Below are 134,310 nucleotides of genomic sequence, written 5' to 3'. Positions count from 1 at the left end.
TCCTCCCCTCTAAAGTTTTTATTTTATTTTTTTTATTTAAAATCTACCCGTGTTTTATCTTGAAAGCCCTCTGTTTTTTTTTTGTTGTTTTTTTGGGCATTACTTTGCAAGTAACATTATTTAAATAAATCAACATGCTTTTTGTCATATCTGGAAAATAAAACAGCATATGAGTGTGCAGTTACATTGCACTGTTCAATGTTGCTGTTGAATTACATGATTTATAAAGGGCCCATTCGATGCATTTGTCTTTTCACATTACATATTGTTCTTCCAATGTAGTTTACAGTCTAAACGAAGAAACTTTGAGGAGAAACCAAGCTAAGAAACTTCACGGACTGACACATGAACTAATTTATATATGCATTAACATAAATGTTGAATTGAACAGATATAATCCATCAGAATGCTAATATGACTCATGTTCACTTCTTGTTTGATTAGACGAGCTGAAAAGTGATCATTCATTTTATTTGTCTGTATGCCTTTGTTAAGCTCTTCACTAGCTTGAAATAATGCATGCAGTAAATTCACATATTTAGCACATAGTAAATACAGCAAAAACAGAGTAAAATGAATATGCTATTCCAAACAGTAAATGTATAACTCTGAGATATAACAAACTTGTTCTCAGTAAGAAAAAATTGTTTTGTTTTTGACACCTTGGTTTCTGGCTACCACTTCCTTTACAGTAAAGACTCAACACCCTTTTCATAGTTCTTATCAGATCTAAAATGCTTTTGCAAATTATCGCTCTGAGCGAATTAAAGACATAACAAATTAAACATGCTGCGCCAAACCTAATAAAACCTGTTTGATATTCAAAACCAGCTTCATGTGGTTGCTGCTGTGAACTTTAAGCTGTTTTTTTTTTGAGCAAAACAAAGGTTATCCAATATAATTTTGTTTTAATGGTTTCTATGGGGCTACACTTAATAAAGTCATAACAACATCTATTTTTTTTCTTTTCTTTTTGAACTAATATTGTACCTTTACAATGACATTAACGATTAGTATTAATTCCAAAACTTAATTCTCTGAAGCATTCTCACAACATTTATTTCCAGTGAAGTGTGGAGGTCTGGTAAGGGGATTCACATGAGTATAAAAAAGCCTTTCATCTACTTGCTGCGGGCACATAGACACAACAATGCAAACATGCACTCTCGTGTCTAAAATGGCCATAGTGCACCTGCTGCTGCATTTAACCAACAGCAACAAAACCACATGTAGAGCCAATCCCCTGCAATGACCACAGCTTGACTGAAACCAAGCTGAGGCACGAAACATTCTGTCTTGAAAAAAACAGGCCTTTTTGCACAAAATGCAAAGTCAAACTAAACATTGACACATATGAATGTTTTTTTTATAAGAATGTATTTGAATTTAAAATATATTTTCATGTGGAACTGCTGTGGCAATACCAAAAAAAACAATTTAGCCCATGAGGTATGAGGCATTTTGCATCTTTGGCTGACATAATATTATCCAAATACCATCCAAATAGTATGTGGTTACGCAACCAGGCTGACGTAGGCCAGTAAGAGCTGTTTGTGTAAACCTCACTCCCCTGGCCTCAAGAGGCGCACTGACTGCGGCCTTTAGCGTCATTGTAAGTGCACCCACCTCCCATTTTATTTTTTAGCTTTTAAACTTTTAGAGATGAACGAAGAAAATTAGTATATAATGCTTATCAAGCTAAACACGTACTGTAACAATTCTTTTCAGTAAATTATCTGATTTTGATCTACAGTTTTCCATCAGCGCAAAGACAGTGCAGGTTAAAAATAAGTCTTTAGACGACATTATACTGCGCTTACAAACAGAAGAATCCAATCACGCACACATTTAATCAAACTAAATGTGCACATTTATAATAAACGTGTAAACGCATACATCTAATGAAAGGAAAATCGTTTTTGTGTTGTAAAATCCTTCTTAGCACCAATCACTGTTTAGGAGGAGGAGCATTTAATTTAACTCTGCTGACAGATGTACTGTGGGCCCGTCACAGTATACCCACACTTAACCACTTTCTGCTTTCAGTAGGCTAGATGACAAGTTTCCTGTGTTTGGCTTTGGCCAAAGTGTTAAAAGCGTAAAGTGGCTTTATTTATACAATCTATGCACTTTAAAATAAACTTCTAAATGTCTCTTCAGTAGTTCAACAGAAGGCATAATTTAGTAACTGTTGTGCTTGTAATGAGGATAAAAAGTAGCCTAGTTGCAAACGTTTTACAAAATATACCCATATCTGTACCAATAAAATGCGTAATATTTGCCATTTTACTACTAAATTATATGTATATCTAATTTAGCATCTTGTCGATTCTCTTTTCAGGGATCCTGAGTTCCTGATTGTGATTAATTATTAGAGATAGTGTGGATTTAGTGTGAATTGCGGCAAAGTCAAGGAAAGTCTCAGCGGCCATCCAAGACCATGGGGGATTCATGAAATAAAAAAAAAACTGCTTGTTGAACTCTCAATTAAATAACATATTTAAAATCAGTAACAAAATCTGACATGAACTGTCCTTGTTCCTTATGTTAAAATAGTAAAAAAGCTTATTTTTCAGACCAGAACAGCCAATACACAATGCTCAGAACACTGACTGTTTCTATAGCAACCAGAACTTCTAAGGGTAGCTGCATTTTATCAATCAATTTATCAATCAGTGATTGGTTCTTTTATTTAGAAGGCGGGACTTATTCCGCCATATTGTGCTGCACTTTCTCGTATTCAAAATTAATATGAGTGCACCATCTTTCTATATATAAAGTCTTTGGTTAAAGGTTGTATCAGCGATTTCAGGCCCAAAAAAGGCCCAAATATAAATGATCACATTCATCTAATCTTTCCTAACGATTCGCTAGCTGCCCGCCCCATAAGCAGGCCGTCAAAAAAAACGTGTCTCTGTACCGACAGGGTACAGAGACGCCTGCCACCAAAATAAATAGTGTTCACCCACCCCCTGTCGGTGATTGGTTAGAACACTATTTATTTTGGTTTTGAGTGTTTGGTGAAACCAATTGTTTTTGTGTGCAGATCTCAGAGCCTAGGCTGCCTACAGAGACACGTTTTTTTTACGGCCTGCTTATGGGGTGGGCAGCTAGCGGATCGTTAGGAAAGATTAGATGAATGTGATCATTTATGTTTGGGCCTTTTTTGGGCCTGAAATCGCGGATACAACCTTTAAGAGCACTGAGCTTTTGCACCTGAGTCTTGTGCATGCGCTCTCAAGTGGCCAAGCCTGCCACTTAGTGTGTTCAAGCTGCTGATATCAATCAGTCATGGCAGGTTTCCTCAGAATTAATCAGGAGGGTTTCTTATTACTTATTCATGCTTCTTCATGGTTGCAGGTATGCGTAACAAAACCATCTCAAATGCCAATCAAAAATAGCCCAAAACAAGCCCAATGACCCTATCCAAATATCAAAACTCAGCATATGCCATTCCCATATTTTACAGTTACTGTTATGTGTTATACACAATTATACACAAAAAAAGAGTTGGAGTTCAAAGGCCCCTCCCTCACAAAAATCATAATCTAGCACAGTTTTATCATTGGAAGAACCCAAAATATTTCAATACACACACTTTAGTTAATTACAAATAATGCTATATGCTATATGAAAGTGCACTATGTTACCTGAGACCTTCTCTAAGTTCTCTTACGAGAGGTTCTCTCGTACTGCGTAAGATATCTTACGCTAGGGGAAAATCCTTTTTCCGCGAGATATTGAAGCCAAAAATTATCCTTAATTTTGTAATAATGCAAAACGCGTTGCGGCAGCATGCAGACATAGGCGAGGCAGCTCGCGCGCCTATTGGCTGCTCTGCGGCAACTGCAGCAGCCTATCGAGCGAGGCCTGGCGTGACGCCAGACCCAATCAGGGCACTTCGCGCCCGCTGCGTCACGTCCCGCCGAAATGGGCGTGGTCTAGGCCTATAAATACCGCTCGCAGGCAGCTATTATCTGATTTTTCATCCTTCAAGCGAAGCACACGCATCGCTGGAGCTGGATAAGAAGCCGCGCCGTCTGAAAGAGAGCACCTTCAGCGGGACGAGTCACTGAAGTCACTGGCCGCGCCGCCTTCCTTGCCTTCCTGCTGCGCTATCCGGCGTTATATCCTTTCTCTGCTACTGTGTTTATGTATGTGTGTGTGCTCGCCGCCGCGACACACACTCCCATTGCACTAAAAGAGCTGGGCGTCTTTTTCAAGACGCCCCTTTTCCTGATCACGCAGCTCTCGCACTCGCTGACGGCGACTGCCCTCACTGCGAGTTAGTTACTGCCTATGGTGACTCTGAGGACTCACCTGGCATCCTTCTCCGAGACTGCAAGGGCAGTCCGAGGATGGACTGACCTTCAATTTCTCATACATTTCCCAGTTCCCTGATCATGCGACTGGAAATATCAATATTGCAGCAGGCGAGCCTGTTTTAATACAAGCGCGCCTGCAAGCATACGCCGATGAAAGCATGTGACGCTCTTATATGCTCGTGCATCCAAAAACCTTTTTGTTCCCCCCTGTGGCTCAGTGGCGGAATCATTGGTTTTCCTCACGAGAGACCGGAGTTCGAATCCCGGTCTAGCGGCAGTTAAAATTATGCCGCCAATGCTTCGCTCTGTCAGTTCCCTGAAAAAGGACCGACCTCCTCTTTCTCGTACATTTCTCATTCCCCTCTGAAGTTCGGGCGACTGGAAATGTCAGTATTGCAGTGAGCAAGCCTGTTGTAATACACGCATGCCTGCAAACAAACGCCAGCACGTTGACGCTCTCTTATAATACTCGCGCTAACTGAGTTACAATGTGTCTCCCCCTGTGGCCCAGTGGCAGACTCTCAGGTTTTTGCACGCGAGAGACCCGCGTTCGGGTCTACCGGCAGATAAAATTATGCCGGCAATGCTCGCTCTGTCAGTTCCCTGAAAAGGCGACTGCAGATGTGTATTTTGCAGCCAACGAGCGCGTTGTACAACCCGCTCGCCTGCACCCAAACACCGTTTCTATGATGTTCCGTGCGTCACTGGCGTAAAAAAAAAAAAAAAAAAAAAAGGGAGTTTTTCTGGTCCCGCTGCGGACGGACCAACCTCCTTTTTCCTATACATTTCCCATTCCCCTCTGGAATTCAGGCGATTGGAAATGTCAATATTGCAGTGAACAAGCCTGTTGTAATGCACGCAGGCCTGCAATAAACGCCAGCATGTTGACGCTCTCTGTTTTTATGGCAACTTCTCGCTCGTTCAGTTCCAGTAAATGTGACTGTTCCAGTGTATCCTGCTGTAAACAAGTCGGTTCTGTCACCCGCTTGCCTGCACACAAACGCCGTTTTTACGGCTACCCAGATAAATCCCATAAGTGTGAATTTTTCTGGTGTCCCGGCCACGGCCGATGGTGCTTTGTGTAGAAAGAATGCCCACTGCCCAGTGCCCATCTCTACACACAAGCACAGCCCGTCACACAGGGCTCGCGCACATGAATCGACTCAGATCGATTGCGCTTCAAACATGGTGAATGTGCCCACTAACACCACGTTATGCATGTCTCACGGTTTCTGTAAAAACGAAACCAACGTGCATTCGCTTCACTCAAGCGAACGATGCTTTCAGTGTGGTAAATGTGCCCGCTGTCCCGCGCCCACATCCACACATAGACATGACAGTTCCTACGGGAACCGCCCAGCCCTCCCCCTCGCGGTTGACCACCGCAGAGGAGTCGAGCGCGGGCAATCTGCCCGCTGTTATCAGCGCGCCCCATGCCTCAAATGTCACGAGCGCGACGCTTGTGTTACAGCACTCCGAAGCCTCCCCATCGCTGAGCGAGCGGAGCGCGCTTCGTATTCAACCCCTAGCTATTCATGCGGACGCATGGGCAAAGCTGCCCGGGGTTTCGAAGTGGGTGCTGAACATTATAAAAAGAGGCTATTCGCTACAGTTTCGCCGACGCCCTCGCCGCTATGTGGCGCGCGTCGAGACCACGGTAAAAACAGAAGTAGCACATTTACTTCGAGCCGAAGTGGCGAAACTATTGAGCAAAGGGGCCATAGAGCCTCTCTCTCAAGTTCAGAGCGAAGGAGGGCTATACAGCAGATACTTCCTGGTACCGAAAAAAGACGGGGGTCTCAGACCCATACTAGATCTAAGGCAACTGAACAAAGTGCTTGTGAAGCGACAGTTCAGGATGCTCACGACCAGACAAATCCTTGTGCAGATTCGCCAAGGAGATTGGTTTGTGTCAATAGATCTGAAAGACGCGTATTTTTCAAATACAAATAGCGTCACGTCACAGGCGATATTTGAGATTCGCCTTCGGGGGCCAGGCATATCAGTACACAGTCCTGCCGTTCGGTTTGTCCCTGGCACCCCGTACATTTACGAAGTGCATGGATGCGGCGCTCGCACCCCTCAGAATGAGAGGCATGCGAGTACTGAACTATTTGGATGATTGGCTGATTCTAGCGCAATCTCGCGCAGTGCTCATAGAACACACGACCATTTTACTCGATCACCTCGAGGATTTGGGTCTCAGTGTCAATTGGGCGAAGAGCTCTCTGTCACCCAGTCAGAAGATATCTTTCCTGGGCACAGAATTGGACTCGCTGTCCATGATAGCGCGACTATCACCACAGCGCGCGGTAGACATTCAACGCACAGCGAACTCGTTTCGCTGCGGCGCGTCTGTCCCGCTCAAGAAATTTCAGAAGATGCTAGGTCTCATGGCCTCAGCATCATCAGTGCTCCAGCTGGGCCTGCTCCGCATGCGCCCGCTGCAGTTTTGGCTGAAAGCGCGAGTCCCACGCAGAGCGTGGGCATCCGGTTCGCTTCGCCTCAGGGTCAATCAGAAGTGCGTAACAGCTCTGAAACCTTGGAGAGCGAACGACTGGTACCAATCAGGTGTAAGTCTGGGGACTTCCTCGAGGGTGAGAGTGGTGTCCACGGACGCGTCCACCTCGGGATGGGGAGCGCTGCTCGAGGGCAGACCGTTCTTCGGCCAGTGGTCGGAACGGGAAAAGCTCCTGCACATAAACTTCCTCGAAATGACCCACATACAGTCCAACTGCTGTGGAAGAAATTCGGCAGAGCGGAAGTAGACCTGTTTGCGTCTCAAGAAAACGCTCACTGTCCGGAATTTTTCTCCAAGAGCAGGAACGCGCTGGCCCATGTGTGGCCCCGCCGCCCGCTCTATGCTTTTCCCCCCGTCTCTCTCCTGCCTCAGGTGATAGAACGGATCAGGGAAGAAGGATGCTCAGTATTGCTGGTGGCACCGTTCTGGAAAAACCAACCTTGGTTCCCAGTCGTGATGTAGTTAGCAAGTACTGCCCCGTGGCCAGTACCAGTGAGGAGAGACCTCCTCTCACAGGCCCACGGCTCGATCTGGCATCCTCACCCGGAACTATGGTCCCTTCATGTCTGGGCCATCAACGGGTACATGTTGGACTCCCTAAAGGAGTATTAAACACGATCACGCAGGCTAGAGCTCCGTCTACGAGACGGCTCTACTCCTCGAAATGGTCAGTGTTTTCGGGCTGGTGCACAGCCCGTGGTGTGTCACCCACAGACTGTGGTGTGACGGAGGTGTTTTCCTTCCTACAAGAGCTGTTGGATGAGGGCAGGGCCCCCTCCACGCTCAAAGTTTATGTGGCGGCTATAGCAGCGTTCTCAGGAACAACGCTTGGTCAGTCAATAGGAAGGAACGATTTAGTCATCCGCTTCCTTAGAGGGGCTAAGAGACTGAATCCTCCCAGACCTCCCTCAGTCCCCGTATGGGACCTTTCTACGGTTCTGGAAGCCATGAAAGGTGCGCCATTTGAGCCTTTACAGTCAATTGATTTGAAACACCTGTTTTTCAAGACGGTGTTTTTGCTGGCTCTCGCTTCAGTGAAGCGCATAGGGGATCTACACGCGCTCTCTGTGAGTGCGGCGTGCATGGAGTTTGGGCCTAATGACTCAAAAGTTATACTCAAACCTAAGCACGGTTATGTTCCAAAATCCCTCAACACACCGTTTAGGGCGCAGGTTATCTCCCTGTCAGCCCTACCGGTCCCTGATGAGGAAAGAGACGCGAGCCTCCTTTGCCCAGTCAGGGCATTACGAGCTTATGTGTCTCGCTCGTCTGTTTTCAGACAGACGGAGCAGCTCTTTGTTTCATTTAGCGGGCGTTCTAAGGGACTAGCCGCGTCGAAACAGAGCCTATCCAGATGGATAGTTGATGCTATAGCGCTGGCATACGCCTCCAAGGGCATGCAGTGCCCGTTGGGTGTCAGAGCGCACTCCACGAGAGGCATGGCCTCTTCGTGGGCCTGGTCAAGTGGGATTGCCTTGCAAGATATTTGTATGGCGGCAGGCTGGGCCTCCCCGTCTACATTTATAAGGTTTTATAATCTAGAGGTTCCCGCCCTGCAGGCCAGGCTGCTGTCGGTCTAAGTTTACCAGTATTATCTGACCTGATGCTTTCAGCTCAGAATGCTGCGTCTACTGAGCACAGCTCAATGTTCGACAGTAAAAAGTAGCAGCACGAGATGTGCCTGGGCAGACTGTGTAAGACCCACATTCCCCCATCAGTTCAGGCCGTACCCCGCCCTGTCTGTATGAAATTCGCGTCTCAGCGACGCTGCCATATGTGGAAGAGTGCGGCTTCGCCCCTCCCTCTTCCCGGACTCCCTGTGAGTTCCCTGAGTGATTGTGCACTATATGTACCCCGGGCTTTCGCCCTTGGGTCTTTGGTGTCAGATCTCAGCATGCACGGCGTTTTGCATTGGGTCCCCTAGCGTAAGATATCTTACGCAGTACGAGAGACCTCTCGTAAGAGAACGTACTCGGTTACTAACGTAACCTCGGTTCTCTCTAGAAGAGGGAACGAGTACTGCGTATCTTGCCGTGCATGCACACGCTCTGGTTGCTTCGATGATGAAAAACCAGATAATAGCTGCCTGCGAGCGGTATTTATAGGCCTAGACCACGCCCATTTCGGCGGGACGTGACGCAGCGGGCGCGAAGTGCCCTGATTGGGTCTGGCGTCACGCCAGGCCTCGCTCGATAGGCTGCTGCAGTTGCCGCAGAGCAGCCAATAGGCGCGCGAGCTGCCTCGCCTATGTCTGCATGCTGCCGCAACGCGTTTTGCATTATTACAAAATTAAGGATAATTTTTGGCTTCAATATCTCGCGGAAAAAGGATTTCCCCCTAGCGTAAGATATCTTACGCAGTACTCGTTCCCTCTTCTAGAGAGAACCGAGGTTACGTTAGTAACCGAGTACGTTTTACACTATCTATCTATAAGAGACTGTCCATACATTTTCTTGGAAACTTTTATTTTTCCGGGGTAGGTTGCCAGGTCTCTCTCCACTCCTCCACATTACATGAATTCACACCTACACCCAATTTGGCATGTCCAATCCACTTATGTCTTCGGGTTGTAGGGGTAACCGGAGCACCTGGAAGAATCCCACTCTGACACGGGGAGAATGTGCTCAGCCAGGACACAAACCAGGGATCTTCTTGCTGTAGGATATGAGAATGAACCAACCTTTGAATGACCTCTTTTACCAAAGGATTGAAATCCACAGAGAAACCCACATAAATGGTTTTACATAATCAGAATGCATTAAATGCTAGTTGAACTTATAATCAAACATCGTTCAACTGAATAATTGTATATCATGTCTTTAACCTATGTGACTATTTTGCTTAGATCACATATAAGTCATGCAATTCTTATAACTATTAGATTTTTGACTGAAAGTGTTTCTTGTTTCCTATCAGTATCGTATGCTCATAATTCAGAAGATGGCTTGTTTGAAATCTGTGTAAAATATATTGTATCCTTATTATAAGAAATCATGACTAAACTTTACTCTCTGTACTCTCTAGCGGGAAGGTATAGACCACAGATAAGGTGTGATTTACGACGATAAGGGAAGAAACAGTCACCTCTGAACTAAAGACAGTGTTTAATTGGTTACCATTCATCCATTTGAGTTTAAAATCTTTGGACTAGAACAGACAATTTGGAGTAGCCATGTAGACCAGACATGTAGATGCAGGGGCGCAACTACCCAGTGTCAGAGGGGTATGCAGCAACAATTTTGACAGATGAAATAAGTACAAAATTGTAATTTATTAAAAAAATTGAACTATACTTCACAGTGATGAATCCACTGCTGAGTGGACCTCTGTAAACCTAAGAAAATGTTGTGCTTTTTAATGTTGAATTCATCAATCTGGTGCACTTTGAGAGTTCAAAATGAAAAGATCCAACCCATCTTCAGTGTGCAAATTAAAGAAAAATTCAAACCTTTTTTAGTAGGCTAACAGTGTCTGTCTACATTTACACTACTACATAATAATAATTATAATATTAATCCCATGATAGTAATAGCCATATATTGTAAAACAAATGCACTGAAAAATAAAGGAAACTCTCATAATTAGTTGTACTAATTTCTATACTTCACATTAAAGATGTGATTGGGCCAGCCCAGTGTCAATCAAGAAAAGAACCAATCTACGCTGATCTACGTGTTTAATGAAAAATGTAATAAAAAAAAATTGGTCTTTTTTTTTTTTTTTACCAATGCATTACAACGGCACTAACCCAGCGCCGCCAATCAAGCAAAACAAAACAAAACGAATGGGCCGTCGATGTACGAGTTTTATGGGCCGTTAAGACAAAGACAAAAAAAAAAAAAAAGCCTGTATCGGCCCAAAAAGCACGTCGGCCCACCGGGAATCTCCAGGGGGTCAATCCAGCGCTCGAATTCCGTACCACCCCCGGGAGCTGCCATTGGCTAACAAGCCTTCACCTGCTGTTAGCATTCCATTGACTCCAATTCATTTTGGCGTCACTTTGACAGCGAATAACTTTACATCTGAGGCGTTTAAAGACTCAATTTGTCCATTGTTTATTTCTAAAGAAACACGACAATGTATAAAAGGCTCCATTACCTTGTATCTTACGTTATGGCCCCGTAGAAACAGTTTTTGTAAAAGTAGGCTAACGATTGCGTCATAACCACGCGACTCTCTGGAAATTACCGTATAGACAGGAGGAGAAGCTTGCAGTCAATCGGTGGGACGTGGAGGCATAAAGTCCGATAAAGTCAAGGGAGAAGCCCATAGAGAGTCATAAAGTTGTTCCTGCTCCTAGCTCATGGACAGCTTCTCCTCACGCTCTCTGTTTCTGCAAGTTTCGGAAGGGAATGATTCAGATTTCGCTTGGCACAACTACTAGAAGACTTACTACTGTCAGGCAGGCTGCTCACGTCACATCCACGTCGTCAAGCTCAGTTTGAGTCTGCGCAGTACGCTCAGCCATCAGGAAGTGAGTGCTTCTAATTTGCTTCACTTCTCTCCGTTGAATCCAATGGGGTCGCTGTGTCCAGTTTATATACTGTCTATGGGAATCTCCTAGCCTACATGCGTGGACGTCACACTTTAAATCCTACCTGTTGCCTTTGACCATCCACTTATTTAGCTGCTGGCGCATCAATTGACATGCCATCTCCTTTTCCCTCTTTCTTTTTCTATTTTTAGTCCCGACAGCTTTTTTGCTTTATCCATCTTTTTCGACTCGTACCTGCTCGCTCAGCGCTCACGGCGCCCCCGCCTGCTCGCGATATTATCCCCCCCTCTCTATGTCAAAATTCTATGATGGAATCTTATGAATATCCTACTCTAGCCTGTTAGTCCTCTAAAAAGTTATAACATTAACAACAAATGCAGAAATGATTTAGAAACGCACAACAGCAGCTACGTATAGAATAATTTTTTTTTTTTTTATTACCATCGCTTTGGCGCCCCCCTGGTGCTGCGCCCCTATGCGCCGCATATAGCGCATAACCACTTTTTGCGCCACTGTGTAGATGAGTAGACGAGCAGAAAGAAAGACTGCAGATCTAGATCAGAAGAACATCGGTTAAACAATTTCTTTCAAGCCATCTATCTACTCTCATCACACTTTTCTTTCTTTTCTTTACTTAATTACTTTTCTTTTCCATTAAGAGTCTCGGTTCGATGTTAAGTTTAGCTGTACAGTTTACACAGCTTTTTTTTTTTAAATGGCGGGTATTGGTGTTTCGTGTGCATTCGGCCAATCAGCGTACACTAATGTCACTGGTAGTTAATATAGTGCCGGTTTAGACCCTACTCTTATAGGAGCTAAATTAGTACCTCCAAAAGGAGTTCCTACAACTAAAATTGTTCCTATAGTTCCTGCGGTGCGAACACACCAAAAATCGGGAAACTTCCGCCAATAGTTCTAGGAACTATGAAAAGGTTCCTACCCACTGATCCACCATTGGGTTTTATACTACAGGCTGTAAACATCTTAATGAAAACATTATTTAAAAGAAATACACTAAACGTCCAGCTCCCCCTCACTGGATGTAATGGGTGAAATTTGAAGGTTCAACCCCACCCTAACCCTGATCTTCAAGCCCAAAGTATACTTCGTTTTTTAAGCATACGAGGGTTCGCATATAGTGTATGTGTGAGCCTGTAATCGCGTGTACTTTGTATGTGGAGGTCGCACTGACATTGAGTTTGTTAACATGTAAAAAAAACAAAGTATACTTTGGGCTTTATCCCTAAACCTAATTTTGGTCAAGCATTCACAACTCTGAATGAAATTCAATTTCTTAAAGCCTGTAAAGTAATTGGTTATCAAAATACATGTGATCCAAGTTAGTCTTTTCCGATGCTAGAGCCACAGACCCTCTTATTTCTATTGAGATGTCGGCTGCGTCCGTGGCTCTGCAGGCATGAACTGAATTCAGACAGACTTCTGAGGCAGCGTAATGGTTAAATTATCTAAATCAAAATAGAGAGCTTTAGTGAAAACTAAGCAAATATTTTATTACTAGAAATTTTCGCAACACTTTAGTTTAGGTCCAATTCTCAGTATTAACTAGTTGCTTAAGATCATGCATATTACCAGGATATTGACTGTATATCTTGTCTTAGTACTTATCAAGCACATTTTAATGCCTTATTCTGCATGACCATATTATACATCCCTTAATCCTACTCAATACCTAAACTTAATAACTATTGGGAGTTTATTGAGGCAGAAGTCGTAGTTAATAGTTAATTAATAGTGAGAATTGGACCCTAATTTACAGGCAAACTAACTACCAACAGCAACTTTCAGATGCCAAATTTATTTTTTTAGCTCAACTGTCACAGAATGGAAAGCACAGGATATCAAAAGCAGTGAAGGATATATATGCTGCCATCAAAACTCAATCCGATGAAGGTATCTCAGGAGACAAGAAGTGAAGCTAACATTGGATTCGGACGTGCCTTGATGCCTTACGACCTTGAAATCCCCGAAAGGGTTCGATAGATTTCTGGGTCACGGGCTGGAGGACGGAGGATCAAACGAGGAAGCATCTGAGTATTGAGAAGCAGTCTCTGATATCATCCAGTTAGCCCCTGCAATGTTGTAACTAATAGCAAGGAGCATCGTCCATTCTGCTTTTCAAAAGCAACATCCTTAATGGTGTGAAATTGACTTTTTCTGTTAGCTCTATTTATCTTTAATTAATTGAACAGAGTCTGAAACAGATATATTTAGCGTCTTTGTTGTTTCGGATCTTTAATCGTTTTGTGGTAACACGTCTTAAGTTTTGGATCTGCAAGCCAATAATGACAAATAACACTGCATCACATCAAGAGCTGCAACAAATTCTTGACCAAAACGAAGACCCGCAACAAATTCATCTCTAAAACAACTAGGCTACAATCAAACTGTTTGAATTGCTAAATTGATATAAAGGTAACACTTTATTTTGATGGTCCCTTTTGAACATTCTGTTGACTATAAGTAACTTTGCAACTACATGTCAACTAACTCTCATTAGAGTATTAGTGTACTGTCTGCTTAATATCTGATAACTCTTTATTGTGATGGTCCTCCAACAGACACTCTACTGACTATAAGTAACTTTGCAACTACATGTCAACTTATTCTAAGCCTAACCCTACCAGTCTACTAATACTCTACTAATACTCGAATGAGAGTTAGTAGACATGTAGGTGCAATGTTACTTCTATACAACAAAATGTGTTAAAGGGACCATCAAAATAAAGTGAAACCTATATGAACTGATTCACTGAACCCTGACAGGATTCAACGTTTGATATTGATGCTCCACATCTTTAGCTGGGGATTTCAAATTTTGTTGAGCTTGTCTTTGGCTCCCTCTAGTGTCACTGAATTGAACTCACCACAATTATACAACTCACTCATAGTTTACATTCATAAACACTTTTTTCTTTTTTCTTTTCTTTTCAATAAGCAGCTAACCATGGTCTAATAATTATTGTATAATCAGAATCAGCATTTTTTATTGGCAAGTATGTTTACACAAGGAATCTGTCTAGGTGGCATAAGCTTCCACAGTACAGACAGAATGACAGTGGCAAGACAGATGATTAAAATAGAATAAAATTTAACAAGCGGAAAAAAAAGCAAATAAATAAATAAATATATACATATATAATGTAATTGCAAAAATAGACAGACAGTGTGTATGCATTTATTTGACAAGCAGCAGGTTTTGATGTGTGTAAACTAGATGGAAGAATTCAATTAATTTATTTTTGAACAAAATGGGTTTTGTTCATTTGAAAGCTTTAGGTTTAAAAAATATTAGGAAATAGAAAAGAAAAAGAATAAAAACTACTCCATAAAATGTTAATAGCAAGTTAATACTAAAAATAGCAAGACAATAACAAGGACACAGACACTTATTTTAAGGCAAATGTAGCATGAGCTCAAGTTAAATTTGTTTGTTGGCTGAAATAAAACCAATAAAACCAAAAGCTCTGCTTATCTTGTGGTTTTATCTGTGTTATTTCCACCAGTCTTCTCAAATCATTGTAGAACAGATGAATGAGTTCAGCAATTACTAGAATGTCTCAAAGGGTCATTTGATATATATATATATTTTTTTTTTTAAAGTCCTGATTAAACATGGCTCTGTGTCGTTTTTTAACCCAAAAAATAAATAAAAATAAATAAATAAGAAACATTAAAATAACCAATGTGGAAATAAATAATGTGAGTTCTTTGCAAGCCAATGTTTCTCTGGGGAATGCAAAATGTTTGAGAGAGAATGCAAAAGCATTGAAATATATTTTTTTGATATATGCAAAGCATTGAAATATATAATAATATCCCATCTAATATTATTACAGTTTTTTATTTGATTCGCTTTGGTACTATTTTCACAAGTAAAGTGTACATTTTCAAAACTCTTAGTACAAAAATCCAAACTGATCACAAAGCTTCAAAACCTAATGCAATGCTTTCATTCAGTTGCACATATTTTCAGTCCACATAATCATTGTTTCAAACACAAGATTATTGTAATATTTAATGAGAACATTTGGTTTAAACACAACAGTACGATCTCCTTTCAGTTTAGTACTTTTAACAATCAACAGCAAACAATGCTAGATACATGTTTCAATTCACCCTTGCTGCTGAAATAATGACAGTAATACAGGCTATGTTGCCACATTCGAAAATACTCTTACATTACAAAACGTATGAAATTGAATCCATAATGTTTGTAATAGTATCTATCTAGTGTGTTATCAAAAGGTGTGATGAAGTTATGAAACTGCCATGAGGTTTTGTGCTAGAACAGAGTTTGCTGGCAATACAGTAAATGTTTTCATTGTGCCATATGACTGAATCTCTACACAGATGAAAGGTGATTTACAGTAATATGGCAGTCTCTACAATGCTAATCAGTTTACAGTATCACTTACTGTAATGTACTATACTTTAGGCCATCTGTCTCCCTTCTTCTGATGCATCTCTGATCAATCTGATGTTATATATGTCTGTTTCCTCTCCTTTGTACTCTTTCCTGCTTTATGTTCACAAATTGCAAATCTCCACACTGAGCTGAGTGAGCTCCACACATTAGTTTTGTTCTGTGCAGTCTCAGTGTTAGTATTAGGCACGAAGACTATGAATATAGCCTACATGATCTGCTCCTCAAGCAACCTGTAAAAAAACATACAATCATAGGGAAAAATTACAAATCAGAAAGGAAAATACTGCTGCTATTAAAAACTGATGTTACAGAGAGAAAATTCACTTAAACCCAGCAATAACAGCAATGTCAGTATTGGCAGCACAATCTGTGCAATCTACATTAATCTCTGATTAGGCATCATAAAAGGGTTATCATTTATTTCCCTTGATGTCCACTCTGATTTTTGTTTTTCTGTACCAAATTCATTTTTATTTAAATTTTTCTATTTTCTATTTTATTCTATGACTATTTTCTATTCCCTCTATGCAAGTTGTGATGATACTTACATGTTCTGGTTGATTATGGTTTCTGCTGCACCAGATCCTCACTCCTCCTGCAATTACTGCCAGCAGCACTGGAACAACTATCAGTGGTATAAGTATAAAATAGTAGTGGCGCTTTTCTGTAATAATCAAATGGTGGTGCTTTTCTGTAAGAAACAAATGGAAAACAGCACTTTTTGTAACTGACCTGTCTGTCTGACTTCAGTCTACACACAATACCTCATCTGGAAGAGGAAATATTCATGTATCAATACATACAGGTCAGAAGGCTGTAACATCACAGCTGATGTACCTTCACATGTGTGACAGAGTTCACTGATGTCCAGATGTTTGGTCTGGTTGCTGATGGGATTGTAGATCACACAGCTGTAAGTGTTGTTATCCTGATATTCCACCTCCAGAGGTAGAGAGAGACTGATGCTGAGATCAGACACACTGATGCTGGACAATACACTGATTCCTTTGTACCAGGAGAGAGTCACATCACTCACATTCAACACTGAACACACCAGTGAACATTTCTGGCTTGATGATGATGAAGAACAGTTACTGGTGATGTTAGGAACAGGCAAAGAACCTGAAAAACAAATGAATAAGCAAATAAACAGCTTCAACAATAGAGATATATCTGACTGTCGTCTGACATATGACAGTAAGATGTTCCTGCTGTATAAACCAGTCTCACATCATGAATGACACACATCACTGTTCCACTGAAGAAATACAATAACACAGGTGTAAAAACAGCCTGAGGTTAAATGATAATGCTCATTTTTGAGTCAACTTTATTTTCACCAGGATGAAAGTTATGAAGGAGAAAACTGCTTACCGTACACTTTAACACAATAAGACTTTAATGTTGTATGTTGTACGTTTCCATTTCTGATGATGATAAATTCATAACATCCAGCGTCTTTAATGCTGATGTTCTGGATGGTGAGAGATCCGTTCTGCCTTTCCAGCTGAAATCTGTCTCCGAATCTCTCATTATCACAATTAATAATTTTATTGTTATTAGCTATACATAGATGATCTCCAGACTTCCACTGTATCACATCATCGCTCTGTAGCTCAGAAGCATCAGGGCAAAACGTCACCGAATCTCCCTCCTTCACTAAAGCGTTTTTTTCATCTCTTAAATCTGCAAAACACAATATCCAGTTTAAACTTGACATTTATTGTAATTTGTAATTTCTTTTCATCCTGTTGAAGCTTTTTTAGGTCAGAGTTTCAAAGGGTTTGCTAATAGTATTGTAACGTGTACTTACACGATCTGGACATGGTTTGTTGTCGAGGTTGAGTGTCGCTGAAGCTCCAGATAATGTGTGATCTGCTCTGCTTGTTTTTAAACCTCTCGTAACTGTCAGAGGTCGAGATGATCCTTTCATAGACTTCAGGGGTGTGAATGTTTGGAGATCCGAACATCCACAACACGTGATCATCTTGCTGTGTTTCATTAATATCATTGTGAAGAATGATGAAATCTCTCTCAGTCACTCTTGTCGTTTCATACCTCGCATAATCGTTCACATCTGGAAAAATTTAAATTAAATTAATATATTCCGGCCATTAATGAAAAATATTAATACACCTGAAAATAAATCTTAGCCACTGTCTTGCAAAGTACATTTTTAGTGATTAGTGATAATCTATCCCAGATAGCATGTACCCATTGAAACAAAGTTAAGTCAGTGTTGATGCGTCAATGCTGATTAAATTGAAATGACGTTAGAAAGTGATGTTGCTTTAGCGTCACTCTTGCACCCTCGGTTAATATTGAAATAATGTTCAGATTTCAACCACAAATCAATAGTGTTAATATTGCTTCAACATTACAAAGTGATGTTGTTTCAACGTCACTTTTGCACCCTCGGATAATTTTACATTTTTAGTGATTAGTGATAATCTACTTATTATTCAACAGGCCGAATTTCAGTTTAGTATAACACACAGCATTCCTTGTGATAAAGTTCCACGGTCACAGTTATATTAGGAATGTCAAAAATAACTTGTCATTTATGTTCGATTTTTTGTTAAACATGTTAAAAATGTTTAATGCAACATTCCTTTCCCCCCTTCATCCTCTGGCTAGCGTTACAGTATATGTTTGTAAAGCGAGACAACTCTGCATGCTTCTCTTTGGGAGGTGTCACAGATACCAGCTGGTGTGCCCATGTTGACCACCAGAGGGCACTCTTTTCCCTGACCTTTGCCACTCAGCCATGAACTGCAGTTCCTATAATTCTTTGCCTGGACTCATCATTAATTATTGCATTCACCTGTGTGTCGTTACATTGTTTGTCTCACCCTATTTATACCATGTTCTCGCTGCCATTTCTCACCGAGGTTTTGTAATTGTCACATTGCATGTTTGAGCACTCTCTGTTGTCGCTGTTATTCTTTGTGGATTGTTTGCAAGTGTTTTGACCCTTTGCCTGGCATGACTACGATTCTGGATTTTCAAATAAAGCTGCGCTTGGACTTAAGTCTCAGAGCAATCCATGACAGAAGGCCGATAGCCACAACGAACAAGACAGGACACGTACGCTGTCATACGTGCTTGTCTGTGATTAAGACCAGTGTTGGGGATTAATTACAAGAGTTATGTAATCTGGGGCCATATTCACAAAACATTTTATCTTACTAAGAGTTCTCCTAAAAGCAGTAAAAGTTTTAAGGTAAGTTTCCTCTTAAAACCTATTCACAAAGCTGCTGAGACCAACTTTTACTAAGGAATAGAGAGAAGCCTTAAAGGGATAGTTCACTTTGAAATTAAATTTTGGTATATGTTAGCTTACCTCAAGGGCATCCAAGATGTAGGTGTCTTTTTTTCCGCTGTAGTTTCAATTTTTAAATTTTTAGGTCAAACCGTTCTTGTCTGTCAGTCATATAATGCAGGTCTATGGTCACTATCTCAAAGAGCATGCACAGAGTCCAAATTAAAACAATTCCCCATTGTAAGTACGCACTTCCTGGTCGTGTGACGTGTGCGCAGACTGGTGCATAGATATATACACTAGATGTCGCCTTGGCTACGGTTTCGTTCCAATGAACTGCAGTAGCCAAGGCGACATCTAGTGTATATATCTATGCACCAGTCTGCGCACACGTCACACGACCAGGAAGCGCGCGCGCCCTCAGATCACTTGGACGTGGCTGTGTTCAAGAGATAACTATATAAATACTGTTAATTTTCTCACACAAACAGCTCGTTTCGTGTCTTAGGCCATCAATGTGTACTTACGATGGGGAATTGTTTAATTTGGACTCTGTGCATGCTCTTTGAGATGGTGACCATAGACCTGCATTATATGACTGACAGACAAGAACGGTTTGACCTAAAAATATCAAAATTGAAACTACTGCGGAAAAAGACACCTACATCTTTGATGCCCTTGAGGTAAGCTAAAACATAGCAAAATGTAATTTCAAAGTGAACTATCCCTTTAAGCTAAGCGTAAGGGCGGGGTTGACCTCGTTGCTATGACACATTCCAGACACCAGTCTGTCAGTGATTTAATCATAGAAATACTGTAGAACGAGGTATCATGTTGCCATATTCAAAGAAAGATTTTAAAATAAAAATGGTATTGGTTTTAGGCAAATTGGTTTTATGCAAATTTCCAACCTCAGGAACGTGGCCACTCATTTAGAATGCTCCAAATTCATTAACTTTAGAACGAGTTGAAGAACAAATTCATGTGTGTTTGTACATTTTGTGAATTAGGCAGATTTTATTTCATGAGAAGTTCTCCTGTGCAATTATTAGTGAATGAGAGCTGTTGTTGTTTTTTTACTTGATTTTAGAAAGCGGTTTATGAAACAATTTTTTTTTTTTTTTTTATTCCTCATCCTATATATTATTAAAACATAATTTTGACAAAGTTACATTGATTTTAAGATTTTTTTTGGACCCCAAAAATGTGACCCCCATTGGCTATTTTTCTTTGTGTTCTGACGTAAATAATCTTAAAATCTGTAACTGTTAGTCATAATTATGACAACTATCATTGTATGGATAAAGAAATGCAGGGTTAGATTGATATAAGACTGAAGAAATAGCGTCAATAGTAACTTTTTATCATATGGTCATATAGCTGCCATAGACTTGCAGCCAGAGGCAGAATAAGACCACTGACATAACCTACAGAAGACATTAAGACGTTAAACAAAGCTTTGAAGTTGAAGGTGACTGGAGACTAGAAGATCAGGCTTAATTTTAGAGTAGAGTTTAAAAAAATGCATCACTCACCATCTATACACAGATAAACACCGAACAAAGCAAGAAAAATATTCATATTCTTCAGTAGCTTGAACAGATGAAGAGTTAATGTGTTCTCATCAGCTGCTCTGCTGTTTGTTCTCATCCTAAAAATAAACCAGTAAACTAACTGGAGAAACTTGTACTACATTTATTTCAAGTGTCATAACTTCTGTCATCTTTTATGCCAAGACATTCCCAAAAGAAAACAAAAGCGTAGAAGTGCACCTGCGCAATATGAGTTGTCACACGAGTCAGTGCTTGTAGATCAAACACTATACGCTCTTAGAAAAAAAGGTTCAGTGGAACCCTGGTATTCCTGACTCAACTTCAAAGAACATTTAATAACCAAAAGGTTAAAAAAAAACCACATTATTTTAAAAAACATTAATTTAAACTAAATCCATAAAATTATCACATAGTGAAACCCCTGAAATGTACACATGAAGCGCCTGACAGATCCTTTTAAGGCTCTAGAAATGTTATTTGTGATATATTTTTTATTAATGCATTTTAAATAAAATAATCAGCCTTCAACACATCATAACATAGCAAATGGACTGTTGTGCACATACATTGACATTTGTGGTTCAAAATCTTAGATCAGTGTTTCAGTGAGCTTTAGCTTGTTTTTCCGCTCACTACTCTTGCTGTGCAATGTACATGCAAATGTGTCTTCGCCTGTCACAGGACTATTTGGATATGCAAAAGATGGCATTCAAATTATTTTAGCTGAGCTCTTCTGTCTTCCTCTTCTGGTTAACCGGAAGTGGTTTTCATAAATGTCGTTTTTATAACTTAATATGAACATTAATAAAACATTCTTAGAACATAATTTTGTTAGCCCTACAGCACTGTTTGTGCTGTAGGGGGCAGCATTAACTTCCTTTACATCACTTCAGTTATCAGCAGGGTAAGAGAAGAGGACTTTATTCAAATTTACATACAACCATGTCCACAGTTCTGCCATGGCAGGTTTGACAAGTAGGCTTTAGAAGAACAGAAACTGGAAGGGACAGAGGATATTATTAGGCACTGCCTTTGTGGTTTGTGTTCGTGGAAGAGCTACTTTCAGCTGTTTCTTAAACGTTGTGATGGTCTAATAATCGATGGAGGCTGGAAACTCCTTCCAACACTGAGGAACAGAGAGGATAAAGGGTCTGGAAAGCAACTTTGCATCTTGTTTTGATTAATCCACCAGGTGCTGCTAATTCATTTATAGTAGAGTAAAAGAGGGCACATAAATGTCATATGTCATTTCTCATTTAGAAGGCTGTGTCCTCCAGGGGTCGCAATTGTCAGCCACACAGGGCATCTCATTTCAGTAAAAAAAACCATTACATTTCAAAGTCATCAAGAAATTACAGTTTATGCTTCACAAGAAATGTTAATGGGTCAATTTTATAATGGTTACTTTTATTAAGTGAGACATCTTTGATGAAGTATGCGGCCAACAAAAAGACGAGTGCTGATCCAGTGTAGCTGTCCTGAAGGTCCCAAAGTTCAAATTAAATATAATATGAGCATAAGATATTGTAATAACCCCCATAGAAAATATATAGGATGATCTTTTTAAGTGCTTTTTAGAAATACGATGAGGGTGGAGATGCAATGTAAGGAAACCTTCCTCAATTTTAAACATTTTTAAACACCAGTGAAAGCACAACTGCAGGGGTCAACAAAGGCAAAAAGAAACAAATACCACACTGACGCAGAACTAAATTACCAAATTAAAGAATAATAAATAAAATATATAAAAAAAACTTATGCAAAAATAAACACACTAAAACACAAAAAAATATAATAATAAAATATAGGCATATACATAATAAGTGACACAAAGTATATAAAAAACGTATATACAATATAAGCTGTATAATATATATCAAGCTGAATGCCACCTTCAGAAACCGTCCCTTTAATACTGATAAATTCTTTATGGAAATACTGGACTGATACTATGAAAAGTGGAAATAAACAAAAAGACACATTGACAAAAATGACCTCTAATCTGACTTCAGACTTTAACTTTAGCTGCTCCTAAATGAAATGTAATAAAACGGAGTAAAAACATGAATGATGTAAAGTGATCAGATTGGGGGAATTGGCAGAATTCATGGCATTGACCTGCAGTATAACAATAAAAAAACAATTTGTTGGATATTTATGTCACAACAGCTGAGTACACTGTGTGTTCTGCTGCAATGATGTCCTGCAAGAAAACAGAACCAGAATCAAAAATCAGACCAAGGTTCAAAAACACAAGCCGTACTGAAGTATACAAGTGACGGTAACATACAGCTCTAAGTCCCACAAATGAGTGATAAAAACCTTTGGCATTATACCACTAAGATGCATGTCAGCACATGCCCAGTCACACACACCTTGACTACAGGAATTTAAAGAAGCCAAGGGAGTTTACATATTAAATACAGTAATAAAATATACAGTATCTTACCGTACTTCTGTGACGTGCACAGAATGCTGGAACAGTGTAATGCACCTCTTCATCATGACTCTTATCTGTTTTAATAAAAATCAGACATTTAATAAACTAAAATACATTTAATTAACTTGAAATTATATATATATTTTCCTGTACCACTGAGCTTTCCTGTAGCTCAGTGGTAAGAGCATTGCGTTAACAATGCAAGGTTGTGGGTTCAATCCCAGGGGATTGCACATACCTATGTATAAATGTCTAGGATAACGCAATGTAAGTCGCTTTGGATAAAAGCGTCTGCCAAATGCATAAATGTAAATGTAAAATATATATTGTTATGGCTCAGTTTTGTGTTGGTTTTTTTCTAATGTCTTCTCTTTCTTTCTATAGGTTCCCAGGTAAGGATCCACACCTGTCTTGAATTTGGGGATGTATTTAAGATGTCTGTCCTTTGTGGGAAGAGTGTCCTGATCCCTATCCTGCAGTTGTGCTCAGGAGCTGGACCTTCATATTGTTTTTCTCTTAATTGTTTGCTTGTTTTCTTTATCATTTAACCCCTAGACATAAATAAATATTTTGTTTACTATATTTTTGGACTCTGATCCCTTTCTTTTGTTACTTCCTTGAGCTGGAATGTAACAATTGGGGGCTCGTCCGCAATTTTTTTTTTTTTTGGAATTTGGAAGGTCCAGCTTCTATATATATATAAAAAAAAAAAACGTATTGCTTGTTTTTATATATATTTATTTATTTGCATTTCCATACTTGCCTTTTTTTCCTGGTTGTTTACATCTTCTGTGGCACATCGAACCTCCAGCGACAGCTGTTGCTGCCAGCAGCGCTAGAGTAACAGCTATTACCATCATGAAACTTGAACGCCGGTCCAGTGCTGTAATGAACAGAGAAAACAGTCATTAGTGTAATCTGAAAATAGTACAGTTGAATCTTAAATAAACTATTATAGTTTTGAAAATCCGATTTAACATGTTAGATTTCAACTAGCAGGCTTTTAAGAAAAGTACTTGAATATTTTGAAATCTATATGATAAAGACTCCAACTATCTATCTGGTCTTTACTTTATAAAGTTCATAACTTATATTTACAACTATTAAAAATGATTTGATGAACACTTTTTTTGTGGTTTCACTGTTAATGTATTTCTTTGAAACAGGATGTTTGGGTGGGATAAATCGAAGACATATAATTTTTTTTTAAACGCCAATAGACTTCAGTTTATTACAAATATCACACCATGTTCGGCTGGAAGAAGTTATTTAAGATGTAGGTGGAGGAACATTCAACAGAGCTCTTTATCAGACAAACATTTGTATATGATAACATCTGCTAACAATGAACTGTCAATATTTAAGAAAAAATATTTTCTATATTTACATCTATATTTTAGCATATAGATGACCAAAAAGCTCATGGACATTAAATAAAAGCTATAAAACACACAATTTTGATTAATCTAACACATTTAGAGGATAAGATATATTGTGATACCTGGACATGGCTGACAGAGATCAGTGTTATTGAGATGTTGAGTCTTGTTGGTGAATGAATAAGACACGACACAGCTGTAGGAATCATCCAGACACTGAATCTCCAGAGGTAGAGAGAGACTGATGCTGAGATCAGACACACTGATGCTGGACAATACACTGATTCCTTTGTACCAGGAGAGAGTCACATCTCTCACATTCAACACTGAACACACCAGTGAACATCTGGACTCTGATGATCCTGATGATGATGATGATGATGATGATGATGAACAGTTCGAAGAGTTACTGGTGATGACAGGAAAGGGCAGACAAGCTGGAAAATATAAAAATCGTTTACATCTTAATAAGTACAACATAATTAGTATTTAAAAGATATAATGATTTCTTTATTGTGTCTGTTTGCAGCATTAACCGCTATAGACTGCCTTTGTTGTGCTCTCTTTCTGCTATTTTTCAATTTCATGTTTTCAAAAATGAAGATTATGATTAGGATCAGATGAAAGGAATCTAGACTTCTACTGGTGCTTTCAAAATGTAACGGACAGCGTTACATTCTGTTGTATTTGCAAATTGAATTGCATACTGTGACGTGCCTCTGGGCCCTTATTATAATGAGTGTTGGAGGGGGGGGGGGGGGGGGGGTGATGTGAAACACCTGCAGAGAATGATAAAAGGTGAGGGATCACTGACTTCAGCCTTTTTTGGTTACCCCTTTGTCGTCTGTTATTTTGGGTTGCTGTTTTATTTATTTATTATTCGTTTGCTCCATGTATTAGTTTAAGTTTGTGTAGTTTGCAGGCCTGTATTTTGGAGTCTATATCTTGTGTTAATTATGTAGCTTATTCTTTATTTATGTTGATTTTCTGAACAGAATGTTTTCCGTTGTGGTGTTTATTTTGTTATGTTTGATTAAATAAATATTTTTAATTCGCTTTCGTTCTCGTTGCCTCCCTCATTTGTCGCGGCTCAGAGCCGGCCGTGACAAATACTGTATTATGATAGGTTTTCATTCTTGTATCAGTTAATTAATCTAAACTTTAGATTAAAATTTTTATATTAATCTCTATTTTCTCTAAATGTGGGTTTGCAGCTATTGTAACATGCTGCAACACATTCTCACACCCAAGGCGTCACTTTTTTTCACTTTCAACCATGCTTCAATATCTGACGCTCAAAGCACCCTTTAGCGTCCATATGTGACGCTTCGGTTATGGGTAGGTTTAGGCGTCATGTAACTGACGCTTTCGGAAGCGTCAATATTCGACGCACAAAGCACCCCCTAGCGTCAATATGAGACGCTTCGGTTAGGTAGGTTTAGGTCTGTGGTAGGGTTATGCGCCCCATATGGACGGTAAAGGGTGCTTTGAGCTTGTAAAAGCACTGGTATTTCCTTCAGGAAGTGCAAAAGAATAGTACAACCATTTATGTATAAACCAATGTAGAAAATGGGTTTAGGTTTCACTTTTGTTAATTATTAAATACTGAACATCCAGATTAATCAAGAGAAGTTTTAGAGTGTCATCACAGTCAATCATCATGAGAATCATTTACTCACCAACAGTAACATTGAATCTCTTGTAAGTTCCTCTGCTTCTGGTGATCTGTAGTTTATAAAGTCCAGTGTGTTCAGTTCTGATGTTTCTGATGGTCAGAGATCCAGTTTGATTGTCCATCTGGAGTTTGTCTCTGAATATTCCATCATTACTGACAAATACAGAGTTTATCTGGTCCCTTCTAAAGATTTCAGCTATTTTAGTGTCTTGAGGTCCAAACATCCACAGTATATGATCATCTCTCTGTACTTGAACATCAGAGTTTAGAGTGACAGAATCTCCCTCAGTCACTGACACTGACTTCACTTCATCTGAATCACCAAACACACCTAAAAAAAAATAAAAAAAGAATCAAATATAATATTTATGAGGAAGATCAACTAGGACAAAAATATTTAACACCATAAAAAAGGACTTTAAACTAATAGCCTTTTGTTAGGAATTGTCCCTGAACAAATAAGAAACATGACAGTATAGTTTTAATTCGCAGTGTTTTTTCTTTTTTTTTTCGTGTTATTTCAAAGGATGTTTATAACGTACCATTCGAAAGCAATAAACACAGACAGAAGAAAAATGCGCTGTGAATCATTTTTCTGAAATACTCAATAAACACTCGACGACACACAGGCAAACATGACGCGAAAAAACTGAGTGTGTGAGAAAAAAACAAAACATTTCAGCGATCTGGAGCTCCACTTAGAAAAACTATTTCCATTCTCAGGTAACACATTTTCAATAACAAAAATATGTCAAGAAATAATCAGCTGATACAGTTCCAGGTTAGAAGTCCGTTCAGAAACAGGATCTAGGAGTTTACGCTACATTTACATGCACACACCATCTCTCTCTCTCTCTCTCTCTCTCTCTCTCTCTCTCTCTCTGAGCGGATATTAAGCACTTCTCTACTAGAACAAAAATAGCGCTCCAGGAAGGTTGTATAAAGTGCTGGTGAACTTTATTATCTGGTTTACTGTGAATTTTTCTCCTAATTTCTGTTATTTCAAAGCATAAATAGTTTTTATATGTAGTAGGCTATGTATATATTTTTATAAAATAATTTTGCAATATACAATAATTTTCCAATAATTCATTTTAATTTCATAATTCACTAGTTTATAAGAGTACTTGCTTTCGTATTAAATCAACATGCTTTTTCTCAATATCTGTCAAATGAAACAGCAGATCAGTGCAGGGTTATGTAGTTCATAAGTAGTTATGTAATCCATTATTCTGATCATCTGTTTATTTTGCATCTTAAACTTTCTTATTGCTAAGTTGAATAATTTGTAAAAGGGCCCCTAAATTCAATTTTTTTTTTATAGCACTCTTGATATTACACATTGGTCCAACGTTTTCAAGAACAGTGTTTTCAAAATGTTGGTGTCAGTGGAATGTTGATATGTTTGCTGCAGATAAGGAGGAAATCTTGGGAGGAACCGGGGTTTATCTGGGAAGCTCTCCCCGTGACATTTTAAACACATTTATATGAAGCATGCACACATAAAAGTTGTCTAATATTATATTGGATTATAAGTAGTGTATTCAATATCATTTGGATATGCAAATAAGGAAGAGGATGAGGCACAGCAGACACTAGTGGGCGAAACTTGATGTTGCTTGCAAATAGTGGCCAGGATCCGGAACTGATGGATAAAGATTGCTTTGCCTGTGCACACATTAGGCTATTAACATTGTCATGTTGCTGAATATAAAGGCCAATTTACACTGCACCGACAAGATGCCGACAGTCACTAGATTAAAGTACTCCTCAGACATTCCAACACACAAACACATTCAAAATATTAAATTGGCAATAACAAGCGCCAACCAACGCCAACAGGGGATCTGACAAAACCCAACAAACGTAAATCTCTAACCAACAGAGTCTGAATGACCACAGAGTTTACATCAGGTAACATCAGGATGCTTCCAGGTATGGATACAGAAATTTACATTATGTTCACAGAGGACATAGTATATACTGCATAAATAGAAAAAATTGTAACAGAGTAACAGATAAAACAGTGCCAATGTACAACCTAGACCACCGAGAAACTGTTACAGTCTTGTTCTTATCAGTTTACATCTAGAGGGTTTTTTCTTTTGACACGTTGGGTTCTGGTAGGCCACCATTTCCTTCACAGCTAAGACACAACATCTGTGTCAACTTTCTCACGGTTGAACATGTTCAATCAGCGCCAATCAATGCCAACAGACACAACAAGGGTATAACACACTAAACTGACAAACCCAATGAATTGCTATTGGTCAGCGTCTGACGGTGCAATGTGAATCGGCCTTAAGACATCTGTTTTAACCTAACAGTGACATAAATCAACCTGAAACAAAACAATCGTAGACTTACAATGCTGCTTATCACTTTTATTTCAATCATTTACATATTTATATGTGGAAATGCAATCAGTGGCCAAGCAACAAAAGGTTTTTTGTTCATAATCTGCAATGCGAGTCTCACAGCGGCTCTCAAACTCAAACTAGCGCCACCATCAGGTCAAAAAGTTTCACAAACTGTTCAAAGTTTTCTGCTATTTAATTTGAACTGATTTGAAACAATACTTTTTTCCCCAAGCTTCAAAAAATGTATGACAAGCTACATTCAACATTTAAACCTTCACAAGTTTTGGGTCACATGACTATCCTGATAAAATGGGTGTATTCAAAACCAGCAACGGCTAGAAAGATGACGGTAAAGCATATTTGTCTATCGAAACACTCCTTGAGCAGCTTTGTGCTTATTTATTGGCCCTTGCTGTGAGAACTATATTAAATGTCTAAAACCTGAAACCTGTTTTCATCTTTGTATCTCAGTTCACACCTGGTTCACAAACATAAAGGATCAGAAAATGCAATCATTCAACTGGGACATTCATTCCTTTTGTTCTGAAATAAAAGCTTGACTGTGAATTCACTTTAATAAAGATGACATTCTGAGCCGTATTTATTTTTGGCAGGTTTTGCGTCATCAACAAAAGCTAAGAAATGTTCCATATAAATGTCACTAAAAACGAATCTATTTTTAAACTCATTTTGTATTTACCTGTATCAAAGTTTGCATTCCAGTTCCCACAACGTTCTGACAACATTAGTTTCCAGTGAAGCGCTGAGGCCTGGTAAGGGAGTTTCACATGAGCTTTTTGTGCAGAAGCATATCTTCACCCACTCATACACCTTATACACACTAACACTCAAGTGCACTCTTGTGAGCCCAATAATAGGTTCACCAAAAAAACCACCTGCTGCATTCAACCAACAACAACACAAAAACACTTGATACCTACACTGACCTAAATAGATCTGACTTCTGACCACAGGTATCATTCTGACTCCGAGCTGCTAGTAAAGGCACAGAGAAGCTCTTGTTCATTCTACATTTAAAAAAAGAGGCCTTCTGCACAATTGATTCAATGCAAAAGCATCAAGACAAAATAATTTTTGTGAAAAAGTATGTCAAGTTTAATAATATTTTATACTAAACTTGTATTTATAGTAGATTTGTAATTAATGCTGTAGTGGCAATTCTGCAATAATGGTATGTTTGACAGATGACATATACTTTTTAATGACTTACTTATTGATAGATTTCGTATATGTGTGTGAGGCGATACAGATTTATGGCCCATAGAAACATGATGGGTGTGAACCAAACAATGGAACAGCAATTCTCAGGAATTTCCGGCAATACTCAGGAATTACCTTGTGTATTGCAGGATTTCCAGTGGGAGGTCCTAACAATGCTGTATCTGTTGTTCAAAGCTCCCACAGACTGATCTTTGGGTTAAGGTTCTTTAAGGCCGACACATTAACATCACTGCTGAAGGACTGTGCTACACTGCTACCTTCAATGAATTCTTCAACACATAAGAACTTGTCTGCATTGGTGTGCCTAAAATAAGACTGCACCAAAGAACATTAAGAGACAAAGATCTCAATTTGAATTGATAAATATAATTTTAACCATGTCAGAAATCCACATCAGAAGCAAAATCCCTTGTGAGGAAAGTTAGTTCACTCATTGGCCATTTTTTGCAACGCCTCTGAGTCGCTATTTCAGACATTCACGACCAAGCCCTATATATTTGAATAGGGAAATCCTGAAATCTCAAAAACTGCTGTCATTTTCACATAATATATCAGCAAAGTCTGAACTGAACTGCCCCATAAATAATGTTTTTTTTTTTTTTTTTTTTTTAAACAGCATTAAACATGCTTATATTTCAGGCTGGACCAGCCAATGATATTCAAAATTAGAATTAGTGCATCCCAAATCGTAGTATGTTGAAAAGAGTATTCCAAAGATACCTGGATGGTCTATTTTTTCCAGTTGAATCTGAAGTGCAGATCTGTGCACACTCTAACGGCTAATATTGTCCATAACCCATTGAGTGTTGGACGAGGATTCGATTAGAACTACAAACATGGAATGAAAAGTGTTAGAAAACTACAAACATGGTGGATGTGTGAGACCGATGGTAGAGGTTTAGTTAAAGGGGTTTGAGTGATTAATAATCATATAACCTGACGAAAAGATTATTATTCAATGTTATCCACATTATATTTCATCTGCAACTGCACTGTGAACTTTTGTGAAGATATGGTTGGTCATTAACTTTTAAATGTGTCATGGTTATTACAAACACATGAGGAGAGTCTCTGCATGAAAGACCCACGACTGGCAGATCAACATGCTGCTATATTTCTCTCCGAAACTATAAGAAATTAAATTATATTGAATGTGGAGGAGTTTAACTGTGACAAGATGATTGGCTGTGTCCAAGTTGACAGGCTCTGCTCTGCCTCCCTCTAGTGTCATGAGTTAGCAAATAAGCGGACTATTTTGAGCTATTCGTTAGTCAAAAAATTTCTGTATATTAGTCTTCCTTTAAGACACGACATACTTGCATGTTTGGACTGAAGCAGTAGGCAAAAAGTAAAAGATTCTTTCTAGATTTTTGTAAAATGTTTATTGGAGCAACACTGATATTAACACTTAAAGCATTCAGAGCAGATTTTCTGCTGGGCTCAGAGCTAAAATGTAAAATACAGTGTAAAATGCCCAGTATTAGCTGAACAAACATGTCCTGTCTGACAAACTGAGTAACTAAAAGCAGACAACAGCTGGTAGTGGTTTGGTTAAAACGGGCGCCAAACATTCAGAATCTAATCTGTTTGAAAAAAAGGAAGTGCAGCCATTTAATATTTAAAGAAAGTTATCCGTTAACTTCACCATTTATTTACAGAAATCATTTCACTTTTTTTTTTCATAAAAATACAGATAGGCTACTGGAGAAAAGTGAACAAATAAAGTGAACAAATATTGAGAATTTCAAACATAGAGTTTAAACAAAGTGAAATTTAAGCAATAAACCTCCAGCTACACTAGCGATTCCAACATCACACTAGAGGAATCACAACCATCTCTAGGGTTTACAGAGAATGGTCAGAAAAAGAGGAAATGTCCAGTGAGTGGCAGTTCTGTGGGTGACAGTGTTTTGCTGATGCCGGAGGTCACAGGTCAGGAGAACGGCCAGACTGGTTTAAGCTGATGAAAAGGTTACAGTAACTCAAATGAGCACTCGCAGAAGAGCATCTCTGAACACACAACACTTGAACCTTGAAGCAGAAGAGCTACAGCAGCAGAAGACACACACTGGCGTCCTTTCTGTCAGTTGAGAACAGAAACTGAGGCTACAATTCACACAGACACACCAGCATTAGACAACAGAAGATTGGAAACATGTTGCCTGAGTCTGATGAGCCTCGATTTGTGCAAACCTTTTCCAGTAACACAATATACTTTGATACACAATAATAATCTTCACTGTATGTGTTGATAGTTCGCAGCTGTCTTTGTTCTCCCCAAATCCAGCAAAGGTTTCTGTTAAAGACGAAAAGAAACGTTCATATCACAAATGAATCAGTAATCTGATCTATAACTAAAACGCTGTTGAATAGGCTGTAACCGAGAGTAGGATTTAGAACTGCTTAAACCAGCTATTCCCAAACTGTGGTCCGCGGACCACTAGTGGTCCGTGAGGGTACTGCAGGTGGTCCGTGGAAAGGCAAAATAAAATATAATTTTTTTTTTTTTTTTACCTTAATTTTACCAGGAAATTCCCATAAAAAAAAAATAAAAGAATAATATGTAGGCCTATATTGATATAACATTTTAATTAAATTGTCAAGTTATTGTGTGATTACTAAAATAGCCTAGTGGTGTTCGGCCTTGACATTCAAGTTCAGTGCCGTTAGAACCACAACATTGGTTCGGTGGATAGCAACAGGTTCTCTGAAGAGAAAAGGGCAGAAGCAAATATGTTCTCATTATCAAATCACACGCATAGCCTTTAATGGTGCGTTCACACCGGACGAAATTTCGCTTCAAACTTTTGTTTTTACGCGCGTCAATTTCGCTCTCGACGCGCGAATTGATACAAAGTGGTCAAGCGTATCACTAGACGCGGTAGGCGCGAATTTGACATATGATCCCTTTTTGAATTTGACGCGCTATTCGCGTCCGGTGTGAACGCACAGTTAGGCATAGGCAGTAACGAAATGTTTATAAATGGAATGAATAAGGCCTGTTATTATTTTAATTTCCAGTTAGTTTCTTGATCTCGCGTTTCTGAAATGTTTTCCATATGTGCTGTTAAGTGGACAAACTCAAGCCTAGGTACTTTTTGAGGACTTGTAAAACTAAAACTCTGAAGATTAATAATCCCCTAAAATCGCCAAAGGTTTTGAAATGTTGACTATATTCCAGTGTTCTGTATAGATTTCATACTCCATTGCTATGGAAATAAGCCTGTTGTTCAAATGAACCTGATTATGCCCTCGGGCATAATTGTGTGCATAATCGGGCATAAAACTCGCAGCCGTTGTGTGCAGTAAACTTTCTTTTAACAAGCCTGTTGTACTGATGTGATGACCAATGATAGTTTTAGAGCTAGTAAGCCTATTTAGAGGTGCAGATTAATTCAGGTAGGACTCTGTGTAGACATATTTTATTATGTGTATTATGAGGTGGTCCGCGAAAATTCTTGATTACAAATAGTGGTCCACACACACAAAAAGTTTGAAAACCCCTGGCTTAAACAAAATATCCATGAGTCCAATGATGAGCAGTTTCGTTCTCGGTTGTACATTCATTCTTTCGCAAATGTGAATTCTTCCTCGAAGGCGGGCAAAATACTGTATAAAAGTAGCTGACTCTGACCATAACTGCGTCCCAATTCAAAAGGCTGCATCCTTCAAAGGCCAGTTTGTACTGGACTTTTTTTAAAGTTATATTCACCGGTCTTAAAACAAAACAGGGTTCACAAACTGTCTAAATATGTTCAACATGGTCCATTTCTGTTAATAATAGAGTATAAACTACATATAATAGCATCTTGGTAAGAAATAAGTCAACATTTGAACCACTTTAAAGTTTTTTTTAGTTTTTTTTTAAATCTTTATATTTGTATCATTGGATATTGGAGTAAGTTGAAACCCAGTACTTGCGTTTAAAGGTAATTCTGCAATTTCTCTAAAAAAATCCTGTCATCAATGGCGCGCAGTGAATTCTGGGGTATAAGGATGCGGAGGATCCATCTGTTGTATCCTTCATTTCACAGCAAATGAAGGATGCATTTGAAGGAGCCTTCGAATTGGGACAATCGGCGTTTGAATGAGGCCTTTGAAGGATGCAGCCTCTGAATTGGGACACAGCCTCTGACTTGGGACGCAGCTAAAGACTCCCACAATAAATGATCAAGTGTTTACTGACCTGTGGCAGATCTCCCATCTGAAGACAGTAGATGATCTGTGTGTATTCAGACTCTGTGATTGTCAGATATACAAACACAAACACGTGTGGATCAGTGTGAGGAGAGTTTGTGTATTTAACATCAGTATCACACACTCATCGTGCTCTGATTAACAGTTATGAGTCAGGCCTTGTCCACACGGACACGGCTATTTTTATAACCGTGACTTTTTTTACGCGGTTCGGCCGTTCGTCCACACGGAAACGCAGTATCAGGTCACTGAAACCGAACATTTTTGAAAACCCCTGCCAGGGTGAGGATTTTCAGAAACGCCGGTTGCAGTGTTGTCGTGTAGACAGTATCGCCGCCTGCTGGTGTGACATGCTCTTGACAGCGCGTGATAGCGTGTTTTTGCGTTTTCATGAAGGCGGAGATTTCTTTTAAACCGAGCATGTGTGGACGGGATTTTTTTTTAAACGCAGGAGGAAAAACTCCGGTTATAAAAATACCCGTGTCCGTGTGGACTAGGCCTCAATAAAGCAATATTTCCTTTGAATGGGATGTACTGCCATCTAGTGTAACATGTTTCCAGTTTGAAGTTTAAATACTTAAAGAAAGTGTACCATCTGTTTTATATGTAGTTTTAAAAATTAACAGTTTAACTTGTAAATGAATGTACCATTTTAATTGCATTTATAATTGACTATTTATCAATCGGTTTTAACATATATTGCAGCACGTCTTTTGAACACTTTATGACCCAGAAAGTATCATATCATTGAATGAATAAGGTAATACTTGCCCTCTTGTGTTGCTTGTTTGCAGATTCTACAGTGAAAGTATTTCACCAACACAAATACAGCTATGACCATCAGTAAACCAGCTGATATCAGCGGAATAAGAAGTGATGGCTGAATGGCATCTGATGTTAAGAGAAAACAGTAATTCATATGAATGTAAAAGTCTTTCAATGACTCAATCCAGACATTATATAACACTGCAGAACTCAATACAAAATATTATCATGAACAAAAGATATTTGATGTGATTATAACAGAAAATAAAAAATAAAAAACAAATGTAAATCTGTTAATGTGACAATGTGAATATACGTGAGTTCAACTACTTGAAGACACTCGAGATCCCACTTTTAAACAAAATCTTTAAAGCTTGTTAAGATAAAATAGCACAACAGTTGTGTTTCTCTGCATTATTTACAATCATTAACATCCAGCAAAATCTTCTGAACTATTCTGACGTACCTGGACATGTGTGACAGAGATCAGTGTTATTGAGATGTTGAGTCTTGTTGGTGAATGAATAAGACACGACACAGCTGTAGGAATCATCCAGACACTGAATCTCCAGAGGTAGAGAGAGACTGATGCTGAGATCAGACACACTGATGCTGGACAATACACTGATTCCTTTGTACCAGGAGAGAGTCACATCACTCACATTCAACACTGAACACACCAGTGAACATCTGGACTCTGATGAACGTTCAGATGATAATGATGATGGACAGTTTGAAGAGTTACTGGTGATGAGAGGAAAGGGCAGACAAGCTAGAAAATATAAAAATCGTTTACATCTTAATAAGTACAACATAATTATTATTTAAAAGATATAATGATTTCTTTATTGTGTCTATTTGCAGCATGAACCGCTCAACAGACTCTGCCTTTGTTGTGCTCTCTTTTTGCTAATTTTCAATTTCATGTTTTCAAAAATGAAGATTGATTAGGATTAGATGAAAGGAATAAAATCTCCCTTTGACTTCTACGGGTGCTTTCAAAATGTAACGGACAGCGTTAAATTCTGTTGTATTTGCATATTGAATTGCATACTGTATTATGATTGGTTTTCATTCTTATATCAGTTAATTAATCTAAACTTTATTTTAAAATGAATCTATATTTTCTCTAAATGTGGGTTAGCAGCTATTGTAACATTGTTCCTAAAACTTCATTACTATTGTTTCACCTCCTTGTAAAAGCACTGGTATTTCCTTCAGGAAGTGCAAAAGAATAGTACAACAATTTATGTATAAACCAAGTGTAGAAAATGGGTTTAGGTTTCACTTTTGTTAATTATTAAATACTTATGAACATCCAGATTAATCAAGAGAAGTTTTAGAGTGTCATCACAGTCAATCATCATGAGAATCATTTACTCACCAACAGTAACATTGAATCTCTTGTAAGTTCCTCTGCTTCTGATGATCTGTAGTTTATAAAGTCCAGAGTGTTCAGATCTGATGTTTCTGATGATCAGAGATCCAGTTTGATTGTCCATCTGGAGTTTGTCTTTGAATATTCCATCATTACTGACAAATACAGAGTTTATTTGGTCCCTTTTAATGATTTCAGCTATTCGAGTGTTTTGAGGTCCAAACATCCACAGTATCTGATCATCTCTCTGTACTTGAACATCAGTGTTTAGAGTGACAGAATCTCCCTCAGTCACTGACACTGACTTCACTTCATCAGAATCACTAAACACACCTAAAAAAAAAACTGATCAAGATCAAATATAATATTTATGAGGAAGATCAACTAGGACAAAAAGATTGAACTAAATATTTAACACCATGAAAAAAAAAAGGAATTTAAATAATCTCCTGCTGTTAGGGATTGTCTCTTAACAAATAAACAAATAAGAAACATGGCAGATTTAATTCGCACTGATTTTTTTTTTTCTTCGTGTTATTTCAAGTGATCTTTGTAACGTACCATTCGAAAGCAATAAACACAGACAGTAGAAAGATGCGCTGTGAATCATTGACACGAGCGTTTATAGTGATCGAATATAGCCTATAGGCTATGCACTTCTAGTAGAAAAAAGAAGAAAAAAAAAGAAGGAAATTCCAGACCAGGAAGGTTGTAGAAAAATGCTGGTTACCTTTATTATCTTGTTTAGTGTGGATTTTTCTCCTAATTCCTGTTTTTTTTTTTTTTTTTTTTTTTTAAGCGTAATATTTTTTTATATTTATAGGCCTATATGATTTAGTAAAATAAAATAATTTAGCAATATAAAATAATAATTTTCCAATAAGTAATTTATTTTCATAATTCACCAGTTTCCCAAGAGTAGCCTTCTTGCTTTCGCATTAAATCAACATGATTTTTTCACAATATCTGTCAAATAAAACTGCAGATGTTATGTAGCAGTGCAGGGTTATGTAGTTGTATCCATTATTCTGATCATCTGTTTATTTTGCATCTTAAACTATCCTATTGCTTAGTTGAATCATTTATAAAGGGTTTTAAACACATTTGAAGCATGCACACATAAAAGTTGCCTAATATTATATTGGATTATTTGTTGCGTTTTCAATACTCTATTTAAAGAACCTTTATGATATGCAAACAGGGATGAGGGTGAGGGACAGCAGAAACTGCTGAACGACACTTGATCAAACGTGCTCTTTCGCCAACAAAGTGTGAGTGACCACTGCATAAACAGAGTAGAATGGTAGCATGCTATTCAAAACAGTGCCAATGTACGACTCCAGACCACCGAGAAACCGTAACAGTCTTGTTCTTATCAGTTTACATCTAGAGGGTTTTTTCTTATGACACTTTGGGTTATGGTAGGCCACTATTTCTTTCACAGCTAAGACACAACATCTGTGTTCTGTGACCTGAGTTCACACCTTTTTACAAACATAAAGAACCAGAAAATGCAATTATTCCACTGGGACTTTTATGTTCTAGGATAAAAGCTTGACCCGGTTTATTCACTTAAACACATATATGATGTTCTTGGCCATATTCATTTCGGCAGGAGTTCTGTCATCAACACAAGCGTAACTGAGAAATGTTCCATAGTAAATGTCACTAAACAATCTATGTTTAAACTAATCTTTTACCTTTACCTGAAGTATTCATGTGCGTTCTAGTTCCCACAACGTTCTGACAACATTAGTTTCCAGTGAAGCGCTGAGGCCTAGTAAGGGAGTTTCACATGAGCATCTCTTCACCCACTCATACACCTTATACACACTAACACTCAAGTGCACTTCTGTGTGCCCAATAATAGGTTCACTAAAAAACCATGTGCTGCATTCAACCAACAACAACAAAAAACACTTGATACCGTACACTGACCTAAATTCTGACTTCTGACCACAGGTATCATTCTGACTCCGAGCTGCTAGTAAAGGCACAAAAACCTCAGGCGTTCTGCACAATTGCTTCAATGCAAAATTTCTGTGATAAGCATGTCAAGTTTGTAAGGCTGCTGCCAGTATGTCTGGCCGACCCCTCAATGGAACAAAAGGCCCCCCCTGGACATTAACACTTGAACTATCTCCTGCATATGTAACAGGGATTTCGAGGCGCTGCACACAGTGCAGTTCACACCCCTTCATCCCCCCTCCTCCTCACCTGAAATACACTGAAAACCTATGCAATGTAAAGTATGTATAAGAAGTATCTATGTATGTTTGATATCATTTAAAGTGTCTCAGTGCGCCTGATAAAGTGGTCTCATTCTCACAACCATAATGAAAAGCTAAAAGAAGTTATAAATATGAGAAAGTGATGTGCCCCTTAAAGGTGTTTTCCCTCCCCCAGATCCTCCATTCAGACTATACCTCCTGTATGTAAAACAAGAACCTATTCAAATACAAATTCTGATCTTCCAGTGTGAATCCCTGAATAGGGAACCAAAATCTAATTATAATGATAGACAGCCATTTGGTAAGAATATTGAATTATCTGGGTATATAAGGAAAAGGTGTAGAAAAGTTCGAGGAGTCTGTAGGTTGACTGCCCACACAACCGCATGTGTGTAATTTTCGTTGCCAGGTAATAATCCTTACAAATTCTTCGATTCCTGAATTGTTGTTATGTTATGATTAACTGATGATTTTATTCTTGCAAATTGGATTTTGAATTATTGCTTCATTACCTGGTCAATAAATTGTAAACGTTTGATTTTATTCTGACTGACTCTGAGACTTGTTTTTCCCAAATAAGATTAACGGATTCGTATATTGCCACAAGGTTGCGTCAGAGATTAGCGGCTAAAAACTGATATCAGGAAGTGTGTGGGCGACTTGGATGAGAGGATGTGTTTGTCCATCTAGGATCAGCACGACGCTGGTTGGTTAACCTAGCTTGGACGCTTCCGATGACTTCTGTTCTAATTTAATGTTACTTTCGATAAATGTACGGGCTTGACTAATCCAAAGCTATTAAAGAGCCAAAACCTACTAAAGTAAAACGATTGAATTAAGTTCCTGAAGGGCATCCAAGGGGGCTATTGAATATATCTTTGATTGTTGCGCGTGTACGGCAAAATCCTAGATATTTAGCCAATTGCCCCAGCTTTTGATCTTCGGGGCTGACTACTTGTGTCGGAGACCTTGGTAAGGAACTCGAAGCAATATAGTTCTCTTTCATCATCTCGTTTCGAGATCCACCTATGGGAAGGGCATCCTGTACCTGACCTCTGCAGAAGCATCCAATTGCACCAAGTCTGGCTAACAGACAGAAGCACGCAGCCAATGCCAGGTAAGGCCACACCCCCTTACCTAAGGCATATAGCTGTCAGGCGCGCTCCTCCCCCTCAGTTGACATTCGCTTCTCGCGATCTCTGCACTGACACAGTTCGGTTGGATTAACGTAAGCTGCTCACTTTCGAGTCTTCAGGAGGACATATCGCCAGATCAGCCTCCGCCAGACGTGAGTGACAGTCGTTTCTTCAGCCTATCCGCTGTGTTTTTTGCATCCGGAGCCGCCCGCGCTCTCGCTTTCCTTCACCTGCTCCTCCTTACATGGCTGCCCGCCACGGATTTTTCCGAGTTCTTCACCGCTGGCCCACCCATGGCTATGTGACCGTCTAAACCGCCGCTTCTCGGACCCTCTCGTTCTGCGCGGTCTGCTTGGGCTTAACACGCTCAAGAAGCTTTGCGGTCATTGTAATTGCTGCCCATGTAGCTTTTACTAAGCCGGCTTTTAGTTGCACGACCCAGCGCGCCGTGCTCTGCCTTTCTGACTCGGATGGGGGACACGGTGATGATGACGCACTACCGGGGGACTCCCGGAGCGCCACCTCTCTAAAAATATTTGAGCTGACATCAGCCCAATCTGCATTCCCTGAAGAAGACATCTTTGCGGGAAAACCTCACTTTCGTTGATGAACCCAAGATTTTCTGTTGCCACCTGGGTTCTTTTCCGAATTCCAGTGGAAGTCCTCCCGGGCCTAAAGCGGCTGGTTCTCCTTCTCTGAACACTTTCGAGGTGAGACTGAAGCCTGTTGCATTCAGGGCGTTTTCCCTCCACCGTCCGCTGATCAGGTCCAGAAGGCCTTTCAAGGAATTTCGATCCCAATATTCTGACACCAACAGAGGCCCCCCCTTCATTGGCTCCAGTGTTTGCTAAACACAAATTACACAAAGTTATACGAATCAAATTAATTCGTTTTGGAGAGAAGACCTCTCTCCGCAGAGAAAACTTCTCACTGCAGAGAGAGGAAATCTCTCCGAACCCCTGCATGTCACCTCTAGTGTGCCCACTAGATGGCGCCTTTGCATCACAAATGAACCAGCTGGGCCCATACAGCCCCGCTCTGGCCCGAGCGGGGGCGCTCGCGAGTCACGAAGCCGCTTGGCAAGCCGTTTCAGCGCCCGAGTGGGTTTTGCGTACCGTAACCCAGGGTTACAGGCTGCAGTTTACAATAAAACCTCCGCTTTTCAATGGCGTTCTCTCTTCTCACATAGAAGAAAATGCCTCACACATTCTGAAAGAGGAAATTTCCTCCCTCCTAAACAAGGGAGCGATTCAGATGGTGCCACCCAATCTGATAAACCATGGTTTTTATTCCTGGTATTTTCATGTTCCAAATGGCGTGGCGCCCCCCGCCCTATATTGGACCTTCGAGTGTTGAACAAACACTTGAGGAAATACAATTTCAGAATGTGACACAAGGCTCTCTCGCCCGTGCCATAAAGCAGAACGACTGGTTCACATCAGTCGATCTGAAAGATGCTTTCTTTCACATAAGCATCTACCCTCCACACAGGAAATATCTTCGTTTCGCCTACCAAGGCATTTGTTACGAATTCACAGTTCTTCCGTTCGGGCGCAATTTGAGTCCCCGAACTTTCTGTCTGTGTGCGGAGGCGGGCGTGGCGCCCCTGAGACTATCAGGGCTGAGAATTCTGACTTACATTGACGATTGGCTCATCATAGCCAAATCGAAGGACAAATCGGCCGGGTGCTCGCGCACATCACATCCCTCGGGTTCAAGGTGAATGCGAGCAAAAACAATCTGACTCCCAGTCAGAATGTCATTTTCCTGGGCTTGGAATTGAACTCAGTCTCCATGCGAGCGCGTCTCTCTCAAGAGCGCGTTCGCTCGCTGATGGACTGTCTGTCTCAGTTCAGAGAAGGGGCGAGAGTACAATATCGCACATGCCTCAGGCTGCAGGGTCTCATGGCTTCATCTATCCAAGTTGTGCCGTTGGGTCTCCTGAGAATGAGAGCGTTCACGAAATGGGTTTTGTCACTACATTTCAGCCCGATTCGCGATCTCTGCCGCTCGGTAACGGTGACGCCTGCTCGGCGGCCCTGCGCCATTGGGAGAGCGAGAACTTTTACGCACGGGGAACCCCCCTCAGGACGGTTCCGATGCGGAAAGTTTTGAAGACAGATGCGTCCTTAACAGGCTGGGGAACCACCCAGGAAGGCAGAACGGTGAACGGTCTGTGGCTGAGCAGACTACGTTCAGCGCACATGAACTATTTAGAGCTTTTACCATTTGGAAAGCTCTGAATCATTTTCTGCCTCGCCTGCAGGGACATCCCGTTCTAGTACGGTGCGATAATACCACGGCAGTGGCTTATATCTGCTCGTTGAAACTCCACGCTCTAGCTTACAGGCTTTTGGTGTGGAGCAGACGGGTTTTTCTGTCATTACGCGTGACTCATGCATTCTGAACAGAGGCGCGGATCTGCTATCGAGGGGAAACCCAATCTACGGGGATTGGCGTCTTCACCCGCAGATAGTGGAGATGTTATGGATGAGATTCGGACAGGCAGCCGTAGATCTTTTCGCCTCGCGCGAAAACCACCATTGTCCTATGTTCTTCTCGCTGAAGGACGTGGACGCACCCCTCGGGGCAGACGCACTGGCCCACCCATGGCCCAAAGTGCTGCTGTATGCTTTTCCTCCCCTGTGCCTGATAATTTCACAATGGCCAGGGTGAGAGAGCACGGCCTGTCTCTCATTCTGATAGCACCCAGGTGGCCCAAAGCCCCGTGGCTGGCAGAGATAATCCCTCTGTTATACGCCGAGCCATGGCGCCTCCCCCCTCGCACGGACATACTGTCCCAAGCCAACGGGGAGATTTACCACTCCCACCCGGACAGGGTGGCTCTCTGGGCCTGGCCCGTGAGAGGACGAACCTAAATGCACTGGGGCTCCCGCTGCGTGTAATCGCCACTAATCAGAATGCCAGGGCCGTTTCCACGCGATCCCTATATGGCTGTAAGTGGCAAGTGTTCGAAGGGTGGTGCGATGGGCGTGGTCTCACATCTTATCAGTGCTCGGTGCCTGATATTTTGTGTTTCATGCAAGACCTCATGGAAAGAGGCAGGTCCTTTTCCACCATTAAGGTCTACCTGACTGCGATTTCAGCCTGTCATGTGGGTTTTGAGGACTCCACCGTCAGGCAGCACCCTCTAACCCGCAGTTTTATGAAGGGTGCACGCCGCTCTTTGCCGGTCATCAGGAGATCTGTTCCAGAGTGGGACCTCTCCATGGTGCTGGAAGCGCGGTCTCTGTATCCTTTTGAGCCTCTGGGGAGTATTTCCCTTAAGCTGCTGTCCCTCAAGACAGCTTTGCTCTCGGCCGTGGCATCTGCTAAACGGGTCAGTGAGCTACATGCACTCTCGGTTCACCCCTCGTGCGCCAAATTCTCCCTAAGTGGAGATAAGGTTTCCCTTAAGCCTAACCCGGCCTTCATGCCGAAATGCTTCCCTGCGTTCACTTCGGAGGTTTTGGAGCTATCCGCTTTTCACCCTCCACCCTTTGCCTCCCCGGAGGATCAGGGGCTGAATGTTCTGTGTCCCGTCCGTGCTCTGCAAGCATATATGACCAGGTCCAGTGCTTTCCGCAAGAGCGACCAGCTCTTTGTTTCAAGGGCTCCCCAGCACAAGGGGAGTCCCATTTCAAAGCAATGCCTCTCACATTGGCTTGTGGACGCTATACTATGGCTTATGAAGCAAAGGGAGTGCAGCCCCCAGGGGGCATCAGAGCTCATTCCACAAGGGGCTTAGCCGCCTCTTGGGCTTTGTTCAGGGGAGTGCCACTGCAGGACATCTGCTCCGTGGCCAGCTGGGCCTCTCCTCATACCTTTGAGCGTTACTACCGGTTGGATGTCACCAGAACCTCGGTGGCACACTCGGTCCTAGGGGTAGGGTCCTCTTAGCCCTTTCCCACAGCCCCGTTGGGTTAACCAACGAGGAGTGAATGGGCCGGCTGGCCGTGTTCATTCCTGTCACCAAGCATTCGCATTCCTTCTTGGGTTTAGCTATGTGCATTGGTGGTGCGGGGGCCATTATCATGTATGTGTCTCATGCGTGTTTCATGCCCTGCTTGCCCACAGCAGTTTAGCATGGCGTCACCCTTGCAGGGTCATGTTTGTGGGACGTGTCAGGCACCGCCTCTCTGAGGTGACCGTCCTTCTCTGGCCTTCAGAACCTCACTGTGAGTGTATTGGGCAATCGGGGAGCTGTCCATGTCTCTCCCATAGGTGGATCTCGAAACGAAATGATGAAAGAGAACAATCTGAAACATCGAGTGGAGAGATCCACCAGCTTTGCCCCGCTTGCCGCACGAGAAGCGAATATACTTACTGAGGGGGAGGAGCGCGCCTGACAGCTATATGCCTTAGGTAAGGGGGTGTGGCCTTACCTGGCATTGGCTGCGCGCTTCTGTCTGTTAGCCAGACTTGGTGCATTTGGATGCTTCTGCAGAGGTCAGGTACAGGATGCCCTTCCCATAGGTGGATCTCTCCACTCGATGTTTCAGAGAACCGGGGTTACGACAGTAACCTATTGTTTTTCCTGATCTAAGTGGGTAAAATATAAACAGAGTTTAAGAGAATAATCAAATATTCGTTCACGTTTAATGATGCGCAGATATCATTTAAACCTTTTCATTTATGGAGTCAGATGGAACGAGCTATTGCATGTGAGAAAATATATTGCATTTAATCTTGTTGTGTTGCGTAAAAGGAAAGACAGTAACGCGCAGAGAAACCTTCCCCGTTTCATTGGAGACCTTCTTTGGACCAATAGACGGGCTTACAAGTTCAAAAATATTTTGATACAAATACAAATTCTAGTAATGCTGTGGACCCCCTTTTGCCTTCAGAACTGCCTTAATTCTTCATGGTATCGAAGGTGCTGGAAATTAACATGATAGCAAAGTGTACAAAGAAAATATCCTCCACACCATTACACCACCATTAAATACACCTGTGTGAATTATAGCTGACAGGAGTCACACCGGTGTCTTCCGCTGTTGTAGCTCTTCTGCTTTGGTGTTCGACACGACTCTTCTGTTGAAGAACCCATTGACTACGAGACGATGGAACCGGAAGTGCTTAAACGCTAAATTGTTTCTGGGTTTTGACCTAAAAAAATACATCATCCCTGCAGCACCCATTTGCTCTTATGTTTAGAAGGGACTTACTTCACGTGCTATCAGAATGATCATAAATACGATTTCCTAGTTAAAAATTGGACATGAATGCCATCTCACGTTGTATTTACCACTGGGAAGTTCCCGAGTTGGGCGAGCAATACAATTTAAACATGGAGGAGGAGAGAACTGACGATTGCTACTGTGACTGCTGTTCTTTGTTTTTCCACAACAGCTTCATCGCCTTGTCTTGTCATTAAAGTAGTGCATATTTACAGCGTACTGTAGGTTTTAAACAGTCAAAATAGCCTGTATTTGACAGAAATTCCAGAATTGTCAGCTAGATAGTGTGGTGAATTTTTTTGACAATGAATGGGATGCTAAATATCATTTTGGCTTTAATATGATTAACAAAGCACTTGTAATCCCGACTTCATAAGTGGAAAGTAGGACATTTTTGATAGTGTAATGGCAGCATAATTTCACCATTTTGTGCATTGCCCTTTCTCCCAATAATATTTGTGCACCATCTTAGTATATAGGCTTATACAATCTTTTGCTGGATCCCAATTTGTGTACTTGTCAAGTCAAGTCAAGTCAAGTGTATTTGTATAGCGCTTTTCACAATACAGATTGTATCAAAGCAGCTTCACAGTATTAAATTAAAATAATACAACAAGGTTTGTTTCAAGTGGAATTTATTGATTGATAAAATGAAATTAAATATCCCCCAAATATCCCCAACTGAGCAAGCCAAAGGCAACAGTGGCAAGGAACCGAAAAACTCCATCAAGTGACCTAATGGTGTCCTAAAACTCCATCAGGTGACCTAATGGAGAGAAAAAAAACCTTGGGAGAACCCAGGCTCAGTCGGGGGCCAGTTCTCCTCTGGCATTTATGAGCTAGAGGCCGGATTGTAGTTTGAACTGTAAGATTAAAAATATTATATGAATGCCTGGCTGAAGAGATACGACTTTAATCTAGTTTTAAACTGGGAGAGCGAGTCTGAGCAACGAACAGCATCAGGAAGACTATTCCAGAGTTTTGGAGCCAAATGTGAAAATGCTCTCCCTCCTTTGGTGGTTCTGGATATCCTAGGTATGATCAAAAGCCTTGAATTTAGTGATCTTAAAGAGCGCGATGGATTATAGGGCGATAGAAGATCCGTTAAATAGACTGGAGCTAAGCCGTTTAGGGCTTTATAAGTCAGTAGCAATACATTGTAATTAATACGGAACTTTATAGGTAACCAATGCAGTGATGATAAAATCGGTGTTATATGATCATATTTTCTTGATCTCGTAAGAACTCTAGCGGCGGCATTTTGGACTAACTGTAGCTTGTTTATTGAGGATGCAGGACAACCAGCTAATAAAGCATTACAGTAATCCAGTCTCGAGGTCATGAATGCATGAACTAACTTTTCTGCATCAGAAACTGATAGCATATTACGTAGCTTAGCAATGTTTCTAAGGTGGAAAAAGGCTGTTTTTGTAACAGACAGGTTGCAATCGAGTATAACACCCAGGTCTTTTACTGTAGCGGATAAAGTAACAGGACATCCTGTGATGTTAAAGTTGTATTGTGCGAGGTTTTGTGGGCGGTTTTTTGAACCGATAAGTATTACCTCTGTCTTGTCTGGATTTAATAAAAGAAAATTATGCGTCATCCAATCTTTTATATCTTTAACACACTCTGTCAATTTGGAAAATTTAGCGTTTTCATCCGGCCGTGATGAAATATTTATTTGAGTGTCATCAGCATAACAATGGAAACTAATTCCATGTTTCCTTATAATATTTCCAAGTGGCATCATATATATTGAGAATAACAGAGGGCCCAACACAGATCCCTGCGGCACTCCATAGTTTACTGGAGTTACTTGTGCACTATTCTATTACATTTTGTAGTACAAACAGTGTAAGTAGTGTTCAAACTGAAAATTCCAAATAAAAGAAAATGTGCCCTTCAAATACCCGGATGATGCAGTTAACCAAAAGAAAAAAGTTAATTTGTGTGGAAAGTTAGACACTTTATACACTCACCTGTGGAGGAGAGGCCATCATACTCTGACACTGGATGTCAAAATGACAAAACATTTAAAATTCATACACTAGACAGCTGGATATTACAAGTACATAGTGTGTGTTAATTGGGACTCAACTTTTGTTCATACTTGGGACACAGGGTTGCTGTTGTCAGCTCTGCTCTGGCTCCCTCTAGTGTCACTCATATGAACTCTCTCCATTATACAATTAACAGTTTACACATACTTTTGAGTTATGTATTAATCAAATAATTAATGAATATGAGTCCAGGCAGAAGTCAGTAAAAAGTAAAAGATTATTTATAAATATTGGGTTAATTTTTTATTTATTTGTGCAATACAGATTAAAAAACGGTTCAGTGCAGTTTCAGATAACACTACATTATGAAAAATACCAAAGCGTTTTGATAAGGGTGCCATGTTACTGCTGTACCTGTGACTTAAATGAAAATAATATTAGTATGTCAATGTCAGTAGGAAACACATAACACAAAACACTGGGATTAAGTACACTTTTTCTTGTCGAGGTTTTACATAAAAAAATAATAAAAAAAGCACTGCGGTAAACAACTTGTTTTTCTGCTGAGCTCAAAGCATCTTTAATAAGGGTGTAAAGACTCCTGCATTGAGCTCAGCTTACACAAACATGTCCAGTCTGACAAGCTGAACAACTAAAAATAACCGTAGAGAAATATCAGAAGATTTCCATAAAATGAACAAAAGACACAAGCTATCCGTTAGCATTATCATTCATATCAATGGCAGTTTCTCAGCTGGAACAGGATTCAGAAGAGCAGAAACTGGATGTCTTGGAAGTTGATGACAGACTAAAACATCTTGGGCAGGTTGTGTAGATACATTCAAACTGTTCTCACAAATCTTGTGAAAATTTTCAGCTTGTGCTTAGAAATGCTGGTCTTAACATTAAAGGCACAGTGAAGGCATAATACATGAAACATTTGGTTAAATCAATCAATCAATCAATCAATCAATCAATCAATAAATCAATAAATAAATAAATAAATAAATAAATAGAACAATAAAATATACAAATGTATATAAAAACATACACAAAATGATATAAACCTAATAATAGGCCTATTTATAATCAATATAAAAACTCTACACACATGCAGAGTTAAGGCCATTTTTAAAAGAGCTGAAAGGTATTTAAGGTTGATGTGAACTGCTACAGCAATTGTCTTAACTGAGAGTAATATGTGTATGTGTATTTATAATATACAGTATGCATTCAGCTCACTGTTCAAATCTCAAATAAGATTATGATAATAGAGTCGAGCTTGTATGAACATGTTGTGTCTCACAGTTAAACATCTCGCCGCAGAACAAGTTAGAGCGTGATGGAAGACCATTGTAGGATTTAAATGGGTGACAAACACTGAGCTGTAATTATTCACAAATATTTAAATGGCAATTGACCAATCAGAATCAAGTATTCAAGAGAAACATGTATTAATGAATAAAGAATATTAATACATTCACTGAAATTCTATAACATGGAATAATAGTGCAAGCTAGAGAAAATCCTGATACTGGAATACTGATAAAATACTGATGACACTGAAGCTCAGGATTTTATATAATAAATCTGAACATCTGTTCATAACTCTCTGCAAATCTATCCTTATGGTCTCTAAAGATGCACTTGAGCCCACAGCGACTTTCTCTAAAATTAATTACTTGAAAATGACATGGCAGTGTTATATTAGTCACAGAAAATACAGAGAAAAATGTCAAATAAATACAGTATTTTTATTGTCATGTTACATTAACACTTGAGTATATGATGTGGTCTTCTCCATTAGCTTTCTGAAAGAAAACAAAACATAGAAATTAAAATGTGTAAAACAAAAAAATGTGTTTGTGTGTGTATATACTGTATATCACACACACACACACACACACACACACACACACACACACACACACACACTTTTTTTATATAATTTATTAAAGGGATGGTTCGGAGTAAAATCAACCATAGGGTCATTTGCACCATGACCTCGAGCCACATTTTCAAAATAAGTCTGAAATAGTGTTTTAAAAAACAGGTATTGTGGAACATCTTAATTTCATACCCTGAATGTTCATATCTTTGATGAAAAAAGTGTTACTTGCCCTTTTGTGTTGCTTGTTTACTCTTCCTTCTGAGAAAGATTATTGCCGCCACAACTAATACAGCCAGTATCACTGAACTAACCGATATTCCCACCCAATGTGACGACTGCATGAGTTCTGTAATGAACAAACAGAAAATAGTAATAATTTTGAATGAGTTCTGCAATGTTTGCATCTCAATGAATACGTCTCTGTTGGAATCTGTTTTAAACTAAATCTAAAATCATTATTTAAATCATCAATAATATCAGCGCTGAAGTACCTGCACATGTGTGACAGAGTTTGTTGTTGTCCAGATGTGTGGTCTGGTTGCTGATGGGATTGTAGATCACACAGCTGTAAGTGTTGTTATCCTGATATTCCACCTCCAGAGGTAGAGAGAGACTGATGCTGAGATCAGACACACTGATGCTGGACAATAAACTGATTCCTTTGTACCAGGAGAGAGTCACATCACTCACATTCAACACTGAACACACCAGTGAACATCTGGACACTGATGAACGTTCAGATGATGATGATGATGAACAGTTTGAAGAGTTACTGGTGATGACAGGAGTCTGTACAGGAGCTGGAAAACATGGAAATGTTTCAGGTCAGGAGCAGCATGTTCATTTAATAATCATCCCAGCAATCACAAAACATAAACATCTGTATATCTCCAACCCTCAATCACCCTACACCAGCCCACTATCTTGATTTCTTGATCAACACTTAATTTTACTCACCATAGACAGTAACACTGAAACTTTTGTATGAGATATTTCTGCTGAAGATGCTCAGTTTATAAAGTCCAGAGTCTGTGGTTCTGATGTTTCTGATGGTCAGAGATCCAGTTTGACTGTCCATCTGGAGTCTGTCTCCAAATGTCACATTACTGTCAAACATATCAATGATCTGCTTATGGATTTCAGCTATAGGCATCTCTGAACTGTCATGTCTATAAGCCCACACCATCAGATCTCTCTGTACTTTAATATCAGTGTTTAGAGTGACAGAATCTCCCTCCATCACTGACACTGACTTCACTTCATCTGTACCAACACCAAACACACCTGAAACACAAACAGAAACATTTTTTTAACTTTAATAAAATGTGTTTGTATTTTTTAGAGACAATTACATTGCAAAAACCTACAGTTTCCACAGTTCACTAACTCAAACTCACGCCCATTATATTATCCCATTATAAAAAAAAAACATGTTTGTTCATAATTTTAACACCATTTCTTCTGGAACTGAACTGCAGTCAGTTTACTCTTTCACAGAGGATGTTCTCCAAAGGCTGAACATATTCAAACATTGAACATGCCTTTTTTTTCCCCCCTGAAGATTTTTTGTTGGTTGGAATTAAGCTCACAGTTTACCACTTATTTCGCAATTCCTCCTCCACCCTTAGAGAGCCGGGACGATTGAAACGCGGGACGGATGAAACACTGAGATTTCCTTGAAAACCACTCACGTCATGTACGTCAAATTTCGTCAGCACGTACAGCACGCAATGCCTAACATACCCGCGAAAACATTTCTTCTTTACGTCGTGTCGTTTTGGAGTTAAAGCCGCAAAGCTGTTTTTGAGTGCGGTGAGTGAATTATTTCGTGCGGTTCTTTGTTTTGACTGACAAGTTGGATTTATTGTTTCATGTGCCATTGTAATGATAATACGGCAGGTGTATTAGTACTGCAACACACCCTTAAGTGTGCAATATCAGAGTTTTTTAGTTTAAGAGCAAAAGAGGTTTAAATGATAGGAGGCGCTGTCGGGACGGTTGAAACAGTGTTTCAACCGTCCCGCCCGCGCATCCTGCCCGTTAAACCTGGTCATAGCCTATACTGTTCATAGATTCATATACTGTTTCTAGACTTGTGTTTCTTTTAATGCAAATTAATTTTCAATTACGCAACACATGCTATCTCTGTAATAATCATCAATTGTCCAATCTTAAATATTCAATAAATTTCATTTATCGTCGTCTGGTTGACCTCGTTTTCTTCATAATAACAGGCTATTCAACTAGCAAACACTCAATATGACTCAAGGAAGAAATGTAAGAAAATTAATTGTAAACGGATTTGTCTGTCTTCGTCAAAATAGCCTGTTAGAAAGATTACAAAATGCGCATAGGCTTATCGCCTATTGTTTATTGGGCGACAGAACAAAAATGGTTAATATGAACCTTTAAATGAAAATAAATGACAAAATATGTTTGTAAAAATATGTACATAAGTTAGGCCTACTTGTCAGGTATTGTTCACAAAAATAAGCATTAGATGAATAGTTGCCATTTAAACTGTTATGTTTCATCCGTCCCACCCCTTTGTTGTATTATTTTAATTTAATACTGTGAAGCTGCTTTGATACAATCTGTATTGTGAAAAGCGCTATACAAATAAACTTGACTTGACTTGACCCCTGTGTTTCAACCGTCCCGCACAGGCGGGACGATTGAAACAAAGCACAACTCCCGTTCAAAGTCATATTTTACTTAAATCATTCTATATTTGTACCGAATAACACATGATACTAAGAGAACACATATGTGAGTTGTTAATCACAAAAAAATAAAAAATCTATCTGTAACCTTATCTTAGAAAACGACATTTATCTGAAAAGTGTTTCAACTGTCCCGGCTCTCCCCTAATATTGAAAATGCCAATGCATTCATTGTGTGAAAAGATTTAAAATATCTATTTTTGGGAATGAAACCACATTTAATAAAAATGAAAAACACTTACCACGTGAGAACCAAATCCACAGACAGAAGAACAATGATGTATGAATCATATTCACAATTCCCTACATATCCGAGAAACCCAAAAAACTTAGAGCGCGTTCGTTTGATTAATGAAATCCAACAATGCGTTAAGACCATTTCGATCCGCTTTTCTCAAAATCTATGAATATCGAATTACATCTTCACGTAGCCTAATCCTACGTCTAAAAGATCATTTCGAAGCTCATTTAGTTAATAGTGCTACTCCGACTGGTAATTAAAGAATAGCCTACATGCCTATTCGTGACTCATGGACCCGTTTATACAAAATATTTTTTTGTGTGTGTGTGCAACAAAAAACAAAACAAAAAGAGAAGAAATACAGAACCCAAAACGCTACTTCATGATTTCAGTTTCAGCCTTCCAGATTTCAGCTAAGCTACTTCTTCGTCTAGAAAACATCACCCCAGAGCCCCGCCCCTCAGGGTCGTCCCATACTCCAATTGTTGCCCATTGCTTCAGGTCAGTTCTTGAATCTTGAGGCGGTTTTACAGGAACTATAGCATTAGAGGAAAAGATGTTCTTTCATCTACACAAACAGAATGAAGACTGTGAGTTGGGACTGTAATGAGGGTGTTATAGTGCCGATTTTCTGCAAGATTATGTTCACTTTGCTCTACTTGTGTTTTGTTGCTCTTCTCTAAGCTCTTCAATTCCTTCCTGTCATTTTCTTCTCAGAATTTTTTTTAATAATTTCAGAGTAGGCTACAGCTCTATAACTAACAGCTGAATGTAAACATTTTTCCTGCCCACATCAGTCTCTAATGTACCTAATACAACAGTTTTTATTATTTGCATATATCAAACAAATGGCAAAGCTGCTGCTTAGCTAATAAATCACAGAGTCGGTTCGGTTGACAGGTATTTTATTCTGAAATGACAAGGAAATGTTGTGATTATGACAAAGAAATATGGTGTTTAACAGCTTAGCACATCCTGCAGCACAAGAAGCCATTAAAATACAATATATCTAAGATGTCAAATCAGTGTACAAAAGTTACATAAACTTATATATTAATACTTGATTTCATTTCACTTCTATAACCACTAGTTCACATTATCAAGAGATTTTCTGACACTTTGGGTTTTGGTTGGCCACTACTTCCTGTACAGAAATCTAGTTAAGTTGAAAAGAAGTGTGTGTGGTGAATGTTTGTGCATGTGTGTATAATGGAGAGCACTATTCCGAAATTCAAATGACACATTAAAATGACGTTCTTTTGAATACCATCCATAATGTTCCTAGTCTGCCAATTCTTATTTACAAAAGCATTTGCACACATGCATGTTGTATTGTAGGAAATGTAGTAGGCCTACAAATATTCTCACTGAAGAAAACATAAGGTCAAGGTCCATCATCCTCAATGCAGCCTTTCATGACTTACATGACCTTCATGTTTATGTAAGAGTTTCTTCCAGTTATATTTTCTCACTTCTAGCTTCTTCCGCTTCTTCCAATTCTCAGCTCAGTTCTTTGCATTTTCCGTAACGTGAGTATGTTTGTTCTGTTCAAGTCTATAGCCAGTCATTTTTACAGTATCTATACATAGTTTTTGGTAAAAGTTGATCTGAACAGCTTGTTCTCTTTTAATATATACATATGATGAGTTATGTTGTCTTGAAGTAATGCAACACATTTATTTCCTTAAGTTGCAGGCCGTGAGTTTGTCTGCAGCCCTTCACCCACATGCAGTGTTTCCAGCACCTTCTGCTCATATCTCTAATAATAGACAAGACACCCGTACCACATCTGACCAAACACCACAGCACGCCTCATTCTGAGCGGAGCAGGTAATGTGTCACAGTGCATGAAGCTTCTCGCATTCAATCTGTGCGTTAAAAAAATGATTGTGCAAGACTGCAAAAAAGAAATAAGTACCAAAATAATGAGCGTTTTGTTGTAATATTTCACTATAAAACACTAACACTGAGAACATGCAACCATTCAATCCTCTAGATATTTAAACAAATAGGTTTCATTTATATTTATTGATTTATACAATTTTGTTTGCTTATTTTCAGCACACTATATTTCAACAAGCAGCTGCAGTTTTACTGGTGCAATGTGTCACCCATGACATCTGCGCTAGATTGTCTTCATAGGGCCGGACAAAGAGATGGTGTGAGAGTTGAAAAGTTGACTTTAGTTTTGAGGCTCATGTGGATGCTGTGTGTAAGAAAGCCCACCATTCCATAGAGATTCCACTCATCCCTTGCAGAATGTTTTTAAGTGGCTTCCTTCTACTCATAGATATTATGTGCTATTTTTTCGGACTAACAGATAAAAAAATTATTTTGAACCAGCTGCCGTGGTTTATTAAATTATTCTAGGTAAATTATTTATGGAAGACATTTTTTCCTCCTTTTTTCCTTGTGTGTTGTTGTGCTTGTTTTGTTGATTGTATGGTTTACGGCTGGCTGTGAAACATATTGGGGATAATAAAGCAAACCTTACGTTACCTATGGTTTTAAAATGTTTTTCTAAATAAATATACACTAGATGTGTGTCTTTGAACTTTGCAAAAAATCGCAAAGGCCCATTATAAAAATAATTGGTATATGGTTTTAAATCTGTCTGTAACCTCTGGTGGTGTTTGTTTAATACAAACATAATGTATTACAAAGATGCTGGCTGAGAATTTCAAACACAGAAAAAACTGTTTTAAACATAAAAAAAACAAGAGATTGATGCAATTGGTAATATTAAATATAATATCAAATCAACAATACAAAGACAATATACTTAAGTGACTCCTACTCTGGATCTAAGTGATATTCTCTTGTCATCTGTTTCACGGTATGTGTTGATAGTTCACAACTGTCTTTGTTCTTCTGGCCAAATCCAGCAATGGTTTCTGTCAGAGAAAGAGAAAAAAAATCATTTGACAAATTCCATTTTTTGCCTCAACAAACATGACAAAGTAATTAAAATGTCAGTGTAAACACTCCTCTTGTAATAGACTGAGATTAAGACAAACAACAAAACTATTATTTTCTTGCCCTCTATTCATATAAGATAACTGGGTTTGGAAGTATAACAGGTCTTCTATTCAGCATCAATGTGAGATTAATGTCTGTCACATTTACAATGATTTCTTTACTGACCTGTGGCAGATCTCCCGTCTGAAGACAGTAGATGATCTGTGTGTATTCAGACTCTGTGATTGTCAGATCTACAAACACAAACACGTGTGGATCAGTGTGAGGAGAGCTTGTGTATTTAACATCAGTATCACACACTCATTCTGCTCTGATCAACAGATATGAGTAATAAAGATACATTTCCTTTGAATGGGTTGTACTGCCATCTAGTGGAACATGTTTCCAGTTTGAAGTTTAAATTACTTAAAGAAAGTGTACCCTCTGTTTTCATATGTGACCCTGGACCACAAAACCAGTCTTATGGGTATTTTTTTATTTTTATTGAGATTTATACATCATCTGAAAGCTGAATACATAATCTTTCCATTGATGTATGGTTTGTTAGGATAGGACAATATTTGGCCGAGATACAAATATTTGAAAATCTGCAATCTGAGGGTACAGAAAAATCTAAATATTGAGAAAATCTCCTTTAAAGTTGTCCATTTCTATTGGCGATAGTGCTGCATCCATTCACAAAAATAAATGTTTTATATATTTAAGGTGGGAAATTTACAAAATATCTTCATGGAACATGATCTTTACTTAATATCCTAATGATTTTTGGTATAAAAGAAAAATCTATAATTTTGACCCATACAATGTTTTGTTGGCTATTGCCACAAATATACCCGTGCAACATAAGACTGGTTTTGTGATCCAGGGTCACATATGTAGTTTTAAAAATTAAGTTTAATTTTGTTAATTGAATGTACAATTTCAATTGCATTTACAATTGACTATGTATCAATCGGTTTTAACATATATTGCAGTCTTTTGAACACTTATGACCCAGAAAGTCTCATTTTATTGAATGAATAAGGTAATACTTGCCCTCTTGTGTTGCTTGTTTGCAGTTCCTGCAGTGAAAGTATTTCACCAACACAAATACAGCTATGACCATCAGTAAACCAGCTGATATCAGCAGAATAAGATGTGATAGCTGAATGGCATCTGATGTTAAGAGAAAACAGTAATTCATATGAATGTAAAAGTCTTTCAATGACTCAATCAAGACATTATATAACACTGCAGAACTCAATATAGATCATCATGAACTAAGGAAATGTGTTGTGATGGTAACAGAAAAGATGAAATACAAAACAAACGTAAATCTGTTAATATGACAATGTGAATACGTGAGTTCAACTACTTGAAGACACTCGAGATCCCACTTTTAAACAAAATCTTTAAAGCTCATTAAGATAAAATAGCACAACAGTTGTGTTTCTCTGCAGTATTTACAGTCATTAACATCCAGCAAAATCTTCTGAACTACCCTGACGTACCTGGACATGTGTGACAGAGATCAGTGATGTTGAGGTGTGTAGTTCGGTTGATGAATAAATAAGACACGACACAGCTGTAGGAATCATCCAGACACTGAATCTCCAGAGGTAGAGAGAGACTGATGCTGAGATCAGACACACTGATGCTGGACAATACACTGATTCCTTTGTACCAGGAGAGAGTCACATCACTCACATTCAACACTGAACACACCAGTGAACATCTGGACTCCGATGATCCTGATGATGATGATGATGATGATGAAGGATTTTGAACTGATGAAAAGTTTTTGGTGATCTCAGGAGTGGGTAGACGAGCTGAAAAAATATATATTTGGTTACACTTTTGTCAGTTATATACTTATGAACATCCAGATTAATCAGGAGAAGTTTTATTTTTAAGTATCATCACAGTCTGAATCATCATGAGAATCATTTACTCACCAACAGTAACATTGAATCTCTTGTATGAAGTTCCTCTGCTTCTGATGATCTGTAGTTTATAAAGTCCAGTGTGTTCAGATCTGATGTTTCTGATGGTCAGAGATCCAGTTTGATTGTCCATCTGGAGTCTGTCTCTGAATCTTCCATCATTACTGACAGATGCAAAGTTTATCTGGTCCCTTTTAAAGATTTCAGCTATTCGAGTGTCTTGAGGTCCAAACGTCCACAGTATCTGATCATCTCTCTGTACTTGAACATCAGTGTTTAGAGTGACAGAATCTCCCTCAGTCACTGACACTGACTTCACTTCATCTGAATCACCAAACACACCTGAAACTGAAAAAAACCTGATCAAGATCAAATATAATATTTATGAGGAAGATCAACTCGGACAAAAGATTGCACTAAATATTTAACACCATGAAAAAAAGGCCTTTAAAGTAATCTCCTGCTGTTAGGAATTCCCCCTGAACAAATAAACAAATAAGAAACATGGCAGATTTAACTCGCACTGATTTTTTCGTGTTATTTCAAAGGATATTTGTAACGTACCAATCGATAGTAATAAACACAGACAGTAGAAAGATGCGCTGTGAATCATTTCTCTGAACTTCTCAATAAACACTCAACGACATACAGGCAAACATGACGCGAAAAACTGAGTGCGTGAGAAAAACAAAAAAACATTTCAACGATCTGGTGCTCCACTTAGAAAAACTATTTCAATTCTCAGGTGACACATTTTAAGTAACACTATATATATATATATCCATAGTAAGAACTTAAAACATTTAAAAGCAAGAAATAATCAGCTGATACAGTTCCAGGTTAGAAGTCCGTTCAGAAACAGGATCTAGGAGTTTACGCCACACTTACATGCACACACCATCTCTCTCTCTCTCTCTCTCTCTCTCTCTCTCTCTAATTTCGCATTAAATCAAAGTTTTCAAAGTTGCCTAATATTATATTGGATTATTTGTTGTGTAATCAATACTCTATTGTTAAAGAACCTTTATGATATGCAAACAGGGATGAGGGTGAGGGACCGCAGAGACTGCTGGGTAACACTTGATCAAACGTGCTCTTTCGCCAACAAAGTGTGAGTGACCACTGCATAAACAGAGTAGAATGGTAGCATGCTATTCAAAACAGTGCCAATGTACGACCCCAGACCCCCGAGAAACCGTAACAGTCTTGTTCTTATCAGTTAACATCTAGAGGGTTTTTTCTTATAACACTTTGGGTTCTGGTAGGCCACTATTTCCTTCACAGCTAAGACACAACATCTGTGTTCTGTGACCTGAGTTCACACCTTTTTACAAACATAAAGAACCAGAAAATGCAATCATTCAACTGGGACTTTTATGTTCTAGGATAAAAGCTTGACTCGGTTTATTCACTTAAACACATATATGATGTTCTTGGCCATATTCATTTTGGCAGGAATTCTGTCATCAACACAAGCGTAACTGAGAAATGTTCCATAGTAAATGTCACTAAACAATCTATGTTTAAACTAATCTTTTACCTTTACCTGAAGTATTCATGTGCGTTCTAGTTCCCACAACGTTCTGACAACATTAGTTTCCAGTGAAGCGCTGAGGCCTAGTAAGGGAGTTTCACAAGAGCATCTCTTCACCCACTCATACACCACACACTAACACTCAAGTGCACTCCTGTGAGCCCAATAATAGGTTAACCAAAAAACCACCCGCTGCATTCAGCCATCAACAACAAAAAACACTTGATACCTTACATTGACCTAAATAGTTCTGACTTCTGACCACAGGTATCATTCTGACTCACCGAGCTGCTAGTAAAGGCACAAAGAAGCTCAGGTGTTCTGCACAATTGCTTCAATGCAACATTTTTGTGATAAACATATCAAGTTTAAAAATATTTTTATACAAATAAAAATTCTAGTAATGCTGTGGACCCCCTTTTGCCTTCAGAACTGCCTTAATTCTTCATGGTATCGAAGGTGCTGGAAACATTCCTCAGAGATTTTGGTGCAAATGAACATGATAGCAAAGTGTACCAAGAAAATATCCTCCACACCATTAGGCTACACCACCATTACATACACCCGTGTGAATTATAGTCTCAGTTTCTTGTTTTTAGCTGACAGGAGTCACACCGGTGTCTTCCGCTGCTGTGGCTCTTCTGCTTCAGTGTTCGACACGACTCTTCTGTTGAAGAACCCATCGACTACGAGACGATGGAACCGGAAGTGCTTAAACGCTAAATTGTTTCTGGGTTTTGACAGCACCCATTTAGCTCTTATGTTTAGAAGGGACTTACTTCACGTGCTATCAGAATTATCATAAATACGATTTCCTAGTTAAAAATTGGACATAAATGCCATCTGGGAAGTTCCCGACTTGGGCGAGCAATAAAATTTAAACATGGAGGAGGAGAGAACTGACGATTGCTACTGTGACTGCTGTTCTTTGTTTTTCCACAACAGCTTCATCGCCTTGTCTTGTCATTAAAGTAGTGCATGTTTACAGCGTATAGGTTTTAAACAGTCAAAATAGCCTGTAGGCCTATTTGACAGAAATTCCAGAATTGTCAGCTAGATAGTGTGGTGAATTTTTTGACAGTGAATGGGATGCTAAATATCATTTTGCCGTTTATATGATTAACAAAGCACTTGTAATCACGACTTCATAAGTGTAAAGTAGGACATTTTTGATAACGGCAGCATAATTTCACCATTTTGTGCATTGCCCTTTCTCCCAATAATATTAGTGCACCATCTTAGTATAGGCTTATACAATCTTTTGCTGGATCCCAATTTGTGTACTTGTGCACTATTCTATTACATTTTGTAGTACAAACAGTGCAAGTAGTGTTCAAACTGAAAATTTCAAAAAAGAAAATGTGCCCTTCAAATACCCGGATGATGCAGTTAACCAAAAGAAAAAAGTTAATTTGTGTGGAAAGTCCATCAGTGGAGAGGCCATCATACTCTGACACTGGATGTCAAAATGACAAAACATATCAAATTCATAAACTAGACAGCTGGATATTACAAGTACATAGTGTGTGTTAATTGGGACTCAACTTTTGTTCATACTTGGGACACAGGGTTGCTGTTGTCAGCTCTGCTCTGGCTCCCTCTAGTGTCACTGACATGAACTCTCTCCATTATACAATTAACAGAGTTTACACACACTTTTGAGTTATGTATTAATCAAATAATTAATGAATATTAGTCCAGGCAGAAGTCAGTAAAAAGTAAAAGATTCTTTATAAATACTGGGTTAAAAAAAGTTTTATTGGTGCAATACAGATTAAAAAACAGTTCAGTGGTTTCAGAAAACACTACATTATGAAAAAAAGAACCAAAGCGGTTTGGTTCATTTTACATAATTTTTTTGTAACTGTTTTTTTACATAACTATTTACATAGTTTTTTGCTGAGCTCAAAGCATCTTTAATAAGGGTGTAAAGACTCCTGCATTGAGCTCAGCTTACACAAACATGTCCAGTCTGACAAGCTGAACAACTAAAAATAACCGTAGAGAAATATCAGAAGATTTCCATAAAATGAACAAAAGACACAAGCTATCCGTTAGCATTATCATTCATATCAATGGCAGTTTCTCAGCTGGAACAGGATTCAGAAGAGCAGAAACCGGATGCTGACTTGGCAGTTGGTGACAGACTTAAACATCCTGGGCAGGTTGTGTAGATACATTCAAACTCACACAAATCTTGTAAAAAAAATTCAGCTTGTGCTTAGAAATTCTGGTCTTAACATTAAAGGCACAGTGAAGGCATTATACATGAAACATTTGGTTAAAAAAAAATCGAACAATAAAATATAAAAACGGATATAAAAACGTACAAAAAATTATGTCCAAAAATATAAACCTAATAATAGGCCTGAATATAATCAATATAAAAACTCTACACACATGCAGAGTTGGCCATTTTTAAAAGAGTTGAAAGGTTTTTGTTAAGGCTGATGTGTACTATACAGCAATTGTCTTAACTGAGAGTAATATGTGTATGTGTATGTGTATTTATAATATACAGTATGCATTCAGCTCAAATCTCAAATAAGATTATGATAATAGAGTCGAGCTTGTATGAACATGTTGTGTCTCACAGTTAAACATCTCGCCGCAGAACAAGTTAGAGCGTGATGGAAGACCATTGTAGGATTTAAATGGGTGACAAACACTGAGCTGTAATTATTCACAAATATTTAAATGGCAATTGACCAATCAGAATCAAGTATTCAAGAGAAACATGTATTAATGAATATAGAATATTAATACATTCACTGAAATTCTATAACATGGAATGTTAGTGCAAGCTAGAGAAAATCCTGATACTGGAATACTGATAAAATACTGATGACACTGAAGCTCAGGATTTCATGAAGTCTGAACAACTGTTCATAACTCTCTGCAAATCTATCCTTATGGTCTCTAAAAGATGCACTTTTAGAGCCCACAGCAACTTTCTCTAAAATTAATTACTTGAAAATGACATGGCAGTGTTTAGTCACAGAAAATACAGAGAAAAATGTCAAATAAATACAGTATTTTTAACACGGACATACACTGAATATGTCATGTTACATTAACACTTGAGTATATGATGTGGTCTTCTCCATAAGCTTTCTGAAAGAAAACAAAACATAGAAATTAAAATGTGTAAAACAAAAAACTGTGTTTGTGTGTGTATGTACTGTATATCACACACACACTTTTTTTAAATTTATTAAAGGGATGGTTCAGAGTAAAATGCTACGGCTAACCCGGACACCGACGTCACTTCACTGAGTTGAGAAAAGCATGTAAAAGTCCTGACAGAAAGCGATACAAGGATGTAGTGAAACGACGAATTATTATTTTTTCCGAAGTGTTAACAACTTAGTGTTAACTAATAATTGTTGCAAACTGGTACTACCAACTAAATATTAGTGCATTCCTGGAACTGGGCGTCGTTTCTCCACATCCTTATGCATCCCTTTCTGCCAGGACTTTTACATGCTTTCCCCAAATAACAGAAGTGACCTCGACGTCCAGGTTAGCGGTAGCATGAGCCGTCAGGCAAGTGTTATTTAAATAAACTCCTGATGTACTTACAAACTAATGCCTCGTTTTATGAGTGCAGAACCTATTTGTACTACTGTAGAAGTTTGGTACCATTCTGAGCATTATTAGTGGGGGAATTTACGAGATACATCCTTGGATCCATTAGCGCCTGCACTAAGCCATTCGGCTGATATCTCTAAATAAGCTCTAACTTTAGTAATGTTCAACCAAGGGAAAAAAGGCTTCTGGGGGGTGTTTGGCTCGAGGTCATGGTGCAAAGGACCCTAGGTTGATTTTACTCCAAACCATCCCTTTAAGCTTTTAATTATAAGTTTATAGTTATCATTAACAGACTGTTGGTGTGTGTCTGATATATATATATATGAAGAGTTCAGATGCAAAAGCCTCTAAGTGCCATCTGGAAATTTTCTTCTAGAATGATCATTTTTATCAAGCTTGTATATTTAAGTTCAGTAATTTCACATAAATGCCAATGAAAATTACCTATTAATTGTCATTTAAGTGAAATTACTGAACTTAAATATACGAACTTGATAAAAATGATCATTCTAGAAGAAAATTTCAGATGGCACTTAGAGGCTTTTGCATCTGAACTCTTCATATATATATACACACAATATATATACACAATATATACACACCAGCAGACTGTTAATGTTCTTGTAATCCTTGTAAAGCTCAACATGCTGCAACTGAAAAACTTGTCATCAGAAAACACATTTGCTGTAAATGCTCATGACGCAACCAAACACAGAAACACGTTGAAAATGCGTTTTTGTATTTGTTTGCATTGTGAGTATTTGCAGCGTGTTTCTGTACTTGGTTGCGTTGTGTGAGTATTTGCAGAACATGTGTTGCAAAACTGATGTTGTTTTCTTAATTTGCATTTGCATTTCTAAATTTTGTGGTTTCTTCAGTTTCTGCACATTGAACTCTCTAGGCCACAGTAATAAACAAACTATAAATCCAACTTCGCCTCAAGGACAATGGCTGAAAAAACAAAACAATTACAAGCACAGGACTTGAAAGCAGCAAAACATGATATTTTACTAGATTGTCAAAAACAATTACTAGATTTACTAATATTTTCTGCCATAACGGGGTGACTTCAGTATTGCTTTTGCTCTTTAAATGACTTTTTGGGGAATTTTTGCCTAATTAACAAGATTATTATTATTTTTGTTAACTTATGTTAATCAATGGTGGAGCAGCAAAAATGTCAACTGGTGGTTCCTAATACTTTAATCTTGGTATACAGTAAACTGAAAACCTCCACCCTCCCTAAACCCTTCTGGGCCTGAGAAATGAGAGCACATGTTTGTGTGTTGAATTGCAAGTTTCTAAAGTTGTCTGATATGGTACTGTGCCTTGAGGACGCTACTGTTTAAATTTGAAACCTAAGCATGAAAAGTGCAAGCAAAAACAGACATTAAGCTAAATAGAGCACTCTAAGACGCTTGAAAATAGCTTACTTGTCTTAGGCCGCATTTTGCACGGATATAGTATGAACGCTAAGATCAGCACAGGACACAGCGACTGCTTCGACACATAAGCACAAACAGCTCTTTTTTTAGCGCCTGTGGTAAAAGCTGAGGCTTCTGCACACAATCATACAGTGTCTTACCGTACTGTGAACACTGCGTGCACGAAATGTTGTTTCGGCATAAAGTACCTCTTCCTCACAAGACTGGACTGTTTTAATGATAATAATCACATTTTTAAACTACAAAATAAGTCTGAAATAGTGTTTTAAAAAACAGATATTGTGGAACATCTTAATTTAAAACCCTGAATGTTCATATCTTTGATGAAAAAAGTATTACTTGCCCTTTTGTGTTGGTTGTTTACTCTTTCTTCTGAGAAAGATCATTGCTGCCACAACTAATACAGCCAGTATCACTAAACTAACCAGTATTCCCACCCAATGTGAGGGCTGCTTGAGTTCTGTAATGAACAAACAGAAAATATTAATAAAAACTAGATGGTAAAGTTCGTAGACAAACTTTAAGTTGGCTTGAAAAAGCCTAGCCAGAAAGTTAGAAAAAGTTTTAAACTGTTCTAGCATGGTTTAACATGATTTACCATGCATAGTTTATCACATTGCTAGCATGATTTACCATGTTTTAACATGACCATGGATGGTTGGATGGATAGATCAAGATTAGTTAGAAAGAAAGAAAGAAAGAAAGAAAGAAAGAAAGAAAGAAAGAAAGAAAGAAAGAAAGAAAGAAAGAAAGAAAGAAAGAAAGAAAGTGTTATGATTTCTGTCTTATGTTCCTCTTGTCTTGTGTGGACTTTTGTCATTTCCTGTCCTGTACCATGTTTTGTAATCCGTTTTTCTTGGTTATTAGGCTCCCCAGGAGTTTCTGATTAGCCACGCCCCCTTGTTATCTTGTGTAGCTTGTTAGTCTCTGTATTTAAACCCTGTGTCTTGCTAGAAAGAAAGAAAGAAAGAAAGAAAGAAAGAAAGAAAGAAAGAAAGATTAGTTAAAAAGAAGATAGATAGCTTAAAGGTTAAATGAGTATCAAGGGCTTCTAGCAGTTAAACAGAGTTCAAACAGTCTTTGACATTTGGTCAATGTGAGTCTATGGGATTTTTATGATATTTAATATTAAGTTTTAAGAAAACTGAAAGTCAAATCAGTCGGAAAAGATATAGCACATTAAGTCAGAACAGTCTGAAGGTCTGACCCGAGTTTGGTGGTCGTAGCTTTAACGGTCTAGGAGGAGATATAGTCTAAAATTTGGCTCAGAAGAAGAAGAAGGAAGAATAATAATAAGTTTAAGTACAATATCAGTAAGTTGGCTTTTCCAAGCCAACTTAATGAGTCCTGCAATGTTTGCATCTCACTTAATATGTCTCTGTTGGAAATCTGTTTTAAACTAAATCTAAAATCACTAATTAAATCATCAATAATATCAGCACTGAAGTACCTGCACATGTGTGACAGAGTCGACTGATGTCCAGATGTGTGGTCTGGTTGCTGATGGGATTGTAGATCACACAGCTGTAAGCGTTGTTATCCTGATATTCCACCTCCAGAGGTAGAGAGAGACTGATGCTGAGATCAGACACACTGATGCTGGACAATACACTGATTCCTTTGTACCAGGAGAGAGTCACATCACTCACATTCAACACTGAACACACCAGTGAACATCTGGACTCTGATGAACGTTCAGATGATGAACAGTTTGAAGAGTTACTGGTGATGACAGGAGTCTGTAGAGGAGCTGGAAAACATGGAAATGTTTCAGGTCAGGAGCAACATGTTCATTTAATAATCATCCCAGCAATCACAAAACATAAACATCTGTATATATCCAACCCTCAATCACCCTACACCAGCCCACTATCTTGATTTCTTGATCAACACTTAATTTTACTCACCATAGACAGTAACACTGAAACTTTTGTGTGTGATACTTTTGCTGAAGATGCTCAGTTTATAAAGTCCAGAGTCTGTGGTTCTGATGTTTCTGATGGTCAGAGATCCAGTTTGACTGTCCATCTGGAGTCTGTCTCCAAATGTCACATTACTGTTAAACATATCAATGTTCTGCTTATGGATTTCAGCTATACGTATCTCTGAACTGTCATGTCTATAAGCCCACAGTATATCATCTCTCTGTACTTTAACATCAATGTTTAGAGTGACAGAATCTCCCTCAGTCACTGACACTGACTTCACTTCATCTGTACCAACACCAAACACACCTGAAACACAAACAGAAACATTTTTTAAACTTTAATAAAAATGTGTTTATATTTTTAGAGACAATTACATTGCAAAAACCTAGTTTCCACAGTTCACTAACTCAAACACACACCCATTATATTTTATCCCATTATAAAAAACATGTTTGTTCATCATTTTAACACCATTTCTTCTGGAACTGAATCAGTTGTTTTCTCTTTCACAGAGGATGTTTTCCAGATGTTGTTGAGCTCACAGGCTGAACATATTCAAACATGTCACGAACATGCCTTTTTTTTCCTGAAGATTTTTTGTTGGTTGGAAGCTCACAGTTTACCACTTATTTCGTAATTCCTCCTCCACCCTTACTAATATTGAAAATGCCTAAATACAATGCATTCATTGTGTGAAAAGATATAAAATAGCAATTTTTGGGAGTGAAACCACATTTAATCAAAATGAAAAACACTTACCACGTGAGAACCAAATCCACAGACAGAAGAACGATGATGTATGAATCATATTCAAAATTCCCTACACATCCGAGAAACCCAAAAAACTTTAGAGCGCTTGATCTCTAGTTCGAGTTCGTTTGATTAATGAAATCCAACAATGCGTTAAGACCATTTCGATCCGCTTTTCTCAAATCTATGAATATCGAAGTATATCTTCAAGTAGCCTAATCCTACGTCTAAAAGATAATTTCGAAGAATTTAGTTAATAGTGCTACTAAAATCTGTGAATTCAGTATCGTTTTCGCTTCTGAAGGCGGGATAAACAAAAGACATTTAGCCTACAATGAGGGTGAGCTTCGGCTGATAATTAAAGAATAGCCTACAGGCCTATTCGTGATTCATGCACCCGTTTAATTTTTTTTTTCAACAAAAACAAAACAAAAAGAGAAGAAATACAGAACCCAAAACGCTACTTCATGATTTCAGTTTCAGCCTTCCAGATTTCAGCTAAGCTACTTCTTCGTCTAGAAAACATCACCCCAGAGCCCCGCCCCTCAGGGTCGTCCCATACTCCAATTGTTGCCCATTGCTTCAGTTCAGTTCTTGAATCTTGAGGCGGTTTTAGCCTACAGTAGCAACAGGAAAATATGTTCTTTCATCTACACAAACAGGATGAAGACTGTGAGTTGGGACTGTTATAGAGCAGATTTTTTGCATGATTATGTTTACTTTGCTCTACTTGTGGTTTGTAGAAGCTCTTCAACTCCTTCCTGTCATTTTCCTCTCAAAAAAATAAATAAAAATAATTAAATAAATACTTTCAGAGTAGCCTACAGCTCTATAACTAACAGCTGAATGTAAACATTTTTCCTGCTCACATCAGTCTCTAATATACCAAATAGGCTACAACAGTTTTTATTATTTGCATATCAAACAAATGGCAAAGCTGCTGCTTAGCTAATAAATAACAGAGTCGGTTGACAGGTGTTTTAATCTGAAATGACAAGGAAATGTTGGCATTATGACAAAGAAATATGGTGTTTAACTAGGGAGACCAAACGTCCAGTTTTCCCAGGACATGTCCTGTTTTCACGTCCTGTCCTGGCCGTCCTGGCTGTTTTTTTATAAAGAGATGAAAATGTCCTGGTTTTCATTATTTTTCATTGCACTTTAATACACGCTTGCCTTTGCACACAAAACATAAACCGGCTTCGGCTTCGCCCAGTCTTGTTATATTTTTTTGTTATATTATATTGTTATAGAGGTGCACCGTACGTCAGGGTACGCCGAAGGGTACGCGCGCTACACACAGCCTACGACGTAGCTACGGTGTAAATTCGACGCAAAAGTATAAATAGGCCTTTACGGTCAAGTGGGAGATAAGATGTAAGTAGCTAACAGCAAAAAAAACAAACCCAAATGTATATTTACAGAGAAAATTCCTGTTTTCTTTCGGTCGGGATCCGTGTAAGCAGAATGCATGAACTGCAAAGCTGGCACGTCAGTGTCAATTAAAGGTGCTAGCGACCTAGAAGCCCACATAAAGAAAGTATAGGCTACAAGAGAACATCAGGAGGATTTAAAAAAAAAAATTTTTTACTGAAATAGTGTAGTAGATTTTTTATTTTAGTAGTAGATTTTTAACCTATGGCCATGAAAATAAATAGTGTCATGTAAAAGGTGTTAAAAGTTTTTTTATATAGTATTCTATTAGTGCGGGCCAAACATTGAATGGAAAGGATGTATTACTTTATGTATTAAAGTACAATAACATAGTTGCAAGGTTGTGAATGCATTTGTCAAGTATTTGTTGATGCATTCACCCCCCAACCACGCCCCCACCCATCAACCACACCTCCGTCCTCTTTTCTGAAAACTAAAATATGGTCACCCTAGTTTAACAGCTTAGCACATCCTGCAGCACAATAAGCCATTAAAATACAATATATCTAAGATGTAAAATCAGTGTACAAAAGTTACATAAGCTTATATATGGATACTTGATTTAATTTCACTTCTATAACCACTAGTTCACATTATCAAGAGATTTTCTGACACTTTGGGTTTTGGTTGGCCACTACTTCCTGTACAGAAAGTTAAGTTGAAAAGAAGTGTGTGTGGTGAATGTTTGTGCATGTGTGTATAATGGCGAGCACTATTCCGAAATTCAAATGACACATTAAAATGACGTTCTTTTGAATACCATCCATAATGTTCCTAGTCTGCCAATTCTTATTTACAAAAGCATTTGCACACATGCATGTTGTGTTGTAGGAAATGTAATACAAATATTCAGAGTTTGTTCATTGTATTCAGTCTAATCTCAGTCGACTCATTGTTCTCACTGAAGATAACATAAGGTCAAGGTCCATCATCCTCAATGCAGCCTTTCATGACTTACATGACTTTCATGTTTATGTAAGAGTTTCTTCCAGTTATATTTTCTCACTTCTAGCTTCTTCCGCTTCTTTCAATTCTCAGCTCAGTTCTTTGCATTTTCCGCAACGCGAGTATGTTTGTTCTGTTCAAGTCTATAGCCAGTCATTTTTACAGTATCTATACATGTTCTGAACTGCTTGTTCTGTGTTAATGTGATGAATTATGTTGTCTTGAAGTAATGCAACACATTTATTTCCTTAAGTTGCAGGCCGTGAGTTTGTCTGCAGCCCTTCACCCACATGCAGTGTTTCTAGCACCTTCTGCTCATATCTCTAATAATAGACAAGACACCCGTACCACATCTGACCAAACACCACAGCACGCCTCATTCTGAGCGGAGCAGGTAATGTGTCACAGTGCATGAAGCTTCTCGCATTCAATCTGTGCGTTAAAAAAATGCTTGTGCAAGTTCAACCATTCAGTCCTCTAGATATTAAAATAATACTTTTAATTTATTTTAATTAATTTATACCATTTTGTTTGCTTATTTTCTGCAACACAAAATCCTGTTTTCAAGGTTCTGCGCTGACTGTCTTATCAGTCTTGTCTCTGTTATATGTTTCTTTGTCTTGTGCCTGAGCACATGGCTTTGTCTTTGTTTGGGTTGGCTTCTCTTTTACCTCCTCCTTGTTTCCATATATATCGCGCCCCATTGTTTAGTCTGTATCTGGTCTTTGTTTCACTAATGTGTTCTGATCCCTTTATATTGAGCTCCTTCCTAAAAACCAGTCTCTGCTAGTTCATTGCATGTGTATGTAGTGGATGAGATTCTTGTTTGTCTACTGATCTTTTAGACTTTGTTTCATGCCAGTTCTAGTTTTTCTAGTTTCATTTTATTCGTTTGAATTCGCTTTAGTCTAGTTCCTGTCTTTTGCTCTGGTTTTATCAAGCCTTATTTTTTGGTTTGTATTTTGATTTGGCCTTTCTCTGTTTGTAGCTTCAGTTATTTATTCTTAGTATTTCTTTTTGTTGATAATTATTATTATTTTCTATTTTTAGTTAAATGAGTTTATTTCTTTTCTGTAGTCGCTGTCCTGAGTCAGTTTTTATTTCTGTTTTGCTTTTTCTTGTTGTTCTCTCTTGTTGTGTTTGTTCCTGTCCTCCATCCTGGCTGCTGCTTTCAAGACCAGGCAGAGAGACTGATACAGCTTCGGTTGCAGCTCAAAGTTTCCAGCCTCTGGTTCCTCAAGCCTGATCTCCAGTCATTATCTGGTGCTTCTCCATCTCCTCGATTCTCCAGGATAGCCTTGCCTGGGTCGGATCTCATCTCTCTTCCCTATCTCCTGATGACTTCCCTGTTCTACTGTTTGGATCATCCTCACTCTTAACCATCCCTATTGTGCCTTGTCTTGTCAAAGTTGTTGGTTCAATCCCTTGGTCATTCTGCATCTTTTTCATAAGACTGCTGTGACAAAACCTGACACATGTCTTTATAATAGTTGTCAATATTAAAGTGGTCAAATCTTGAAAAATCTATTTCCCCTTGAAATACAGCACACTGTATATCACTCAAGACTTTCTCCTAAGCCTAAAAAGTAAATTTATTGAATCGCCTGCAAAAAATGCCAAAATGTTTGACGTCAGAAACCTGAATGCATGTTTTTGTCAGCAACTATTGTTTACAGTAGCGTACGTTTAGTTTTAGTGTTTAAATGTGATTTATTTGCAGAAGAAAGAATCTACCTCAGTCATTACTTTTGGGTGATTCGGTTGCTTCTGATTGATGCTTTCATCTAAATTATTGATGCTTTAATGGTGTTACTGACTAATGGCACATTAAGTATTTTATAGCTTCTTATAAAATAGCACCAAAAAAAATAAGATAAAAAACTTTTTACTTTTACTGTTTTACTACTGTTTTTATCTTGAACGTGAGCCCAGGCCATATGACTTATTCCTAAAGTTCAGATTTAAAATGATAAACTCTTGATTTCGGTGTTTCATATTAGTAGATCTGACTTGTAAACGACTAACTGTAACGAGCCACATCCTGTAAACACTCTCAAAAAGCATGTGACCAGCATGACCTACAAATCCATTACTTCTGCTTTAGAGGTTTATGATAAATGCTTTAGATGTTCAATCCGGGATATTGAATCCAATTCTTCGTTAATCACAAGTATTTTTTTTCTTTTTTTTTGAATACGGATCTTCAGGCAGCCGAGCAGAAACTTAGATCTGATTTTGTTTTGTTCAGCCTCTCTGAAACCAGCAGCTGCAGTTTTACTGGGACAATGGGTCACTGATGACATCTGTGCTATTGTCTTCATAGGGCCGCACAAAGAGATGGTGTGATGTAATTTCCCATTCCCTTTAAAAGGCAGTTGCGCTCGCACCATGATGGATTCGCTATTTACATGGCGCAAATGCATTTGCTATTTAAACAACGTAAAAATGATAACTGCGTCAGGCTGAAATTAGCAAAAAAAAACACTTGCGTAGTGTTTGTTTAATATAAACTCAATGTACAAAGATGCTGGCTGAGAATTTACAATTAAAATTTTAGAGAAAATTACATTACAACAAAAGATTATGACAAATATGCCTACTAAAATACGTGCCCATAATATTTTGATGTTTGGCTACATTTATTTAAAAATTTAAATTGAAAACCATCTCTTCATGAATTTTATTCTTTAGACAGCTGATTGGAAGCTCAGTTTACCATAGAACACTTACTACTTACTTTACAACTAACTTCGAAAACGGCGAATTCTAGAATGTATTTATTGTTTGAAAACAATTAATTAAAAAACACTTACCACATGAGAGCCAAATTCACAGTGAGAATAAAAAAGATTTATGAATCATATCCCATTAATAACTTCTCATCTGAGAGCGTTTAAAGTACTAACACAAATTCAATCTGTGAAAATTTTTAATATTAAAAGTAATAAGCCTACGTTTAAAACAAACAATGATTTTGATAGATAAAGTTGATACTAGTCAAAGGTGCTAAGTTAGTTTATTTTTTGTTTACATTTTTCACAAAAGCAACCCAGACAGCAACATAGTGTCTGCCCAGATCCGGCCCACATCTGGTACACAAGGATTCCACACGTACCAGATGTGGGCCGGATCTGGAACAACACTATGTTGCTGTCTGGGAAACGCTAGTCGATTAAGGTTGCATTATGCCGACCTTAAATTAAAATATAGCGTTTATTATTTGGATAATCCATCATTTTAAAAACGAAAATGCACAATGTTTTTCAATGAAAGGTAGAAATACAGAATCCAAAACACTAGTTCTTGATTTCAGTTTACAGATTTCGGTTACTTCGCCACGGCCCCTCACTGGTCCTCTCGGCTTGAGTGATGAGTTCAGCTGAATAGTTGACGTATTCAGTGTGGATTTATCAGTATTTGAGATGTCTTTACAGTAGCTAAATAAGCATCAGAGAAAAATCAACTCTTGTGTTGCCTGTATAGAGGCATTACTTTGTGGTTTCTGCTCTTATCTAACCTCCACATCTCCTTCCTGTCATTTTTTCTCTCAGCAAGAAGAAAACATATTTTCAGATTTTACAACTGATCTGATCAACTGAATGTTTTTATCATTTGCAGAAAATATATAACAGAGTCCATTGGTGTGTTCTAGTGACAAGGTATGGAGCAGTCTTAAATAGATATATTGATTATATCAGCACAGCATTCAATATTAAGCACATAATCCCACTGGCATCTGATAAACAATCCTAAATCAGAGCACAAAAGTTGCATGTAAGCTGTACATTGAATAGCTAATGTCATTTCATTTCTATCCTCTATCTAGAGATTTTCTGACACTTTGGGTTCTGGTAGGCCACTATTTCCTGTTCAACAAAGAGACAGAAATCTTCTTTTAATGTTGATCATAACAGTAGTTTTGTTGAGGTTAATGTTCAAAGTGCTACTAACACTTGATGTCTTGGATTTATGAATCCATCAAATCATGATATAATAAATAATCTCCATTCATGCATAATGGACAAGAATCAGCACATTGTGGGAACTGTAGCCTAACTGTTTTGTATTCAGTCGCATCTCAGTTGACGCTATGTTCTCACTCCTGGGAACTTGGCACTGAGAACAATGCAGGCTGTGGGTTCAGCTGCAACCCTTCACCCACATGCAGCGTTTCTACGGCACGTTTTGCACACTCGTCTCATATCTGACCAAAGACCACATCTCATTCCAACACATTTTGAACTGAGCAGGTCGTGGGTCACAGTGAAGCATCTCATGTTCGTTTTGTGCATTAATAAAAAAAAAAAAAAGCAAAACAATGTGCATGTCTGCTTGAATGCATAATAGAAATAAGACCAGAAATAAGACACATCAAGCTCATCATCATCATCTTTTTTGTCTCTTGACTAACGAAAATAAAGCAAAAAATTACTTACATTTTATGATAACACATTTTCATATAGGTATAACGTTTTTGTCTTGTGGCACTGCTGAGAACATGCAAACATTTGGTCCTCTGGATATTTATAACAAAATTTTGCATCTTACACATTTTATTCGAAATCTTAAGTTTTTTTTTGTTTTTTGCAACCATGCACTATTTTAAATGTTGTCTATATCTCCCTCTGGTGTCTATATCTCCCTCTGGTGTCTGTCTCGTATAAACTCAGTAGTTTATTATATTGCCTGAGATGCTGTAATGCTCGCTGAGCATTTCAAGCAAATTTAAATTGTTTAAATTGTTTAAATTGTGACATTTTAATTTAAAACCCAAACAAAACATGTAAGTTAACATTTTATAGTTTCAGTTATATATTAAAGGCACGTACCACGATTTTACTCTGTTGCTTATTTGGGTTTTATTTTTGATGAGTGATTTCGTCTCGCAGTGATGACGTCATCACAAACGGATTTTTCCCAAGCGGCAACCTCCCCGTCTCTCTCTTGAAACCAACACGGAAGTGAGTTAAACTGCAATTCGTTGACTGGCCGCTTGAGGCTGGTGTCAAAAGTGAGTCAAATCTGTATCTCCCCCATGTTAAAATGGCAAATTTTACAGCAGAAAAAAACATGTTTACAGCCTGGATCTCTATGTGGCTTTGGTCTATACAGCTAATTTTGCCCTTCATGACAACTGTGAGGGGGGTGAATTTTTTTATAACTCATCCGTTTAGTTGATTAATATTTAAAGTTCTGCATAATTAAGGGTGTGTCCACTAGAGTGACAGGTGGATTGCCGCGGATGTCAGATAGCCAGGCTCCTCAGCTCCACTCACGCCCGGCCTCTTTGTCCATTTTCTGTTATCCTGGAGTGACGCAAGGCCAAGATGGCGACGGCCGGCTCCGCCCACTTTAGGCTTCAAAAATGCTCTTCAGAAACCTACGGGTGACGTCACGGACACTACGTCCATATTTTTTTACAGTATATGGTCGCGACAAGGCAAGCAAACCAAGCAATTGCTTGGGGCCCCAAGACAACGACTGGTTAAAGGGTAACTAAACCCCTGGTCAGAGCCTGACTCCACCCACTGGCAATATTTGAAAAATGCTGGAAAAGTAGGCAGAGCCCAGCGGAGAGGGGGCGTGCATCTGTGACATATCTCTCTGCAGGCAAGGGCGTGGTTAGCTGGTACCCTCTGACGTCAGAGGGTACCACAACTTCCAATAGGAAAATTCAACTGCAGTAGCCACTGTTCAACCTGAAGAGGGCAGCACTCAGACGTTTTTACACCATATTTTGTAAAATTAAAACACTTTAAACACAAATGTAAAAAAAAACTACTTGAATCAATGAACAGCACTAATAAAGCCCTATTCTTACAGATCATTAACTAAAAAAAGTTGGTTTAGGGTTTAGTTACCCTTTATTGACAGGGTCAATTTTCACAAAATCAGAACCCCGAAGGCATTTTGTGATTATTTATATTGTACAACATTTCTAGGGGTATGAAGGGGTGCTGAATCCAAATCTGCTGTATATGAAGCTAAAAAATGTCCCAAAATGCCTCAAAATTTAGAAATTCAAAATGGCCGCCACCACCAGGCTTAAATCTATTTTTCAGTATATCTTTTTGACTAAACAAGGTTCAAACATTAAATAGATGTGCTTTTGTAAGTTTTCCTACATGGGCAATTCAATGCCATATTCAGATTTGAGATGTAATATGAAGACATTTACATTTAGTCATTTAGCAGACGGCTTTGTCCAAAGCGACTTACAAATTAGGACTGAATTCAGCGAGTCATCATAAAGAGGCAAAAGCAACAACAACGCAGGAAGTGCTCAAAATACGAAGTTCAGGTATTATTCAGAGTAGCATAAGCCTGATAAGTGATGTTTCAAAGGGAAAGGAATTTTTTATTTTATTTTTTTTTTTTTATATAAGGTAAAGTGCTCACGGAAGAGATTGGTTTTCAGCTGTCTTTTGAAGAAACTGCTTAGATATTGCAAAAAATTGTTGTTTGTAACTATGAACTATTATTAACTAATTAATAATTAAGTTATTATTATTAATATTATCAGGCTACTTTTACTTAGTTTGTATTTTGTTTTGAGGTCAAATGTGTCAAATGTACTGTAATGCACTCCCCCACCTTTGCCCTCCCCAATATCACCCCACCCCTCCCCCAAGCTTAGCCTTTCTCACACTTCTCAGAACGGCTGATCGGAAACATAAGACAGCTAACAGGTAAAGTCATGTCCAGTGTATATTTTCATAATGTGACATGTTTTCATAAACATCCCAAGGGGATCAATAACGTTTCTATCTATATATCTATCTATCTATGTAGTTTAAATAATTGCAGTATATATTTTAGCATTTTTGATCACTAAAAGAAGCCTATTAGTGCGATTAGCTAGATCAGCCTCTCTCAAAGTGGGTGCCGCGGCACACTGGGGTGCCCCCTGACTGTGTCAGGGGTGCCGCCAAAAAATTACGTAGAAAAAAAAAAAAAAAAAATTCGGACATTTCATATATAAATATATTTGAATTTACATAAATACATTCTTCTTCTTTTTAACCCTTTCGCACGTACGCTCACACCGGTGTGATCAGTCTAGGCTGGTCCCTGGAGCACCGGTGTGATTAGAACGGTCAGTGCATGACGTGATCAACTGCTGAATTCAAATGTGCTTTCGCGCGTTGGCTGGCGCTGAGCCAGAGACAGGCGCGCTCAGCTGTCATATATCACAACTTTTCAGTGTTTTCATCCACATAATGTTTGTTTTAGGTTTCAGACATAAGTAGTACTAAAAAAAAACAATACATTTAGAGTTTGTAAAATACACACTGATGTCAAAGGAAGAGGCAATAATAATCCTTTCCATTATAATTAGTTGTATTCATATCAGATACACATTGTGTAAGTAACTTTAAAGTTTACTCTATTCTTCTCCCAGTTCACCTGCCACTTACTTTTATGTATTTCGGGAGAAGTGGATGAATTCACTTGTTGTAAATCCAACAGATCCGATTCTCTGAACTGCGTCTGCGGCACAAACTAACATGGCGGCGCCCATCGCGCATACAGCTCAACTAACGCGATCGTTATAATTGTGTTCAAAAAACAAAACACTTCCACTTGCATATATTTGACAATCGGAATATCAGCTATTTCATGCCATATCTAACAAATTTGTGAATATTTTGAATAAAAATGGAAAAATGACATAAAAGCAGATCATCATTCATTCAGCTCTGTTGTTGCTGCGGTGTGTCACGTGACAAGCAATGACGCGTCACCATGGAAACCATAAAGTGACACATTCTAAATAACGGTCACCTTGAAAAACTCACGCTGGGGGGTCAGCCAGAATATTTTTAATTTACGTGTGAAAGGGTTAAACATATGATCGGATTAATAAAATTGTAAATTCATTTTAGATAAATATATATATAAAATTTGCATTTACATTTGGGTTATGCAGTGTTTTTAAATTATATTTTACACTGGGGTGCCTTGAGATTTTATGCACTTTTGAAAGGTGCCCTGACTGAAAAAAGTTTGAGAAAGGCTGAGCTAGATGACATCAAAGTCAGTAAACTTAACACACTTGCTTTTACACTGACTGATTGGAGGAAAAACTTTACATTTATTTCATTTAAAGGTGCTCTAAGTGATGTTTGGGTGACGTCACTTCTTGTTGACGATTAAAGTATAGGCCTTATTTGCAAACACCGGAAGTAGCTAACCGCGGCCATATTGTTGACATGACATCTGTCCTGCCCCTAGCACGCAGATTTGAGTTGAGGGGAGCAGTAGCCTAATGGCTTCATCTCTTCGGTATCAAGAGAAGATAAGCTTGATTGGTGTGGACCCATATCAAATAGACCCAATAGTCTTAAGTAAAGAAAGATCCGTCCTTATTGCCAGCCGTAACTTATGCTGCCAACTCTCACGCATTCACCGTGAGACACACGCAATTGACACTTTTCACACGCTCTCACGCCCCACATACATTTTCTCACGCACAGAAAAATTGCGAAGCAAAGAGGACACGGAGACCGACAGACTAGACAGGGCAGGTTACTTATGATAATAAAAAAATCTCAGCTCTCAGATTCTGTCACTTTTATTATGAAATTCAAACAATAAACACAGTTTTGGCGCTTGTAAATGTGACACGACAGATCCCTAGCGGCACGTGAACCGATCATCTCTAGCTAGTAAATAAACACGAATGAACAATGTTGAAAGATACAGTACAACTTACCAAAATGTATATTCCTCATACATAATATCGACCAATCAATCAAACAAAGGGGTCAATAAAACAGTTGGAGAACAATTATGTCACATAACATTTACCTCAGGAAAGCCATTTGATGACCATAATATAGGCTATAGCACGTTATTTGGCTAGAAAAAAAGAGCTATAGAGAGTATTTAGCTAAGTATGTGTACTATATTACATATTTATTATATTTGTACTTATATAATTAAATAAAGTTGTTATTATTATAAAAAAAAAAGCATTATATCTCTCTCTGTATGTTTACAGCATTAGGTGAGTTGTTTTTTTCTTGAGAAAAATGAACGCCTATCTTGTGTAGCCTACCTAATATTTATCCAAATGAGTCAATATTAAATCAAATCACAATAATTGAATTGAATTGAAATAATAAAAAAAGCGTAACGTTAGCTTACCAGAAATTGTACCATGTAAACATTGTAACATGTTGTCACTAAACCTAAAAAAATTCAGTTTAGTTACTAAAATGTTTTGACAATCACAATACACTTATTGTCATGCAATATTTTTTTTTTACATCCCCCCAATCCCCCCTAACATGTGGTAAAATGATGGGAACAGACTTTGCTGTGGGGAGTTAGCTGAAAGTTTAGCCTATATTTATCCTAGTTAGCCACAAGTCTCTCCTGCGCTGGCTCAACTCCTCTGTTTCCTTCCCTTCACGTTTTCTGACAGTCGGTATCGCATAAAAACTAACTCCGGGGTTCTTATTGCTGTTGTTAGAACAGCCGTGTATTACATAACACACCATCGCGCTGTTTAAAAAAAAAAATACAGCGATAATGCCATGGATAATACCGACGCTGCCTCGCTTGTCAATTGACAGATTGACAGTTGCCGTGGTTTCTATGTCAACAACATGGCCGCCGCGAACATTGATGACGTAGATCGAATAAGAACTATTGTCAAACAAAACGGAGACTAGCTAGACCCTCCCTCCTCCTCATCCGCACACTAACTCCCCAAACCCCACCCCAAATCCTTCTTGTCGGTAATTGGCTGGAACAGTTTGTTATTTTTCATGGTGCGGGTGAGCCCAGTTTGTTTTTGTTGCCGTTTGTGGAGAAATTTCATTTCTTGTATGAGATGTAGTTTTTCTTTCTGATCTTGTTGGTAAAAGATACACTGCTTCCAATCTATTGGAGGTATTTTGCTCCGTAGAGTAAAATTTTGCAGAGTTGGGGTGGATGCAGATGAACTTCGTTTGGTATCTATTGGTAACTTGGGCCACGGAGGTATTGTAGGTGGGCCGTGGGAGGCCTTTCAATAGAAAAAAATAATAAATCATGAAGGATTACTAAAAGGGATTGAATGGTTCAAGTAGAACAATACCCAACGAGATTTACATTTAAATAAATTAAAGGTGCTCTAAGCGATGTCACGCGTTTTTTAGGCCAAAACATTTTTTGTCACATACAGCAAACATCTCCTCACTATCCGTAGCTACCTGTCCCCTGAACACACTGTAAAAAAACGTGGTCTCTGCAGACACCCCAGGCTCCACAAACAGCAACAAAAACAAACTGGGCTAACCCGCACCACGAAACATAACAAACTGTTCCAGCCAATAACCGACAAGAAGGATTTGGGGTGGGGTTTGGGGAGTTAGTGTGCGGATGAGGAGGAGGGAGGGTCTAGCTAGCCTCTGTTTTGTTTGACAATACTTTAAGCGTCAACAAGAAGTCGTGAGCTTAGAATTATAAGGTTCTATCTCCGTTTAGGGTAGTTCCGAGATATTGAGCATCAAAGTTTTTAAATCCCAGCTGGCAATGGAGAGATGGAACCTTTTTATTTGATTAATAACTACTAACAAAATATTTTTTTACAAAAATAACACCATACAGGCATTAATAAACACCTAATGGATCAGATTATGTCAAAAACTCAATTTCGACCAAAAGTGGAGATAGAACCTTATAATTCTAAGCTCACGAAGTGACGTCACCCAAACATCACTTAAAGCACCTTTAAATGAAATAAATGTAAAGTTGTTCCTCCAATCAGTCAGTGTAAAAGCAAGTGTGTTAAGTTTACTGACTTTGATGTCATCTAGCTAATCGCATAATAGGCTTCTTTTAGTGATCAAAAATGCTAAAATATATACTGCAATTATTTAAACTACATAGATAGATAGATATATAGATAGAAACGTTATTGATCCCCTTGGGATGTTTATGAAAACATGTCACATTATGAAAATATACACTGGACATGACTTTACCTGTTAGCTGTCTTATGTTTCCGATCAGCCGTTCTGAGAAGTGTGAGAAAGGCTAAGCTTGGGGGAGGGGTGGGGTGATATTGGGGAGGGCAAAGGTGGGGGAGTGCATTACAGTACATTTGACACATTTGACCTCAAAACAAAATACAAACTAAGTAAAAGTAGCCTGATAATATTAATAATAATAACTTAATTATTAATTAGTTAATAATAGTTCATAGTTAAAAACAACTATTTTTTGCAATATCTAAGCAGTTTCTTCACATTACATCTCAAATCTGAATATGGCATTGAATTGCCCATGTAGGAAAACTTACAAAAGCACATTTATTTCATGTTTGAACCTTGTTTAGTCAAAAAGATATACTGAAAAATAGATTTAAGCCTGGTGGTGGCGGCCATTTTGAATTTCTCAATTTTGAGGCATTTTGGGACATTTTTGAGCTTCATTTACAGCAGATTTGGATTCAGCACCCCTTCATACCCCTAGAAATGTTGTACAATATAAATAATCACAAAATGCCTCCAGCACTTTAAATAAGCACATTTTCAGAAATTCTGCCTAGTCTATTAAGAATAAAATGCAACGACAAACTGTGTGAGCGCCCCTTTGATAGTCAATGCAGTAAAGTGCAATGACACTGTTATCGGGATCCCCCTCAAGGGGGCCCCTCTCAGTAGCTGACAGCAGCCAGCCAACCACATGTTCTCTGCTGCCGGCAAAATGCAAAACCTCCTCGGCAGTCATCATGAAGCAGAATAATGCTTAAGGAAGCCAGAAAAGAAAGAAGAGAAAGGTAAAACAAGATAGTGGTAAGTAAGTGATAAATTACACTGGATAAAATAGCTCTACTTGTCTTGTACAAATGATGTAATTTTGCAGCAGGTAGGCTAGCAAAAATATGTTTATGTTTATGTTCCTCCATGTCCATTTTGCTTGGGGCCCCCAAATTCCTTCAAACGGCCCTGCTCTGGACTTTATAAACTGAGCATCTTCAGCAGAAATATCACACACAAAAGTTTCAGTGTTACTGTCTATGGTGAGTAAAATTAAGTGTTGATCAAGAAATGAAGATAGTGGGCTGGTGTAGGGTGATTGAGGGTTGGAGATATACAGATGTTTATGTTTTGTGATTGCTGGGATGATTATTAAATGAACATGCTGCTCCTGACCTGAAATATTTCCATGTTTTCCAGCTCCTCTACAGACTCCTGTCATCACCAGTAACTCTTCAAACTGTCCATCATCTGAACGTTCATCAGTTTCCAGATGTTCACTGGTGTGTTCATTGTTGAATGTGAGTGATGTGACTCTCTCCTGGTACAAAGGAATCAGTGTATTGTCCAGCATCAGTGTGTCTGATCTCAGCATCAGTCTCTCTCTACCTCTGGAGGTGGAATATCAGGATAACAACGCTTACAGCTGTGTGATCTACAATCCCATCAGCAACCAGACCACACATCTGGACAACAACAAACTCTGTCACACTGCAGGTACTGCATCGCTGATATTATTGATTATTTAAAAAATTATTTTAGATTTTGTTTAAAACAGATTTTCAACAGAGACGTATTCATTGAGATGCAAACATTGCAGGACTCATTCATAATTATTACTATTTTCTGTTTGTTCATTACAGAACTCAGAACTTTTTTCCCAATGCAACCAGATAGTATAAACACTTGATTACTACAGCAAGTTGCTGAGGACAGCATGTGCAAAATACTAGAAGCTGAAGTAAAAAGCATATATGTGACCCTGGATCACAAAACCAGTCTTATGTTGCACGGGTATATTTGTGGCAATAGTCAACAAAACATTGTATGGGTCAAAATTATAGATTTTTCTTTTATGCCAAAAATCATTAGGATATTAAGTAAAGATCATGTTCCATGAAGATATTTCGTAAATTTCCCACCTTAAATATATAAAACATTTATTTTTGTGAATGGATGCAGCACTATCGCCAATAGAAATGGACAACTTTAAAGGCGATTTTCTCAATATTTAGATTTTTCTGTTCCCTCAGATTGCAGATTTTCAAATATTTGTATCTCGGCCAAATATTGTCCTATCCTAACAAACCATACATCAATGGAAAGATTATGTATTCAGCTTTCAGATGATACATACATCTCAATTAAAAAAATATCCATAAGACTGGTTTTTGGACTGGTGAAAAATATTTTGCATGTGTTGTTTCTACATATATTGGAACACTTTTAGCACCCAGCCATATCAAAATTCAAGAATTGTGTTTTTTGATGCACCCTAATATATATATATATATATATATATATATATATATATATATATATATATATATATATATATATATATATATGATAACATTGCACTAGCAGCCACCATATAGGCCTAGTACTGATAGCAATATTTCTGAAATGACAGCATATTACTGATGCCTGATAGCTTAGCACAGTAAGTGACAATGACACCAGGTATAAGCCTAAAGGGGGTCGCACACCGGACGCGCAGCTCAGCGCCGCGCAGCGAGAGGCGGTATTAACATTAAGTGACATGGCATCTGTCGCACAGAAGCCAATGGCACATGTCACTATGCGTATTGGCACATCCGGTGGCACATCCGGTCTTCATTGCTGCTTAGCTAATAAATCACACAGTCAGTTTGGTTGACAGGTGTTTTAATCTGAAATGACATAGTTGATGTCATTTCACTTCTATAGCCACTAGTTCACATTATCAAGAGATTTTCTGACACTTTGGGTTTTGGTTGGCCACTACTTCCTGTACAGAAATCTAGTTAAGTTGAAAAGAAGTGTGTGTGGTGAATGTTTGTGCATGTGTGTATAATGGAGAGCACTATTCCGAAATTCAAATGACACATTAAAATGACGTTCTTTTGAATACCATCCATAATGTTCCTAGTCTGCCGATTCTTATTTACAAAAATCTGCACACATGCATGTTGTGTTGTAGGAAATGTAGTACAAATATTCTCACTAAAGGTAACATAAGGTCAAGTTCAGCCATCATCCTCAATGCAGCCTTTCATGACTTACATGACTTTCATGTTTATGTAAGAGTTTCCTCCAGTTATATTTTCTCACTTCTAGCTTCCGCTTCTTTCAATTCTCAGCTCAGTTCTTTGCATTTTCCGTAACGTGAGTGTGTTTGTTCTGTTCAAGTCTTTAGCCAGTCATTTTTACAGTATCTATACATAGTTTTTGGTAAAAGGTCATCTGAACAGCTTGTTCTCTTTTAATATAGGCTATACATATGATGAGTTATGCTGTCTTGAAGTAATGCAACACATTTATTTCTTTAAGTTGCAGGCCGTGAGTTCGTCACCCACATGCAGTGTTTCCAGCACCTTCTGTACATTTCTCCAGTAGTAGACACCCATACCACATCTGACCAAACACCACAGCACGCCTCATTCTGAGCAGAGCAGGTAATGTGTCACAGTGCATGAAGCTTCTCACATTCCATCTGTGTGCGTTATACTTGTGCAAGATTGCAAAATAGAAATAAGTACGAAAATAATAAGCATTTTGTTGTAATATTTCACTATAAAAGACTAACACTGAGAACCATGCAACCATATTTTTTAATAGTTGTGAATTTTAAAGTGGTCAAATCATGAAAAATCTATTTTCCCCTTGAAATACAGCACACTGTATATCACTCAAAACTTTCTCCTAAGCCTAAAAAGTCAATTTATTGAATATAACATGGAAAAAATGGCTCAATTTGCAATTTGTGCAACCTGAATACATTAATACATGAAATGAGCATGTGTCATCAACTATTTTTTACAGTAACACACATTCATTTGAGTCTAAATGTGATTGATTTGTAGATTTTTATTATTTATTCTAAAACAAATGTTTAGCAAAGTTAGATGTTATGGGAAGAAGGAGGCGAGAACCGGCAAACATTCAAAGACTTTAATAACAAAATAAAACAAATACAAAACAAAAGTAAAGTAAAGTAAATACAGCAGCCCCTCACAGACGACTGCTGTCACATATAACAAAACAAAACATCAAATAAAGTAGTCCAGGCCTGGTCCTCTCTCATCCTTCACAATAGTCGCTCCTCCTTTTATGCTTCCGCTCCTCCGTGAGAGATACGAGATGGGTGCGTCACGCAGGTGTCGCTCATTATCAATCATGCCACCGGCCTCGCACTGTTCTCCCACGGTCCTCGGTCTCGTCCTGCTCGCCACAAAACGAAATAATCATTATTTCGGGGTGTTTTGGTTGCTTCTGTGACTCACTGATGCTCTTTATCTAAACTATGCTTTAATGATGTTACTGATTTATACTGGTGAGCACATGAAGAACTTTATTGCTTCTTGTAAATAAAAAGCTTTTTACATTGATGTTTTTATCTTGAGAGTGAGTCTGGAATGTGTGCCAAGGGCATATGACTTATTCCTAAAGTTTAGATAAAAAATGCTAAACTCTTGATTTCTGTGTTTTATATTGGTAGATCTGACTTGTAACCAGTGTTGGGGGTGACTCATTACAAGTAACTTGAGAATACTTTTTCAAGTAACTAGTAAAGTAACAAATTTTTTTTCAATTTACAACAAAATATCTAAGTTACTTTTTCAAATAAGTAACGCTAGTTACTTTTTTACATTTATTGACTGACAGCTCTCCTGTCCCCATGTTGAGAGAAATAAAGGAGGTGTTGTGTGTGAGCGCTGTGTAAACATGATGGTTATTATAGTTCTAGACTAAATGTGAACATGCATTTACTCATCTCATTTGCACGAAAATTTCAGTATTCCTCAAAATGAATAAAAACAGTAAAATGCAATCTCTGAATTTTACGCAAAACTTTAACTATATTAAATTACACAAATATACTTTATGCATTTAATCTCACTTATTAAGGACCTTAACATTTGCCTAAAAATATAACTTTTTTTTTGTTATTAAAAAACAAGCAAGCCCAGTCCAGGTGAGACAAAGTAACGTAAAAGTAATGTAACGCATTACTTTTCATAAAAAGTAACTAAGTAATGCAATTAATAACTTTTTTTTGGGAGTAATGCAATATTGTAATGCATTACTTTTCAAAGTTACTTTCCCCAACACTGCTTGTAACAGACTAACTGTAACAAGCCACATTCTCTAAACACTCTCGAGAAGCATGTGACCAGTAAATGACAGCATGACCATTATTTCTGCTGCTTCAGATGTATAAGCCTTCATTAATCACAATTTTTTTTTAAAAATTTAGAACAAATGTCAGCTCGTCGATCTTCAGGCAGCCGAGCGGAAACTGAGATCTGATGTTTTGTTCAGCGTCTCAGCAACAAGCAGCTGCAGTTTTACTGGTGCAATGGGTCACTGATGACATCTGTGCTAGATTGTCTTCATAGGGCCGCACAAAGAGATGGTGTGATGTGGGGAGTGTTATTTGCCTACGAAAAACATCTGCACTATATAAAGTGAAACCATACTAAAGCATGTGATGGATTGTTTAATTAATCAACTTTAATTAATCAACTAACATTTGTTTTTCTTGCAGGAACAACATTCATATGCTTTTAAATGTTTCCAAACTCTTTGGGGAAGACTTATGACTTTGGGTAAATATTTCCCCCTCCAAAAGTCCCTGTTCGCGAGGTAGTACTTTTTCAAAGTTCAGGAACTTTCAGGGGTTAGACTTGGGCACTGAACATGCTGATTGGTTGAGTTCATGCCACATTTTGATTGGTTGACTCCACACAGAATTTTATTCAACCACCATCTGTTGCGGTGCGTGAAGTAACAGTCGTCTGCTATTCGAATCAACAATGGAGTTGTGGAAACAATGGAAAATACGACTGATGGACCGACAACGAGGTTCAGACTTAAATTCAGAGGATGAAATCCAGTGGGAACTGTAAAGTCGCGTGCAGTCCTACATCAAGAACAATATAACTTTTTTTGTGAAGGCAGGACCATTAGGGGGTGATTACACAGAACTTGTGTCCTTATGTGGGTTTTTACTTTTCTATGTAAATTTTCACTAATGAATGTCTTTGATAATTGCAGGAATTTGCAGAGGCCCATTATGGAAATAATTGGTTTTAAATCTGTCTGTAACCTCTCGCGATGTTTGTTTAATTTAAAATAAATGTATTACAAAGATGCTGGCTGAGAATTTCAAACACAGAGATTTTAAACAAAGGGAATTAAATGCGTTTTATTAGATGTCAAAATAAAGAAAACAGGAGATTGGTGCAAATCGTTCCAGGTAACTAATAAAAATATACAAAAAATTATGAAATAATCATTTAAAACAAAAATTGGCAATATTAAATATAATATTGTTATGGTAAGAATGATGGAAGACCAGGGCGGAATGCAGTTAACAGTCTTTAATGAAGAAAGGAAATAGTCCTCAATAATTGAACACAAATCACAGGCTTAAGTCAGAGCCAGAACAGAAACTGCCAGACGACTGGTACATAAGAAAAACAGCATCAACCTCCACGGGGACAGAGGCAGGAACCCAGAGAAGCACTCAGCCAGTCAGGAGATGTGAGACAGCAGATAGGGCGAGCAGCAGTGAGCAGGCACAGAACAGGTACTCTGCAAACAGGCACAGCTGGATAATTCACAGTCTGATGGCAGTATTACTCACAGTAGAATTAAAGGTTTCTCTATCCACAAACAAGACAGGACAGGACTGGACTGGACAGGACTGGACAAGATTTGAGAGCTGACGTTTCTCACGAGAGGTCATAGAATAATCCGACAACAGGACAGGGTTAGGAAGAGAGAATAAGAAGCAGAAACAATCAAGAGGTAAAAGGGAACAGGTGAGAAGTAACGAGCGGAGGAGTGGACGTGTGTGCGTGATTGTGTGTGTGAGTGGGAAACAGCTGAAAGAGATAATGAGCGGAGAAATGGATGTGTGTGTGTAATAGTGTGTGCGAGTGAGAGTGTGACCACAAGAGGGAGACAAAGAAAAGAGGAAGAGAGACCAGGATCATGACAAATATCAAATCTATAATACAAAAGACAATATAATTCAGTGACTCCTACGAGAACTCTGGATCTAAGTGATATTCTCTTGACATCTGCTTTTTGAGTTTCACCATGTGTTGATAGTTCACAGCTGTATTTGTGCCCACATCCAGCAATGGTTTCTAGAGATGGAGAGAAACATTAATTTCACAAGTAATCTGATCTATAACTAAAACACTGTTGAATTGGCTGTAACTGAGAACTGTTTATATTAAACAAAATATCCTTGAGCCTAATGACGAGTGGTTTTGTTAGCGGTTCTTCGTTCATGCAAATGTCGGAACACCGTACTAAAATGGCAACAATTTTGCAGCAACAATTATTCAACGGTGCACCATTCCTGAATCTAAAGCAGGAACAGTGTAGTCCCACTCCCAAGCGAATGATTCTTATGAGCCGGTTCTTTTCGGTGAATCAGGGCAACCATCTGATTACCTAAAGAATGACTCGTATGAGACCGTTCTTCTCAGTGGACCAAAATCATCAAGCATGACCTCTAATGTTCTCTAATGTTTTTTTTTAATGTTGCTTAATGGTTAAGAAGACCAATTATTCAATATGTTTTGCCTCTCCAAAATTGAAACATTTAAATGTCTGTGTAAATACTCCTTTTGTAATAGACTGAGATTAAGACAAACAACAAAACTATTATTTTCTTGCCCTCTATTAGAAAAATAAAGCACCATGGTATAACAATACTACGCATGTTTTAAAGAGAGAAACTCGTATTTTAGAGCGTAAATGGAAACAAACTAATTTAGAGGTCTTTAGAATCGCGTGGAAAGACAGTATGTCACGTTATAAAAAGGCCCTAAAAGCGGCCAGGGCTGAGCACCTCCGCAAACTAATAGAAAACAACCAAAATAATCCAAGGTTTTTATTTAACACCGTGGCTAAACTAACAAATAAACAGACGTCACCCGAACAAAATATCCCGTTACAGTTCAGTAGTAATGATTTCATGAACTTCTTCACTGAGAAAATAGAAAGCATCAGAACCACAATTGTAAACGTTCAATCTTCAATCGCGCCTTATAATTCAGCTTCAATTATCACCCCGCAAGAACAATTACAGTGCTTTACAACTATAGAACAAAAAGAGTTAAATAAACTTATCACTTCATCTAAAACAACAACATGTTTATTAGATCCTATACCAACTAAACTACTGAAAGAAGTGTTACCTGTAGTGGAAGAGCCTCTCCTCAATATTATTAACTCGTCTTTATCTCTAGGTCATGTTCCAAGAACATTTAAACTGGCAGTTATAAAACCTCTCATTAAGAAACCACAATTAGATCATAATAATCTAGCAAATTATAGACCCATTTCAAATCTTCCATTTATGTCTAAAATATTAGAAAAAGTGGTGTCCGCTCAACTGGGCTCTTTCTTGCAACAAAATGATATCTATGAAAAGTTTCAGTCTGGATTCAGACCGCATCATAGCACTGAAACTGTGCTCGTTAAAATCACAAATGATTTACTTTTAGCTTCTGACCAAGGCTGTATCTCAATACTAGTTTTACTTGATCTTAGTGCTGCGTTCGATACTATAGATCACACAATACTCTTAGATCGACTACAAAATTATATTGGTGTTCAAGGACAAGCACTAAGCTGGTTCAAATCATACCTATCTGACCGCTACCATTTTGTCTATTTAAATGGAGAAAAATCGATCATAACTCCAGTAAACTATGGAGTGCCGCAGGGATCTGTGTTAGGCCCAGAGCCGGATTAACGCAAAGGCAAACTAGGCACGTGCCTAGGGCCCGATTGGCGGGATGGGGCCCAGACAGAGGGACAAAAAAAAAAAAAAAAAAAAAAATTGTACAAATGTCCTATCTACAATTTATTTCAATATTTATTAATTAACTAAAAATAGTGACGATGTTTATCTTAACCATAGACTGTTACATTACTGCAGTTAAACCAATTAATGTGTCCGTTACAAAGCGGGTGCCGGCTTCTGAAAGTATGTGTAACGAACATCCATCAGGTGCTGCGAGGCAAAAGCCTAATAAGCACACAAAGAAGCACAGCTCATAATGCAGGTGTGTGAGTTGTCGTCATCTATTTTGGAGTGATTGCAATGTATTCTAAATATAAACTTGTACTGTAGATCAGCGTCATTTCTGGAAAAATCATTCACCGCTTTATTACGAGTTTAAAAGAGCGCGAGCGTCATTAACGTGCCCAGACGCGACGCTTTGAATTTGCGCGTACAATGAATAACATCGCGTCGGGAGCTGACTAGTAAAAAAGCTACAAAATTAAAAGACAAGACGTCTGTATTCTAAGTTAAAAAGCCAACACACTCACTACAACATTTTTAAATGTTTTAAATAAAGGATCTCATATCTATGGGTCTATCTTCTAAATTCTGCTGATGATTAGATTATACCCTGACATTACGCCAATAATATCAGTTTATATATATTTTTCTGCTCAGTAGCGATCGTGTCTTTCTCTTCCACTTGATTTGTGTATAGCATATTTAAGGTAGCAATGCAATATAAAAGCACTTATGCTCATCTACTGAAGTGGGATTCTGGAACTGTGAATAAATTGAATAAAACAGCAAAATAACAACAACAACAACAATAACATCTTCATTAAACAAAAAAGAGATTACCTTAGATAAAGTTTGATTAATATGTACATACAGTACCGGTAAAAGTCTGGACCCATTACTATTTTTAATGTTTTTGAAAGAAGTTTATTATTATGCTCTACAAGCCTGCATTTATTTGATCAAAAATACAGAAAAAAACAGGAATATTCAGCAAGGATGTGTTAAATATATAAAAAGTGATAGTGAAGACTTTTTTAAAACAACTTTTTAATAATAAAAAATCCTGAAAAAAAGTATCACAGGTTATAAAATAAATATTAAAGGAGAAGTTCACTTTTAAAATGAAAATTCTGTCATCATATACTCACCCTCATGTTGTTTCAAACCTGTATGAATTTCTTTCTTCTGCTGAACACAAAGGAAGATATTTAGAAGAATGTCAGTAACCAGACAGTTTTTGGGTCCCATTGACTTCCATAGTATATTTTTTTCCTACTATGGAAGTCAATGGGACCCAAAAACTGTCTGGTTACTGACATTCTTCTAAATATCTTCCTTTGTGTTCAGCAGAAGAAAGAAATTCATTTCTAACATTTGATAATAAATCAGAATATTATAAAGTTTTCTGAAGGATCACGTGACACTAAATTCAGCTTTGCATCACAGAAATATAAAGTATAGTAAAATAGAAAACCATTATTTTAAATTTTAATAATATTTCACTATATTATTTTTCTGTATTTTTGATCAAATAAATCCAGGCTTGATGAGCATAAGAGACTTCTTTCAAAAACATTAAAAATAGTAATGTGTCCAAACTTACTGTGTAAGTAAAAATATACTGCTTTTAAAATTAAATGTTGTATAAATAAAAAGGTTAGGAATCATATTTGCTTCAAGTGTTTTTTTATTGGGGGTGGGGGGCCTCCAACATGAATTTTGCCTAGGGCCTCCTAATGTCTAGAACCGGCCCTGGTTAGGCCCTCTGTTATTTTCAATATATATGATGCCACTTGGAAATATTATAAGGAAACATGGAATTAGTTTCCATTGTTATGCTGATGACACTCAAATATATATTTCATCAAGGCCGGATGAAAACGCTAAATTTTCCAAATTGACAGTGTGTTAAAGATATAAAAGATTGGATGACGCGTAATTTTCTTTTATTAAATCCAGACAAGACAGAGGTAATACTTATCGGTTCAAAAAACCGCCCACAAAACCTCGCACAATACAACTTTAACATCATAGGATGTCCTGTTACTTTATCCGCTACAGTAAAAGACCTGGGTGTTATACTCGATTGCAACCTGTCTTTTGAAAATCATATTTCATATGTTACAAAAACAGCCTTTTTCCACCTTAGAAACATTGCTAAGCTACGTAATATGCTATCAGTTTCTGATGCAGAAAAGTTAGTTCATGCATTCATGACCTCGAGACTGGATTACTGTAATGCCTTATTAGCTGGTTGTCCTGCATCCTCAATAAACAAGCTACAGTTAGTCCAAAATGCCGCCGCTAGAGTTCTTACGAGATCAAGAAAATATGATCATATACAGATGGTGGACAACCAGAATGAGACTTTTACCGCCGCCGTTCCCGCGGCGGCAAAATTGGGATGTGTATTTGCTGCCTTTTACCGCTGAGTGGCGCTGTAATCACAGACTTTGAAAAGTGTCAGTTTATTCTCTTAATGACGTAATCTGCCGCGGCAGTAATCTGAGCTGAGGTCAGGGCCGGTTCTAGACATTAGGAGGCCCTAGGCAAAATTCATGTTGGAGGCCCCCCACCCCCAATAAAAAAACACTTGAAGCAAATATGATTCCTAACCTTTTTATTTATACAACATTTAATTTTAAAAGCAGTATATTTTTACTTACACAGTAAGTTTGGACACATTACTATTTTTAATGTTTTTGAAAGAAGTCTCTTATGCTCATCAAGCCTGGATTTATTTGATCAAAAATACAGAAAAATAATATAGTGAAATATTATTAAAATTTAAAATAATGGTTTTCTATTTTACTATACTTTATATTTCTGTGATGCAAAGCTGAATTTAGTGTCACGTGATCCTTCAGAAAACTTTATAATATTCTGATTTATTATCAAATGTTAGAAATGAATTTCTTTCTTCTGCTGAACACAAAGGAAGATATTTAGAAGAATGTCAGTAACCAGACAGTTTTTGGGTCCCATTGACTTCCATAGTAGGAAAAAAATATACTATGGAAGTCAATGGGACCCAAAAACTGTCTGGTTACTGACATTCTTCTAAATATCTTCCTTTGTGTTCAGCAGAAGAAAGAAATTCATACAGGTTTGAAACAACATGAGGGTGAGTATATGATGACAGAATTTTCATTTTAAAAGTGAACTTCTCCTTTAATATTTATTTTATAACCTGTGATACTTTTTTTCAGGATTTTTTATTATTAAAAAGTTGTTTTAAAAAAGTCTTCACTATCACTTTTTATATATTTAACACATCCTTGCTGAATATTCCTGTTTTTTTCTGTATTTTTGATCAAATAAATGCAGGCTTGTAGAGCATAATAATAAACTTCTTTCAAAAACATTAAAAATAGTAATGGGTCCAGACTTTTACCGGTACTGTATGTACATATTAATCAAACTTTATCTAAGGTAATCTCTTTTTTGTTTAATGAAGATGTTATTGTTGTTGTTGTTGTTATTTTGCTGTTTTATTCAATTTATTCACAGTTCCAGAATCCCACTTCAGTAGATGAGCATAAGTGCTTTTATATTGCATTGCTACCTTAAATATGCTATACACAAATCAAGTGGAAGAGAAAGACACGATCGCTACTGAGCAGAAAAATATATATAAACTGATATTATTGGCGTAATGTCAGGGTATAATCTAATCATCAGCAGAATTTAGAAGATAGACCCATAGATATGAGATCCTTTATTTAAAACATTTAAAAATGTTGTAGTGAGTGTGTTGGCTTTTTAACTTAGAATACAGACGTCTTGTCTTTTAATTTTGTAGCTTTTTTACTAGTCAGCTCCCGACGCGATGTTATTCATTGTACGCGCAAATTCAAAGCGTCGCGTCTGGGCACGTTAATGACGCTCGCGCTCTTTTAAACTCGTAATAAAGCGGTGAATGATTTTTCCAGAAATGACGCTGATCTACAGTACAAGTTTATATTTAGAATACATTGCAATCACTCCAAAATAGATGACGACAACTCACACACCTGCATTATGAGCTGTGCTTCTTTGTGTGCTTATTAGGCTTTTGCCTCGCAGCACCTGATGGATGTTCGTTACACATACTTTCAGAAGCCGGCACCCGCTTTGTAACGGACACATTAATTGGTTTAACTGCAGTAATGTAACAGTCTATGGTTAAGATAAACATCGTCACTATTTTTAGTTAATTAATAAATATTGAAATAAATTGTAGATAGGACATTTGTACAATTTTTTTTTTTTTTTTTTTTTTTGTCCCTCTGTCTGGGCCCCATCCCGCCAATCGGGCCCTAGGCACGTGCCTAGTTTGCCTTTGCGTTAATCCGGCTCTGGCTGAGGTCACAGATAAATTCAAGATAAATCTTGTGGTTAAACGAATTCAAATTCATTAAATTTAAAAAAAGTAGACACACGTTAACATTGTGTGCCCAGTTTTTCTATAATTTAGAAAGGCTATGTCAATAGGTTACTTGTCATTTACTTCGTGTTATTTTAATGTGTTTGTAGATTTATTAACTGAAACATAACAGTGAAATAAATTAAAATAATTTACCGTAAAATTAAAACATTTTCAGGACTTGCAGTTAGGCTACTATGTGAATCATCCACGAGATTGAGATGACTGACAGTGATACCCGGCCATAGCAACGGAAGACATTTTTCAAAACAGATCGAACAAATCAGAAAATACTTTCAATACAGTATTGCTTTCAATTAAAAAATAAACAATGAAAATGTAAAAGAAAATTAATTAAGTTTGAAAACCCATCGCACATTTCAAGGTAGGCTATGAATAAGGTGTCGGGACAGTTTATTTATTTAAACAGGGTTGCATCGATAGTTTATTCCCTTTGTGATGCAAAATAAGAAACACGGAATCTTATTCTTGCAACATTTTAAATTTCTATTGTCAAAGAAATTGCAGCTAAATTAAAAGATTAAAACGGTACAAAACGAAAAAAGTTCAAAGCAACATAAATTAAGAACAGGCGTTTTTCTTTGCCTCTCTCGCGCTGGATATATTTTTAGTTAGTTTGGTCTCCCTCACTGCGCGCGGCGGGTCTTTCTCGAAATTAAGCATTTCAGCGTAAAAAAAACACACCATACAGCTGATAATACTGTATATGTCGCTGTGTGTCATCCACACAAATCACGTAGAAAAAACTGTAACAAATAGCTTTTGTTCCTTCAAAGATACAACATGCCTTGCTGAATTCACCTTACAATAAAACGAGGTGGGTCGCGAATTAAAGAGCTGCTAAATTGAAATTGTTTGTGGAAAACCTTTAAATACAATCAATAAAACTACAATATAAAATTTAATAAGATATAGGGCCTACTGTACATAGGCTATGGACTTTTGGAGATTTTGAGATTAATCCTTAGAATTTTGCCTTTGCCTGCTCATCAGGCTCAGGCTGGCTCCGACACTCTCCATATGAAAGATGGAACATTAACACCTCTGTCCTGCACCCCCACGATAAAGCAACTATTGCCTTCTCCAAACCCCCCACAGGCTAGCTGAGTTTGCAAAACAAAACAAAGAGTTTGCCACTCGTCGTGGTGTGCCAAAACACTTAATTATAAACTTCAACATTTCATTCAAAACAATCTCAAAACGCTTTGTGACATTTTGAAAAGCCGTGGATGCATTACTGCCACTGGAACCATGAACGCAACAGAATACTGGTTCTGATTTTATTGTTTGTCGTTTAAACGTCATATATATATATATGCTTTTGAAATTACGATTGGAATTATTATAGGTTACAGAAGTAAAGTCATTGTATAATATTTGTTCTTTGGTGTAAAATGGAAATGCATGGTGATTTTATTTTGTAAATAGGCTATAAGCAAAAAACTATGTTTTAGAACTATAGACAAATCTCTCTGCATCAACAATAGACTATAAATTCCTCTTGAAACAAACTTTGTTGTATTATTTTAATTTAATACTGTGAAGCTGCTTTGATACAATCTGTATTGTGAAAAGCGCTATACAAATAAACTTGACTTGACTATACAATGCATTAATAGGCTAATATAAAAATATCAGTTGGCTAAGTTAGTTCGGGTTTCGAACCCGTGTCATCTAAATGATCGTAACGTAAGTTCAACCACTCGGCCACGATTCACTCGTTGCGACATGGCCTAACGTTCCAGTGTGTGTTCGCTCACACGAGCGAGAAGCGCTCTTCATTCATAAGAACGCGCCGCCGCGTTTGTCGAACACTAATTCAACATGCCAGAATAAAACCTGGCTTTAGAACAATGCATAGCGCCACTCGTCGTGGTGTGCCAAAAAATTTACAATACTTTAGTTTCATTTATTTCAGTGTTAATGTTTGAGTTAAAAAAAATCCTCTACAAATTAAATTAACACAAAGTCGGCTATAAGAATCCTTTATAGGCTACGAAAAAAGCAAAGGGCTTACAGTCTTAACATTTAGGCTACTTTGCTTAAATTCGATACATTTATTTTCAGTAGGGCCTAATACATTTGTAGGGATGTAATTTCAGTATGCTTTACCAACGCTATGTATTCAATTAAAGTTCCAAGAGGTCTGGTCTCTATATTTCCTTCCCAGCTGACACTAATATGCAAGTGCACAGCAAAAATCACAACTTGTGCTTGCTGCGAACGCAAGTTATTTAAGGTGTCTCAACTGTACACAGTCTACCCTACAGTGTGAATTCGTTACAAGGTTTCATTTAATTAAATTAATGTGCAGCAATTTGTACAAATAGAGTCTATAGGCCTACTATACTGTTGTAGCCATTAAATAATCTCATTTAGTATCATATTTGTTAAAATATTCTAATGTTATTTTTTTCCATCTATGTTGAATATGAAAAGTGAACAGCACGAGTAAGATAGGATGCATTATATCGAGAGATGGATATGGAGTGGGTCGGACATGATTTTGACCACTTCATTAAGTTTTGTTTAGTAGAAAACCTTTCTTTAAAGTGAATTTCGTTTTCTATAAATTGTATCTTAATTTTAATCAATTTTTCATCAACCAATTGCTGGATTTAAGAGATAAGTAAGAGAAGCAAATATAACAGACACTAATCATGGAGGCGCCCGCGCGGTCACTTGCATTGCACGTCAGCTGGAGCGCATCTCATCCTCCTAACTTAACGAAACTCAGCGTATGCCTCACACAGACATGATAAATACATAAAATACACAAAGCTTGAAATGTCTTCAAACGAAATAATTCAAAACGAAAAGAAAAAGGCTACTCTCTGATTATGTCTTTATGTGCATTTCTCTCTAGGTGCGTTCACTACAAATATGGCGATCGTCAACTTCATCTTTGCAGTCGACACTGTCAGAAAACACTGGTTTATTGATAAAAATCTATGCACGCATCACCGGATTTACAAATACACATCTTGCTTGTTGCACGCACATATTATGTCGAAAAAACGAAATATTATGTTGAAATAACATTATTATTAATAATACATATTTTAGAATATTTGATTAAATGCTGCTTGTTCAATTTAATAAAATTAAAACTTTAATTGTGATAATTAAAATAATTGAAAATTAAATATTTAGTGGCCAAGTTTTGCTAATTTATTATATAGGCTATTATATGCCTATTGCCTATATTAAGTCATATTAAGACAAGGCATATATTAAGTTATTTTAGCTGTTATGAGAAAAAAAATCTAACGAAATCTAAAATCTAAAAAAAATTCTAACGCCAATTCAACATGCCAGAATAAAACCTGATTTTTGAACAATGCGTAACGCCACTCGACCTGGTGTGCCAAAACACTACATTTTAAACTTCAATTTTTAATTCAAAACAATCTCAAAACGCGTTGTGACATTTTTTAAAGCAGTAGCCTAGCCTATATAAGGGCATTGAAACCAGGATCTTATCTAAAACGCGTTCCGCGTAATCTCTCAAAAATTATGCCACACTACTCCATGTATTTTTTTTTTAAGGACTGCTTTTGAAATCACTATAAATTACTATGCAATTGTATCGCTCACGAGAGCTCTTCATTTATCTAATTCCTCAATAGAATAGTAAAAATATTCAGCGTCATTGCTCCTAATATTGTCTCAATTTTAAACTTTTGATTCTATTTTTTCAGTTCTAAAATTGATTCTATCTTTGGTTCTATTCTGTTGTAGCCTAATAGGCCTATTTATATATATGAAAAATATGCCTATTAGGCTTAGGGTTTTATATTTAACCCACTTACATTTTAAAATACGGCAATTGCTGCTGTTTTGCACAATGTCCCTTTGCGCCACCTGGCGGTCATTTCGGGAACGACTTTGAAATGCGGCTGGTTTATTTTTGCCGCGGTGATTTCGCCGCGGCAGCTGGCGCGGCGGTAATAGGCATTCTGGTTGTCCACCATCTGTAACACCGATTTTATCATCACTGCATTGGTTACCTATAAAGTTCCGTATTAATTACAAGGTATTGCTACTGACTTATAAAGCCCTAAACGGCTTAGCTCCTGTCTATTTAACGGATCTTCTGTCGCCCTACAATCCATCGCGCTCTTTAAGATCACTAAATTCAAGGCTTTTGGTCATACCTAGGATATTCAGAACCACCAAAGGAGGGAGAGCATTTTCACATTTGGCTCCAAAACTCTGGAATAGTCTTCCTGATACTGTTCGTTGCTCAGATTCGCTCTCCCAGTTTAAAACTAGATTAAAGTCGCATCTCTTCAGCCAGGCATTCATATAATCCCACAGTTCAAACTACAATCCGGCCTCTAGCTCATAAATGCCAGAGGAGAACTGGCCCCCGACTGAGCCTGGGTTCTCCCAAGGTTTTTTTTCTCCATTAGGTCACCTGATGGAGTTTTAGGACACCATTAGGTCACTTGATGGAGTTTTTCGGTTCCTTGCCACTGTTGCCTTTGGCTTGCTCAGTTGGGGATATTTTGGGGATATTTAATTTAATTTTATCAATCAATAAATTCCTCTTGAAACAAACTTTGTTGTATTATTTAAATTTAATACTGTGAAGCTGCTTTGATACAATCTGTATTGTGAAAAGCGCTATACAAATAAACTTGACTTGACTTGACTTGACTCTATTCATATAAGATAACTGGGTTTGGAAGTATAACAGGTCTTCTATTCAGCATCTGTCACATTTACAATGATTTCTTTACTGACCTGTGGCAGATCTCCCATCTGAAGACAGTAGATGATCTGTGTGTATTCAGACTCTGTGATTGTCAGATCTACAAACACAAACACGTGTGGATCAGTGTGAGAGACTTTTTTTGTATTTAGCATCAGTTTTACATGACCATCCTGGGGGTTATTCCAGACAGTAAGGTTAGCTTACTGTCAAATATATCCTAACTCTCGGTTGATTAACCTAAACCTTGCATACTTGAGGTATCCAGGTCCAAAACCGTGGTCTGGAGTAAGTTCAGGAGTATGAAGCTCAAGAGTTAACGGTGACCACACAAAGATATTATCAACTGAGTGGCAAGATCCAAATCCAGGAGTCACCATGGAAATGGATGCTAAGAAGAATAGCGCCAACTTCTTCTTTATTGGCAATTTACATTCTTTGTGCATATTGTCACCTAGTGGGCGGTTTTGCTATATTTTAAATCTTATCTTTTATTCTGAAAAATTAGGTTGCTTTATGTTATGTTATAATATATAACGATATCATATAGTACTGTGTGAAATCTGTGATGCTCACTGGAGCCTCATCATGTGCTGAATACCTCTGAAATAAACTAACCCTGAAACAGAACCTGCTCTGGAGAAGGTTAAGTTCAGAGAGTAAGTTGCTATGGCTACTTACATACCCTGAAAGTTACCTTTGTTTTTGGAAATGAAGGTTGAGGTTATCTGGAAAATGATATGGCAAAAGCCTACAGTTTCCACAGTTCACTAAGTCAAACACACGCCCAAAATAATATACCTTTATAAAAAAACATGTTTGTTAAAAAACAACACCATTTCTTCTGGAACTGATCTGCAGTCAGTTGTTTACTCTTTCACAGAGGATGTTTTCCAGATGTTGTTGAGCTCAAAGGATGAACATATTCAAACATGTTTTCTTCTTCTTTTAGTTTTATGGCATCCACGACTTATCAGGTGCATACCGCCACCTACTGTACCGGAGTATGCAATATGGGTAATGATCTACTTTACTTAAAAAAAATAAAAAATAAAAACGTTCCTATATAACTTTTTTAATATTACATATATATGTATATCCCTAGATCTTATAACATACCCCTATACTCTTTATTCCACAATATTAATTCTGTGTATCCTCTACCCCTCCTGTTGTTCCCAATACACCCTTCCATTTTCTTCCTACCTGACTTATCTTTTTTATTTTTTATTTAATCATCTCTTCTCTATATGTCTTACAATGTAACAGTATATGCTCTGCATTTTCTGTAATTTTGCACTCCAAATATTCATCTAATTGACTTTTACCGAACATGTTTTATTTAACCCTGTGTGGTCAAACCTCAGTCTGGTTAAAACTATCTGCTCCCTTCTGTTCCTTCTGATCACACCCTGTGTATTGAGAGATTTCTGTATACCAAAATATTTCCTTCCACTATGTCCCACCTATCCTGCCAGCTTTCGCAATCTAAATAAACTTTGATGAATTTCTAACATTAAATCTTCTCTGTTAGATTTAATATTTTGAATACTGTATAGGGCTGCTATAGAGTCAACACAACAAACCACTCTATCTGGTTTTACTTCCGCCACCCACTTTAACCCTACAATAATCGCCATCATCTCTGCCGTGTAAACTGACAACTGTTTGGATAATCTTTTCCCAATACTTACATTTAGTTTTGGTATGTGAATGCCAATGCCTACCCTAACTTCTTCGTCTTTGGATCGATATGTATAAATATCTAATAATTAAAATATTCACTTCTTATGTACTGACTTGCCATATGTGACCCTGGATCACAAAACCAGTCTTAAGTCGCACGGGTATATTTGTGGCAATAGCCAACAAAACATTGTATGGGTCAAAATTATCGATTTTTCTTTTATGCCAAAAATCATCAGGATATTAAGTAAAGATCATGATCCATGAAGATATTTTGTAAATTTCCCACCTTAAATATATAAAAAAAATATTTTTGTGAGTGGATGCAGCACAATCGCCAATAGAAATGGACAACTTTAAAGGCGATTTTCTCAATATTTCGATTTTTCTGCACCCTCAGTTTCCAGATTTTCAAATAGTTGTATCTCGGCCAAATATTGTCATATCCTAACATGCCTAATATCAATGGAAAGATTATGTATTCAGCTTTCAGATGATGTATAAATCTCAATTTAAAAAAAATTACACATAAGATTTTTGTGGTACAGGGTCACATATGTCCTTTCTCTCACTCTTCCCATTCTTTTATTTCATTATGTTTAAATCTACCTCAGTTTTTGGAAACATCCATATAGGGATACTACTAATAGGGGAAGGGGAGTTAAAACGGAAATTCTCTAATCTTAATTCTTCTGCTTTAGCCTTTACAAATCCTTTTAAAACATTACCCATCCAAATCCATTACCTTGAAAATAATTATATTCCCAACATTCTTTAATGACACTATTTGTAGGATTTTCATTACAGCATAAGTTTATCTTTTCTCAGGTCTGAGGGCATTTCTCTTAACTCTACCTGGATCTAGCCTACCTGTAGACACGAGCATGCCTTTTTTTCCTGAAGTCTTTTTGTTGGTTGGATTTTCAGTTTACTACACATTTCGCAATTCCTCCTCCAATATTGAAAATGCCAAAATACAATGCATTTATTGTGTGAAAAGGTATAAAATAGCAAGTTTTGGGAGTGAACCACATTTAATAAAAATGAAAACACTTACCACGTGAGAACCAAATCCACAGACCGAAGAAAAATGCTTTATGAATCATATTCACAATTCCCTATGTCCAAGCCACCCAAAAAACAGAGAATTGAGTTTTAGAATGAGTTTGTTTGATTGATGAAATCCAACAATGCGTTAAGACCATTTCGATCCGCTTTTCTCAAATCTATGTAAATAAATCTTCAAGTAGCCTAATCCTATGTCTAAAAGATCCTTTCAAATAAGTTATTAGTATTTTTATTTATCAGTTTTGCGGGGAAAAAAGAGAAGACATACAGAACCCCAAACTCTACTTCATGATTTCAATTTCAGCCTTCCAGATTTCAGTTACTTCGTCTGGAAAACATCGCCCGCAGCGCCGCCCCTCCCCTCCCCTCAGGGTCGTCCCATAATTGCCTGTGTCTTCAGTTCAGTGCTTGAGACGTCTTTACAGTAACTATAGCATTAGAGGAAAGTCAGCTCTTTCAGCGACGCAAACAGGACGAAGACTGAGTTGGGACTGTTATAGTGCAGATTTTTTGCATGATTATGTTCACTTTGCTCTACTTGTGGTTGTTGCTCTTCTAGTAGGCTATAAGCTCTTCAACTCCTTCCTGTCATTTTCCTTTCAGAAAAATGAATAAATCCTTCAGAGTACAGCTCTATAACTAACAGCTGAATGTAAACATTTTTCCTGTCACATCAGTTTCTAATATACCAAATACAACAGTTTTTTTATTATTTGCATATCAAACACATCGCAAAGCTGCTGCTTAGGCATTTTGACAAAGAAATTGCGTTTACAGCTTATATCACATCCTGCAGCCCAAAAGGCCATTAAAATACAATATCTGAGATGTCAAATCAGTGTACAAAAGTTACATAAGCTTATATATTGAATAGTTGATGTCATTTCACTTCTATAGCCACTAGTTCACATTATCAAGAGATTTTCTGACACTTTGGGTTTTGGTTGGCCACTACTTCCTGTACAGAAATCTAGTTAAGTTGAAAAGAAGTGTGTGTGGTGAATGTTTGTGCATGTGTGTATAATGGAGAGCACTATTCCGAAATTCAAATGATACATTAAAAGGACGTTCTTTTGAATACCATCCATAATGTTCATAGTCTGCCAATTCTTATTTACAAAAGCATCTGCACACAAGCATGTTGTATTGTAGGAAATGTAATACAAATATTCAGAGTTTGTTCATTGTATTCAGTCTAATCTCTAATTCTGGTCTCCCTTAATCTTCACTCTCTCGATTGCAAGTTGTTCAGAATGCGGCTGCAAGACTTTTGACTGGGTCTAAAAAGAGGGATCATATTTCTCCTGTTTTAGCATCCCTTCACTGGCTTCCCATTAAATTCAGAGTTGATTTCAAGATCCTTATGTTCGTATATAAGGCGTTGTCTGGCCGTACACCAAGGTACATTAGTGTCATATTGTCCTGCTAGGGCACTTAGATCTTCCAGTCACTTCCTCTTAAATGTGTCTCTGTGTCGCTACAAATTAAAGGGTGATCGGGCCTTTTCTGTGGCTGGGCCCAAGCTTTGGAATGGTCTCCCTTATCATGTGAGGTCTCCTCCTTCATTGGACCTTTTTAAATCCTCTATTAAAACGCATTTTTATTCTTTAGCTTTTGGGAACCTGCAATTGTTGTTGTTGTTGTTTTATAGTGTAGACCTGCTTTGTACTATGTACAGCACTTTGGATCAATCTATACTGTGTTTAAATGTGCTTTATAAATAAATGTTGTTGTTGTTGACTCATTGTTCTCACTGAATGTAACAAGGTCAGCCATCATCCTCAATGCAGCCTTTCATGACTTACATGACTTACATGTTTATGTAAGAGTTTCCTCCAGTTATATTTTCTCACTTCTAGCTTCTTCCTTCTTATTTGTTCTCTTTTAATGTATAGGCCTACATATGATGAGTTATGTTGTCTTGAAGTAATGCAACACATTTATTTCTTTAAGTTGCAGGGCGTGAGTTTGTATGCAGCCCTTCACCCACATGCAGTGTTTCCAGCACCTTCTGCTCATATCTCTAATAATAGACAAGACACCCGTACCACATCTGACCAAACACCACAGCACGCCTCATTCTGAGCGGAGCAGGTAATGTGCCACAGTGCATGAAGCTTCTCGCATTCAATCTGTGCATTAAAAAAATGCTTGTGCAAGACTGCAAAATAGAAATAAGTACCAAAATAATGAGCGTTTTGTTGTAATATTTCACTATAAAACACTTACACTGAGAACATGCAACCATTCAATCCTCTAGATATTTAAACAAATAGGTTTCATTTATATTTATTGATTTATACAATTTTGTTTGCTTATTTTCAGCACACTATATTTCAACAAGCAGCTGCAGTTTTACTGGTGCAATGTGTCACCCATGACATCTGTGCTAGATTGTCTTCATAGGGCCGCACAAAGAGATGGTGTGATGCGGAGAGTTGAAAAGTTGACTTTAGTTTTGAGGCTCATGTGGATGCTGTGTGTAAGAAAGCCCACCATTCCATAGAGATTCCACTCATCCCTTGCAGAATGTTTTTAAGTGGCTTCCTTCTACTCATAGATATTATGTGCTATTTTTTCGGACTAATAGATAAAAAAATTATTTTGAACCAGCTGCCGTGGTTTATTAAATTATTCTAGGTAAATTATTTATGGAAGACATTTTTTCCTCCTTTTTTCCTTGTGTGTTGTTGTGCTTGTTTTGTTGATTGTATGGTTTACGGCTGGCTGTGAAACATATTGGGGATAATAAAGCAAACCTTACGTTACCTATGGTTTTAAAATGTTTTTCTAAATAAGCACTAGATGTGTGTCTTTGAACTTTGCAAAAAATCGCTGGTATATGGTTTTAAATCTGTCTGTAACCTCTGGTGGTGTTTGTTTAATACAAACATAATGTATTACAAAGATGCTGGCTGAGAATTTCAAACACAGAAAAAAATGTTTTAGACATAAAAAAAACCAAGAGATTGATGCAATTGGTAATATTAAATATAATATCAAATCAACAATACAAAGACAATATACTTCAGTGACTCCTACTCTGGATCTAAGTGATATTCTCCTGACATCTGTTTCACGGTATGTGTTGATAGTTCACAACTGTCTTTGTTCTTCTGGCCACATCCAGCAATGGTTTCTGTCAGACAAAGAGAAAAAAATCATTTGACAAATTCCGTGTTATGCCTCAACAAACATGACAAAGTAATTAAAATGTCAGTGTAAACACTCCTCTTGTAATAGACTGAGATTAAGACAAACAACAAAACTAGTTTTTTCTCACCCTCTATTCATATAAGATAACTGGGTTTGGAAGTATAACAGGTCTTCTATTCAGCATCATTGTGAGATTAATGTCTGTCACATTTACAATGATTTCTTTACTGACCTGTGGCAGATCTCCCATCTGAAGACAGTAGATGATCTGTGTGTATTCAGACTCTGTGGTTGTCAGATCTACAAACACAAACACGTGTGGATCAGTGTGAGGAGAGTTCAGTGCTCTGATCAACAGATATGAGTCAATAAAGCAATATTTCCTTTGAATGGGATGTACTGCCATCTAGTGGAACATGTTTCCAGTTTGAAGTTTAAATTACTTAAAAGTGAACTAAGTAACTTTTTTTACCTTAACTGAACAGCTTCGGAGTCATTGGAATGGTTATATGACTTATTTCGGGTTGAATGGTGGTCGTTTCGCACCCCCCTGGTGCCCGTGAGCGGAAAATACGCACTTGCAACTTTGAGCCGGCGCGCCGCCGGCCGCTGCGTCAGGAAGTCTCGCATGATATCAGGTCTCGCGATGTAAACAATTGCTTTACGGCCAAAAGAAATCTGCTAAAATGCTGTCATTATTGCGCTCCCTCACGCTGTCCGAACCCGAATGAAGAAGACGTTTTAAAGAACGTCCCATCTGCTTTGATGTCGTTGATCTATAGCCTCTGGTGTCTGAGAATCAACAACGAATTTTTACGACAGTGTTGTCAAATATCTATTCCGAAGCTGTGGGGGGAGCTCTAGAGAGAAACCTGCGAGCAAAAAGCGAGAATACAGCGAAGAAGTCCCGAAGCTACTGAGTGCTGCTTTAAAGAAAGTGAACCGTCTGTTTTCATATGTAGTTTTAACATACATTGCAGCACGTCTTTTCAACACTTTATTTTGACCCAGAAAGTATCATTTTATTGAATGAATAAGGTAATACTTGCCCTCTTGTGTTGCTTGTTTGCAGTTCCTGCAGTGAAAGTATTTCACCAACACAACTACAGCTATGACCAGTATCAGTAAACCAGCTGATTTCATTGGAATAAGAAGTGACGGCTGAATGGCATCTGTAATGAAGAGAAAACAGTCATTTATATTAATGTTATAGTCTTTCAATGACTCAATCAAGACATTATATAACACTGCAGAACTCAATATAAACCATTATCATAAACTAAGACACTCGAGATCCCACTTTTAAACAAAATCTTTAAAGCTCATTAAGATAAAATAGCACAACAGTTGTGTTTCCCTGCAGTATTTACAATCATTAACATCCAGCAAAATCTACTGAATTACTCTGACGTACCTGGACATGTGTGACAGAGATCAGTGTTGTTGAGGTGTGTAGTTCGGTTGGTGAATGAATAAGACACCACACAGCTGTAGGAATCATCCAGACACTGAATCTCCAGAGGTAGAGAGAGACTGATGCTGAGATCAGACACACTGATGCTGGACAATACACTGATTCCTTTGTACCAGGAGAGAGTCACATCACTCACATTCAACACCAGTGAACATCTGGACTCTGATGAGGATGACAATGATGATGAAGGATTTTGAACTGATGAAAGTTTCTGATGATGCCAGGAGTGGGCAGACGAGCTGAAAAAATATAATGTAAAAACTAAAATGTTTTTAAGGAACAATCAATGATATCTTAAGACATTGTAAGTAAGATTTTCAAACATGCAGGTCAATAAATGTGTCAACATAGTGTTCGCAAGGAATTTCTTCATAACTTTCTGCAATTACGTCGTCATGACAGTTTATTCATCTAAACATTATTTTAATATTAATCTCTATTTTCTCTAAATGTGGGTTTTCAGCTTGTCTAACATTGCTCCTAAAACAACACTATTGTTTTGATTCCTTGTAAAAGCACTGGTATTTCCTTGAGGAAAGTACCACAATTTATGTATAAACCAAGTGTAGATAATGGGTTTTGGTAACACTTTTGTCAGTTATATACTTATGAACATCCAGATTAATCAGGAGAAGTTTTATTTTTGAGTATTATAACAGTCTGAATCATCATGAGAATCATTTACTCACCAACAGTAACATTGGATCTCTTGTATGAAGTTCCTCTGCTTCTAATGATAGATAGTTCATAAAGTCCAGTGTGTTCAGTTCTGATGTTTCTGATGGTCAGAGATCCAGTTTGATTGTCCATCTGTAGTTTGTCTTTGAATCTTCCATCATTACTGACAGATACAAAGTTTATTTGGTCCCTTCTAATGATTTCAGCTATTCGAGTGTCTTGAGGTCCAAACGTCCACAGTTTCAGATCATCTCTCTGTACTTGAACATCAGTGTTTAGAGTGACAGAATCTCCCTCAGTCACTGACACTGACTTCACTTCATCTGGATCACCAAACACACCTGAAACAGAAAAAAACCCTGATCAAGATCAAATATAATATTTATGAGGAAGATCAACTAGGACAAAAGATTGCACTAAATATTTAACACCATGAAAAAAAGGCCTTTAAAGTAATATCCTGCTGTTAGGAATGGCCCCTTAACAAATTAACAAATAAGAAACATGGCAGATTTAACTCGCACTGATTTTTCGTGTTATTTCAAAGGATATTTATAACGTACCATTCGATAGCAATAAACACAGACAGAAGAAAGATGCGCTGTGAATAATTTTTCTGAACTTCTCAATAAACATATATATATATATATATATATATATATATATATATATATATATCCATAGTAAGAACTTAAACTTAAAGCTGACACAGTTCCAGGTTAGAAGTCCGTTCAGAAACAGGATCTAGGAGTTTACGCTACACTTACATGCACACACCATCTCTCTCTCTCTCTCTCTCTCTCTCTCTCTCTCGACACGAGCGTTTATAGTGATCGGTTATATAGGCTATGTATTTCTCGACTAAAAAAAGCGCTTCAGGAACAGGAAGGTTGTAGAAAAGTGCTGGTGAACTTTATTATCAATAACTAATTCTTTATTATCAAGTTTAAGTGTGATTTTTTTCTCTCCTAATTTCTGTTATTTCTGTTATATTTATGATTTAGTATGATTTAGTCAAATAATTTCGCATTAAATCAACATGATTTTTTCACAATATCTGTCAAATAAAAATGCAGATTAGTGTAGGGTTATGTAGCTGTATCCATTATTCTGATCATCTGTTTCCTATTGCTGAGTTGAATAATTTATAAAGGGTTTTAAACACATTTGAAGCATGCACACATAAAAGTTGCCTAATATTATATTGGATTATTTGTTGTGTAATCAATACTCTATTGTTAAAGAACCTTTATGATATGCAAACAGGGATGAGGGTGAGGGACAGCAGAAACTGCTGAACGACACTTGATCAAACGTGCTCTTTCGCCAACAAAGTGTGAGTGACCACTGCATAAATAGAGTAGAATGGTAGCATGCTATTCAAAACAGTGCCAATGTACGACTCCAGACCACCGAGAAACCGTAACAGTCTTGTTCTTATCAGTTTACATCTAGAGGGTTTTTTCTTATGAAACTTTGGGTTCTGGTAGGCCACTATTTCCTTCACAGCTAAGACACAACATCTGTGTTCTGTGACCTGAGTTCACACCTTTTTACAAACATAAAGAACCAGAAAATGCAATCATTCAACTAGGATTTTTATGTTCTAGGATAAAAGCTTGACTCGGTTTATTCACTTAAACACGTATCATGTTCTTGGCCATATTCATTTCGGCAGGAATTCTGTCATCAACACTGTCATCGTAACTGAGAAAAGTTCCATAGTAAATGTCACTAAACAATCTATGTTTAAACTAATCTTTTAACTTTACCTGTATTGAAGTATTCATGTGCGTTCTAGTTCCCACAACGTTCTGACAACATTAGTTTCCAGTGAAGCGCTGAGGCCTAGTAAGGGAGTTTCACAAGAGCATCTCTTCACCCACTCATACACCTTATACACACACTAACACTCAAGTGCACTCTTGTGAGCCCAATAATAGGTTCACCAAAAAAACATGTGCTGCATTCAACCAACAACAACAAAAAACACTTGATACCGTACATAGTAGGGAGGTTAAGTGACTTTTGACTTCAAGTCATGATGCAAAGGTCCCCTTTGGTATGGAAGTACCTTAGGGCCATAGAAATAATTTTATCCTAAGACACAAGTGAGATCATATTTTGTATCTTATATACGCACATTTTAAAAAAATGGCCACCAACCATACTTGAGAGGCCCATATCTTTGCTTCTGTTATATCTATAATGACACATTTGGTATCAACGTGTACATTTTTGGGGTCAAGGAGTCCAAAAAATAGGTTCCAAGACTAAAAAACAATTATGTTGTCCTTACCATGACAATTGGAGGTGAAGTATGCAATATTTTATCAAAAAACGCATGCCAAACACATGTATGATATGGATGGGGGAGGTGAAGTAGCCTCTGTGATGCTGGCATAATATGCAGCCCATGAGATCCATTCTCCGGCTTCAAGGTTCTCTTTCACGAGAATGTTTCTGACTCTCTCGAACCACTGGTAGCCTTCTTCAATTACATTGATGAGAGGACGGGAGGCTGGATGAGGATGACTGTTGGTTTTCAGGGCAGGAACATACAAGACCTCATCTCGGCCAGGAGCCAGGTCCACTCCTCAGGATGTTTTTTGCTACCTTTTTTTCACTATTATTTCCTATTATCTTATACCTTGGGCCATCACAAGTTGATCACGATCACCCCCAACTCGGCCCCGTTTGGTCTCAGGGGCCAAAAAACACCCTTTTTGGGAAAAGCTTTTGGCGGAATGATGTAATTGTGAATATAAGGTACTGCAGCTACATAAATGGCCATATAACCCTACAATTTTGCATGGTGTATCCTGACAAATACGGGCAGCAGCAGATGTGACGATGGGATGTACGTCTCCATTCCCTGCCTCAGGGAACGAGGGTTACCATATATAATTGAGACGTTCCCTTATCGGTCGGTCACTCTCGACGTATGTCGTAACCAACTGATAGGAATCCCTACCAAAGCGCCACAGCTGCTACACCCATCCAGTGCCCGGTGTAAGCCTGTACCCCTTCTTGCCTGGATGGACGATAGAAAAGGGCTTACACAGAGCGTATCTGTCACTGTTGTTCCGTGATAACCCATACAGCGAGATTATTGGATAACACTGGGAAACCGTGCCCTTTCTATGGAAGGGGAACGATGCGGAAGCCACTTTCTTCGAGGGAGTTATGTGAAAAAATACATATGGACTAGCCCAAAGGTTGTACTGCAATATTGGGTAACTTAGCCCAAGGGAAAGACACATGGCTTCGATTAAGAGCAGCCGTGGAAGTATACACATATGGAATCCCCATAGGGTCACACATATGGAACCCAGCCTAACACCTGATCTCTGAAGGGAGTGGTGGGAACCTTGGGCACATAGCCAGGCCGGGGTCTCAGTACAACATGGTTGTCACCCGGCCCGAACTATAGGCACGATTCGTTGACCGAAAATGCTTGCAGGCCCCCTATCCTCTTGATAGAGGCCAGTGCAATCAGCAGCAAAGTCTTCAAAGAGAGAAACTTTAATGGTGCGTTCACACCGGACGCGAATTGCGCGTCAGGCGCGAGTGATTTCAATGTTAAGTCAATGCAAAGACGCGTTACGCGCGTAAAAAATTCCTGCGGCGCGGTAGACGCGAATACGCCTCATTCGCGCGTCAAGTTCGCGCGAATGGCGCGAATTGAGCGTCTGGCGCGTTAAGCGCGTTACGCGCGAATGTTTTATGTAGTGCTTTTTGTGCATTCTCGTGTTTGACGCGAATTCGCGTCTGCCGCCCGAGTTGAAAAATCTGAACTTCTGCGTCAATTCGCGCCGCGTTAACCAATCAGGAGCCTGCTTGCTGCTGTCACGTGGTGAAGTGACAGTTTATAATGTTATTTTATGTTTGGCCTCAATAAATTATTTTGTAATATGACTAAAATGCACAACAAAGCAAATCTTTCACATAAAAACTCGATTTCAATATATGAGAGATACTCATTTTGTATTTAATGCAATTTATTCCATATCTATATGAAACATTAATCTAATGTGAAGACAACAAATACAATTTAGTGTATACAAAAAAAAAAAAAAATCACAGGACAGGTTTCACTTTTGGAGGCTGGCTCCATTTATTATCAAAACAAAAATAAATGACAGATTAGGTGGGTGCGGGCGAGGGTGAACCTCGCGCCGGGCTGTACAGCGTGGGCTCGTCAGGCAGCGACCACTCGAGGCCGAGGCCTTATACGGCCTACGCTGTCCTTGTCAGCGTCCTCACCGTTAGGTCCACCAAACCTAGGTCCTGGACCAAATTGTGAAACTCCTGAAACCCTCCGGAGAGTCTGGTGGACCTGAGTACAGCGACGATGTCCCCTACGCAGCTGTTTCTGCTCTCCAGAGCATATACGAGCGGTGACTCTCTCGATTAATGCTAATGCTCGATAAACATCTAAAAAAGATGGCCGCCAAAACTTTCACCTCTGACGCGCGTAAATTTCGCTTCAAACTTTTGTTTTTACGCGCGTGGGACACGCGAATTAACACAAAGTGGTCAAGCGTGGTAGACTAGACGCGGTAGACGCGAATTTGACGCGCTATTTGCGTCCGGTGTGAACGCAGCATAAGTCTGCTGAGTGCAAAGACTCAAAGGGAGCATCCTGAAGAGCTTGAAGCACCAGGGAAAGGTCCCAAAAGGGTATGGAGGGGGGGTGAAGAGGGTTTAACCGTCTCGCCCCCCTAAGGAACCTGACAACCAGGTCGTGCTTTCCAACTGATTTGCCATCTATGTGGTTGTTATAAGCTGAAATAGCGGCAGCATGTACTTTGAGGGTGGAGGGAGACAGCCTTCGCTCCAACCCTTGCTGCAAGAAGAAAAGCACGGACCCTATCGAACATCTTCGGGGGTTCTCTCGGTGAGAAGAAAACCACTCGACGAACAGGTTCCACTTCAAGGCACACATCTCGTGGACGGCGCCCATGCAGAAGTGATGGTGTTAAGTACCTCTGGGGGTAAGTCACCTAGAACCAGAGATGGAGTTTCCAGAGGTCCGGATGCGAGTGCCATAGGGTGCCCCGTCTCTGAGTCAGAAGGTCCTCCCTCAGAGAAATGGGCCAGGGAGGGACTGTCACAAGGAGCATAAGTTCAGGGAACCAGGTCCGGTTGGGGCAATAGGAGGCCACCAGAAGGACCTGCTCCTCGTCCTCCCTGATTTTGCACAGGGTCTGTGCAAGTAGACTCACTGGGGGGAACGCATATTTGAGGAGGCGCTGGGGCCAGCTGTGTGCCAGTGCATCCGTGCTGAGTGTTCCCTCAGTCAGGGAGTAAAACAGCTGGTAGTGGGAGGTCTCTGAGGAGGCAAACAGGTCTGAGCCTCCACCTGAGCCTCCCCGAACTCTCTCCAGATCAGCTGAACTGCCTGGGGGGTGGAGTCACCATTCTCCCGGGAACACAGCTCATGATAGCTCGTTGCCCACACGGTTGAGCACACCGGGGACATACATGGCTCGAAGTGACCTCGGATGCTTCTGACTCCAGAGGAGGAGATGGCGGGCGAGTTGTGACATGCAACGGGAGCGTAGACCACCTTGTCAGTTGATGTACGCAACGGTTGCAGTGTTGTCCGTACGGACCAGCACATCTCTGCCCTGTAGCGGCCACTTTAAGTGGCTCAGAGCGAGACATACTACTGGCAACTCGAGGCAGTTGATGTGCCAATGCAGTTGAGGGCCCGTCCACACCCCTGACACTGCATGCCCGTTGTACGTGGCACCCCAGCCGGTGGCAGAGGCGTCTGTGAACACCACAGCATGCCTGGAAACCTGTTCCAAGGGGACTCCTGCCCGCAGGAATGAGGGGTCTGACCACGGGCTGAAGGTCTGGCGGCACGCCGGTGTGACTTTCACCCGGTGAGTGCCGTGATACCACACCCATCTCGGGACTCGGCCATGAAGCCAGTGCTGAAGCGACCTCATATGGAGCAGCCCGAGCGGAGTTACCACTGCTGCCGCTGCCATATGCCCCAGGAGCCTCTGAAAGAATTTCAGTGGGACCGCCGTCCTGCCTTTGAAGGTGTTCAAAGGTGGTTTCTCACAGGTTCGCGTTTAAATTCTGTGTAGAGAGAATGGTGTCGTCTTAGCGTCCCCTAATTTAATAACAAATGATCGTTGCGACGGAAGCGAATCAATCAAAACTAACTTTAGATGGAAAATAACTTTATTAAAGAACCGCTATAAAGCCAAAACAATCTTGCATGTACCTTAAATTATACGCGTATCTCTGTTAAGCTGCTTTGAAACAATCTACATTGTTAAAAGCGCTATATAAATGAAGATGACTTGACTTGACTTGACTTCAAGCAGTTCAGCACCGACTGAGCGCGTTGCTCTGTGAGGTGCGCTGTCTGTGCGACCGAATCCAATTCCATACCGAGAAAATAGATCCTCTGCATGGGGGCGAGTTTGCTCTTCTCCCAGTTGACCAGAAGACCCAACTGGCTGAGGTGCCTGAGCACGAGGTCCCTGTGTTCGCATGCAAGTCGTCGAAATAGTTGAGGATGCGCACGCCCTGTTCTCTCATGGGAACAAGGGCCCCCTCCGTAGAGCCTAGTCAGGCATGCACGATGATAAACAGCATTAATAGCAACCATATCACCAGCAGCTAGTTCAGCCAATAGATGCCTGTCACCAGAGACAATTTATATAAGAGACATGCCACTTCCTCAATCCTCAATACAACTATATAAGGAAAACCCGTAACGGCAAAGATGGCGGTTGTATGCACATGTCCCGCCCCTCCCGCTGAAAAGCCAATCATCTGCTTTTAACAGTCAAGCCGGGAAACATTTAAGCCTATCGTCTGGTTCCACTGACGCATGCGCACAGTAGAGGTTTTGCGACAGCGGAGACGATTTGGCGACAGCGAGTTGTGGTGTACAAGATCAGATGGAATCCACATGGAAGAGAGTGATAACAACGCGAAAATAAAGCATTTTATATCGACCACAAATATGTTACCTTACATTCTAAGTAAAAGACACAAAATATGTCTTATTTGATCGGTGAGTAATGTAGATGAACTGCTGCGCTTGTGACACTGACAGGGCGCATATTTAACTGAAAGAACAAGCAGAGAGAGAGAGAGAGCCCCGGTCGCGCGCGCGCACTCTCTCTCTCCGGAGCCAGACGAGAGCGTAAACAACTTAAACAAGACTTCACCGTCTCCAAATTAAGCGCTGTCTTGCTCTCTCTCCCTCGCACATATTAATCAAAATAAAACAACATGATGGTAAAAGGTCGGAAGACCAAAGTGTCATGTGGAGCATTCGGAGATATTTTTTCCTGAATTATCGCTGGGAGTGAATTGTGCTAAAATACGTTGCCTTATCTTCTCTGAAATGCGTTTCGCACATTCAGCTGACATAAAATTACTCTCTAAATAAACGAAAAAAAACCTATCCAGTGATGTAATGTTTTCTGTGTTGACACTAACCTTGTGGGATGTCCATGTCCTAACTGCTGGGATAATCACACAACCGTATGACACGTCCAATTCGCGAACTAAAGACTCTTTTGAACCGATTCATTTTAATGAATAGTTAAAACAACTGATCTATACAATACATTGTTATTACTGATAAAGTGCAAACCTGCTTATATTTAAATAATGGAGAACAATATTGACATTGCATATTGCACAACACCGGCATTCTGGATAGAGACGTAAATGAAGTTGGTGTCGTGAACCCTTGCGCATGCGTAGTAAAGTATAACCTGCGGGGGAAAATGCGTTTTAAACCTTATTTTGGGGCAAAGTCATCAAACTTTTTCAGCGATTTTTATCATATTTTACTGCTGTTTCTAGTATACATGTAGTTTTTATGTCCCGGTGACCAGTGAAAGTGCAGTTCTGACTCTCTGCCCATTCATTTAGATAGGAGCCTGGTCTTGTTGGACCGAAATAGCTGCCCGGAGGCGTTGCCAAGATGGCGGCCGAGTGGCACGACTTGCCTAAAAGGACTTTGCTGTCACCCACCACCTGAGCACATTCTTTCACTTTTCTATCCAAGCCAAGGGTGGCAGCCCTCCTCAGTTCATTTTCTTTGCCCACTTCACCACAGAAGAGACACGGTTTATCGAATGGTTCACATGATGTTGAGGGTCTGGGTAAAGCGAGTGTGGTGGACTTGTCACTCATGCGCTGTGTTTTTACTGGGCTCACAGACTCTTCATGCTTTTTTCTTTTTCTTGCTCTCTCAACTTTTTGTTTATCAATCGCATTTCTGCAGCTTTTGTGCCACACCATAGGATTTTGAATCATCAGCTGAACTACATCCTGACTAATGCCTGGATGTATTAGTCAGGCATTAGGCATTAATTAGGCATTTCTGCTGATCCCCTAATGCCTTCAGCTCCTGGATGTTAGCCTGTATTTTATAGAAAATAGCCTGTATTTGACAGAAATTCCAGAATTGTCAGCTAGATAGTGTGGTGTATTTTTTGACAGTGAATGGGATGCTAAATATCATTTTGACTTTAATATGATTAACAAAGCACTTGTAATCACGTTTTCATAAGTGTAAAGTAGGACATTTTTGATAGTGTAACGGCAGCATAATTTCACCATTTTGTGCATTGCCCTTTCTCCCAATAATATTAGTGCACCATCTTAGTATATACTGTAGGCTTATACAATCTTTCGCTGGATCCCAATTTGTGTACTTGTGCACTATTCTATAAAATTTTGTAGTACAAACAGTACGAGTAGCGAGTTCAAACTAGAAATTCCAAAAAAGAAAATGTGCCCTTTAAATACCCGGATGATGCAGTTAACCAAAAGAAAAAAGTTAATTTGTGTGGAAAGTTAGACACTTTATACACTCACCTGTGGAGGAGAGGCCATCAGACTCAGACACTGGATGTCAAAATGACAAAACATATAAAATTCATACACTAGACAGCTTGATATTACAAGTACATAGTGTGTGTTAATTGGGACGTTCATACTTGGGACACAGAGTTGCTGTTGTCAGCTATGCTCTGGCTCCCTCTAGTGTCACTGACATGAACTCTCTCCATTATACAATTAACAGAGTTTACACACACTTTTGAGTTATGTATTAATCAAATATTTAATGAATATTAGTCCATGATCACATCTTCATGTAGATTTAGAACATGACAAACTTTACCTCTCTGGGCAGCAGTCAGTAAAAAGTAAAAGATTCTTTATAAATACTGGGTTAAAAAAAAAGTGTTATTGGTGCAATACAGATTAAAAACAGTTCAGTGCAGTTTCAGATAACACTACATTATTAAAAAATACCAAAGTGGTTTGTTAAGGGTGCCATGTTATTGCTGCACCTGTGACTTAAATGAAAATAACATTAGTATGTCAATGTCAGTAGGAAACACATAACACATAACACTGGGATTAAAGTCCCCGTGAACCGGAAGTTGCAAACGATTTTTCTCCAGTGTTGTGACGTATTTCCCAGTGAAACGGAATATTGAACAGAGGGCAGGGTTTCACTCTAGCGCTCCTCCTCTCCATCTCTGCTCATAGCAGACTAACGGTTTGAGGGGAGTGGTTAAGCGTTTTTCAACCCAAGCCGTCAAGCCTATGTCATCAGAGAGGGACCGCCATTCCAGACCGGAAGTAACTTTTCAGACTTTGATTAAAGATTACCACGGCAAACAATTTTTTTCTGTGTCTTAACTTGCACGGATTAATTGTTCACCACAAGACTAGTAATATGCGCTAACAAAGTAAATAGGGTCAATTTTGATTTCACGGGGACTTTAAGGACACTTTTTCTTGTTGAGATTTTACATAAAAAATAACACTGTGGCATTCAACTTGTTTTTCTGCTGAGCTCAAAGTATAGAAGTAAAATAATGTCAAATGTTTTTGAAATAAAAAGCCTGTTGAATTGCACTACTTGAAAAAAAATAGGCATTGCATTAACCATGCTTGCATTTTAATGCATTGTATTTTTAGGGCTTGCATTTTTATGGGCTGAAATTCAACATGGTTGAATATTTAAGCTGTGAATATTTCAATTAAAAACATTTCAAACACCTTTTCATTATTAAAAATTCAATAATCCATATTCACCTTTCATATTTCACTTCCAAAATATTCAAACTGTTTAAAAATACAACCAATAATATTCAACAGGCAATTTTCGGTCCATTTTATTTCGCTTTGCAAATTCGCTTCCACAAATTCAGTGGTTCAAATTCGACAGTAAATTCAACATTGACGTCCAGGAACTGCAGGAAAAGCAGTAGATTGCCGAGCATACTCTCCATCTGCTGTTAGTCGACCTCACCAGCAGATGGTGCAAAAGCGCTTGTTGTTGAAATGATTATCTGTGTCAGTATATGCGGAAAAGATGATAAACACACAAAATGTGTTTATGTTTATGTTTCATTCAATAACTTCATTGTTACTTTCCCTGTGTAGCCTACATGTCATCAGCTTTCTCTACCATGAACAGGATTATAATCGGTTTCCCTCAGTACCTCATCATACTCAAGGATTCCCCTTCCGTTGGGACTTCAATAACTTCAATAGCAAACTTAAATTTATTTGAATAAATATCAAAAACCCAAAGGGTGCGCAGTATGCCTGACACTACATGAACACTTTACAGTTGGTTTTATGACTGTAAGTCGTTCTATTCAAATGCTATCGGAGTTAGAAACGTGTATACCAAAGTCATATACACTTTAGAGACGGTCCCTAAATGTGCGAATGTCCATCATCAAGCCATCTGTATGCCAGTCTATCACTGGGAAACGCTCAGCTTTGCGCGTTATTCTGAGTCCATCTGCTTGCCTGCGAGTTTGGTCTTTTACATCACTGTAGTCCATTAAGCTACGTTAAGCGTTGTATATGTCCAGCAGGGGAATCCTGAAGTATTGAGGGAAACCCTAATAGCCTGCATGCAGCACATCGCCACAATATAAAGTTAAGGCAACTAAACAACCAAGATAAATATATGTCAACCTCAAAAATGTAGCCTAACATTGGATCTGTATATCCGCATCTGGGAATAACATTATAATCTCGTTCACGGTAGAGAAAGATGCATGTAGGCTACACAGGAAAAGTAACCGTGAAGGCACTGAATTTAACATAAAACAGCCGTCATAATAATCACAAATACACTTACATTGCTGTAAATGAGTTTTATGAATGAATGACTTGCTCTAATTTTGCTGGTCTTCGTCAACAACACGCGCTTTTGCACCACCTGCTGGTGAGGTCGACTAACAGCAGATGGAGAGTATGCTCGGCAATCTACTGCTTTTCCTGCAGTTCCTGGACGTCAATGTTGAATTTACTGTCGAATTTGATCCACTGAATTTGTGGAAGCGAATTTGCAAAGCGAAATAAAATGGACCGAAAATTGCCTGTTGAATATTATAGGTTGTATTTTAATTGAAATATTCACAGCTTAAATATTCAACCATGTTGAATTTCAGCCCATAAAAATGCAAGCCCTAAAAATACAATGCATTAAAATGCAAGCATGGTTAATGCAATGCCTATTTTGTTCAAGTAGTGCAATTCAACAGGCTTTTTATTTCAAAAACATTTGACATTATTTTACTTCCATATTAAAGCATCTTAAATAAGGGTGTAAAAACTCCTACATTGAGCTCAGCTTACACAAACATGTCCAGTCTGACAAGCTGAACAACTAAAAATAACCATAGAGAAATAACAGAAGATTTCCATAAAATGAACAAAAGGCACAAGTTAACCATTAGCATTATCATTCATATCAATGTCAGTTTCTCAGCTGGAACAGGATTCAGAAGAGCAGAAACCGGATGCTGTCTTTGACAGTGGTGATTGGCTGATGATAAGAGAGACAGACCAAAACATCTTGGACAGGTTGTGTAGATAAATTCAAACTGTTTACACAAATCTTGTCAAAACAGCCACATTTTCAGCTGGTGGTTAGTCAATTTAAAAGGCACTATGCATAATTCATTTAAGAAAAAATTGGTCCAAAAATCTAACAATAAAATATAGAAACATGTATATAAAAATGTACAAAAATATATATCAATATAAAAAAGGTCATTTTTAAAAGAGCATTGTATGGCGAAAATGGCGAAATACAGCATGTATTCTGCTCAGTTCAAATCTCAAATGTGGAAAGATTCTGGTAATAGAGTTGAACTTGCATGAACATGTCTTGTCTAAAAGGGTAAACATCTAACCGCAGAACAAGTTAGAGCAGGATGGAAGGACATTGTAGGATTTAAATAGGTGACAAACAATGAGCAAAGTATTTGAATGGCAATCGACCAATCAGAATCAAGTATTCCAGAGAAGCATGTATTAATGAATAAAGAATATTAATGCATTCACTGAAATTCTATGACATGGAATGTTAGTGCAAGCTAGAGGAAATCCTAATACTGAAATACTGATAAAATACTGATGACACTAAAGCTCTGGATTTTATATAATAACTGAACAACTATTCATCATTCTCTGAAAATCTCTATGCTCTATGTTCTCAAAAACCAGAAGCACTAGTCACAGAAAATGCTGAGAAAAATGTGTCAAGTCAAATAAGTACAGTATTTTTAACATGGACTATACCATGAATATGCTATGTTACATTAACACCAGAGTATATGACATAATCTTCTCCAGCAACTTTCTGAAAGAAAACAAAACACAAATAACATGAATCAAAACATGTAAAACAAAAACAATTGTGTGTGTATATATACAAGAAAAATAACAGACTGTTGGTGTGTATATATAGGGTACAACAGGGCTAAATGCACAACTTAAGAAAAAATTGCTTTTCACTACACCCATAGTGTATTATTGCAGAAAAAATATATCTTTGTATTGAACAATGATGGAGCAACAATTTTGTGTGAAAATAAATCATAAAAGTGGTTTGCTTTTTTAAAAATCTAACAAATGTATGAGATGGCAAGCTTTACCACTCACAGGGTAAAAAGCTGACCAGCACGGGGAAAAAGTCACACATTATTTGTATAAATACTTTAAGTAAAATAATGTTTTGAATGTGGAAGTTGATACTTGTTCAAAACATCCACTTTAGCAAAGTTTCTACTACTTGATAGATAAAAGAATACATTTTTGGTTCAATAAATATACTGTCATTAAAATATGTTAATATAAAAATATATTTGAAAAATATAGAATATATTACATACATATTACATTCAGAAATAAAATTATTTAAAAAAATAAAGATTCTGAAAACATTGAATGAGATCCCATAATAATTCATTATAGATTTAAAGTGAGATAAAAATGTGTTTCATTAGACACATTATAATGTGATTTTAAATCAGTAGCTTATGTATTTAAACTTTATTTAAGCAATGAGGGTGTAGTGTTTTGAAAAGCTATGTATTATAAGTAAGTTAATTCATTTAATTTGGTCTTTTATGAATACAAATAGACTGAAAATATTTATAACTATTGTCTTTTTTTTCCACTCATAGTCTGTAACTATGAGAAACAATTTATAATTGTTCTCTCTCACTCGCTGTGCTATTGCCTACATGACAGATGATAACAGTCATACAAAAATATGAGGACATCTTTTTTATACTGTAAGATATCTAATAAATGAAGATGACAAGAATGATAATAAGAAAATCAATCCTGTGTCTGGTATCCGATAAAAACTGGATTTTGATTGTTAAAATATCCCAATGTCCAATAAATTCACAAACTCTTGGGGACAATGTCAGATAATATTAATACAAATTATAAAATTATAAAAATTATATATTTTTAAATGAAATCCGTAGAGATAGATCAACGTTTTAGTGAGTAAAGACATTAAATATATGCATATAGCATTGAATGCTAGATACAAATAATTATTATAAGTTGATAAAAGATATTAATTAGCCTACATACACTTTGCATGAAACATAGCAATGTGCCGTTATCGAGAGAGCGCTCAATCTCCTTCTATTCTTGGCAGAGTGTTTTAGACGATGGTGAGAAAAGCAAATGAATAAAAATGTATTTGACTTGACTGAGGCGTTATTAGTCATCCGAACCTGTCTTTTCTTTCATTTTAATGTAATTTTTATTGTTGAAAATGTTTATCTTAGCTATATTAGACTGATAGAAAAAATCTATATACACAAAATGGAATGGCATTACATCTATGGGAAATTACATGACGGATAAAAACAGACAAAAAAAATAGACTTTTTTATCCCAACTAACTCCGTCAGAGTGATGGAGCTTATAGAGTAGAGTGTGAGATTAAGTAAACGAGTGTACCTGTATTTATAGTAGATATAGCGTTTTCTTTCAGGTCAGTACTATATTCATAATAAAAATCTTGTTTGAATGTCTGCGATATCTTGTCCTTTTAACAGTTAACGGTGCAGTGTGTGATTTTTAGTGGCATCTAGTGGTGAGGTTGTGAATTACAACCACCAGAAGTTACGGTGGCCGACGGGAAAATATGTCGTAGTCTGAGACAGCAGAGAGAAGCCAGTTAAGCAATGAGGTTTCTTTACAAATATAAATTAAGAAATCAGGTTTACTTAATTATTCAGTAAAACGATATGGTACTGTGCATATTTTTTGTTACTTGTTCACCATTATGTCAGTGTTTTATTCACTGACTTTAGCTAGCTTCTTTGCACGAAGAACAACATAGTGTTTATCCGTTTAGGGCTACTGTAGAAACATGTCGCCGCATTTCAATGTAAGGGGGACCTGCAGTGTATGTAAATAGAAATGGCTCATTCTAAGGTAATAAAAACTTAATGGTTCATTAAGTAAAGTCTTTATACACCACTGAAAACATAGTTATGTATGATATTGCGATTCTTTCAACAGATCCTCCTAAATATTACACAATGCACTTTTAAGGGGTTTTCCGTTTCCATTTAATGGCGAAATAATGTAACTTCTGTTGCTGTTCACGGTTAGGGACTATTTTTTCCAGCGGAAGGAAGGCTTTTAGTGATTTTACTTCACAAAAGTTGCATTGATACATATTTTTTGGCTTTAATATTTGTATTGTGTGGTAACCGTTTTATAAAAGCAATAAGGTACTCAAAGCTAGTGCTGTATCGTGCGCTATGCGTCGTGACTTATTCACGATACTATAGACCCCTTTTGCGCCGACGTCACAGTTACGTCACGGCGCTAGCTGGAGGCAAAACAAACGGAAAACTGGAGGCGGCCAATACAAACCAGCACAGATTCGGCTACATAATAAGGAGCTTAAATTATTATTTTTATTATTAAATGTCATCTTGTTGTGTTGTTGGGTGCAAGAATCGATGAAAAATGAGTATGCTGTATCTGGAATTTTTATTTCTAGAAAATATCCACATCTTTAAAATTGCACCGTCACTCTTTACATTGTCGTCTTGGCGCTGGCTAGGCAGAACTGCGGATCGCACACACAAATCTTTACATGACCATTCAGCACATAGTTATAGGCATCTAAAGATTTATATGCCCTCAGTTTCTCTTTACCCTCGGTTTCTCTATCGGGCAGGTGTAGAAGTCAGGCCACTCAACCGTTGGTAGCGTTAACGTTAATCCTGTCAGATCGTCCATTGACTGAGCGTGTACGGGTCGGCCAATCTGGTTCCGTCCGTTAAAATGAACTTTTGCAAATAACAATCGTGGTCCTGGACAGTGAGTGACCTTGCACATTAAGATAAAATTGGATTTTCTCCAGTCATTGTTAAAAAAAACAAGCTAACAAACTGGCAAACTAACGTTAGTGAAGCGGCCAGAGGGATCTTTCTGCCTCCAGCTAAGCCCCGCCCACACAAATACGTCACCATGTTTACCAACTGTAAAAGGACCTATGGGGCGCCGTTTGTAAAGCGGCTCACGCTGAAAATAACAGCAACATTTTGTCACATTTAGCTTCAAACAATGTTTAAAAAACTGGTATGAATTTTTGATGGTCACTTTTTACCACATTTACAACAATATTTGTCAACTTAGAGATATTTTAAATAGTTAAATCTAAATATTAAATGTTACACCTAAATGCTAAATCTAAATCTAAATGTTAAATCTAAATCTAAATGTTAAATATAAATATAAATCTAAATGTTAAATCTAAATGTTAAATCTAAATGTTAAATCTAAATCTAAATGTTAAATCTAAACGTTAAATCTAAATGTTAAATCTAAATATTAAATCTAAATCTAAATGTTAAATCTAAATCTAAATCTAAATGTTAAATCTAAATGTTAAATCTAAATCTAAATGTTAAATCTAAATCTAAATCTAAATGTTGAATCTAAATGTTTCGGGTGAAACTAAATATTTAACTAATATGCAAATTCAAAATGCCGGTAACCGGAAGTGCCAAAATAAAAGCTCGAGTGTGTGTTTATAGCATGGTTTATAGTGTCAAATAACGAATAAAAACCATCTCATAATAATAACTATAATATAACGATAATAACTACCTAAAATAATAAACACGTTTGGAGAAACTGTAGAGTTTCGTGATGAGAGTGATGACATGACATTCAGTCAAAGTGAGCCCCCTCGTGGCTGGCTATTATGGCTGCAGGTCATAAGTCCCGCACTTTTCATAAAAGTGACGCTAGCCTACTCTTCAAATACAGTTTCTCCAAATGTGTTTATTATTTTAGGTAGTTATTATCACGATAATCCATGTCCAAGAGTCCATTTCCTCGGATGAGATGGTTTTTATTCGTTATTTGACACTATAAACCATGCTATAAACACACACTGACCTCCTCGAGCTTTTATTTTGGCACTTCCGGTTACCGGCATTTTGATTTTGCATATTAGTTAAATATTTAGTTTCACCCTAAACATTTAGATTCAATATTTAGATTTAGATTTAACATTTAGATTTAGATTCAACATTTAGATTTAGATTTAACATTTAGATTTAACATCTAGATTTAGATTTAACATTTAGATTTAACATTTAGATTTAGATTTAATATTTAGATTTAACATTTAGATTTAGATTTAACATTTAGATTTAACATTTAGATTTAGATTTAGATTTAACATTTAGATTTAGATTTAGCATTTAGATTTAACATTTAACATTTAGGTGTAACATTTAATATTTAGATTTAACTATTTAAAATGTCTCTAAGTTGACAAATATTGTTGTAAATGTGGTAAAAAGTGACCGTCAAAAATTCATACCAGTTAAATACAACATTGTTTGAAGCTAAATGTGACAAAATGTTGCTGTTATTTTCAGCATGAGACACTTTACAAACGGCGCCCCATACGATACAGCACAGCCTCTTGTACCTTATTGATTACATATACACACCAACAGTCTCTTTTCTTGTAATCCTTTTTTTACCTTCAACACAGTATAAATCGAAATATGGCTCAAAAACAATGGTTGAATAAAAAGACAAGCACAAGTTACAAGCACAGCACATGATAGCGGGCAAACATGATGACCTGTTGGGTCAGATTGTACAAAAATACTTTCTAAAGTTACTAATAACTTCTACCAAAAGGGGGTGCTTTCAAACATAGTATCACTTTTGCCTTTTGAAAGACTTTTGGGGGGCTTATTAATAACACTACCATTTTTGTTTGTTCATTGTTAATGTCAGCTGTTGGTTCCATTACTGGCTTTCCTGCATTTGATGCAGCTGCCATTGAATCATCAGGGTTGATACTTTTGTTGATTTGATGACTTAATGCATCACTGTCTGAGTCTCTGTTAGAGATGCATGTGGCTTTCAGACACATAATCTTGGTATACTGTGAACTGAAAACCTCCACCCTCCCTAAACCCTACTGAGCCTGAGAAATGAGAGCACATGTTTGTGTGTTGAATTGCAAGTTTCTAAAGTTGTCTGATATGGTACTGTGCCTTCAGGACGCTACCATGTAAATTTGAAACCTAAGCATGAAAAGGGCAAGCAAAAACAGACATTAAGCAAAATAGAGTGCTTTATGATGCTTTAAAATATCTTGTCTAAGGCCACATTATACACAGGCAAAGTACGAATGCTAACATTAGCACAGGATGACACAGCTACTGCTTCGTCACGTGTGTAAGCGCAAACAGCTCTTATCTGTGGTAAAAGCTGAGGTTTCTGCAAACAGCCATAGTGTCTTACCGTACTGTGAACACTGCGTGCACGAAATGTTGTTTTGGTATAAAGTACCTCTTCCTCACAAGTCTGGACTGTTTTAATGATAATAATCACATTTTCAAACTACAAAATAAGTGTGAAATGTTTTTTTTTTTTTTTTTTTTAACAGATATTGTGGTGCATTGTGGTGAACACTTAACTTCACTTAATTTTAACCCAGAATGTTCATATAATTTTATGAAAAAAGTGTTACTTGCCCTCTTGTGTTGCTCGTTTACTCTTCCTTCTGAGAAAGATTATCACCACCACAGCTACAGCCAGTATCACTAAACTAACCAATATTACCACCCAATGTGACGGCTGCAGTTCTGTAATGAACAAACAGAAAATAGTATTAATTATAAATGAGACCTGCAATATTTGATTTTAACAAAGATCTCACTTAATATGTCTCAGTTGTTAAGCTTGCTAAATAAACTTGATCACTTTTTTAAACAAAATCTACACTCGCTAATTATACCTGCACATGTGTGACAGAGTTGACTGATATCCAGATGTGTAGTCTGGTTGCTGATGGGATTGTAGATCACACAGCTGTAAGTGTTTTTATCCTGATATTCCACCTCCAGAGGTAGAGAGAGACTGATGCTGAGATCAGACACACTGATGCTGGACAATACACTGATTCCTTTGTACCAGGAGAGAGTCACATCACTCACATTCAACACTGAACACACCAGTGAACATCTGGACTCTGATGATCTTGATGATGATGAAGAACAGTCTGAAGAATCTCTGATGATGACAGGAATGGGTAGAGGAGCTGGCAATATTAGAGAGAAATAAAAATAGAAATGATACTTAAAAAAATGTATCTAAATCAAACAAAGTACAAATCAAGATATGGAAATAGAGTTGAAGTTTCTATGTTTAATCTAGCATTATTTTTGTTCCATAACAACAATCTGTTATTTCAAGGAAAACTAGCAGAAACATCACAATGAATATATTTGCTTAATAAAATTTGTGATTTTGTTTGTGCGTGTGCGTGTGTGTATGTGTGTGTATACATATAAGTACACTGCGTCTTGTCTTAATATTTCACAACTGAAAAAAATATATAAATGGAGTTAAGAAACAAAGGTTCACTAGGAGTAAGTTTATTTAACCCCATCAGTTACACAACAAGAACAAAAGCTGCTTTCAATTACTTCAATGACAGTTGTTCTGATTCCTGATATCCACCCATCACTAAACATTTGATTTACTCACTGTAGACAGTAACACTGAAACTCTTGTATGAGATCCCGGTGTTGCTGGCAACCTGTACTTTATAAAGTCCAGTGTGTTCAGTTCTGATGTTTCTGATGGTCAGAGATCCAGTTTGACTGTCCATCTGGAGTCTGTCTCTGAACATCACAGCAGTATCATACATATAGATGGCCTGTCTATGAATTTCAGCTATACGAGTCTCTGAACTGTCAAGTCTATAAGCCCACAGTATCTGATCATCTCTCTGTACTTGAACATCAGTGTTTAGAGTGACAGAATCTCCCTCAGTCACCGACAATGACTTAATTTCATCATCATTCCCAAACACACCTGAAACAGAAAACAAAGATAAGTATTTTTTTTATTAATCTATTTTTACAATTTTAAGAAAATTACATGGAAAATCCCAACAATTCCACCAGAGTTCACTAATAACCTTTATTAAAAAAAAATACTTGTTTGTTTATAATTTTAACACAATTTCTTCATGAACTTAACTCCAGTCAGTTGTTTAGCTCCAAGGCTCCAACAACATAGCCTATTCAAACATGTTGAATAGGCACGAGCATGTTTTTTTTTTTCCCTTAAGACTTTTTGTTGGTTGGAAGCTCACAGTTTACCACTATTTCGCAATTCATCCAGCTTTACTAATTGAAAATGTCGAAATACCGAATGCATTGTGAAAAATATAGGCCTATACAGTATTTGAGTGAAACCACATTAAATTAAAAATTAAAAACACTTACCACGCGAGAACCAAATCAACAGGCAAAAGAAAAAAGATTTAAGACACATATTCACAATTCCCTACATATCCGATCAAAGAAAAATCCTCATGACTTAGAGCGCATTTTTTTTAGTTGATGAAATCCGTTGCGTTAAGACCATTTCGATCCGCTTTTTTTCCCCTTCAAACCTATAAAAATCGAAGTAAACAAGTTATACATTTCTTAGTAGGCCTATAGTAGGCTACCATTAAATAAGCTGTGAATTCAGTACCGTTTTCGCTTCTCAAGATGGGATAGACAAAAATAAGGGTGGGCTTCGACTGGTAATTAAAATATAGGCCTTTTCGTGATTCATCCATCCATTAAAATCCCACGTTTTTTTGCGAAAAAAATAATTAAGAAATGCAGAACCCAAAAGCGCTACTTCATGATTTCAGTTTCAGACTTCCAGATTTTACTCACTCTTCGTCTGGTGGGACTCGTGGGAGCCCCGCCCAGGCTCGTCATTTCTTGAGGCGTTCTTTACACTGGGCTAAACTCTAGAGCAGGGATAGGCAACTCCGGTCCTGGAGGGCCGCTGTCCTGCAGAGTTTAGCTCCAACCCTAATTAAACACACCTGAACAAGGCAATCAATGTTTTCAGGATTACTAGATAGATACAGGCAGGTGAGTTTTTATCAGGGCTGAAGCTAAACTCTGCAGGACAGTGGCCCTCCAGGACCGGAGTTGCCTATCCCTGCTCTAGAGGAAAGTCAGCTCTTTCAGCGACGCAAACAGGATGAAGATTGTGAGTTGGGACTGTTATAGTGCAGATTATTTTGCATGATTATGTTTACTTTGCTCTACTTGTGGTTTGTTGCTCTTCTCTAAGCTTTTCAACTCTTTCCTGTCATTTTCCTCTCAGAAAAAAAAAATTCCTTTCAGAGTACAGCTCTATAACTAACAGCTGAATGAAAACGTTTTTCCTGCTCACATAAGTCTCTACCAAATACGACAGTTTTTATTATTTGCATATCAAACAAATCGCAAAGCCTCTGCTTAGCTTCTGCTTTAGCTAATAAATTATAGATTCGGTTGACAGGTGTTCGGTTGGCAGGTGCTTAAATCTGAATAGACAATGAAATGTTGGCATTATGACAAATAAATATGGTGTTTAACAGCTTATAGCACAATCTGTAGTCCAAAAGGCCATTAAAATACAATATATCTGAGATGTCAAATCAGTGTACAAAAGTTACATAAACATAAACTTAAATATATTGAATATATTATATATTATTTCACTTCTATAGCCACTGGTTCACACTATCAAGAGATTTTCTGACACTTTGGGTTTTAGTTGGCCACTATTTCCTTTAGAGAAATCTTCTAGTCACGTTGAAAAGAAGTGTGTGTGATGAATGTTTGTGCATGTGCATATGGAGAGCACTATTCCTGTGTCTAACATCCTTTTTGGAAATTCAAATGACAGTAAAGGATGTTTTTTTAAATACCATTCATAATGTTCACAGTCCTATTATGCCAATTCGGATTTACAAAAGCAATCATCCTCAATCCTCAATGCAGCCTTTAATGACTTACATGACTTTCATGTTTATGTAAGAGTTTCCTCCAGTTATATTTTCTCACTTCTAGCTTCTTCCGCTTCTTTTGAATTCTCAGCTCAGTTCTTTGCATTTTCCGTAACATGTGATTATGTTTGTTCTGTTCAAGTCTTTAGCCAGTCATTTTTACAGTATCTATAGGGGGAGAGTGGGGTAAAGTGAGACATTTTTTACATTTGTTCCCCTCTAAGCGAGCTAAAATGATATATCAGTCAAATTTACACATTTCCCATTAATTCAGGTCAGGATGTTTCCTAGCAATGGAAATTATTAGAATGTATTCAGGACGAAGGGCAGTGAAAATATGATTGTTTTTAAAAAAGTGGTCTTGTGTCTCACTTTACCCCAGCTATAGGGGTAAAGTGAGACAGACCAGAGAAATCAAGGGGGTAAAGTGAACCAGCTGGGGGTAAACTGATCCACTTACTTTTTCCACTCTGAAACTTCCATAACAACACATGTTGTAACAGTAAGAATCTTGACAGCTAGCTTGACAACCACACATTCCAGAACTAATGTCGGACTAACAGAATCATGGAGATTGGTCAATTAAGCAAATTTTTTTGATGACCCACCGGTGTGCATCCAAATGAAGGTGCAACGCCCTTGGCGTGCTAAGGGTGAATGGCACACTGGAGGAAATTCCTCCTAAAAAAAAAAGAACTATGTCCAAATTATTGTGATACATTTGGAAAACTCAATGCAGTCAGACCTCCCCTGGCCAGCCCAGGGAGGGTGGCCCGTCCTGAGCCAGATTCGTATTTGTCCGCCACCGCTGGAGCTCCGTCTGGAGCAAAGTCGGTCCTAAAACGGACCTTTGGGTCTTTGTGGAGGAGGGACAATGCTCCGCTCGGACAAGGAACATGGACCAGAGAACCGTGGTGGTCAGACCGGGTGGGGAAACAGCCTGACCCACCCCAGGGAAAGTGCACTTTGTGCGGGCGAGACTTCCAGTAAATAGGGTCTGGTTTGGACACCCAGTCCCTCGGTGCCAGGGCGTGCACACCGTTGAACGTGCACCGTCCTGGGTGAGCTAGGGGTGAAAGACACACTGGAGGATATTCCTCCTTGTAAAAATGTCCAAAAATATCTTGTATTTGAAGAAGAGCTCCATGCTCGCAGACCTCCCGGGCCAGCCCCAGGGACGGTGGGTCATCTCCGGTCAAAGTCAGATCCGTACACCTGCTGGCCTCCTGCTGGAGCAACCACGGACGCTCGGGGTGTTGTGGAGGAGGGAGACGACACTCTTATCGGACTAGGTAATGGAAAACAGGCGCCTCCGGGTTGCCTGGGGCCCAGAGGAGCGCACCCTCTCCTTCGGGCCGTCAAGTCGGGGTGCCCGGTCGATTGGAGCTTCGGACGCGCCTGGGGATGGAGCAGCTTGCTCCTCCCCGATTTGCGTGTTGACCTCGGGAGACTCAGATGGCCCGTCTGAAACGGATGTCCGCAAAGGTGACCGCGGACGCGTCGGGAGGCTTGGATTAGTTGGGGCCCCCCTGGCATGTCTTAAGAGCCAAACTTTGCCCTTCCCGGTTACGGCCTCGATCCAGATGCCTCCTGCCCCTGCCCCCGGTGGATGGTTCCTCATGCGCCCTATGAGTGGCCGTGTTGTCTCGAGCCTAGGCCCGAGTGGAGCGAGACCTGTGTGTAGGGAGCCTGCGCATCGCGGTTCACTGTCCGGGGCTTCTCGGTTGATCCCAAAGGTAAAACGTATGCATTGCCCCAGGTTTTCTTCCTGGTGTATTGCCTTGGCATGATGGCTTTTCTACTATGTTTATGACATTAAAAATAAAACATATGTCATGTAATATTACATTAAAATATGTTTAAGACTAAACTTAACTTGTGCCTCATGTCTCACTTTACCCCACAGCATTTGTCTCACTTTACCCCACCACCACATTTTAGAAAAAAACGATCTCTCTTAGCAATTCAGGCTTATCTTCAGCTAGCATCATCACATGGTTTTATATGTTGGTAGTTCATCAACATGTATGATATAAGTTTTTTTACCTGAATCAATTTGCTTTGGCACAACAGTTGATTAAGCTGACAGCAAGAAAATGTACTTTTACATGCAAAAAAAATATTTTTGTGAAAAAAAAACATGCTTACGACAGCACCATGAGGTCCTCTCCTTCATGGCCAAGGGGAAATGGAAGGGGCTTGAAAACATAATGGTCATATGACCACAATTGTGTTCCATTGCCTAGATATAGGGGGTGTCTCACATTACCCGATGTCTCATATTACCCCGTTCTCCCCTACGTGGTTTTTGCTAAAAGTTCATCTGAACAGCTTATTCTGTTTTAATGTATACATATGATGAGTTATGTTGTCTTGAAGTAATGCAACACATTTATTTCTTTAAGTTGCAGGGCGTGAGTTTGTCTGCAGGCAGCCCTTCACCCACATGCAGTGTTTCCAGCACCTTCTGTACACTTTCTGCATCTCATATCTCCAGTAGTAGACACCCGTACCACATCTGACCAAACACCACAGCACGCCTCATTCTGAGCGGAGCAGGTAATGTGTCACAGTGCATGAAGCTTCTCGCATTCAATCTGTGCATTAAAAAAAAAATGCTTGTGCAAGACTGCAAAATAGAAATAAGTACCAAAATAATAAGCGTTTTGTTGATATATTTTACTATAAAAGACTAACACTGAGAACATGCAACCATTCAATCCTCTAGATATTTAAAATAATACTTTTAATTTATTTTTATTAATTTATACCACTCTGTCTTTGTTTGTGTTGGCTCCTCTTTTACCTCCGCCTTGTTTCCCTGTCATGACACCTGTCTTTATAATAGTTGTAAATATTAAAGTGGTCAAATCTTGAAAAATCTATTTCCCCTTGAAATACAGCACACTGTATGTCACTCAAGACTTTCTCCTAAGCCTAAAAAGTCCATTTATTGAATCGCCTGCAAAAAATGCCAAAATGTTTGACGTCAGAAACCTGAATACATGAATTTGTCAGCAACTATTGTTTACAGTAGCGTACGTTTAGTTTTAGTGTCTAAATGTGATTTATTTGCAGATTTGTATATATTTTTTTCTAAAACAGAAGAAAGAATCTACCTCAGTCATTACTTTTGGGTGATTCGGTTGCTTCTGTGACTCATTGATGCTCTTCATCTAAATTATTGATGCTTTAATGGTGTTACTGACTAATGGCACATTAAGTACTTTAGCTTCTTATAAAATAGCAGCAAAAAAAGAAGATAAAAAGCTTTTTACTTTGATGTTTTTATCTTGATTTTTTTATCCACTTATTCCTAAAGTTCAGATTTAAAATGATAAACTCTTGATTTCGGTGTTTCATATTGGTAGATCTGACTTGTAAACGACTAACTGTAACAAGCCACATCCTGTAAACACTCTCAAAAAGCATGTGACCAGCATGACCTACAAATCCATTACTTCTGCTTTAGAGGTTTATGATAAATGCACTAGATCTGGGATATTGAATTGGTTGGGACACGGACCGTCAGGCAGCCGAGCGGAAACTGAGATCGTTTTGTTCAGCATCTCAGCAATAAGCAGCTGCAGTTTAATAGATGGTGTGATGTGGGGAATGTTATTCCCCTACAGTTACAACAAACATCTTCTCTATGTAAAGTGAAACCATAATAAAGCATTAAAGAACAATAAAACTTTTTGTGAAGGCAGGTGTTAACACTCAGAGGACCATAAATGCCTCATTCATTCATAAGGGGGGCGTTCACACATAACTGTCCCTATATCCCAGGGGTCCAACCTTTTTCCATTTGAGAGGTACTTTTTAAAAATCAAATAAAGTCTCATAACTCTCATCCCATACACGAGCGAAGTGTTGGAGACCCCTGCATAGCCTATGCTAATAGATGAAAAGCTGACAAATATGCCTTCTAAAATACGTGCCCTTAATATTTTGATGTTTGGCTACATTTATTTTAAAATTTAAATTGAAAACCATCTCTTCATGAATTTTATTCTTTAGACAGCTGATTGGAAGCTCAGTTTACCATAGAACACTTACTACTTACTTTACAACTAACTTCGAAAACGGCGAATTCTAGAATGTATTTATTGTTTGAAAACAATTAATTAAAAAACACTTACCACATGAGAGCCAAATTCACAGAGAGGATAAAAAAGATTTCTGAATCATATCCGATTAATAATTTCTCATCTGAGAGCGTTGAAAATCTAAAAAGTACTAACACAAATTCAATCGGCTTTTCTCAAACAAGTGACAATTTTAAATATAAAAAGTAATAAGCCTACGTTTAAAACAAACAATGATTTTGATAAAGTTGATACTAGTCAAAGGTGCTAAGTTAGTATATTTTTTTGTTTACATTTTTCACAAAAGCAACCCAGACAGCAACATAGTGTCTGCCCAGATCCGGCCCACATCTGGTACACAAGGATTCCACACATACCAGATGTGGGCCGGATCTGGGCAGACACTATGTTGCTGTCTGGGAAACGCTAGTCGATTAAGGTTGCATTATGCCGATCTTAAATTAAAATATAGCGTATATTATTTGTGGATATTCCATCATTTTAAAAACGAAAATGTTTTTCAGTGAAAGGTATAGAAATACAGAATCCAAAACACTAGTTCTTGATTTCAGTTTACAGATTTCCAGATTTCGGTTACTTCGCCACGGCCCTCACTGGTCCTCTCGGCTTGAGTGATGAGTTCAGTTGAATAGTTGACGTATTCAGTGTGGATTTATCAGTATTTGAGATGTCTTTACAGTAGCTAAATAAGCATCAGAGAAAAACCAGCTCTTGTGTTGCCTGTATAGAGGCATTACTTTGTGGTTTCTGCTCTTATCTAACCTCTACATCTCCTTCCTGTCATTTTTTCTCTCAGCAAGAAGAAAACATATTTTCAGATTTTACAACTGATCTGATCAACTGAATGTTTTTATCATTTGCAGAAAATATATAACAGAGTCCATTGGTGTGTGCTCTAGTGACAAGGTATGGAGCAGTCTTAAACAGATATATTGATTATATCAGCACAGCATTCAATATTAAGCACATAATCCCACTGGCATCTGATAAACAATCTTAAATCAGTCCACAAAAGTTACATAGCTGTACATTGAATAGCTAATGTCATTTCATTTCTATCCTCTATCTAGAGATTTTCTGACACTTTGGGTTCTGGTAGGCCACTATTTCCTGTTCAACAAAGAGACAGAAATCTTCTTTTAATGTTGATCATAACAGTAGTTTTGTTGAGGTTAATGTTCAAAGTGCTACTAACACTTGATGTCTTGGATTTATGAATCCATCAAATCACGATTTAATAAATAATCTCCATTCATGCATAATGGACAAGAATCAGCACATTGTGGGAACTGTAGCCTAACTGTTTTGTATTCAGTCGCATCTCAGTTGACGCTATGTTCTCACTCCTGCGAACTTGGCACTGAGAACAATGCAGGCTGTGGGTTCAGCTGCAACCCTTCACCCACATGCAAGCGTTTCTACGGCACGTTTTGCACACTCGTCTCATATCTGACCAAAGACCACATCTCATTCCAACACATTTTGAACAGAGCAGGTCGTGGGTCACAGTGCATGAAGCATCTCATGTTCGCTTTGTGCATTAATAAAAAAAAAGCAAAACAATATGCATGTCTGCTTGAATGCATAATAGAAATAAGACCAGAAATAAGACACATCAAGCTCATCATCATTATCTTTTTTGTCTCTTGACTAACGAAAATAAAGCAAAAAATTACTTACATTTTGTGATTTTCATATAGGTATAACATTTTTGTCTTGTGGCACTGCTGAGAACATGCAAACATTTTATAACAATTTATAACAAGCGTTGATATTTATAACAACATTTTGCATCTTACACATTTTATTTGACATCTGAAGTTTTTGTTTTGTTTTTTTGCAACCATGCACTATTTTAAATGTTGTCTATATCTCCCTCTGGTGTCTATATCTCCCTCTGGTGTCTATATCTCCCTCTGGTGTCTGTCTCGTATAAACTCACAGTAGTTTATTATATTGTCTGAGATGCTGTAATTTTACAGCAAATTTACAGCAAATATTGTAAATTTGCTGCAAATTTAAATGGTTTAAATTGTGAATTGTGAAAATTTAATTTGAAACCCAAACGAAACATGTAAGTTAACATTTTATAGTTTCAGTTATATATTAAGGCACGTACCACAATTTTACTCTGTATTTGGGTTTTATTTTTAATGAGTGATTTCGTCTCGCAGTGATGACGTCATCACAAACTGATTTTTCCGCAGCAGCGACTTTGCAGGAGCCAAAAAAACTTCTGTAAAAATGGTGGTCATTTTTATATGTTTTTATGTATTGTTGGTGTTTTATTTGTCTCACATTGTGAAAAATAAAACTATTATAGAGCAATTTTATACTCTTTTAGCATAAATCTCGACTCAAAGTCACTCAATATACAGATATCTACAAGATCACAGCATTTTTTTGTTATACATTTACATTTAGTAGACACTTATTCAAAGCCACTTACAAATTAGAAATACATCAAGCGATTCATCATGAAGAGGCAAATAAACACAAGAAGTGCTCAAAATACAAGTTTTAGACATTGCTTGGAGTAGCATAAGCTAAACAAGGGAGGGATTAGTAGTCTGTGATAAACCATGTTTCATAACACAGCAAAAAAAAATAATTTGTTCATGACATATTTCGGTAGTGACAATTTGAGAAACTTTTGAGCCTAACTCAAAAATGATAACCAGCACATGGTTAACTAGCACAGTTCTGAACAGTTGTGCACACACAAAAACTAAATTTTATCGAATAACACTAATAAAAAACAACATGATGTCACTATACCGAAACTTCACCACATGTTTCGGTAGTGACAATTTTAGATACTTTTGAGCCTAGTTCAAAGATGCTAATCAGCACATGGTTAACTAGCATAGTTCTGAGCAGTTGTACACACACAAAAAATTACACTCAAAAAACCATGATGTCCCATCCGAAACTTCACCACATCTTTCGGTAGTGAATGTGTAATGATAGCCAGCACATGGTTACCTAGCACAGTTCTGAACAGTTGGAATAACACCCAAAAAAGTTTGCTTAATTGCAGAAAAAGGTGTTTGGTAGTGACATTCCTTAAAGTTACACACAGATTTTCAGACTTTTGAACACATTTCCCTCAAAATGATGGTAGCCTACCTATCTACAATGAAATGGAGGCTATGAGAGAGACAGAGGGACATAGGAATATTTCCTGATAAAAAATGTCGGGGTGTGGTTAAAATCAGTCTCAGCCAATGGACTAAAACACACACTGGTTCGGTAGTGACATGAAAATGCGGGACACATTAACATGTTTCATGATTTAAAAATTAAATATAAAATGTTTTTTTTTTTTTTTTTTTACTTCACTTCTAAAAGAAATCCAAAAGATATTTTTAAAAACAACATTGAAATTTAGGGGTTAGGGTTTGGGACAGCCACCTCCCAATTGAAAGTACCCAATAATTTTATATATAATTAAACTTACTGATTTTAAATATGATTGTGGGATTCAATTGATGATAGAATGATCTTTGTAAACATCTAAAATTTGAATACTTAAATGCTTTTTAAATGTGTTT

At 38.1% G+C, this 134,310-nt stretch overlaps 5 protein-coding genes and 3 long non-coding RNA genes across 19 annotated transcripts; 3 read left to right on the top strand and 5 right to left on the bottom strand.

Moving 5' to 3' along the window:
- Positions 1 to 15,177: 15,177 nt before the first annotated feature.
- Positions 15,178 to 26,961, bottom strand: LOC309475622 (uncharacterized protein). 2 transcript variants are annotated; one of them, XM_082138477.1, is made up of 8 exons: positions 23,450 to 23,787; positions 23,053 to 23,117; positions 20,586 to 22,806; positions 17,602 to 17,865; positions 17,163 to 17,474; positions 16,626 to 16,910; positions 16,337 to 16,479; positions 15,178 to 16,018 (listed from the first exon to the last, which is right to left on the bottom strand). In XM_082138477.1, exons 3-8 carry the CDS (start codon positions 20,698 to 20,700, stop codon positions 16,010 to 16,012), a joined length of 1,128 nt encoding a protein of 375 aa, XP_081994603.1. In that variant the 5' UTR covers positions 20,701 to 22,806; positions 23,053 to 23,117; positions 23,450 to 23,787; the 3' UTR covers positions 15,178 to 16,009. The 2 variants fall into 2 exon arrangements, with proteins under 2 accessions (XP_081994603.1, XP_081994604.1); XM_082138478.1 differs by lacking the exons at positions 15,178 to 16,018; positions 16,337 to 16,479; positions 16,626 to 16,910; ... (1 more) ...; positions 17,602 to 17,865; positions 23,450 to 23,787 and adding exons at positions 23,807 to 23,926; positions 24,545 to 24,859; positions 26,102 to 26,428; positions 26,640 to 26,961 and having other exon boundaries at positions 21,509 to 22,806.
- Positions 26,962 to 30,713: 3,752 nt separating this feature from the next.
- LOC309475648 (uncharacterized protein) lies at positions 30,714 to 37,773 on the bottom strand. The gene is made up of 6 exons (XM_082138547.1): positions 37,746 to 37,773; positions 36,046 to 36,384; positions 35,128 to 35,433; positions 34,668 to 34,787; positions 33,886 to 33,938; positions 30,714 to 31,995 (listed from the first exon to the last, which is right to left on the bottom strand). Exons 1-6 carry the CDS (start codon positions 37,756 to 37,758, stop codon positions 31,936 to 31,938), a joined length of 891 nt encoding a protein of 296 aa, XP_081994673.1. The 5' UTR covers positions 37,759 to 37,773; the 3' UTR covers positions 30,714 to 31,935.
- A 6,761-nt stretch (positions 37,774 to 44,534) lies between these two features.
- Positions 44,535 to 60,523, top strand: LOC309475686. The gene is made up of 3 exons (XR_014197760.1): positions 44,535 to 45,098; positions 46,402 to 47,736; positions 60,314 to 60,523. It is a non-coding gene; the product is annotated as an uncharacterized lncRNA (long non-coding RNA).
- Positions 47,790 to 66,131, bottom strand: LOC309475642 (SLAM family member 5-like). 10 transcript variants are annotated; one of them, XR_014197744.1, is made up of 7 exons: positions 65,603 to 66,130; positions 64,823 to 65,149; positions 64,366 to 64,665; positions 63,750 to 63,865; positions 63,259 to 63,375; positions 62,073 to 63,123; positions 59,772 to 60,993 (listed from the first exon to the last, which is right to left on the bottom strand). XR_014197744.1 is itself a non-coding variant. In XM_082138530.1 (5 exons), exons 1-5 carry the CDS (start codon positions 65,649 to 65,651, stop codon positions 48,393 to 48,395), a joined length of 810 nt encoding a protein of 269 aa, XP_081994656.1. In that variant the 5' UTR covers positions 65,652 to 65,654; the 3' UTR covers positions 47,790 to 48,392. The 10 variants fall into 10 exon arrangements, 6 of the variants coding, with proteins under 6 accessions (XP_081994656.1, XP_081994657.1, XP_081994658.1 ...); XR_014197745.1 differs by lacking the exon at positions 63,750 to 63,865 and having other exon boundaries at positions 65,603 to 65,704; positions 65,754 to 66,129; XR_014197742.1 differs by lacking the exon at positions 63,750 to 63,865 and having other exon boundaries at positions 65,606 to 66,131.
- LOC309475632 (uncharacterized protein) lies at positions 54,414 to 57,251 on the bottom strand. The gene is made up of 6 exons (XM_082138504.1): positions 57,147 to 57,251; positions 56,910 to 57,110; positions 56,358 to 56,687; positions 55,914 to 56,231; positions 55,459 to 55,578; positions 54,414 to 54,656 (listed from the first exon to the last, which is right to left on the bottom strand). Exons 2-6 carry the CDS (start codon positions 56,956 to 56,958, stop codon positions 54,487 to 54,489), a joined length of 987 nt encoding a protein of 328 aa, XP_081994630.1. The 5' UTR covers positions 56,959 to 57,110; positions 57,147 to 57,251; the 3' UTR covers positions 54,414 to 54,486.
- A 373-nt stretch (positions 66,132 to 66,504) lies between the features above and the next one.
- LOC309475714 lies at positions 66,505 to 72,999 on the top strand. Its single transcript, XR_014197803.1, has 2 exons — positions 66,505 to 68,366; positions 71,605 to 72,999. It is a non-coding gene; the product is annotated as an uncharacterized lncRNA (long non-coding RNA).
- A 1,423-nt stretch (positions 73,000 to 74,422) lies between these two features.
- Positions 74,423 to 130,379, top strand: LOC309475696. The gene is made up of 6 exons (XR_014197782.1): positions 74,423 to 74,763; positions 78,655 to 79,988; positions 80,146 to 80,442; positions 82,258 to 82,382; positions 84,185 to 84,884; positions 130,354 to 130,379. It is a non-coding gene; the product is annotated as an uncharacterized lncRNA (long non-coding RNA).
- On the bottom strand, positions 85,109 to 125,488 carry LOC309475629 (SLAM family member 5-like). 2 transcript variants are annotated; one of them, XM_082138499.1, is made up of 8 exons: positions 125,348 to 125,473; positions 124,349 to 124,678; positions 123,597 to 123,899; positions 123,353 to 123,444; positions 103,863 to 103,881; positions 96,936 to 97,003; positions 85,938 to 86,084; positions 85,109 to 85,260 (listed from the first exon to the last, which is right to left on the bottom strand). In XM_082138499.1, the coding sequence occupies exons 1-7, from the start codon at positions 125,433 to 125,435 to the stop codon at positions 85,977 to 85,979; spliced, it is 1,008 nt and encodes a 335-aa protein (XP_081994625.1). In that variant the 5' UTR covers positions 125,436 to 125,473; the 3' UTR covers positions 85,109 to 85,260; positions 85,938 to 85,976. The 2 variants fall into 2 exon arrangements, with proteins under 2 accessions (XP_081994625.1, XP_081994626.1); XM_082138500.1 differs by lacking the exons at positions 85,109 to 85,260; positions 85,938 to 86,084; positions 96,936 to 97,003; positions 103,863 to 103,881 and adding an exon at positions 116,645 to 117,634 and having other exon boundaries at positions 123,330 to 123,444; positions 125,348 to 125,488.
- Positions 130,380 to 134,310: the final 3,931 nt, after the last annotated feature.

The sequence above is a fragment of the Leuciscus leuciscus genome (genome assembly GCF_965113295.1).
Source record: "Leuciscus leuciscus genome assembly, chromosome: 15".
NCBI classification, from domain to species: Eukaryota; Metazoa; Chordata; class Actinopteri; order Cypriniformes; family Leuciscidae; genus Leuciscus; species Leuciscus leuciscus.
This window is presented reverse-complemented; position numbering and strand designations above follow the sequence as displayed.

Bases quoted from the DNA above. Each gene is read 5' to 3' on its own strand.
- LOC309475622 (XM_082138477.1), bottom strand. From the start codon at position 20,700: ATGAGAACAAACAGCAGAGCAGCTGATGAGAACACATTAACTCTTCAT. The intron at 17,866-20,585 runs GTGAGTGATGCA...AAATTTTTCCAG, and splicing joins TGTTTATCTGTGTATAGATG to ATGTGAACGATTATGCGAGG. The intron at 16,480-16,625 runs GTACATCAGCTG...TGTTTCTTACAG, and splicing joins ACTCTGTCACACATGTGAAG to AAAAGCACCACCATTTGATT.
- LOC309475648 (XM_082138547.1), bottom strand. The intron at 33,939-34,667 runs GCAAGTATTACC...TGACAATCACAG, and splicing joins CAAACAAGCAACACAAGAGG to AGTCTGAATACACACAGATC. The intron at 31,996-33,885 runs GTCAGTAAACAC...CGTCTTTAACAG, and splicing joins AGATGGGAGATCTGCCACAG to AAACCTTTGCTGGATTTGGG.
- LOC309475632 (XM_082138504.1), bottom strand. From the start codon at position 56,958: ATGATTCACAGCGCATCTTTCTACTGTCTGTGTTTATTACTATCGATT. The intron at 56,232-56,357 runs GTGAGTAAATGA...ATATTTTTTCAG, and splicing joins GAGATTCAATGTTACTGTTG to CTCGTCTACCCACTCCTGAG. The intron at 55,579-55,913 runs GTACGTCAGGGT...TCTTAACATCAG, and splicing joins TCTCTGTCACACATGTCCAG to ATGCCATTCAGCTATCACAT.
- LOC309475642 (XM_082138529.1), bottom strand. From the start codon at position 65,651: ATGATTCATACATCATCGTTCTTCTGTCTGTGGATTTGGTTCTCACGT. The intron at 65,150-65,602 runs GTAAGTGTTTTT...TTTGTGTTTCAG, and splicing joins GTGGATTTGGTTCTCACGTG to GTGTGTTTGGTGTTGGTACA. The intron at 64,666-64,822 runs GTGAGTAAAATT...CATGTTTTCCAG, and splicing joins TTTCAGTGTTACTGTCTATG to CTCCTCTACAGACTCCTGTC.
- LOC309475629 (XM_082138499.1), bottom strand. From the start codon at position 125,435: ATGGATGAATCACGAAAAGGCCTATATTTTAATTACCAGTCGAAGCCC. The intron at 123,445-123,596 runs GTATAATTAGCG...TGTTCATTACAG, and splicing joins ACTCTGTCACACATGTGCAG to AACTGCAGCCGTCACATTGG. The intron at 86,085-96,935 runs GTCAGTAAAGAA...CTCCATCTCTAG, and splicing joins AGATGGGAGATCTGCCACAG to AAACCATTGCTGGATGTGGG.